The following is a 110,764-nucleotide window of genomic DNA, read 5'->3' on the forward strand; positions in this document are numbered from 1 at the left end:
GAAGATGGAGAATACTTTATAAACCAAAACGGTAATAGTGCGTACTCGTTTAAACCAAGTTAGAGTCTATCGCTGCCAGCAGCTCTCATTGTCAGTAGGGCGACAGTTTTTTTTTTCGAGAATTTAACAAACAAAGACGAAATTCTGATTTTTTTCCACGTCGGTATTTCAAAACCTGAGACAAAAAGTTCCATTCAATATCACGTCTATCCTGTCCTTAGCCAATGTAAGGCGTATATGCACGCAGATCTAACGTTGAGAGCTCCGCTCATTGGCGACAATCTACCGCTGTCACTCGCGTGATCCTCGGTGCTAGCTGCATGTCACACCAACCGAAAAACAATCGATCGTAAAAAAATACAAGAGTGTCTATATACGTCAGTGGCCCTTCGCACGGCGACGTAAAAAAAGAGATCGATAAAGGAACGGTGAAGGTAAAAAACGATAAATAGACTACGTAAAAATATGTCCACCTATATAGGTAACAAAACGAAGTGTGATGGAATTTTTGTAAATATCTCTGAAAGTAAGGTCGAGGAGCAATAACATGTACAGGGAGAAATTGTTCACAATAATGGTTTGAAGAATATATTTCGAGGTGGTTAAGATCAGCGAGGAGTCACCCTCTCGAGAATAGATTACCCGGAACTTCCTTCTTTTTTTCCTGCATTCTCACTTTTAAAAATAAAAAGAAAGATTCAACGACGTTAATAAGTTCTTTAACATACCACCTCCTGAGCGAGTACTGTCTGCTGTTTGCTGACGGGTTCGCTACGTACTGCTCGCTGTTCACAAGTGTCCATCCTGCCAGACAAGTAAATATGATAGTTTGCCAAGTATAATGGTTATTGTTCGCACAGTTGTGCAAAGTACACAGTTGTGTTCGCACGCTATATCAGTATAATGGGGTAAACTCGAAGAAGCGGGATCCGCTTTAGTCAATGAGACAACGAGTAGGAGGGCGTGCGATATTTTCGTCGAAAGCTTGTGTTTCCAGGATTAGAATGGCGGTGGTCCGAATTGCTGCGGATTCATAGTTTTCGATATATTAAGAAAAGTAAATTAGTGTATACGGACGCAGCCGATCCGATAGTCTCTTTGCACGCCTTTCGATTTATTATTATCGATTATTAGCGTAATCCTTGAGGCATAAGCTTTCGATCAAACTATCGCACGCCCTAGTACTCGCACGAGTAGGAACTCGTCGTGCCGATAACTAAAATCGTGCGAAGAAACGGACTGATCATTCCATAATTCCTTTTGTTTCGACGAAAAAGACTCTTTTCAGATTGAACATTATTGAAATAAACTTTTATTCAAACGAAATTTTTATTCCATTCGTTATTTGCTCTTCTCTTAGTTACTCTGTCATTTTCGATGATTTCGTTTAAGTAACAATATATTTGAAAAATAAATTATTTGATCATTTCTTACTTCGTTTGGAATTTAGATATTTGTTATTTGACTTCACTTTGAAAATATTTTCTAACTACAGCGATATGGAACTTTCGTTCCAAAGTCACAGCATTTTTATAACATGCATCGTCATTAACGATTACTTCGACAGCAATGCTCATTTTATAGTGTTTTATTCTGTTTGCATTACGCTTCTTATTCTCAGTTTTATTCGATTTGTGTTCCACGAGCAACATAGCGAAGAACGTTGTTGATCAAGGTAGATATTGTTAACAAGTGCTACAGTTCGATAATGATGATTTGCAAAACATAAACAGGATGGAAAAAGGAGTGCGAGGTAGAAATAAATTATTAGACACAGCATTAACATCATACCAAGTGGTACATTTTACGATATTGTTGTCACGTCCCGCGTTGCGCACGCGCCGTAACGTAGACTAAAACTACCAATAGTGCGAGTGAACGTTTCAATTTGAGACTCAGATAAAATCTAACAATTTGTATAGAAACCAAATTCGAGCCTCACAACCCCCACGGAATAACCCGTCACATGACGACCCCTCCACGGTAGACCTAATTATAAATAAGCGTAGCGACATAGAAGATAGAGAGATAATTCCTTAGTTCAGAGTAGTTAATTCCTCAGTTCTGTGTGATTAGTTCCTCAGTTCTTGGTGATTAATTCCTTGGTTCTTGGCGATCAGTTCCCCAATTCTTGGCAAGTAATTTCTTTGTTCATAGCTATTAGTTCTTAATTCCTTTAGCTCTTAATTTCTCAGTTCCTTTGCCTTTCAATTCTTTAGTTCCTTAGTTTTTCAGCTCTTAGTTCCTTTAGCTCTTAGTTTTTGCTCTCAGTTCTTAAGTTCTTTAGTCCTTTAGTTCTTTAGCTTTTAGTTCTTTGTTTCGTTAGTTCCCAGTTCTTGTCAGTTTTGTTAATCGACGTGTTTGTATTTGTCAGTTTGTAAATTATTAAAAAGAAACAATTAAATTAAAATCTTGTAATTAATAAGAGTGAAAACGTATCGCGAACGATTGTAACTTCGAGTATCCGAAATCTCAACGACAATTCTGTCAATACCCAATTAGAATTAGAATAAACATTTGTTGTAAAGAATATTTGTCTAATAATATAACAGGATTGAGCGGACATTTATTTTCACCAACTTTGATCCTCTCCCGTGCCAGTACTCCTGCGCGTAGCAGGTTAGCCGAAACGTGAAGTTTAATTGCCAATCGCATTAAACATCAGACAACGCTACCATTTAATCTAAATTCAAAAATTAACGGCAACACAACCAAAACGAATCAAACAAAAACGTAACATTGTACTAGAAAAGCTGTCGATAAACGGTATAGTCACAGCAATGTGTAGAAATTGAAGGTTTGTCTGCGTGCACGTCAAATTTTAGATCGTGTTTAAAACAAAAATGTGGAAGTAGAATTTCAGAAGATTTTCGCGAATATAAAGCATTAAAAGAACAAGGGGAAAACAATTTTATAACTGCAGCCAATAAAGATCAAATTGGAAGCGACAATAGAACTAAAAACAAAAACGAAAAAGTACGCAAAAGAGAATGTACGCGATCATAAATGTATCACTAAAATCTGTTTTTCGTAAATATTATTGCGACATCGACTCTTTTCTGCACTATGTAATACATTCGATTTGCTTTGCTGCTTCGAATAGAAATATCGAAGAAATAAATTTGTTTAACGTCAATATCCGACAGTTGTGTTTACAGGTTCCTTTACTTTTAAGTGCAAATATATAAATTGATATCTTACATATAGGTGATCGTATTTGCGATGTGCGACGTATTTTCGAGAAAAATGTTGGATACAAAAGATAATCGAGTGAGCGTCTCGAGGCTTTCACGGCTTCGGTTGTCACAATTCACGCTGTTACATTTGGTCTTATTATACGTATTTAACTCTGCTTCATCTAACGTTGTTCAAAGCTTCCAAGAAAGAGCCGTGTCCAAAAGGAAAAACATTCCGACGTTTCGCAGTCGCAGCAGTACAGTTGGTTTCATCAAGGTGTCGCGCCGATATCCATATGATATCGACGTGGACTTCCGGAAATAGAGGGAAACGATACAGAGATCGTGAATCGCTCGAACAACATCAACGTAGATACGGATTTTCATCTCAACGATGTATAGTGCACCCTGTTCCACTCTTTTAATCGATTAGCTGACCAATTAAAAATACTGTTAGCTTATCGTCCTAACCGGAAGTTTCCGTCATTTGGATCAACGATCTTGAACTTGTAACCCCACCTACGTAAAAGAGTGTTTTTCCAGGTGCATGCCAGTATCAACGCGACTGCCCGATGAACTGCAATGCTGACAGAAAGTCGGAATTCATAACAACAGTGTCAAGGATAACAGTGTGGATTGTAAAAGTTTCACGGTTTCAAGAGGGGAATACAACTTAAATTTAAAAATTTCTCTTAAAGTGTCATTTACTTGCCAATTTCTTCCCTGATATTTTATTTGTATCTTCGAACAAGTCTCACTATGTTCTCAACAACGTGTTTATATATCTGTAAATGTCAGAGATTTAATATTTATATAATCATATGACATAAATTGTTATACGAATATTAACATAACATAAACATTTTAATTATATATGCAAATTAACTGAATTAGATGTGCTTGTATACAAAATAAAACATAGTGATAAATCTGGGTAACTGATCGTTATTTGTGTCTAGTTAAACGTAAAATGTACAAAGATGCTAAAAATCCTTTGATATAGCTAAATAAGTTGTAGCTAAATAATAAACTTTGTCATAATGAATATTATCAATGTTTGTTTATGCCAATGCGATGCGCGATCAGCAATAAAATTTAAAATATAAAAGTCATACTAATTCCTTCGTCGTTAACACGTGTAATAGGCATTTATCATTTCAAGGTAAATATAAGGAAAGGGCCAACAAATGGAATTTCTTGCATGTAAGAATTTTTACATGTGGATTTACTTTCATATTCGAGCAAAGTAGTTAATGTTTCTAATAACGTCAATGTTTTGTAAACTCTTAGTTTTTCTACCATATTGCTTACCTTTAATTTTAATATTGTAACAAAATGTCGCCTTACGTTTGTTATTTTACTATTTATTTGTTTTACATGAGACTCTCAATTAGAAATCGCAAATTTAAAACTTATTTTCTTATATTAATTAATTGACAAATTATCCTAATTTACCCAGCCGACTCCAAACAAGATATCTACGTTTACGCGTACGTGATGTTACGCATATATACGCAATAATGCACATACACGTATAAGCGCAGCAGTGAAATAAATGTGCAAATGATCCAGTAAAATGCAAAAATTTCATGATTTATAGGAGGATCTAATCTAATTAAGGTAAAATACTCTATGCTACGGCGTGGTCGCTAGATCTTGAAAGTTATTCGGATCCAGTCTGACCTTTCTCGTTTTATTAGCCACGTCAGACGAGATATGCCCCATCATCTCAAGTATATCTTACCGTCTCGTAAAGATACGGATAGAAGCGCATAGCTACGGGGTCCTCCCAGATCAACTGTATCTAGGAATTATGCAAACTGATCGTCTCTACACAACCTTAAATAGCTTCTATTTTTCTTTCCAATCCGTTTTTCCAATAGGTCGACATAGATCTTTTTTCACTTTCTGATTCTCCTTCGATCTCGTTTACATACAAGGAACAAATCATCTATCGCTTTTAAACAATGTTAATCGCTGACTAAATTAAGAACTGCTTAATCAAATGTAATATCGAGAATTAAACAAATAGCACTATTTATTTCATTAAAAAGATACTTTGATAGATATTAGAAGTGCTTGAGTAAATTATTTATTGTCGAACTCATTTAAGTAAATAAAATCTGTCTATCCAATGATCAACATTTTAGTCTCTTAATTATATTTTTAAATAAATTTTTACGATTTGGAAAATAAAGTACAAAATTTACACGTTGCTGCATCTTGCTTCTCTTTTAAACTAGAGACACTATTTTTTATATTCGTTGGATGAAACGATGAAACGAATCCTTTCCTGAATCTTGACATATACTCTAATTTAAAATGTTTAGAATATACATGGATGCAGGAAAATAATAAAGAAAAGTATGTAGTAGCAACGTATAGTGACATAAATTATTATTAATATAACATATATAGATTATTACAGTTTCATAAAGTCAACATATGTAAATAATAAAGTCAACGTTTACTTTACAGAATTCGAAACTTGTACTTTTATTTTATTTTAGTTAGTTTTTCGTGTAATGAGAAATTTATATTCCAATTGTTCTATGCATAGATATTCATAGTCCAAGTACTACTATTTCAAGGTAAAACTAAACAAGATTCTAAAAAACAAGTTTCGATTTCAGTTATGGACATTCAAGTACGTAAGTTAAAAATCTGCTTAAGGATATATTAAAATAAAATAATATATAATATCGTTATTATTAAATTAATAATTGAAATTGATCAATATTTACATATTTCGTTAAAGAAACTCGAGTCTTTAATTCATAAATCTAATTTCTCAACGCAACAGAAAATTATCATAGGCTCTGGAATGGATGTATAAGTACTTTCCTTTGGCAAGAGTACTATACATATTATTTTCTCTCCTTAGACATAACTTAAGTTATATTTTCACTGCATCGATGTAAATTCTCTAGAAATCTAAATAAATCAGTTCTTACTCAAATCACTTGTTATTTGATGCTTTTGATTACAGATTACTATTTCTCGGTCGTTATATTCGTTGCAACATATAATAAAATAATTATACATATAAGGTGCCGTATAGTAGATGGTGTAAGAATAACATCCTTCCGCTTGGGTCATCAACATTTGAGAAAAGCATAGTAAAAAGTATGCAATAAGGCAAAAGATCATTTCTTTTTAGTAATTTCTTCAATTATAACGTTTTAAAATAAACGTATAAATTGCTGAAATTGATAATTTTGCCACCAAAAAAACACGCGTACTTTGACGTGTTGCTCCTTTTATCCTTAAAATAGCTCTTTATTCGAGACTAGATTTTTATTCAATTTTTTCAGAATTACCAAAATTCTATCAAACTCCTCGATCAATTGAAAAATCACATATGTGTATGTCGTTATTTGTCTTTTATCTAGGTACTGAAATAATTTGTTAAAAATTGAAGATATTACTTACAGATTATGACAACTATCGCAGCAGCAATATATATATATATGCATGCATGTATGTATGTATGTATATATGTAGGTATATAGATTATTTCAGCAAAGTTGGTAACACTTTATACTTAACATTCTCAAAATCTACTTTCTCAAAAACGAAGCCTTAGGCAAAAAGATTTTGTTTTGCATTTTCCCTTTACATTTACATCCTTTCCTTATACGTTTTACATCGTCTTTCATTTCTAAAGTTTACTATCGATTCAATACAATATTACACATTTGAATATTAAGAATGTCGTTACAGCAATTACTGCGAAATAGACAATAAATAAAAAGATAAAATTATTATTCAACTGTTACAAGTATATTTACATTCAGTTCTACGATCTGCTCACAAATGGCATGTTCATTTTTCCATGCGCACCATATGATATTTCGTTCTTTTCTATATTTTGATGATGTATGAAGTGTATACACCTACAACTACACATAATGTACAGATTAAGCAAAATTGGTGGCCTTAGGTGTGGTCTTACTGAAAAGCAATAAGATTGCATAAGCTGTAAACCATCAAGAGCATAGTACAAACGTTACAAATGTGCTCTACCTTGATCACTGGTTTTCGATATTTTAACATTAACAAAATAAGTATTTATATTGAAATTTCATGGAATTACACATTATGCATAGTATATAAATATTATACGTAATAAATGAAAATTTACTCGTTTAAAAAATTTGATAACTTCATGAGTTTATATATGTAATATATATAATAATAAATCACAGGAAACATAGAAAAGCGATAAAACGTTATTGGTTCGTCGACGTATCTTTGTAGTCATCTATTGCTTTTGTTCTCCTTTATCTCGTCAATATGCATCTTTGATTAAGGGATTTTGCATTCTAAAAGGTATATTTACAACCTAGAAAAGATGTACTAGAAAGTAAGGTTACAATCTTCTATATCTTGGAACGACCTTTTGCTATAACGACTTGAACCCGTTTTAACGACTAATATCGAAATTAGGATACGAAGTGTAGCTCTTATAATTTCAAAATTTTTGTTATATATATCAGGAAAATAAATAATAATTATTATTATTATTATATACATAGGTATTAACAATAATTATATATATGGTGTATCGTTGATTACGTGGCGTGTTGTGATTGTTGCGTATCGTTTGTTTACGTTCGTTTGTTTCGTTTGTTTACGTTTGTTGTTTGTTTACGTTTGTTTTTGCGTTTGTTTGTTTGTTTACGTTTACCGTTTGTTTGTTTGTTTACGTTTTACGTTTGTTTGTTTGTTTTACGTTTGTTTGTTTGTTTGTTTACGTTTGCGTTTGTTTGTTTACGTTTCGTTTGGTTTGATTTTGTCGTTTGCTGGGTTATTGGACATCGGTTTTCAACCGGGACGCTGACGAGTCGATTTCGGTTCTGTATTCGCCAGATCATCAGAATCTTCTTTATATGTATTAATGTAATTCAGGTCTCACTATTCTTATGTGATATTGTTATAATAATAATAGTTTGTTTATCGAAATATAAAACAAGGCCAAATATTGTGCAAAATGATCTTCTACAATACGAATGGAACAAGGCTTAGAAATGCCAAGTAATGAAATGCTCATCCATACTTACTGAGACCAAGCCCACCCTTGTCATAATCTTGTATATTATTGTCATAAATCTTTGATAAAAATTCCAAATTACAGAAATAACGGAAAAAATGTGAAATTATTATAAAATATCAGTCATAAATATGAAAGTTGTACAAAATATATGATACAGCAGGTCCGACTACGTAATTGCTGATAAATGTCTCGATGAAAGCAATAGATACGCAATAGATATGTAGGTGACAAACAAATTGCTATTGACTGATACTCGTTCTTGAAAGATTTGCGTAAAGAAACATTAATTCTATCATGTAAGATGATCGAGAACATAACTGAGGTGGGGCAAAATTGTGAGGGCGAGTAACTATGAGGAGAATGGTTAGACATATGAACAGAGGCAATGGGAAGGGAAAATCTTCTTGCGCGTCTTCATATAAATGCTGGCAGTAGGTACTTGTACACGATACTGCAGATTCGGTCTTGCTCAAAGCGACGACACACAGCAACCATCATCATGCAGCGTATAGTGAGTGTTCGTTTTACACGTCTATCAATATATAAGTGATTTAAAATTAAAGTGAACAAAATTTTCAATAAAATAATTCAATAATAAGAGAATTTACAATATTCAAAAATCATAATTATTAATATACATGTATAAATCAGTTCACAAGGTATTGCATTATTTCATTACGTCGTATAAAACTGATTATAGTTTCTTTGCAGTTTTATATTCTTTACCTTAAATAATTAGTTAGTTACATGCAATCTGATCGTGTGGTTATAGAACAAAAATTGTTTTGACAAATTTCGTTTTTCTCGGCGAAATTTCTTTATTTATGCGAAATTATATCATAGCAATATTTGATCATCGTTATCTTGCACCGTAAATTGTTAAAGTACGATACAGGTTATAGCGATGTAACGTTCTAAAACGATTTTAAAGGTACCACAAGTATTGTAAATCTATTAACAACATGAAATATGCAATCAGACGGTATTTATATAATAAAATTAGCAGGCTTTATGGCGTTAACTTGGAAAAGTTGATATTAAAATTGTTGACGATTTCAGTTATTGGCGTTCGCTTTATTTGGCTGCGCTTTAGGACAATATGGTGCATTTCGCGGTTTCCCAAATCAAAATGCTTATCGACCGACACCTAGGCCAGCCTATCAACCAACGGTTCAACCACAATATACACCCCAGTATAGGTATGCATTTACATCATATTACGATTCAACAATACTGTCTAGTAATAATAAATATCAAATATTATACTAATATTCTTGAGCATAACATCTTTTATTTTACAAATATTAATATTCATTTTTTAATCAATAATGGGACAATTTATAAATATATAGTTATCAAACTGTCGCAAATAAAAAGGCATATAATGACATTAATATAACATATAGCTCTTCTTTTATATTTACGTTTTAAAGATATTACATTTTAAATGCACTTGGATCATATTTAAATTTCCGCATAATAGAATACCTATCTCTTTTGCGATAGCCCTGGGAGGTTTATAGCCATACGTAGTCAACAGAAAGATACCTATCCAGATGGAACTTACACGTTCAGTTACGATACCGAAAATGGGATTTCGGTTGCCGAAAGCGGACGACCTCAAGGTACTTCACAGGGACAAAACGAGGTAAGATTCTATCATTATAATATCAATAATTATCCTAAACGAAACAAAAATTAGTTACCTTAGAAAAATACTTATTCTTGCTCTAAACTATATTTGCAATTTTTACTATGACTATGCCGCAAGTAAGCAACGTGTATTATTGTAAACAATATTATTTTAAAAATGTCATATCACGAAAATGATTGAGAAAAAATTTATTTGTTCACATTGTTTTAAATACAAGTTCGTATTGCGACTAATCATCTGTTTGTATTATATATCAGTAGGATAATTAGTTTTATATGTTGTATAATATATACAATATGAATGAATTCTAAAGCGTATACCTTGATAGGTTGATATCATTGAGTTGTAATTTTCTTTTTTCGCAGGTTGTCCAGGGCAGATATTCATATTCCGCACCGGATGGAACTCCCATCACCGTAGAATATACAGCAGACGAAAATGGTTTCCATCCACAAGGTGCACATTTACCAACTCCTCCTCCCATCCCAGAAGCAATTAGACGAGCTCTCGCCGCTAATCCACCCGGGCCTGATGACTCAGATTATAGGCAACCATATAATCCAAACCTTTACCGAAGATATTAAATAAAATATTAACTAACTAAATGATTTTAAGAACTTCTAAGCTTGCATTTAATCTTTACGGCCTTACATTACGACCAAATGTCTGTACATATATATATCGTATATAACGGAGATACCAAGATTCAAAACTATATAACAGTCACTATACGATAGATGAATAAATCTTTTTTATCTTTTCTCACTCTATTCCATGTCCTTTTGTATTTTTTCCCTTTATTTAAAGATATTTCCTATAAACAGTATATCTTCTTATCACGCAATTCGTTTCTTTAACTTTATTTACTGCTTGAATCATATTTAAGACAATGTTATTTATTATGCAACGCTGAAGTTTATGTAATGTCCATAGAAATTATACGACCATCATCATAATGCTTCACACCTAGAGCATACTAAAATGCAGGTGTCGTGTAACTTGGAGAAACAAGTGATCTTTTCGAAGTGATAACTTGTTCCTCGTTTATGTTGTATTTAAGAATTTATTAAAATCCAGATGATCCGAGAATCCGTCCAATGTCTGTATTATACAACTCAAATGATGTAAAATATAATAATCTAATAACTAGTAAAATATAATCAGAATTAAAATTACATGTTTGAATAAGCAGTCGTATAAACGCCATAAATTGACTAGCGTGCATATTACCTCAACTTTTACTTCCCAAAGAGATTTTAAAGTACGTATGTTGCCATATACAATCATACCCCTCTCTCTCTCTCTCTGATAAAACTTTGCCAATGTTTAAAACGAGAAAAATATTAACTAAAGACGTACAACGAAAGTAAGAGAAAGAGAGAGTTATATATAAAAAGAATTATATAGAAGTAGAAACATTTTTTACGAATATAAAAACGAAAATAAAAGACATATACGAAAGAATATAAATCAAATAAGAAATATTTTGTGCAATTGAAAGAAATTACGCTACTTAACGAAAACATCTTTCCACGTGACGTCCTATTAAGAATAAGAACGAATTGCAAACGCGATTTCTTAATGTAACGGCATCGCCTGTACAAGGTCAAAAATAACTGAAGTCGATTACAAGAAACAAATCAACTTTTTCGCGTGTATTAAGCAATCTGTGGACTCGGTAGCACTCGACACCACTCAATACCAAATTGTAATTATGTGTAATGAACCACAATGAAATACAGTGTACGTATAGTATGACCTGTATATACATAGCTCGTATCTTAATAGTGCGGGAAAGCATGCTAGTTGAACTTCAATTGCACCATGCCTCTGACTGATACGTAAGAATTGCGGTAAAAGAAGAGGGCTGGGATGAATCCAGGTGAAAGCGTTCTACTGGATCTTTCATTATCTTACATTTTTCTACAGATCATCCCGGTCAAGGACTGTCTAACACGAACGATGCAACTTGGGCGGTTCCTACACTTCCTTCGAACGTTCATCCACTAACGATCTTGTGCAAAACGTAAATTCAAGTAGAATGCCCCATTTGTCTAAACATACCAGATATTCGAATGTTATTTTCTGTATTAGGCTCACAAAATTCAAAGAAAGTATATTAACACTGCTCAATTGTGTTAATAGAGTAATGTATTACTTGATATGATAAAAGTTGTATTCGTAAAAACTTTTTATCATATATACGTTACGTACATACTAAAAATCTATATTTATTCTCTCGTGTTCTGTTGACATCTTTATAAAAAATATTAATCCTTTTTATTATTTTTAAAAAATTATTACGTCTTTTTTAAAACTTACACAGATTTCCATATAAACAATTTTTTAAGTGCATCTTCCTTTCTAATACACTCTAATTCTAGACTCTTTCCAGATTGACAATATTTCAAAAAATTAATATTTTATGAAACTTGTACAGAATGTATCTATATGCCCACGAGAGAAAGTTAAAATATATAAAAGGTAGAACATGAAACAAATTTTACGTATCTACTTCTATGTACATGAAATCAATTTTGTGTATTTGAAAAGTGTTTCTTTCGTAGGAATCCTACATTCTTTTTATAGCACTAATCAATGAACCTTTTCATACTCTGGAAAAGAAAAAATTACATAAATTATTTGCTCAAAAATTATTACAATTTTAGGTCTTTTCAATTACATTTCTATTTATCAGTATTCTTTCGCTAACGCATTGTTATGTAGTAGTATTGTATAGCACTACTGTACTGCTATCTACTATCTACTGCTGTATCTACTATACTATGCAATCTGTTGCTAATATCGATCGGTGTAAGGTGCTGTTAGTAAAGTTTCGTTCATTGTCAGAAAATACCATTATTTTATATATGTCTTGGCAAGATACATGTGTGGATCACAACGGACGAAAATACTTTCGACGTCGCAAAGCTATCGTAAGAAGCATCTTAAAGCATCGTAAAGAAACATATTTTGAGTCAAAACATCCAACACCTGCGTGCTTTTAAAAACGTGTTGCTTTATTAAAATTTATTAATAATACGACATACAATGTGTCCGGTTTATCTGTAAACAGTTAAATATCCCGAAAAATGTACATGCAAGATACGAAAAATGAATGGAACAAAAGTTATAGCGTATCAGGTGGCACATATCATGCTTGTGCGATTTATGCGACTTTGAAATGACTCTGAAATACCCTATCAGCACTGCATTTACATTTTTAAATACATATTCTTGTAGCTGACATGAAAACATTTCCAAAACCCTATATACAAATGTATTTTACACAAGACAATTTCGAGATAAGAGCTTTCCCTTAGATACGATAGGAAAAAGAATACATCTTTTTATTCATTTCAAAAAATATTCCTCAACATTTTCCTCATCCATCCTCATTCCTGGATCATTGTGCTGAACCGTTTTGAGCTGCACCACATTACGTTACATTACATTACATTACTCGCATAAAATCGACTCCTTTTAGTATCACCGTAACGTACAACATCCAAGTGAGTAATTTATACCTCGAAATTATCTTGCACAAAATACATTCGTATGTAAGGTTTGGAAGATGTTTTGACGTCAGCTACAAGAATATGTAATAGAGAATTTAGAGATTCGTTAAAAAACTTAATCTCAATCCGCTATGACTTTCGCCTGAATCATTTTTTCGTAGCTTGTATATTTTCCGAGATGTTTAACAGTTCACGGGTAAATCGGATACACTAAAGATATTTCACTTTCTTTTTAAATAATTCAAAAATAAAATAGGTTCCTGCAATTTGCTCTGTAGAACATTCGGCAGAATGTTTTAGTTATTAAGGCTAGTGTTACGCCATGCGGTTTGCCATAGGTCATATTCTTAACCATACTACTCGTCTCAGAAACACACCTCACAATAAAAAGCTACATAAAAATACCGCACTACACCATATACGACACCAAACATCCCTCAGGGAAAGCACACGGAGAGACGGCAGTAGTAATAAAAAACGACATTAAACATCACCTACACAGCCAGGTCAGTAAGGAACATATACAAGCAACCACCGTTACTGTACAGACTAACAGCAACCAACTGCAGTTGTCAGCAGTATACGTACCGCCGCGACACAAAATCACAACGCAAATGTGGCAAGACTACTTCCGACACTTAGGTGACAAGTATATTGCAGCGGGAGACTATAACTCAAAGCACACACTATGGGGATCAAGAATCACCACACCTCGAGGCAGAACTTTGGGAAAATACATCAGAAATTATAACCTCAATATATTATCCACAGAAAGACCGACATACTGACCGACAGACCTGAGCATAATACCTGACCTGCTAGACTTTGCAGTTACAAAGGGACTAAACGCAAATAAACTAAACACAGCACCCAGCCTCGAGCTTACCTCCGACCATACGCCCATAATAATTACATACAGAAACAAACCAATACTTTACAGCAGCACAGAGAAGCTGTGCAATAAAACCACCAAATGGCAAATATTCAAAGAAATAATAGAGAGCAAAATCAGCTGCAACATCCCACTGAAAACACATGAACACATCGATCAAGCAGTAACAATATTCACAGAAACTATCCAAGAAGCAGCAAGGGCAACCACTATACCGGAAACAACCAACAGACAAACAAAAACAGTTCCACTAGACATCCTCGAAAAAATTAGAGAAAAAAGAAAAACGAAAGCAAAATGGCAAAAACACAGAACAAAAGAAAACAAAAAACTCGCCAAAAAACACCTAAACAAACTCGCAAAAGGAATAAAAAACAAAATAAAAGAACACAACAACAACGAGTTCACAAAGTTCATCGAGTCACTATCTGCTCACGAGAACTACAACTACTCCCTATGGAAAGCTACAAAAAAAATAAAGAAGACAATAAAAATGGTACCAGCAATCAGAAGAGCAGATAACACATGGGCAAGAAGCAACGAAGAGCAAGCTGAAGAATTTTCCAACCACCTATGCAACACATTCACCCCACATAACATCAACAACAGCAACCACAATAGTCATACGGACGAGGATGCGCTAACTACTAGTACACCAACTGACAATCACTACACCATACCTAAAGCAACAGCACAAGAAATCAGAAACATAATTGAGAGAACAAAAAATAATAAAGCACCAGGAATCGACCTAATTAACAGCAAAATCTTGAAAAACCTTCCGCCGAAAGCGATAAGACAAATCACAATAATAGTTAACGCAATACTAAGAATACAATACTTTCCAAAAACTTGAAAACTGGCACAAATCATAATGATACCCAAACCAGGCAAGGACCCACACGAAACCAAATCCTACCGACCAATCTCACTACTTCCGGTGTTCGCTAAGATACTAGAGAAAATAATTTACGATCGGATAAAACCCATAATAGAGAAGAATCAACTAATACCGGATCACCATTTCGGATTCAGAAACAAACAGCCCACAATGGAACAAACGCACAGACTCGCCAATGAAATCCTACAGGCGCTGGAAACAAAACAATACTGCACGGCACTCTTTATGGACATTGAAAAAGCATTCGATAAAATAAACCACACTAGCCTACTACAATCAATCAGGAAACAGTTCCCGGGGCAGATATACCAACTAATCAAATCATACCTAAGCAGCAGAAGCTTCATAGTAAAAATCAAAAACACACACTCGGAAGCTAAAGAAATCAAGGCAGGAGTTCCGCAAGGAAGCGTCCTAGGACCAATTTTATACACATTATACACGGCCAACATACCAACAACTAACAATAGCAAAATACTGACATTCGCGGATGACACAGCTGTACTAGTCAGGCATACTAACCCTGCAACAGCAGTTACATTACTACAAGAACATATCACAAAAATAGAAAAGTGGCTTCAAGCAAAACAAATTAAAGCAAACCCCGATAAATGCAAACACATTACATTCACACTGCGAAAACGGAAACCATCAAACATTGTACTAAACGGCACACGCATAATACAAACAAGGCAAGTCAAATACCTAGGACTCCACTTAGATACACGACTCACATGAAAACAGCATATTAAAGCAACAATAGACAAAATACAGATGGCAAGGAGACAGATGTACTGGCTAACAAGTCGAAAATCCAAACTAAGCATAGAAAACAAACTAAAAATATATAAAATGGTCATAAAACCAATCTGGACGTACGGAATAGCACTATGGGGAACAGCAGCAATGAGCCATATAACCAAAATAGAGGCAACGCAATCGAAAATACTCAGAACAATAGTAAATGCGCCATGGTACGTTAGGAACGAGGACATTCGGAAAGACCTGGGAATACCAACGGTCAAGGAGGAGATTAACAAAAGTGCAAGAAGGCACGGAGAAAGAATAGCAACGCACCCAAACCGACTGGCAGCGGAAACGGTCGACACATCAAGCATAAAAAGAAGATTAAAAAGGAAACACCCAACAGATCTCACAAGGACATAACCTAACAAATACGATGATGGTACCCCACTGGGGGTAGCCACCCACATGTTATATTAGCACACCGCTATAATATTTTACCAAATGTCCTACTGGACAAATTGTAAGATTGTAAAATAAATAAATGAAAAAAAATATATATTCTTAACCGTCGATCGTAGCACTACAATATCGCAGACGGATCGTCGCGTCTGCCAGGCAAATAAACATTTTTTTTATTTTATTTATTAAAATTACAATCAATTCTCGCGTTGAGAATTTTCAGTAATTTTTCTGGCGTGGCGCAGTGACATGGCTGATTATTTATAATAAGTTAATACTTATTATAGATAAGCAATATTTGTAAGTATTATAAATAAGTAAATATTACTTAATTTAGATAACTAATTGAATCTAGCGTTTAGGTCTAGCGAGTAGTGCCTCTTCAGCTTTCGAATCTGGTCCGTCGTATCAAGTAGTCCAGTGATTAGGGGGTTTCGGTGTTTGTTGACTCTTTTGCTATATCTGTCGCTATATTTTGCTATTTCCTCTTTGACGGTGGGTATCTTGAGGTCGCGGTGTATTGTTTCATTGGTTACGTACCAAGGTGCGTCAATTAGGGATCTTAGCGTTTTCGATTGGAAGCGTTGGAGTATTTCAATGTTGGAGTTACTTGCTGTTCCCCATAGTTGAATTCCGTAGGTCCAGACAGGTTTTATTACGGTCTTGTAGAGGGTAATTTTATTCTGTATATTTAGTTTGGAGCGTCGGCCCGTGAGCCAATAGAATTTTTTTAGTTTGTCCTTTGCTTCGTATTATCTGAGATGTGTTTTTTCCATGTTAGTCTCAGGGTCATGCCCAGGTATTTGACTGAGTCCTTGCTAGGAATTATTGTGTTGTTGATGGTGACCTGGGGGCAGGTTTGTTTTCGGAGCGTGAAGGTTACATGTGAGGATTTTTTTCACTAATTTTGAAGCCACATTTATGAAACCACTTTTCCATGTCGAAGTCGAGACTTCGCTGGAGAGTGGATGAGGCTATTACCGGGTCTGCGTGAGTAGCTAATAGCGCTGTGTCGTCTGCAAATGTCGCTATTGTTATCTCTGTTGATATAGGTAAATCGGCAGTGTAGGTGGAGGACAGCAGTGGTCCGAGGACACTAACTTGGGGTATGCCAGATTCTATTGGGGATGTTGTGGAAGTGGCGTCTAGGCATTTAACCATGAATTGTCTATTGGTTAGGTAGGACTTTAGGATGGAATAGTAGGGGTGGGGTAAGAATTGGTGATCTGGGAGTGTTTTCAGGTCCTCTAGGAGTGGAAGGGGACGATTCGTGAGCATCTTCTCGAATAGTTTAGACAGGATAGGTAAAAGACTGATTGGGCGATAGGAGCTGGTTTCGTATATCGGTTTACCGGGTTTAGGGATGAGGGTAATCAGTGAGATTTTCCAGGAGTTAAGATAGTGTTCAAGGCGAAGGATAGCATTAAAAATCGATGTGATGAGTGCGATCCCTTTTATGGGAAGTTCCTTGATTGCTTTATTGCTTATTAGGTCGTGCCCTGCTGCTTTCTTGGGATTTAGGCGACTGATTGTTTCTATAGTCTCTGCAGAAGTGAAGAGTTCGATAGGAGGGGACATTTGGAAGGGGGTGTGCCGGTATTTAGTAACGTCCGCGGCAGCTTTGGAGGGATGGGGTTTGAATACTTTAGACAAGTATTTGGCAAACAGGTCGGCGTTTTCTATAGGGCTACGCGCCCATCCACCCTGCGGTCGGCGGATTAGGGGGATTATTTGTGGGGGGCGTGTGAGTTTCCTGGAGGCCTTCCATAGCGAGTAGTTGGAGTCAGCTGTGGGGGATAAACTGGCGAGATATTTTTGGGAACAGTCGTTTTTGTAATTTTTTATGGTTTTGGGTAGCTTTCTAGATGCGTTGTTTAGTTTGCGTTTGTCATCCGGTGTTCTATGGGTCTGCCATACTCTTCTTAGTCTACATTTTTCTGCTATTTTTTGGTTTGTATTGGGGATATTCTTGTTTGCTGATAGACGTCTTTGTCGGTGTGGAGAGGCGGATGGCGTTTATTATGCTCGTGTTTAAGTATTCCGTGGCTGTTTTGATTTCTGCCTTAATTTTTAGTGAAGTTAAGGCTGAAGTTCAGTGTGTAAAGACTTCTCTAAAGAGCTGCCAGTTGATGTGTTGGTTGTGAATGGAGACATTAGGTGTATTCTCGATAATTGTTGAACTGACTGTTGCTATCACGGGGGAATGATCGGAGGAGAGATTAGCCGAGGAATTGATTTGGACGTGTCTTGGTGAGATATTTTTAGTTACGAAGAAGTCCAGGAGGTCGGGTATTTTGTTATTGACGGTGGGCCAGTATGTGGGTTCGTATGTGGTGAGGTAGTTGAGGTTGTTGGTTATTATGCTCTTTAAGAGGTTTTTGCCTCTTACTGTAACCAGTCTGCTGTCCCATTGGGTGTGCTTGGCGTTATAGTCTCCTCCAGCTATGAATCTATTGCCCAGGGTGTCCAGGAAGTTATCAAAGTCTTCTTTGGCGATGAAGTGTCTGGGAGGGCAGTATACTGCTGAAGTGGCGGTTGTACCATGACAGTCTTCTATTGCTACATTTGTTGCTTGGAGGTAGTCTTTCTGGAATGGTGGGAGTTCGTAGTGCTTAATACTTGTTTTGATTATAATTCCGGTGTCACCGTGGGCCTTTCCGCTAGGGTGTTGGGTATGGTAGAATTTGTAACCATTTATTTTCAGATAATTTTTGTCGGTGAAGTGGGTTTCCGATACGAGCATTACGTCGATTTGCTACTGTTTTGGGAAGAGTTCTAGTTCAAATTTGTGTTGCGCTAGACCGTTGGCATTCCAAAGAGTTATGCGTCTTGGTTTTATTTTGCGTCGGGGCGTATTAATTTATCCATGATAAGTGTTAGTAGCGATAGCAAATTATTTATTTGCTCCGATTGTTTCTCTATTAGCTTTTCAAGCCTAGAGACGTTGTCTGTGTTAGGTGAGTTGGGGACACTATTTTGGGAAAGATCCCTTTGGCTATTCGGGTTATTTTGGATGCCTTGTACTGCTTGGGCATAGGAGGTTGAGGTAGTGGTGAATTTAGTAGGACTGGGTGTTTGGTTGGGTGAGGGGATTGGGGTAGTCGTGAATTTCGGCGGGCTGGGTGTTTGGTTGGTTACCTCTTTTGCTCTGAGATTAGGGTACCTGTTTGTGTACAGGGTTTTGTAGGCTGAGCAGCGTTTGTAGTTGGCAGGATGATCAGTGTAATTTCGACCAATCGCGGGGAGACGTAGTCGCTAGGAGAGACGTCAACGGGGGTCGTAAATCCCCGTTACGATTATAACAATCGACACCACGAATTGATCGATCTCCTGATTTCCGTTGAGATAATAGGGGTGATTGAGTTTGTATAACACTGTGATTCACAGAATTATAAATTATATATTTCCAACACTTAGATTACACTGATGAGCATAGATAGATAGATAGTCACTTATCGCACGAAGATAAGATACATATGTACGTTAGAGCAGGGCTCTTATAATTAGATTTAGTGTATTAGTGGACGTAGCACTATAAGATATTTAGAAGAGGAAATGTAGGCTCGACAATACCGAGACCGACTCTCGCGTTATGCTTAGACTGCCCGATGGGCATTAGCGGTATACTTAGTAGTTGACTTTTCCAACGATGTAGAAGAAGTGAAGTCGAGTGACGATGCTGTGTCGGAGGAAAGCTAAGGATGGGTGTGTCTAGCGCACGGGACCATCGGATTTGTTGGTGCCGATGTTATTTAGGAGAGTGAGGGAATAGGCTTCGTTTTTAATTGGTTAGACGAAGGGTCTTAACCGCCCTCGAGAGAAAGTGGTTAGTGGGAGGAAAGTTGCAGCGTACGTGACAAAAACTAACTTTCCCTTTTTCGCCGTGGTAGACAATAGTCTTTAGAAATTCTTCCGAACCAGATGTTTGTTTTGTTTGAAGGACCTTTTCTAGGAAATCTATGAAATTTATGGAAGGTCCTTGAAACTATGGAGGATACGCTGCGAGTATACGAAGACATCTGGTTGCCATATTGCCTGCGATGTGTGGCATCGGCTAGGTAGAGTGTTACGCGACGTAACAATCACCTTGACAGTGGATGCACTTCGCTGGGGTTTCCGGTGGTTTACTGCATTGGTCAGTGGGGTGTGTACCTGCACATTTAACGCAGCGGAATGTGTGGTTGCAGTATTTTTGCGTGTGGCCGTGCCTTTGGCACCTTTTGCATTGAACTATCTTTTAACTTTTTTGACAAGCGGTGGTTCGAATTTAACTATTGCGTTCAATAGCCGGCTGATTTTGTAGATTTCTTCGTTGTTGAGTTTTGGTTTTATATCTATGAAGAATAAGGATAGCGGGTCTTTCGAGACTCTATGCCTTATATTACTAACGTTGATGACTTCGTGGCCGAGTTTTAATAGTTCGAATTTTAGCTCGTCAATGTCTGCTGAGTGGTGGATGTTTCGTAGCACCACCCGGAAAGGCCTTTCCTGTTTGAGTTGGTAGGTGTGGAAGTTGGCGTTCAGGGTCCTAAGTATCTTGGTGAGTTTTGTGTAAGCTTCTGTGTTCGTCGGCAATATTTTTACTTTGTTGTTATTTATCTTTAAGTTGTAGTCCTCCTTGGACTCTCTCTAAGGACTTGATCATTGTTTGGATGTCGATGACATCATCAACAAATATTGGTGGGGGAGGGGGGATTCTCTGTGCGTGTTGGTTTGGCGGCGGGTCTGCGATTTCCATGGCGTCGTTTGTGGATTCCAATACGGCGAACCTGTTGTGAGTGTTTATTTGTATCGTTGATTGTTCGTTCCGGGTGTCAATCGTGTTTGATTTTGGTGTTTCTATCTTTCGCTTTTTTGTATTATTGGCGTCATTGGTACGGGGGGATCTGCTGCACTTTTGTCACGGAGGGGGTAGCGCGGGGTAGTTGCGAATTTGCTCAGGAGAGCCTGGTCTTGATTGCTGGGCCATCATCGAACTAGTTAATTCAAAATGAATAACTAGTCGTGAGGCTATGAGGCTAGTATTCGGGTTGGGGTTAGGTGCGTGGGATTTTCCTCTCCCTAAAGGATAGAAAACAAATATAAAGGATAGTAAATAAACATTGTAGTGGCAAGCGCATGGTTCATTAAGCAGGGCGACTTCCAGAAACGTCGACTCGTGGCCGTTATTTTACCTCGCGTAAAAGAATGTGGCGTGATCCGAACGTAGTGGGGGTCGTCTTCCCGAAAAGACGAGAAAGATCGAAGGGCGATCAGAACTTTTCGAGAAGTCGAACCGTCAACACATATCATACGTCGCGCATTACTTATCAACCAAAACGCAGTTATATTTTGTTTTTGTTCCATTTATATCTCTCTAGTTAATAAGTTGTTGAAATAAACATTAATTTATTTGTGTTAATTCTGTGCAATTTCATTGAACTACCCTTATTATCGTAATAGAAATAAGGGGATCGATCAGTTCGTGGCGTCGATTATTTAATCGTAACGGGAACTTACGACTCTCGTTGACGTGCTATCTCGCGATCGCGTCTCTCCGCGAACGGTCGAAACAGTTAGCGTGTGACTGCTAATCTCGTAAGAATACGTTCGTAAGAATATTTGAGTTTGCGTCACCAGGTCCTGCTTTTGTTTCTTTTTCAATCGTCTAATGGCACTGTCAATGTACGGTGTATCGGCTAATGGATTTGAGTGGTTTATTGTTTTTGATTTACATCCGTCGGATACTCGCTGAATTTCCTCCCTTACAGTCAGGATTTGAAAATCTTTACGCATTTCTTCATTTCATATGTAGCAAGATGCGTCTACTACCAAGTGGTACCAAGTATGATCAACTGTACGGCTTCCACTTCCACATTCCATAATTGGATACCGTGCGTGTTGCTTTGATTATGTTTTTATAGATTAGTAGCTTGTTTTCTATATTTAACTTAAAACGGCCACTCTGTATACAATAGATATAGAGAACGATTAAATAGCAATTAGAAAGAATGTAAATATTCCATTAAAGTACTTTTAAGGTTTTGTATAAAACATTTTTCTGCATTGTCGATAATCGTAGAAACAATAACGCGTATACGCTTAAGACGAACCTGCTGTGTATATCTTATTTTTTAGAAATCGAAGAAGATTGTATCAAAATCTTTTTCAAATAATCCCGATATACCCATTTTTTTATCTTATTGTTATTTATTAATATTTATTATGTTGTTATTTCCAATGAATGCGACATGCCAACATTTTCTTCTTATCAAATTCTTTTTTTTTGAGATTTTGAGTTAATAGAAATTCGGCGAATAACAAAATACTGTTGCTGGCACTTCGTAAGACATATCTAAGAGGATGTTAATTTCGTTTTTGGAATTTTGTAAGTAGACAAAGAATTATTACCTCTTAGCTAGCTGTACCAGTAATGGGACGTAATGACCAATCAATGTACTCGATTATCATGTATAGAAAAAATCTAATAGTTAAATACAACACGTTTCATAAAATATTAATTTCTGATCTGGCATATTCAATAAACAGACTAAATAAATGTTTGGTCAACCTATCGGTGCATATCTTTTAATTACTCGGTTGCGCTGTGCATATAAGAAAAAAACTAATGAAAACGGTCAATCGGATCCAGTGACTTTGAAAAAATAGAATACTGTTCACACAAAGCCACGAATCACAAGACGAGTATGAGTGGTTTTTTAGATTGCATTTTATACCTTGTATCCTGGCTGTCGTGAAGCAGCTATTCTGGCAACAAAGAATTTTCGATGAATTCATTGATGCAACAAAACGAAGACAGTAAAGCTACCTACTGTAGACGATCATTCCATCAAATGCGATGTAATTTCGTTTTGCTTCTTGTTTATTGAATGGTCTTTTATTTTTTGTATATTTTTACTATATTTTTTTCAAAATCATTGAAATCCCACCATGCGTTTTCATTATCTTTCCCATTATATGCAAATCGAAACAAAGTAACTAGAAAAGATCTCGTCAAATATCGAATAAATGGGTCTTACTTTTAATTACATGATAAAAATATTCCTTTGCCTGTATAGTAAGTTTACTTGGTGCATAAGTACTTTTAATAGAATTTAGTTTCTCAGCATATAAACATAATTGTTAAATTACATATTACTGAATATCTAAATGAAAGGTATAATGACAATTGACTCGATACATCTAATTTATATACGTATATGTATAATCTCATGGTCGCAGTTTAGTTTAACGCTACTAGCAATTTTCCATGAGAAAAGAACGCCGAAACATTAAAGGGCTATATTACTAATATATGAAGTATTCGACAATACGTTTTGCTAAAAACAGAAACAATTACGGTAAGAGACAACTTACGTGTTAAGTAATGTGAGAAAAAGAATGGAAAAGTGATTAAAAAATTCATTATATCATAAATGACATTAACCGATATATCGAATCAGTTTAATCAAGTTCCAAACTTTTGGACAGGATAGAAAGATGTATCAATCGATACTACTACAACAATATAACTCGTATAAAAAAAATCTTCTAAGCTCCTTTCTAATTGTTCAAATGAAAAATGGAGCTTGGTTGAGTCACGCGTAACGTGCAATTGTTTTCACTTTTTATATTGGAATACATAATTATTCATATTTTTCTAAACGTTTATTCGGCTACACGCAATAATTATTTTCACAGAAACCATCTATCTTTTCAAAAATTATTTTATTCTAATTATGAATATATATTTATGGATTCTATCCCGTTTATTTAAAAAAAGACCGCTAAACACAAATAGTGGCATTTAACTTCCAGAGTTATTGGCGAATTACGATACAATTATATTGTTCACATTCTCACAAACATCGACATCCTTTTTCTATTTCGTTGGCTAATTTTCATTTTTAACGTATTACACATTTCCTTCTACGTATTTCAAAATTTATTAACGATAATTTTCTACGAATTGATCGATTTTGGGTCGCTCAACTGTAAATGCGTCACATGTAAGCATAACGAACAAAGAAAGCGATTAAGTCCAAAGGGATCCAAGCACAACAGTACGAGAGTTCAATTAATTTCTATTTGTTTAAACTGGTCTGTCTAAACATGAATTCTGTGAGATGTCTCATTGTATCTCAATTATTTTCTTTGTTCCTTATTCTTATATTTGCAGGTAATAGCGAACAATTAGTAGAAAGTGATCGTCGATAAATTTTCAATTACGACTTAGAAGAATTAATACGTTAAAATAAAAGTTACCAAGCAAAATAGAAAAAGAATCACGATTATAAGAACGTGAACAATTTCATTGTAATTCGCTAATTACTCTGACAGTTGAATGCAATTCTAAATTTCAAAAAATGATATTTCAGGTATGCATAATCCAAGATATCAAAAGATATTAAAAACAAAAATTGAGCCACGTGTGGAAACAGAACCGGATACCCTTTCTTGCTACGAAACTTCGGGAACGTAGAGGCGCATGAAATCATCGGGCGAAAACGCGAGTTACGCTTTCTCTGCGACCGTCATCTCCTTATTGTAACGTCAAATTTAAAATCCTTCAGTGACTTATTGCAGTAGCAAGCGTACATGTTACACTATTGTCGTTTACATGTTTTGGCGAGCGCACATTCCGAATTAGTTGTATCACCCTATATACATGCTAAACGTAATTTCACATAACTGACGATATTAATACTTAATCAACCACGCGCGCGCCACAGCCAACTATACGTATCTCACCACGCTTGGACAAGCCTAAACAATAACTGATAATAAAAAAGAAAAAAAGAAAGAAAATGAAAACGCGTTGCTAAGGTCAAAATGGGAGACCTCCCCAATCGATCATGCAACGATTTACTTTAAAGTGGAGGGATCTCTCCGATCGGTCATGCAGCGATTTACTTTAAAGTAGGCAGATTTCTCTCCCCATTCGGTTGGCTGAGTGTTAAGGTAGTACTACAATCAGTTTCGTGCGGTAACATAACAATTACATTACAATGCGTATGCGTTAATATGTAAGAATCGAAAATCGTCTCCTAGAAAAAGTAAACAAAGTAACAAAAATTAGCCAAATTTATGAACACTTAAGAAATATTGCTTTATTATTTCGTATATTTTATATTATAGTTAAAAATTTATAAATAAATTATAGGCTATAATGATTTCGTCGTCGGTGATGTTATGTTGCTTATTTTATTTGCTGTTTACCGATTATCAATAACGAAAGGAACTAACTAAATCTAGTTACAACTAGATGGCACGTCGGGAGTCAGTAACGCTGGTCGCTACAGAGTTTTTGCTAGTAATGGAAAATACCTAACCTTAAATTCGGTTTACATCAGTTTCTTTATCCGTCGAATAAAGTATCCTTAACATTTCTTAATATTTGAAAAATTTAACTAATATAACAATGCCTGATCACTTAGGAGAAGACATGCGAAAAGTAAAAAGCGAAGAAGGAAAAGAAGAGAAAGAAATAAAGTGTAAGCTTTAAATATTAATTATTTGCCTTTAACTGTGATTTAAAAGAATTTATTAATGTATTATTTCAGCTCTCGATGAAGGAGATATTGCTCTGCTTAAAACTTACGTAAGTGAAATTGTATAATAATTTTGGTAATAATAGATAATAAAATATTAATAAAAAATAAATTTAATTTAGAATAAGGATTCTTGGAATTATTCTAACAAAAATAACGCTAACATATTATTTTTTATACAGGGTCAAGGACAATATACTAAAAGTATTAAAGCAGTTGAAGAAGATATACAAACAATAATTAAACGAGTTAACGAATTGACTGGAATCAAAGAGTCTGATACGGGTCTTGCACCGCCTGCTTTGTGGGATTTAGCTGCGGATAAACAAACTTTACAAAATGAGCAACCATTGCAAGTTGCACGTTGCACTAAAATAATTAATGCAAACTCAGACGATCCTAAATACATTATAAATGTAAAACAGTTTGCAAAGTTTGTAGTTGATCTAGCAGATTCAGTTGCTCCTACTGACATCGAAGAAGGAATGCGAGTAGGAGTGGATCGTAATAAATATCAAATTCATATTCCACTTCCACCAAAAATTGATCCAACTGTAACAATGATGCAAGTTGAAGAGAAACCTGACGTCACGTATAGCGATGTTGGTGGTTGCAAAGAACAAATTGAAAAATTGAGAGAAGTAGTTGAAACACCCTTATTACATGTTAGTATTTTATAATCAGTAAATTAATTTTTTTTTGTACAAGATAATTAGAAAAAAATAATTTATTTATTACAGCCAGAAAAGTTTGTTAATCTGGGAATCGAGCCACCTAAAGGAGTATTGTTGTTTGGTCCACCAGGTACAGGCAAAACTTTATGTGCTAGAGCTGTAGCTAATAGGACAGATGCCTGTTTTATTCGTGTCATTGGTTCAGAATTGGTTCAGAAATATGTTGGCGAAGTAAGTATAACATATGTCTTGACTCGAAATTATTAAGTAATGCTTAACTAAAAAATAAAGTATGCAGGAGTAAACAAAAAATCATTTTTAAGGAAATATAATGTAGATTTGCGAACTAATGATACTTAAATCATTCCTTTTGTTATTTTGTTAATCAGACTTTTGATATTTCTAATAGCTTAGGTATTTATAACTTGTTAATGGTGAATATACAAGGTAATTCATAAATGCATGTTGATATTCTGGCAATTACTCTACACATTAAAATAAGTAAAGAACGTCATATGCACATATCTCCTGTATACCTTAGCTTTCAAGTTATGAATCGCCTGGTGTAACAAGTATTTTAAAAATGTGCTTAAAAATCAATTTTTGTATACAAATGTACGTACTCAGAGATGTCTAAATTCTCTAGAATAACTTGATAACAGTTTTTGATACACTATCTGTAAAATCACTTATATTTTTGTGATAAAAATGTGTAAAATATCCCTAAAATAAGATTTTTATACCAAATTTAACAATTTTCTTAATATAATTGATACTATATACATATTTAGTCAACGTACATTGCAAATACAATTGATTTTATAATATACATAAAATTATATTAAAATTTTGATTCATCAAATCAAATCAAAAAGTTAAAAATTTCAAAAACAATACAGTTACTGGTTCAAGGTTTGATTCATATGCTTAATAAATAATAAGACTTATTATATTTCTAGGTCTGTTAATTTTTTGTTATTAGAGATAAAAATTTATGTTGTTGAAATCTGTAAAAAATTATTAAATTTGTTGTAAAGTATACATACGGTCAGTGTAAAAAGAATTTGTACGGTAATTAATTTCAACAAAACAAATTTTAACACATAACAAATATATACATATTCTTAGAAGTCTTCAAAATAATTTCCATTTAAAAAAAATGTGATACAGTTACAGTTTAATGGAAAAATATATTAAGATTTAATATCTAAATCACGAAATTTAATTATTTTAATACTTAGTGTTATTCCCATTTGATTTTATTATAGCTTGAAGTTGTCGCGACGTTGAATTTATCTAATTAATAAGTAGTCTACTAAATAACTAAAAATATTATCCCATTCTTCCAAAACTGCTCCCTTTAAATTATTTCGTGATACATGATGAATGAATGAATTCATTGAACATGGTGAATTCGTATTTTTCGTTTCAGGTAATCCAATGTATATATTTTAATAATATTTATATCTGGGGATTGTGCAGGTCTTTTAAAGTGTTTCCGAACATTATATAAGATTCTGCTCACATATTATTAACGTTGTGTTTTTTGATCATTATGATCCCAACATTTTTATGATGCTTGCATCAGAATAAAATTGTCTTTTAAACCCATTTTTTCTGCACTTTGGTGAAAATTATTTTTTTTAATATCCATATATATATGTCGGAGATGAAAGGACATCGGAGCCTTCCCTTTGGAACTAAGGGAAAATCCCCTAACACCGTAATCTAGATTCTATCATAGGCGTAATTAAACAATTGTCGTCTTTCGATCCGATTGTATTTGTTCGAGATTTGTGATAATGAGCTTGGGCTCGAGGCGACAGCCAGTCGCCGAACGTAGCCGCGGTCACGGGATGAACGCTTTGCCTAACAAAGGTACGAAGTAATTCTATAGCTCTCCTTAAAAGAAATATTTGTAGCGGCACGCGACAGTAAATATTCCAACGGTTTCTGTCCTGTGGCTCGCCACACGCAGATCCTATTCTTCGGGTATGATGGTTACCAAATGCCGACGCGTCTCCACAGTACGTGATCAGTCCGAGGGCCGTTATAAACACTAAGATCTAGTTACCTAAAGTCCTTCAAACAGACAAACAGTCTTTGTCCCAACTACGGGAAGTTAGGGGAGATCTATTTTTTCAACGAACGACGTCTCCCACTAGCAACTTTCCCTCGAGGGCGACTAGCATCTTTTTCTAACTACCGATATGGAGATTGTCCAATTAGCAGCAACGTCAATTTCCCTTACTTTCCGAACGAAGGTTATCCCCGACTAATCCGATGATCTCGTGTCCTTAGACCTACCCCATCATAGTTTTCTTCTGTGGCATCGTCGGGACGGAAAGTCATTCTTTCTTGCGGTCCCATCGACTAATAGAGTAACACCTTACGATCAGTGAATATTACGCATCCGACTTAGATTTTCTGAGCATGTTCATCTATCATCCCGTCGACCGCGGATTCGTTATTGAACCTAGGATCCTTGTCATTAGTTTCTCGAGTATCTAATTACCACGGTTACTTGTCCAATTCTATAATAATCGTATTCGCACTAGTCAATGTCTTCTCTATTGCATAACGACAATGTGTAATCTAAACGAAGTTTCGTTTCACGACCCTAACCCTAATTTTAATGTAAACCCGACATATATTTTATGATTCATAGTGTCAATGAAATGAAGAGATATTCAACACCATCTGCACTTGCACATCCCCAAATAAAACAGATGCTCCACTGTTTTACGGTTGGTAGCAGGTTTTGTTTTTTATGTTACATATTTTTTTTCTCCATACTCTAGATCTAAATTCTAAATTATTCATCAGAGTCAAAGATACCAAATTTTCTTTCATCTGTAAAAATGATTCGTTTCCAGAACTCAATTAGCACGTTCACATACCTCTATGCACATCTTAATCCCTTAATTCTATTAGTTTCGCTTGTATAATACTTTTTACGAGTCATCCTTCCACGGTATGCTTTTTAAAAAATCTTGTACTTTACTAGTATTTGCTTCGATATGCAGCTCATTTTTCAGCGCACTATCAATTTTCAATGCTGATATTTTACGATTTTCTTTTACTCTCCGAATTGTTAGTTAGCTAGTGTTCTCATTTATCTTACTTAGACGACCGCCTCTAAAATTATTTTTACCTATATTAACTATATGATATTTTTTTATAAATGAAATTCAGTTTCTATGTTCAGTTTATAACTACGTCATAAGAATAATAAGAATATTCTATTTTCTGAAGTAAACATAATAATATTAAATTATTATTATTACATTAGATTGAGTAATAAGTTCATTGGTGTATTTTTAAAAGACACATGAATATTTTAGTAGTTTTGTATAATATTAATCAAGAAATGATTTATTCACTCTATTTCTCTATGAATATGTATATATCTTTAAAAAAAAAGCTCAGATACATGTCTTTTTATATCCTTTAAATAAATTTGTGTGATATCTTCTAAAATGATAAATGAAATGATTAATGAATGATTAATGAAAAATGAATGAACATATTACTGAAACCAATATTATATCATACTATATTGGTATTATCATTATTGTTGTTGTTGTTATTGTATTATATTATACATGTAATTACATTATATATAACTGTTATATCTAACAGGGTGCTCGTATGGTAAGAGAATTATTTGAAATGGCACGTAGTAAAAAAGCATGTTTAATATTTTTTGATGAAATTGATGCTATTGGAGGAGCTCGGTTTGATGATGGAGCTGGTGGTGATAATGAAGTACAACGTACTATGCTAGAATTGATTAATCAATTAGATGGGTAAAACATATGTTTTATTATTAAATATCTTCAATAATTAATAGTAGGTAATATATAACAGGTAATGATGATATTTATATGATTTTAAATATTTTAGCTTTGACCCACGAGGTAACATTAAAGTTTTAATGGCAACAAATAGACCAGATACATTAGATCCAGCATTGATGAGACCAGGACGTTTAGATAGAAAAGTAGAATTTGGATTACCAGATTTAGAAGGACGAACACATATTTTTAAAATTCATGCGCGTTCAATGAGTGTTGAAAGAGATATCAGATTTGAACTCCTTGCACGTTTATGTCCTAATAGTACTGGAGCTGAGATTCGATCTGTATGTACAGAAGCTGGTATGTTCGCGATTCGTGCACGTCGGAAGGTAGCTACAGAAAAAGACTTCTTAGAAGCTGTAAACAAAGTGATTAAATCTTATGCTAAGTTTTCTGCAACTCCTAAATATATGACCTATAATTAAATTTATTATGTACACTATTCTTATTTGTTCTAAAATATAAGAATATCAAAATACTGTACTGCTAATTACAATATCATAATTAATTTTCAATTATTAAGTATACAATAAATTGTAATTTGTTTCTTATTTAATGTTATACTTTCGTTACTTTTATACATATTTTCTCATTAAAAATAATATTTCCTCGCTTATACTATTTCGTTCTTTTGAAAACAAGGAGAATTGGTTTTTAAGACCTCATGAAAATTGAATTTTAATGGGGCATCTGGTTTGTTGATTAATAAAGATATCATTCCAAGTTCACCCCCATGCCAAGAAATCTTGAGTCGTTGACACATCTGCACAAAATAAGAAGATTATATTACTTTATATAGCATGTATAAAACATTTACGTATATTTTAATTGTACCAAAAAAAATACACAACATATAGTAACAAAAAATTCCTCCTTAGAAAGAGCTAACAAAATAAAAGTTAATCTTATTCCTTTGATGGGACGCTATATTTTATTTATCCGTGCTATCGATAAATTGTTTAATTGTTTGAGTCCCAAGCAGCGCGATCACGCTGTCGAAAAGTTCCAGTACATTTGAACGCTACGGACGACTGACGGTATTTTGTATTTCATTGTTATCTTCTCAATAATTTTTATTGAACAAAACTTGAAATATTTACATACGCATATATAATATAGATGTATTTCATAAAAATAATAAATATGACGAGCGCTATTGCACCGCTTGTTTCTCTTCTCAATCGATTTAGACGAGCGCTAACGCGCTGTTCGGGATTTTTCAACCCTGTTTTTTCAAGGACCCCTGTGTTTAAAACGGTTAAGGTCACCAAAATTATCTCTAATTTTCAATGTCATTAAGAAGTGACATTCTATTTAATATCTGATTCTTCAACACGCATTACTTATTTATCAACATATAATATTTATATCAATCATGTACATTTCGTGACTATTCACAAAATTGACATTGATTTATCAAAGGAATTCTGAGCTATTTATCTGATTAATTATATCTGTTTATTATATCTGTCTAATTATATCTATTATAATTCTAAGCAAATATCAATTTATTATTGTTGTGTATAATCTTGTATGTTTCTTCTCTAATAATGCCTATAGAATTCGATAAAAGGACTTTTCATACAAATGCAAACATAATACATGTATATGTGTTGCATAATATAACAAAACTAATCAGAATACTCGGTCATCCATGAGAAAATAAGCTTTTAATAGGGGAATCAATATACCGAACATATTTTTGTATTTGTGTATAACACGAAAACTAAGGCTGTGCACGGTTATCATTAGGTTGCGACGGGAACGGGTATACATTTTGCATAAATTATTTTGATCAATTAAAGATGAAAATAAAGTGCAACATTCCAAGAGATTCATCAAAAATTATTTCACGCTAGGCATTACCGGCCGAATACTTCTTTAGCATAATCCATAACCCATTATTTTTCCTCTTTTATTTATACAATACTAAAAATGATTATCTGTCTCATCAGTGAGTTAAGTCTATTAGATTGGACTATATAAAAATGTGACCGCCTATTCCAGAATAAAATGTAACTCAAATTTTATGAAGCATTTTGAGAATATCTCAGAACTTAAGACTTGAGCGGCGGTAATGTTAATTTTGATGACATATTTCAAGGTCATTGATATCATCCGTTTTAAAAATAATTACCTAAATATCACATCATTCTTTTTATATAGCGACGAAAAAGCAACAAATGATCAATCGATCCTGTTGCGTATCTTTATATCGAATTTTGATACCCAAAGATTTACCGCTTATTTATTTATACTAATATGACAACAAATGGTACCAGAATATGCATATAACAAGTGATTGAGAACACACAATATGAAGTTCTAATCAGTATAGGTGAACAAAGCTAGAAGAAAATATAATCGGTCGAGAAATAACAAAATTTCAAAAAATGTGGGGATTGTATAATAATATTGTATAATATTTAATTAATACATAGAATTATAATATAAAAATAATATATAATAATATAATATAATAATAATAATATAATTAATTAATTAATAAAACAAGATATTAAACTTGAATATTACTGTTAAAAACTATATATTATTTTTTGTGTAGGCATAAAAATGTCTGAAAATCAATATTAACTATTAAAAACTTACCCTTAATAACAATACTTGCATATTTTGCTCTGCAAATCGTCTAGCAATACAAGATCTAGGACCATGACCAAAAGGTAACAATACATATGGATGTACTGATTTTCCACAATTTATTTTACTGCTACTTTCTGAATGTTCACGTAGCCATCTTTCTGGTATAAACAAGTCTGGTTTGTTAAAGTATTCAGGAAGACGACAAGTGACTTGGTTTTGTGTTACAACAACAGTCTAAAAGAAACGAACGAATGAGGCGAACATATTTTTACTTTAGGTATTTACATAAAAAGAAAATATGTTATATATAGCTTTTCTAATATAACAAAATATTATTAAAATGTATTAATAAAATGAAGCTGTTATCCATTGAAAGTGAATTCTATTGAAACTTATAGCACATCAACTAATTTACATTTTGCTAAGATTTATAACTTACCCTTTTAGGTACTTGATAACCATTAAGAACAATATCATTTTGTAATATGCGACCTATTCCTATAGAAATTGGATTTAATCGCAAGCTTTCCTTAATGACAGCTTTAGTATACGAAGCATTTCGCAACACAACTGCTGTTATTGGTTGACTATGATCAGCTAAAAACTGTGTGGCTTCAATCCTCAATTTTTCTTGAATATCTTGATGTTTTGCCAGATGATATAAAGCAAAAGCAGTACTGTAAGTAGTCTAGGGGCACAGAAAAGTTATATATTTAATTTCTCTCTTTTTATAATCGTTAGCCTACACTATTAAATTAGTAATGTTAATAAAAGGATAAGGAATTTAGTCAAATTCAATTAAATTTTTATATTGTGTGTAAGCTTAAAAATGTATAACATATTATAAAATAATATAAGTTATATCACAAGTTTTTAATAAGACATATATCTATTTTAAAAATATAATAGTATATATATATAATGTTTCTAATAGTAGTATTTATACCCATAATGTTCCTAAACATTACACTTTGTATAAAAACATATAACATAACATATAATAAGCATTAATTATTTTCAGACTTAATATCATATTAAATGATGTCATCATGTAGATATTTACTTGTTCACTATAAAATGTATATATATAATAATCTGTTTTCTATAAACAAATTTTACATATGTAAATAAAGATCTAAATTTCTTATTTATATATTCAATCAATACAGTAATTATGTATTTACAAATATCTAAATGTTATTCGTATTTCTTAAATTAATAATAAACATGCACATGCATAAATATAACACTAATATGTAGTTACATCTATAATGATATGTATTATAATATTTACAGTATCTATACCAGCAAGTAACATGTCACAAGCCATGCCCACAATATCCTTAATATCCAGAGCAGGATTTTGTAAATAGGCATTTAAGAATGATTTGTTATGTCCAGTTTTTGTGCTCTGTTTTTTCTGAGATACCAATTCTAATGCAACCCTGATACATTAAAAAGACATAACATATGAGGTATAGCATTTAAAAATAAGCTAAGTATAATATACAGAATGAAATATTTAGATTGCTTGAGCTTTCATTGAGTTAAGCTGATTGATATAAAACTATATTAATACACACACACATTTCTGTCTACTTATGACAAATATTGTTAATGTGCCGTTAATAATTATTTTCAGCATATAAAAACCTTCTGTGCTCTTCTTGTTGTAGAACTTACAATATAATGATAATAAATTATGCAAGTTATCTATAAGCAACTTCAATAAATTCGTGATTTTGAAGACTTTGTATAATGAGAAATAATCTAGTAATCATAAACAATAAATGATAATCCCGTGTAAGATTAAAAATTATTGCTTACATTTCCATGTATGTTTGTGCCTTACGTAATTTTCGGTACAATGGGGTTTCAAAAAAACGCCATAATTGCAATCCATTATCCAACCTTAACATTACGCTATTTGTTGTAAAGGCAGCCTTGATTAATTTTGAACTTGTAGAATTTTCACATCTTTCTTCTTTTGAGAAACTATTCAATCTTACATCAAAAACAACCAGACATGTCACTAAAATCAAGTAAAGAAAAGATTATTAGACATTAATAGTACATCTTTTTATTTATATGTATATAAATTTATTAATAGTATGTGTGTCTGTTTGTCTATTAAGATATGACACCAATCATTAAATTTAACTATAACATAGTTGAAATGTAATTGCAAAAAAGAAACTTCAGTTCTATGTATATTAAGAGATATGTGTAATCATATTACATTCAAGGAATAAGCGTGATAAAAGAGGTAAGAAGTCATCAAACTTCTCATTAATACATAGTTCAACAAATTCTTGAATGACATCATCTGTTTCTTTTAAATAATTGATCACGTCTTGAGGTTTACTAGAAACTTTTTGGAACTCTTTTCGTAATCTCCACCATTCTGTCCCATTTCTGAAATTTGTAATACTATATTAAAGTAAATTAATTTAATAGAAAGTTGTATACACATCATATTAATACTATGCGCAATATCTATTTCTTCAATATCTATCTAAACTATGTACTTTATAAAAATATTTATAAAAACTAGTTTTTAACAATAAGTAGTCAAGGAATCAAGTAGTCAAGTGCACAAAATTTTACAAGATTAATTTCTTCATAATTTAACTTGTTTCTATTTAAACATTTTAAAAAATTATTAATGCTATATCCGAAAATTACAAATTTTTTATAGGGTTTCACACTAAAATTAGATTACTAAAAACTTAATATAATAACAACATCTGTAAGAATTGGCAAGTGCTTTTCTAATATAACTTTTTATAACGTGTATTTATTACGTTTTAATCAATCCAACTCGGTTAGAATTATATTCAATATTTGATATCCAAAAATTTGACTATAGTGCAATATATTAACAAAATACCTATGTACTACATATGTATATGCACTATATATAAAAATATGCTGAATCATTAAATACACATATAGATTTTATATACTTAGTACGTATAGATGTTTATCTCTTTCATATCTGATATAGATATTCTAATTAGATATACATATTCTTAAAAGGCAACAATAAAACATTATAAAAGGTTATGTGTGCCTTTTAATAACATGCATATGTACATGTTTCTTCTAATTACAAAAAAAAGAAGATATACGTGTAGTAAAATATAAAACTGTATAAAAAATTATCGTCACAAATTGCGTAATCTATACAGTATTTTATGTTAAAAAAGATAAAGATTGTATGTACAATATTTTGTTACGAAAAGATTAAGAAAATATATATACATATAAGTATATAATAAAAATCTTGCAAAACAATATGTTATGAATTTACATTTTGATTTGAATTACTATTTGTTGGTCTAACATCAAATAGAAAAGCTTTTAATGCTCCTGTGTTTGTTATTAACTTACTAGTAATTAAATGATATAACTAGTTAACAATATAAATTACTACAATAATTCTACTTGATATTAATTGGAAACATTTATAGTCTAACATCAGGTATATAAAGTTAGCTATAAAGCTATATAAAATTTCTACAAAAATTATAGTAAATTATTGTAAACCGTAAAAATATGTGTATTACGTGGGTAATAAACCTCCAGTTTTGTATACATCAGTGCGATCTTTTCGATATTTCAAAAGTGCTAAATGACTTCTCCTTTCTGGATGCAAACCTGATTCCGCTTTGAAAATTTCTGCTATATCTTCCGGCCTATAAACCAATACGACATTTACATTAGGTACTATTTCTTCGCGTACTAGCGGCCCAAACTGTTCCAATTTTCTTTTTCCGCTTTCATATAAATTTGTAAAACTATATTCACCTGTTAAATATTAACAAATTTAAATAAAACAGTATTAATATAATCAGGTTGTAATATTAGACAGTCGCGAAAAAGAAATTTTTATATAAAAGAGATCGCTTTTTCTAATTTTTTTAAAAGTACTATGTGTCATACTTGAAAATATACAAATGCATATTTATTTAATGTAATAAAAAATTCATTTACACAATGATTATAATCAGATATGGTAGTATGTATAGTAAATACGTATAATTTCCTTTTATAATTATATCATAAATACTACATCAAGATGTTTCTATTTGTTTGAATTATTTGATTGAATTATTAATTGATGTTGAGATGTACATGTATAGTAATTTTTAAATTGTGTTTGATTTTCTTACCAATAAATGGTAGATATTTGTAAAGTGTTCCAATAACTGGTAAAGATTTTGGTCCAGGAATATTATTGAAAGCTTTTGGTTGATGATCATTCATTTCGATGTTACATTTTGCAAAATTAGCAGAGTAAAACTTAATATAATATAGCTTCTTTTTTGTCATATATGGACTATACTTCTGCAACCATGTGTACATTGCACTTATACAATAATGTAAAAAATGGATTGAAGTAAGTATCACAATTTTCTAATGGAAAAGATTTAACAAGAATTCAGGAGTAAAGTGACCACATCGGACTGATTTTGAAGACTATGTGTCTGCACCTTTTGGTGCCTGTTCGTGCCCACGAATGTGTCGTTCCTTTCTTATTGTATCATCTCTTTCTAACTTTGCATCATCGTTCTCTGTCCAGTTTACACATAGAATTTCAATGTGTTGCGTACCATCGCCTGAATTCGATGTGTCGGCGATAAAACGTTTTGTTAATGGGTTATCATTTATATGTTATATGTATGTATGTGATAAATATGATAAGATAAAATAGTATAACAAAATAATATATAATAAATTATTAACAAAAGCATTTTTAATATCTAATATTTGAAATAGAAAATGAAGTACTAATGACCAAGAAGTTTAATTTATTGCTGATTATACACATACCATACCTACAACATATTAATTACTTCAAAGCTGTGATATAAAATTTCTATGTACTTGATAATATTGCATCCACTTATATCATTATATTAGTCTCCGATAATTGTAGTAGCATGAAGTAAATTATAATAATATCAGAATTATACAGAGGAAGATATTGTGTAGTACATATGTATTACACTCATTTTAAAAGTTAGCGATATATTCCTTTTATTAGATAAGGATGATATCTTTATCACAGCGAAATGAGAAAATATTATAAAATCTATAGTATCATTTTACGAGCTATTTTAGATAGTAATTCTTATTCACTCATCCTGTATGGCAAATAAAAGATTCATGTAATGAATAAAATATACGTATTATTCATGCAGTTTCTTTAAACTTGTATCGATCTTTTTGCTTATGTTTAGCATTCGTTTCGTATTTAGAATTCCTCGACCCAATTTGAAATCATACATGATAAAATGAACTTTATCTGTATAAGGTGTATACAATATTATGTAAGTACGTCACGACTATCACAATGGTATACCATATCATCGAATCGATGGAGATGTATTTAAAAAAAAGCTACCGTAGCATTGTATAAACCATGAAACTTACCGTTTGTCTTTCGAACTAAAAGGAAGATATGTCCTTAATCATCGAGTCGTTAACCGAAACTGAGAGCACCTTTCCGCTATATATGCATATATATGATTGATCAATTCAATAAATCCTAGTGGCAAGAAACAGCAAATCGGGAATCGGTATTCAAACTCTAACGGTTACTTACTTTAGTCGCTTTGTTTGGTATTATAAGTATAAAATTAAATTAATAAAATTATGCAATGATTAAGATTGTACTTTGGTTAAATATTTCATCAACTAATCATGAAAGACTTTCCAATAAATGAAATGAGATAAATAAAAATCAATCTTTTTAATATACTTTTCTGGTTTCTTATTTTTATCTCATTTTGTTTCACAGACTTGTATATTGAAATTACTTCTACCTTTCACTGAACACTTAATAAATATATGTATTGTATAATATGCAATAGAATGTATGCCGTATACGTAATTATATACAAATTTGATTGGTATATCTATTATTCAAGTATTCTATTAATTATCTGAAGAATATATTTCTTCTGTTACTTTAATATGAAATTGGTATTTTACATTGATATTTTACATTACATACAGATTGCTAAGTTATTGAGGACTAGATACGTATTTGGGAACAATCAAATAGCGAAGATAACATTGGATGAACAAGGATGAGCAAGACCTTTAGCTAATATAATAAACACATACTGATGAGTTATTGAATTTGAAACAAATACGACAACATTTTAGAAACATATGATAAAGGCAATAGAAACGATAATAATAAAATAAAACCTAACAAAGGCCAATGCTCGAAAAATTGTATTTTATATGCAGAATTGTAAAAATTGGTAATAAAATTAATAAACATTCTGTGTAAAACTATAATTTTATGTAAAAGAAATATCAAATAACAATGAAAAAAATATTTATTTATATATTTACATTTTGTATACTTAGTACTATGTAGTACAGCACAAAGGCGTCTGTTCTAGACGTTGTTTAAAGGTTCTTGCTCTTAGACATCTTTATGACATCTGGTACTGGTAATATCTCACAAATGTATCAACATATTTTTTGAACGTCTTATGTATAAATCAAGATGTCCTTAAGGCACCTTATCTACTTACGTTGTACTTTGGTCGTGAACAGGCATTCCCAAAACGATAATAAGAGATCTTTAAGACGTTTTGCATAAAATGTAAGATACTTTAAATAAACATAAAGTTCGAAGATCTCTCGTACTCCAAAGGTTAGATATTAACAATTTCAAATAAAAAGCTTGTGACTAACCATCGAAACAAGATAAGTGATAGAAGCGCTAAAAGTATGAGAGCATTACAAAAGTAGCAAGAATTACATAATACCATTGCAATTGTATATCCATATATTGAATTGGAACAAGGACTTCAATGTTTTTATGGCATATAATAATAAAATTTATCTTTTGTCATACGTTACTTGCATAATTCTCCCTGTAATATTAATATATAGATGTTCTGCTATCTAAAAATTTTCTTACTGTAATCAACATAACATCAACATAACACGGCAACAACATGCTTGTCCAATAATGAAAACATTGCAGATTCAGTTTTATAATATGTTTGTTATGTATAAAATTCCGTAAATTAATGAAAATGAGTCTAAACACAAGAAGATAACGATTTTTCTTTTTAAGTAAATATTGATTTTATAAATTTTATTTCCTTTTAATGACAACTAATAAGATACAATTTTCCGATAGGTTTGTTACGACAGCGTCTTCGCGTACATTTCATTTATCTTTAAACCGAAATCTATTAATCAGTTAACGAAGATTTAAAGAAAACACAACTGTTGAAGATTTTGGAACTTCTCTTGTTAATCCACTTTGCGAAAGGAAATGAGTACTTTAATGATAATAATTTAAAAATTGGGAATCAACTATTGTCAAACGATAACAAGTACAAGAAACGAGAGAAATTAATAAAATGGGTAATATTTAATAATTTAATTTTTAATAAATAATTTAATTTAATTATAATAATAATTTAATTTAATAAATAATTTTGACAATGGATGTTCATATAAATACATAATTCAATATAATGCAAATAGAGAAATTATACCTAAATAGAAATTTATTACGTGATTAGAGAATTATTGTTTATTTTGTGTCTTCTACATATTACATATGATTTTCTTACTTATATTTAAGAACATATCTAAGAAGGTTTATCCATATTGTATGATATATTTATCTTATAAAATTGAGTTAGTTTATCAGTAAACTCTCGCACAATAACTGCAACGCGTGGATAATATGCAGTTAATGTGGTCAACTTTATGTATATTACATCAAGTTGCATGTTCAGAATTTTTAATTGTTTGCTAGTTTAGTGTCTCGAATTTTAAATAGTTTAGTTTGCGTAAATGTATTGCATTATCTGTAACCTGAATTGGAAATCGAATAAGAAACAGACATACTAAGATATCGAAAAATTTAACAAGTAGGCAATGGTTGTATTTTACAGAAAATTGACAATTCAAATTTGGATAAAATGTTGGTAATTTATTGTAACGTAAACTATGATATATCAGATTGACTGTAAAAGTAAATCTATGAATTTATGAAATCTATGAAAAAAAAAATCTATGTAAGTACATTATTAAATAATGTATCATAGATGATACTGCTATATGTATATTATTATTACATGTATAGACAAAACTTATGTCATATGTGTTGTTAGTATATTATGCATATTTTTATACATACCTATTTGCGTATTTTAAATTGTTTTTAGATATTTAATGTGTAGAAATATCTATAATCTGTTTATCAATCAATGATTGTTTTAGGACGTTTAACTATATCGTCATTCTGATAACGATATCAATAATTTTGCAGAGTTTATTTGCTATATAATCACTATTGCGTACCCCACTCCTTTTATATGGAAGTACGGTATGCTGCTCGATGCAAGTACGGTATACCCGCTCAATGTGATGACGAAGTGAGTGGAATTGAAAGGTAGAAAGCATCGTTATACTTCAGAAGGCGGATCGAAGTTCTGGATAAATAGATTCTTTTATTGTATGTTACTGCAATTAGTAAGAGCAAATTGTTTTAAATATGAGGTTTTTTACTAACTATTGTAACAACGATGTTCGTTTGATTGGAAAAACTGTAATTATAACAGGTGCAAATTGTGGAATTGGGAAAGAAACAGCTAGGGATATATATAGAAGAGGTAAGAATATTTACACTATTTATGTTATTGACATATATAATTCATTCATATAGTTATGAGATAATTTTTGAAATATTACATTTATAATTTTATATATTTTACATAGTTAATGATGTTGTACTTGTAGCACAATTAGTACATTATATATGTTATATTTGCATTTAGTACCTTATATTATATATATATTGTGTATATATATATATGTGACATATATATATGTCATAAGTATTACATTGTAACATTTAAATTAAACAAAATATATTACATACAAGTTATTACTGTTACTAATATTATCAATATAAGTATGAATGTGATAACAGGTTTTAAAATAAATTCTCAGTGTTATGAATAAATTGCAGATGTTTATACAAATTTATATTTTTATGAACATCATTAAAGATATAAAATTTAGTCTCCGGAAGATTTTTTGTGTCCACTGAATATCATAAGAAAAATCATCCTTGGAATATTTTATATATTTTTATACATTATGTGCAATTTTTGCATTTGCATTTTCAAATATTTTTACCTATAAATCTACAAAATAATAATTCTATCAATGTATAATTTTGTTTATTACAGACATTTAATTATTGAGAAATTTCAAGGGAAAATATCAATTATAATTTATTATACGATAATATCTAATTATTCATTTTTGCAGTTAATATATTTCTAATAATACCGTCTATTACAATGTTACATGAACAAGTAAGAAACTCATGTACATTTATGCATATGTATGTGTATAGGACAAGGTTTTTATATGATCATGATATAGAGCTTTATAAATTCAGACAGTACATATATATATATATATTTATATATGTAAATATTTATATATGTAAATATGTGTATATATATATATATATATATATATATATATATTCTTTATCTTTCATACTATTTTGATTTAACTGTACTTATTCCTATATAATATGTGTAATAAAATGTATATAAATCTTTATATAATCTACATTATCTGAGTAAGTTTTAATATATTATATATATTTTGTGAAGGTTATAAATTATTTTTGTAACACACAATATAAAATGCATATATGTTCTATATGTTCTTCGCAGTAAGTTACATAGGTAAATATATAAAAAATTGGATTATATTACATATTAGGAAATATTTTTGACACCACATTTTAGGTGAAAACACATATAAAACTATAAGATTGCACAAAAAGTTAATAATTTCGCATTCCCTAAAATGTAGTTTAACCAAAAATTAAATTATTATGCTTTGTACTTTGCATGCACATATTATTTAAATATTTAACTTCTTCATTACTATTAATCTTAACAGTGAGAAATAAGCGTCAATATCGAAAGTGGTATATAAATTTTCTCATAAATTATTATTTTATAATTTTGATATAATACCATTATTGGATTGATGTGTAATAAGTTTTAGGTTTCAGACTTCCGTTGAACAATTATATTATTTTACATCGAATACCCATCGAATATGAGAGGTACTAAGACTAGATATTTTAGTAATTTATAAAATTGACGTACAAAATTTAGCTTGTTTCGTTATTAAATTTGCTACTGTTATGCAAAAGAGCTTATTAGGACTACAGTACTTTATAACCTTTAACCAATAGCAGTAAAGTGTAACTAGTAGAATTTCACTAATAGTACATACATACATACATATATGTATATGCTCCTTTATTAATATATTATTTATTATATATTATTAGTATTATATCGTTTAGAATATAATTAGAAGCATATTTATTCAAAGTAGTCCATTAAAGATTACTTTTTGCATTGTTAAATCAATTTGTCACACCAATTCAAGTTTGGATTATTATAGTATTACTTTGGTTATGATTACTAATGTCATATTTTTTAAAAACTTGAAGATAAAAGAATGAAATATTTATGTGAAAGAATATTTTTTGTTTTTTTGTTAATTATAATCTATTGTGATGTACTCTACTTTACGATAATCTACTTTATTATAATTATTCCAAAATTAGAAACGATATTGTTGAATAAATAAATATTATATTATCGAAGGCTGAATGAATTTATGTTATAAGTATTTATACATAACTATTTGTTTTAAGTTTATTATATTTATATACTATATTTGTGTTATTTTAAGTTTAAAAACATTCCTAGGAATTGGAACATTCAGCGATCATGACAAATTTTATGTTATTAGATTGGTCTTGTTGAGTGTATTATGAATTTGTGTATGATTTGTTGTAGAAATTTGTTTTTTCTTTAAAAATTTCCTATAGTTTCAATAAAAAACATAAGGTTAAGTGTATTTTGACACATTTATGGGTGGAAACATATGACTGTAATTACTACATTCATTCTTCATAAATATATATATGGACAGTTTGATTAATACATTATTATTATTAATACTATTATTAATATCGTGTGAAATTTCCTTGGAATATACCTGAATTTAATATATAATTGCTCACAAAAGAGATTCAGACACTATATAATTTTGATTTCTAAGTTCTATAATTTCAATAAATGTATAAGGATCAATAGAAGTGTATTATATTATGTTACAGTATTTTCGGTAAAAGTTTATACATATTTACACATTTTACATAAATATTTATACATTAAAAGAACAATTTTCAAGAAAATACTTTTAATATGGGGATTTATGAGACTTTTAAGCTGTTCCAGAATAACGATCCAAAGCATAAGGTATGGATTGTACAAGAATCTTTTCTTTGTAATTGTACACATGTTTTACATGTTCCTGATCTTAAATCCTACGAAACATGTATCGGAGGAATTAGATTGCAGAATTAACAGAATGCTAGAAATGTCAATAGAACAATGAAAAAAAAGAATGGAAGAATTTGAAAGAAGAATGGAAACAAGTCATTGTTGATTATTTAAATAAACTTATTTCCATTGTGCCAAAATGTTTACATCATGTCATCAAACATATGGATTATCCAACTTAATATCAAATTTTAAATATGAATAGTCATTATTAGTTTTAATTTTATGTGTATAATTTAGTTGTTGTTTAGTTTTATGTGCATAATTAGCATTAGTGTCCAAAACTTTTTATGATATAAGGATTCATTCTTTCTCAATGTTTTTTTTTAATATTTAGATGACAATAAATAATAACTCAAAAGATTTCTTCTGTTGTTGTCTATATAGTGCAGTTTAATGTAATGTAATACATTTTTGTTGGTCCTTATAGATTTACTGAAAATATAGAGCTCAGAAATTAAAGTTGTATAGTGTTTAAATCTTCTTGTTACCTACTGTATGTACAATTTCAAATACAGTCAAATATTTAGTTTATCGTTTCTTACATCTAGTATAGACTCATTATTTATAATCATTATATATTAACGTAACTAAGGTATTGTTATATTGTAATCAATATGAAATTTTAGAAATATTCTTAACGTTACTAAGGCAAAGTACATGATTCAATAAAATTATTATTACTTAGCAACAAAAAGAGTAATAAGAACAAGAGTTCTTACCAATTACCTATGCGTAACTATTTTATGTTATATATTTTTATGCACAATTAAATTTTTGCAAATTCAGAGGCACTGCTACTGTTAAATTGTTTTTATTAATGGCGATGTTTTCTGTGAACCTTATAACTAAATTTTTTATTCTATAAAAAGAGTGCTTATTGACTAAAATGTTATATATTATACATACAGTATACTTACACTTAACCGGCTGCTGTAGGATTGGACTCCTGGCTGGTTAATCAGACATGTTTCAGTTATTATTTCTAGGTAGTTACAGAACAAAGATTAACGAATAACTATATCAATAACTTCTACTGTACATACCTAGTATATACATATAAACAATATTTATAAAATATTACTTTTTTTTACAAAGTAATTGGTAATCTTTTTCTGCTTTTTTGGTTTAATCTCGTCTATTAATCCGATATCGCGCCACTTTTTAAAAAATAAGATATCAATTGCAGATGAATTTTCTCGCTGCTCAATATATCTCATCGCAGTTTCAAGTGCAACTTTTCCTCCTACATGACTCACTCCTTCATTCTTATCTGCACTCAAAACCTCTGAATTATTTAATTCCACACTTTCCATCAATTCTGCTTCTGTAATTGCCTGTAATAATTTTGTTTGTCCCTTTTTTAGTTTATAATTGAAATTATATAAAAATAAATTTGTATCGTCATTTTATGGAAGTTGTTCATATACTAATTCATTCAGTAACAAATTCACTATTTATATGTCGGAGATGTAGGGACAACGGACCTTTCTTTTGGAATTTTGGGAAGATTCCCAATACTTTGGTCTAAACTATTCATTATAGCTGTACTTAAATAATAGAACTTTGAAGTAGTAGTTGTGATACGATCTGATTATGTTTGTCCGAGGTTTGTGACAGTGGGCTTGGGCTCGAAGTAACACAACTGATCGCCGAACGTAGCCACGGTCACGGGATGAACGTTTTTACTTAACAGTAGAAGTACCAATATTGAGGGATACACGCTGTATTAACAAACAAGCCCCGGGGCAGGAGCAATGACGGCTCTACACGGGTCTGCCTACTAACGGCGCCTGGAATTTTGTTGATAACCCCGGTCAATACGCAATTGACAAATGTGATCGTGTCAGTCTTTTATTCTTATGATCTCCTTGGAGAGTTTACTCACAACGTCAGGTCAATGAGTCAGTGTTAATTGATATGGGTTTGGGGTTAATAATTAATCGATCCACGCAGATTCGATTTTCTCCAATATATTTTTCACGTGGTCGATTACTAAGCAAAATAGCGTCGTTAGAAGTCGTACCAACTTAGCTTGTAGTAACTAGCGATCATACCAACCTAACATCTCTCAACAGTCAGAAGGATACTGTGCGTCACAGCTAACGTCATTTTGAGTTTCAAAACATATTCAATTGCACAAAGAGTTATCCCGTTGACCGTGGATTCGTTTGAACCTAAGAACATTATCTTTACTTTAAGAGTGACTAATAAACACGTTAAATTGTTAAACCTTGTTAAATCAACACTTGAACACATAATTGTAAATATAAACCTCATTGAACAACTACGATGGCTTGTCCTAATGAAGATACGCAACGCGCCCCTAAAACTAGCGCCAACCCGACAAACCCGACATATATATTTTCTACGTTTAATTATAAAAACAATAACTTTTTTTAAAGGAACGGTTATTTTGACTGGGCACGGTAGAAATAGGTATACAAGAAGTATCGGTAGGTTTAGTGTTAATATCAGGTGATAAATAGAAAGACAAGAATGCATTCTGATAAGAGGATTGTAAGTTAATGTGCGATTCTTCTTTACATTATAGAGAACGTGTATAGCAATTACGGATATGATATAGCTTATAATACGTTTTCAAATATACAACTGTTTTAATCATAACTTATTTGTAGTTTGTATTATACATTACATACACGTATTACATATTTATATTAACAAAAATAATAAGATACTTTTTATTTTTTAGGTGCTCGAGTGATTTTAGCTTGTCGTGACATTAATAAAGCAACAGAAGCAGTGAATGACATAAAAGAAACTACGTCAAGGTATTTGAAAATTATTTTTTATTTAAAAAATGAACTTGAAATATACTTCTTGAAAAAATATTTCCTTTTAAATTAGAGCAAAGCGATATATTTTATGCTTATCTCATTATTGTTTAAATGGAAATCTAAATTCTAATAAATCGTAGTGGTTCATAAATACACGTATTTAAAATTAATCGATAATTTAATTACTTAGTTGTTTTGATAAAATATTGTATATTTCTCTTGTCGTTTAACGTTTTACCTTGTAACTCCATTTTTCGAAAACCAAATTTCATTAAAATTTTATAAATATTAAAAAGAACATTTATATATCGCTATATTCATAGTTGAAGAGATAAGTTAGAATAATTATTCTAATTTGAAACAGAAATAGATTATATACTAATTTTGAAACTAACTATACACTAACAAAGAATTATATCTTCGTATACATGGTGTCTCAATCATCGAATGGGATCGTAACCTCGAAATGATATAAAGGTCGTAAAAAAAAGAGAATTCCGGTAGTGCAACTTGCCATACCGCGGTATCTCTAGCAAAAGTATGTATTTCTTAATAATATAATATTTCTAAAAATATTAATTCGGAATACGTTTTGATAATTATCTACAAATGGACATATTTCATCAATTTCAGTGATCTTCAGAATTGATCTTGTTAAGATCAATGTTTTGAGTAGTTTAACACTTAAATATACTGTATAAATATCGCTCAACCTTCGTTTCATAGATGTGTATCCGTGTTATTAATCTTTTTTATATTAAACTTTATATTAAACTTTTTTTATATTAAACTTTATTTATTTAAATGGAAGTAAAAAAATTGACACTGTTTCAATATTTAAAGATTTTATTTTTGCTCTTTACCTGAAACCAATGACGCATTTCAAGCAAGCAATATTTCAAATGTTTCGAAGCTACGGTGAGAAGGCACATGCTCGTCATTACCTTCATTTGCCATTTCAGCCTGTGTAAAATTTAGAACTATTGTCTTTATCGTACTGAAGTCATTCTATTATATCATTTTTGCTACAATCACCACGTTTCGGTGTTCTACGCAATGTAACGACAGGTTCTTCAGCATCCTTCCCTATTGCTCTTTCTTGTTCGCTAATTTATTTAGTTTGTTCAGAACAAGAAGCGTTAAGAGTCGTCCTATTTTTGGCAGGCTTCGGATCAAAGAACGCTGTCATCGTTTTTGCCTCATTTCTTATGTGACTGTTTCGCCCGTCGCGCTTCCTTTGTTTTTGTAATACCTGAGAGCAGACCACCTAAGTCCGGCAATTTTGGGCTCTGTTGGCGCCGGTGCCTTGGTCCATAAATCTTGGCATTTTCACGGTTAAGGTCCTTCAGACCAAACAAGCATCTTTTAGCAACTATGACAGAAATAATACAGGAAGCAGCGTGGGCAACCACCACCCATGAATCAGATAGCAGGCAATCAAAAATTATTCCACAGGACATCCTAGATAAAATCAGGGAAAAAAGAAAAGCGAGAGCAAAATGACAAAAACAGAGAACACAAGAAAACAAGAAAAATCCAAATAAACTTACAAGGGAATTAAAGAATAAAATAAGGGAACATCATAATAACGAATTCTCAAACTTCATTGAATCACTATCCGCGCATGAGAATACCAACTACTCCCTATGGAAAGTCACTAACAAAGTTAAGAAAACAATAAAATCAATCCCAGCAATGAGAAAAATGGACAACACATGGGCCAGGAGCAACGAAGAGCAGGCAGAAGAATTTTCGAAGCACCTACGAAATATATTTTCACCGTACGAAATTAATAACAGCATCCCCAGATGGCAAACAAATGAAGAAGTGGAAAATGTCAGCAACACAACTGATAAACGCTGCACCATACTCAGCACAACAGCGTAAGAAGTTACAAACTTAATTAAGGCAACAAAGACAAGTAAAGCACCAGGATTCGACATGATCAATGAAAAAATCTTAAAATACCTTCCCCCAAAGACAATAAGACTAACAACGATAATATTCAACGCAATTCTAAGAATACAGTACTTTCCTGCAGTATGGAAAATAGCACAGATCGTAATGTTACCCAAACCAAACAAAAACCCACATCTAACGGCATCCTACAGGCCAATATCATTACTACCTGCGTTGTCCAAATTACTAGAAAAAATAACATATGTAGGAATGTTATATTATAAGTTAACAGAAAAAACAGTATGATAAACACAATATCGTTGCACTCTCACAAAATCGAATATAATATCGCGTTTCGCGAATTCGTTTCTCACTAATTCTACGTCACAACAACACGACGAACTTCTCTCGACCACGATAAATTCAACTCTGACAGCACTTTCCACACTCATTTTTCCCTTAACAAATCTTGGTAACGCTCAAAACACTCCTTGGCAATATTAACATATCTTGACAACGTTTATAAACAATCACCCCTCACGCCATGTCCTTTCCTGACGTCACACCATCCCACATATATAACCGCCTAAAACCAACAATAGAGAAAGAAAAACTAATACCGGACCATCAATTTGGATTCAGGAATAAACACTCCACAATAGAACAAATGCACAGACTCGTCAATGAAATCTTACAGGCGTTGGAAACAAAACAATATTGCACGGCACTCTTTATGGACATCGAAAAAGCATTTGACAAAGTTAATCATGAAAAACTTCTTCAAACATTCAAAAAGCAATTTCCAGAACAAATCTACAAACTATTTACAAATCTACAAATCTTACTTAAACAATAGAACCTTTGTAGTAAAAATAAAAGATGCATATTCTGAAATTAAGGATACCAAGGTAGGAGTACCGCAAGGAAGCGTCCTAGGACTAATATTATACACACTATATACGGCAGACATACCAACAATTGTCAACAGCAAAATACTAACGTTCGCGAACGATATGGCCATACTAGTGAAGCACGCAAATCTAGAAACGGCAGCCGCAATACTACAAGAACACATTACAAAAATAGAAAAGTGGCTGCAAAACAAACAAATAAAAGCGAACACCAGTAAGTGCAATTACACAACATTTACATTTAGAAAAGGAAAAACACCAGATATTCAATTGAATGGCGCCCGCATAGTACAAACAAAGCAAGTCAAATATCTAGGAATACATTTAGACACACACCTTACATGGAAGCATCACATAAAATCAATAATAAACAGAATACGTGAAAAGAGGAAGCAGATGTACTGGTTAACCAATAGAAAATCCAAATTAAGCATAATAAATAAACTAAATATATACAAAACAATAATCAAACCAATCTGGACATACGGAGTTCCACTATGGAGGACGGCAGCAATGAGTCACATAAATAAAATAGAAACAGAGCAAGCAAAAATTTTAAGGACAATAGTTAACGCTCCATGGTACGTCAGAAATGAAGACTTACGAAAAGATTTAAAAATTCCAACAGTCAAAGAGGAAATCGCTAGATATGCAAAAAAGTATAAAGAAAGACTTGTAATACACCCAAACCAGCTGGTTGCTGAAACGAATAAAACCATAATAGAAAGAAGATTGAATAAGAAGCATCTCACAGACCTCACAATAGAAATAAAATAAACAACTTGGAAGATGGAACCCCACTGGGGGTAACCACATGTTATATTATTATACCACTAATGTCCTACTGGACAAATTGTAAAATTTAAATAAATAAATAAAAAAAACTTGGTGAGTTTCTTATAGCTTACAACTTAAAATGATTTCATATACAAATTAATATAAATTATACAAATTAACGTATGAAACTATTATATTTTAATATTTTATGTATCCTTACATCTGAAAGAAGGACATTCGTTAAATATTAAGCTCTGTATTGTCGCTTTGTATGGTATTTTATAAAACAATCGTCAAGATGTATTTTCGGCTTGTCGGGGCAAGTATTGCAGTCATATGTTGTTTAATATCTTTCACTGGGATTGTTTCGTTGAAAACAAACCTTGCAATTCTTCTTAACTCTTGTTGGAATAACACGTAGCTTTCCATTCAATCAGATTTCATCGGAATTAGAGTTATATGAAACAGTTATATGAAACATAGGATTCTGTTAAAAATACATTATTTCTGTATGAGGCGATATGTTATTCAAAACTATTTAATATTGTTTCACACAATCTTTTCTATGTTTTATAAATGTATATATGTTAGACCGAAGCCATTTTTTATGGCTTACTGTTTCACAAGAGGCACTAAGTTTGAACTTGGATAATAATTTTTAAAAGACAAATTCACAGTTCGTTTTAAGATTGTTTATCATTGTATCTATCTATTGGAAACATTTTCTGAGTCACTATTTTATTCCATTCCATAAACACTGTTATATTGGATTCGTTAATTTGATTATATTGATTTATTGAAGCTATTACACCGTTTAAAAATTCATAGCGGAATTCGAGAAGAATTCAATTTTCTTTTGTATGTATTGTTGTATTTACTGTTCAATGTACTTTATAAGATTTACGGTACATAAAATTTCAGTGCCGGTGAGAAAAACCCTGAAGATAAACCAGGACAATTAGTAATTTGTCAGTTGGATCTCAGTAGTTTAACAAGCGTTAAGAACTGTGCACAGCACCTTTTAAAAACTGAACCGGCCATCCACATATTAATTAATAATGCAGGAGTATTCTTGCATCCATTTGAAAAAACTGAAAATGGTTTCGAGACTCATATTCAAGTGAATCATTTGGCACATTTTCTTTTAACACTTCTACTGTTACCAAGAATAATAGAATCTGGACCAGGTTGTAGAATAATTAACGTTTCATCAGCTGCACATTTGGGTAAGTAGCAATAATAATAATTGTATATGATTAGTTGAAAGCTAGAGAGAGGAGAGAGAGAAAGAGAGAGAGAGAGAGAGAGACTAAAATTTTTGTAATAATTACATCTTTTAATTTTATTAAATTATTTATTTTTTATTAATTTTATTATTCTTGATACATCTTATTATGAACTCGTTTTTTCGACCTTGTCATATTAGACTACTCCAACGACTCCGTGCTGGTGGTTTTACATCTTACTCGTATTAAACCAAGTGCTGGCACGTATTCATGAGTCATAGTTAAATAAATTAAATAAAACATTTATTTGCCGTCAATTAGTTTAATATGTTACGTTTATTCAGTCATTTAAAGTGGGTTCGTCGTTAGTGATTTTAGCCACGTGTCTCAAGCATGAAGTTCAGGTTCAGGTATTTACCCATTGCTGTTAGCTCGGTACGTAGTTGTACATCACTGATTAAACAGTGCTGATAATATCTCTAATTGATTCATGGTAAGTCATCACTTGTAAATTTGTTGAAATTACGAAGATTTCTCTTCGATTTCCTCGTCAGTGTCGTGAAAATAATAGACTTATTGTTACATGTCGGCAACCTAAACTAACCGAGTGGACTTCTTCTGTATCAAACTTCGTCGGTCTGCGCATGCTTTTGGAGTTTATATAAACATTTCCTAAAGTAAAGTTGTGCTTGATAATAAAATTGTTAAAATGAATCGTTTGTAGCATCATCTGGATCGATTCGTCATGTGAGGATATTCTGTCACGTGTTTGTCAGAGGTTATTGGTGGAGATGATTCAAACGTCTGACCATCACATGCTGGCTCTGTAGCCAGCCGATGGTGTAGATAATAATTATCTCTATGCAATTGTGATTATATCACGTGTCTCTTTTAGCGTTTGTATGATAATAAGTATCATAGTCCATGCCGCATGTATTACACATGGTTATCTATCCGATAGTCTCCTATAACATAATTAAATGGTACGGAACTCACTGTGTACAGAACACTCTTTTCGCAATAATGTTAATAGTTGGATATATTGTTGCATGTTGGGATGATGCTAGGATCTCATTGGTTGATCCAAGTAACGTTTCAAATTCAGGAAGACCGATTAAAGCATCATTTTTTCGATTGTTAAAGTCAGCAAATAGGATAAAGCACCGATTCTCAGAAAAATTGAAAAGCAAAGAATTAACTGTTTTTTAGTTGTTTTATGCTATGGCTGTCAATTCCTGCGTTATCATTTAGGGGTTGACTCTATTACCTGTGCTTCGACATAGATAGGAGTTGATTTAGCAGCTTTAGTTGTTGCTGGGATTTGTGGTTCCATAGTCATTTCTTCTGAGAGCGAACTAATGGAATTGTTGAAATGAGTTTTGTATCGCAAAGAAGCGTATGAAATTTCGAAATGCGAAAATGATATAAAAACGCAGGTATAATATAATATTATCAAATTTTTATGCAGGAAAACCATTTATTATTTAATATAATTCACTCGACTTAACTCCATCATTCAAACTAATTCAATAAATTAATATAAAATATGTAAATTATTTATTTATTGCTGTATACCATTATATTAAAAGTAAATTCATTGTGGTTCTTCCCATATTTTATATTTTTATTACGATTGATGAAATATTTGCAGTTGTATGTTCATATGATATTTTCGTTTCATTTTTAGCTATAAAACACATAGAAAAGGTTTGTACAAAGACTTGCATAGTTATCTATATTGAAGGAGTGAGGTATTATATTAAAGTCTGTCTTGTTGTTACTTCTAATAGTATTTAACTTAAAATATGAAACTTATTGATTTATATAAGTTATTCCTATACATACTACATCATATATCATGTTACAGGTGGTAATATACATTTTGAGGATTTAAATTTGGAACGTTCTTACTCACCTGTTAGAGCTTATTGTCAAAGTAAGCTGGCCAATATCTTATTTACTAAAGAATTGAATAAACAGTTAATCGGTAAGTAGCAGAATTATGCTTTCAAAAAATTATATGGTGTAGTAATTTTAATTATTTCCGCTCTAAACAAACTGGTTCAATTGTTTTTAAAATAAATATTTCATGTGTAATTGAGAAGCGAAGAAGGAGAACATTTGTATATACGTTATTATGTTTGTAAAGGCATAGAGATAATAATAATTAGTAAAGGTATATGTAGAATGTACAGAATGTAAAAAGTTACATATTTGTTATACTTTTGGCAGATGATTCAACACCTTCGGATCGGTGGAAAGTTACAAAGTAAAGTGTAGCCGCAAAATTGACCTAGACCTTCAATTCCAAGGCCAACATTTTTTCATTGTAATTACGATAGTGGTCACACCTCAAATTAATTTAAATGTTCGACTTTCGCTAAATTATGTACTTGCATTCCCGATTCTTTCCCTACCAAGTTTGCCCCATTATCATTTTACAGCCACATCGCTCGCGGTGCGTTGCGTTGCGTTACGTGAGTGACACAGCGTAGGTTGTAGGTCGCAGTTTGAAGATTAATCATAGTCTGTAACTCAGTCATACGTATGCTCGAATGTATTTCAGTGATAAGATTTGCACGACACTTTCTTTTAACGAAATAAATAATAAATCATTTGATATAAATTAAATTCTTTCAACAAAATTATTTAAAAAATTAATAAAATGAATTTGAATAAAAGCACAAAACTATTAGTTAGGAGAGATATCTGTTCATATAATTATTGTGTGTATTGTAAATAATTTCATTTATTCATAAGCTATTAATGTAGGTAATTGCACAAATATTTTAAACGTTCCTAAAATTTTATAGATGTAAAATATAGAATGCAAATAAAAAAATACAGAATACGAAAAAGATACAAAATGCGAACGAAATGTAGAATATTGACAAAGTATACAAAATGAATAAAATGCAAAATACAAATAAAATATAAAGGCAGTTTAACAGTCGATATTATCACTATCATCCGTTTCTTGGAGTTTAAGAATATGAACGAGTTCCTATGGGTTTGTTTCTTTTTTGTACATACTATTCTTGAAAAGTTGTAGCGTTTCGTTAGTTTTTGAGTTAGTTGTAATAACAACGTGCTTTGAGATTTCTAAAATCTAATCGAATTCTGTTTAATGCAATAACCATTCTTGGCTTCAATTCGTTTTGACCTCTCGTTTGTATTTCTTTCACTGAAAAAGAAAAAGATCTTGCTATATTTGCATCAGAGTCGGGCAAAGACAAACACAAAATTGCAAATTTGGAAACGTTTTCGTATTTGTATTTCCGACTGGAACCTTTTAGTTTGTTAATTTTATTTCAAAATTGTGAAACATTAAGTTTCAGATCATTTTGTTCTTCAGTTTGTGAAAATTGGAACGCTTAAACAGTACCACTCATGCAAACACTCTTGTTTATTATCTTTTGTTCGAAATTTATTAAAAATGTAGTTTAATTGAGTTTTATGTCGTGAAATGTCCAGACTAACAGATGGCCTTAAAAATTATGAAGAATTTAAAAAATTGTATTGACATTTTTTTAATTTCGAATGACAATCTTTTAATAATACCGTGGAAGATGCTTTGGTAGAGTGGATACGATTTGTAAATTAAAAATGTGAAATAAAAAAATTCAATTTTAGCCAGATTTTTTTGAATGTGAACCGTTATGCGATTGGTGGGGTTTGGTATAAGATGGTGGTACAAGGTGCCGTGCGCGAATTAAGCTTTTTTGCGGCTCTTCAAATCCTTTTAGATACGACTAACGCACTTATACGCAAAATGTGCAAGTGTTGTACCACATTTGATAAATTTCAGGCCTTCTATACTGTAACCATTTGACGCTCCGTAACGCTCGCAAAAATTCTCTTTTGGAATGCTCACTCCATTCGCATGATACACAAAGGATTATTGTGTGCGAGTGTTGAACTGCCAGACGAAATAATTTTAGTTATCGAAACCTAGCTGACTCCTGATGTCCAGTATCCTATTTCTACTTCTCTCTCCATCCGACAGAATCTTTTCGCACCTAGTGAGATTGTCGCTATCTTTGTTCGGAGTCGTTTAAGCTTTAGTGTTATTCCTAAACATCTGAGCATTCCATTTGGTGCATGCTTTGTTGAGTTTTGAATGTCCGCATATAATTACTGTGTTGTGTTTATATCTGTATCTTTTTACGCATTTTCAGCAGCTGAAATTCAAGGCATACACGTATATTCTTTACATCCTGGAGTAGTGAAAACAGAATTGTGTCGATATATGGATGCATCGTTTTTCCGAGGTATGACATCAATTGTAAGGTTGATCCAGCCTTTCATGAAAACTGCTGAACAGGGTGCTCAAACGACTTTATATTGTGCTGTAGACGAAAATGCAGGAAAAGAAAGTGGTCTATATTATGAGTAAGTTAATTAGATATATGGAGGACATTTGCCCTTATAATGTGGTTTTGTATATCTTCACACTCATATTGTCACATATACATATTTTATTTTTTTCATTATTTATTCAATCCTTGCTTTTCGGCTGTAAATGGCTTTCAGCTATTAGCCCAACAATCTTACATAATCTTTACCCAATACGACAATAATATTTTTCTTTAACGCTTTACTACTTACTTCTCTAGTTCTCATTATAACTAACTTAACCTATTTTATCTTACTGTTTTCTTTGGCGCTGTTTCCTGCTCTTACCAGGTGGTAAGAAGAAGGTTCTTCTTTCTTCCCTTTCTCTCAAAATCCTCTTGATTTCCCCCCGCCCGCTGCCGCTTTATCCACAAAGTCTCCTCTACGTACCACCTCACATTTCTGCCTCCGCAGCTCTCCGCCAGATATTCTACCGCCTCTTTCTACTTCCATGCATATTCCACATTCTTATTCTCATTTCCACATCTGAATCTTGCTGTCACAAATAATGAATCTGTCCTTCCTCTTTGTCCTCTCTCTCTCAGATAACGCGGCGTGCTTTCTGTCCTTATCTTCTTATATATGGAGTTATACCTTCACCCTTCTGTCTTTTCCTCTCTTTCCATCTCACCCCTTCCCCTCATCTTCTCCTCATTCTATCCAATTCCCAAAAACATTTCTCCACTAGATCTGATACCTGATATCTGACTGCCCTCTTTAATACCTTGTCCATGATCTTCTCAATCTTGGTCTCCTCCACCAGGATGTAGTTTGGCGTTCCTCTATCCCAGCATACCCTTAATATATCTTCTCTTTATCCTTCCAATCCCGTTTTTTCGTACTGTATCCAAATTGCGAATCCGCACACTAGCACACTCTCCATTAGATGATTCGAACATCCTCAATCCCCTATCGAATGATTCTTTAAATAGCCTGTCTCTCCAGTATTACGTCTTTTTTATTGCTATCGTCGCCCTGTTATCTCTGTCCGTCTGTGTCTTTACATCTTGCAACTCCTCTTCAATATGACTCTCAAATTCTTACTTCTTTAGCCTCCTTCAACCTTTCTCCTGTTCAGTTTCGCTCCTTCTCATATTTTTCCTTTTCCTTCCTCTTCTCTCGAACAACATAGCATCATCTTCGTTTTCCTTGTGTTCATTGCGAGTCCTTTCTTCTCCAGGTACTTTCTCAGTCTTCTGAACACACTTGTCACTCCTTCTAGCCATCGTCGGTATATCATCCACGTAGGTTAATGGCCACATCTTTTCCCTTCTTATATGTAGCCCTTTCTCCCCTTTCTTTCTCAAAGCCTCCTCCATGTTCAACAGATATACATTGAATAGCATGGGACTCTACCGCACGCCCCTTGTTGTCTCAAATTTCGGCATTTTTCCCTTTCCTGTCTTCATCATATCGTCGTTTCCTGGTAGATTGCCGTTACTTTTCGCCTCAAATTCCTTTGCACCTTTGCATCCCAACGTCCCCTCCAATCTGCTTCTACCAATCCAATTAAAAGCCACCCTCAAATCTATAAAGTATGCACACAGCCCCCTTCTCGTCCTGCTCTCTTCTCTGTTAATTACACGATGTATCACGTATATCGCGTCCATCGTCTTCGGACGATGTTCCCTCTCCTCTAAGCTTTCTCTCTATCTCTCTCTTCAGCTTTTCATTAAGGATGTTTGCGTATATTTCGTACGCTGTATGAAACATGTACGAGTGTATGTACGCTACTCTGCTTCTTCCGTTCTTTCCTTTTTGTATGTGGGGTAAATTATGTTGCTCCCCCTTTCCAGATCCTGTTCAACTTTCTGCAGAATTCTTCTCAAATCTCTCTCGGCATGAGTCTTCAGGCTTCGTTCTCAATTTTGTCTATGGAGTTCGCTGTTGAGTGCCGTAGCGTGCAGACGTGTGTCTAGTGCTCCGTGAAGTTCATAAAACAACACGTGTCGCCCATTCGTCGAAAGTGAACACAGCCAAGTGTTTCCTATCTTTTAGAGAAAAATTCCTACGCTCCTAACCTCTACCCGAATTCTAGCCTCATAGCCTCTCGACTAGTTATTCAACTTGAATTAACTAGCTCGATGATGGTCCAGGAATCACGACCAGCCTCTCCTGAGCAAATCCACAATTGCTCCGCGCTACCTCCTCCGTGGCAAAAGTGTAACAGATCCCCCCGTACTAATGACGCCAAAAACTCTAAAAAGCGAAAAATAGAAGCATCAAAAATAAACACAAACGTCACCCAGAACCAACAAACCAAGTAACCACATACAACAGATACGCCATATTGGAATCCACAAACGACTCCATGGAAATTGCAGACCCACCAGCAAACCAACACACCCAAAGAAATTCCCCTCCCCCACCAATATATGTTGATGATGTCATCGACATACAAACGATGATTCAGTCCACAGAGAGAGATATCTCCAAAGAGGATTACAACCTAAAAACCAACAATAACAAAGTAAAAATCCTGCCGACAAACCCTGATGCATGTAGAAGACTCACCAAACTACTTAAGACCTTCAACGCCAACTTTCATACATATCAGCTCAAACACGAAAGACCTTTTCGAGTGGTTCTACGCAACATCCACCACTCAGCAGACATTGACGAGCTAAAATTCGAACTCTTAAAACACGGCCACGAAGTTATCAACGTTAGTAATATAAGGCATAGAGTCTCGAAAGACCCGTTATCCTTATTTTTTATCGACATAAAACAAAAGCCTAACAATAAGGAAATATACAACATCAGTCGTCTAATGAACTCAATAGTAAAGTTCGAACCACCGCTTGTTAAAAAAGAGATAGTGCAATGTAAAAGATGCCAAAGGTACGCTCACGCGCAGAAATACTGCAACCATACCTTCCGCTGCGTTAAATGTGCAGGTACACACCCCACTGACCAGTGCACTAAATCACCGTAAACCTCAGCGAAGTGCATCCTATGTCAAGGTGACCATCCTGCTAACTACAAAGGCTGCTCAGCTTACAAAACCTTATATACAAATAAGTATCCTAAACTCAGAGCCAAAGAGACAACCAATCAAATACCCAGTCCCCCTAAATTCACTACTACTTCAATCTCCTATGCCCAAGCAGTACAAGGAAACCAAAATAATCCGAATAGCCATGGGGACCATTCTCAAAATAGTGTCTCCAATTCACAAAACACAGACAACGTCTCTAGACTTGAAAAGCTAATAGAAAAACAATCAGAGCAAATAAATAATTTGCTATCTCTACTAACACTCATCATGGATAAATTAATACGCCCCGACGCAAAATAAAACCAAGACGCATAGCTCTTTGGAATGCCAACGGTCTAGCGCAACACAAATTTGAACTAGAACTCTTCCCAAAACAGTAGCAAATCGACGTAATGCTCGGAATCCCACTTCGGAAACCCACTTCACCGACAAAAATTATCTGAAAATAAATGGTTACAAATTCTACCATACCCAACACCCCAGCGGAAAGGCCCACGGTGACACCGGAATTATAATCAAAACAAGTATTAAGCACTACGAACTTCCATCATTCCAGAAAGACTACCTCCAAGCAACAAACGTAGCAATATAAGACTGCCATAGTACAATCACAACTTCAGCAGTATACTGCCCTCCCAGACACTCCATCGCCAAAGAAGACTTTGATAACTTCCTGAACACCCTGGGCAATAGATTCATAGCTGGAGGAGACTATAACGCCAAACATACCCAATGGGGCAGCAGACTGGTCACAGTAAGAGGCAAGAATCTCTTAAACAGCATAATAACCAACAATATCAACTACTTCGCCACATACGAACCTACACACTGGCCCACTGACACTAACAAAATACCTGACCTACTTGACTTTTTCATAACTAAAAATATCTCGCCAAGATACGTCCAAATCAACTCTTCGGCTAATCTCTCTTCTGATCATTCCCCCTTGACAGCAACAGTCAGTTCAACAATTATCGAGAACACACCTAATGGCTTTATTCATAACCAACTCACCAACTGGCAGCTCTTTAGAGAAGTCTTTACTCACTCATCTTCAGCCCGAACCTCACTAAAAACTAAGGAAGAAATTGAAGCAGCCACGGAATACTTAAACACGAGCATAATAAACGCCATCCGCCTCTCCACACCGACAAAGACGTCCATCAGCAAACAAGAATATCCCCAATACATATTTAAAAAAATACCAGAGAAACGTAGACTAAGAAGAGTATGGCAGACCCATAGAACACCGGATGACAAACGCAAACTAAACAACGCAACTGGTTGCGTTGAGACGCAGCGCAAGCTATCCAAAACCATAAAAAATTACAAAAACGACTGTTTCCAAAAATATCTCGCCAGTTTATCCCCCACAGCCGACTCCAACTACTCGCTATGGAAGGCGTCCAGGAAACTCAGACGCCCCCCACAAATAATCCCACCTATCCGCCGTCCGCAAGGTGGATGGGCGCGAAGCCCTATAGAAAAAGCCGACCTGTTTGCTACTTGTCTAAAGTATTCAAACCCCATTCCCCCAAAGCTGCCGCGGACGTTACTGAATACTTGCACAGTTCCTTCCAAATGTCCCCTCCTATCGAACCCTCCACTTCTGCGGAGACTATAGAAACAATCAGTCGCCTAAATTCCAAGAAAGCAGCAGGGCACGACATCATAGGCAATAAAGCAATTAAGGAACTTCCCAAAAAAGGGATCGCACTCATCACATCGATTTTTAATGCTATCCTTCGCCTTGAACACTATCCTAAGGCTTAGAAAATCTCACTGATTACCCTCATCCCTAAACCCGGAAAACCTGTTAGGGAAGTGATACATTTACACTGTACATGAGAGTGTGTGTGTAAGGGCCAGAGGGCGTCAAGGCTTAGTGGAGACAAAAGACTGTTGCCAGATGTTAGCAGAATCTAGGATAGTCGGTTGGCGACCAGCGTGCGTGCAAGACGTTCTTCAGAGTGGAATATAGATGTATAACTGTTGTGTGGGAAATATAGTCAATTATTTGTATTCCCAAATCCTCGAATTTCCTAACATGGTAGCAGAGCGTGGTTACTAGTTTTGCAAGATATTTAGTGCGTGGTTACGATCTTGCGAGTGAGTTTTCAGTAAAGAAAAAAAAACTTTCAGAGAAAAAAAATATACTTCGAGCACGTAGGAACGCTTGAGTAAGAAAAGAAAAAAAAAGAAGAATCAATTAAAATGGAGAGATCGGAAATCATGATACCTATATTCGATGGTGAGGATTATGGAATGTGGAAGCAAAGAATCACGATGTTTCTCAAATATAAGGAATGCGAGGTTGTTACAACTAGAATGAAGAACAAAAAAGACGATGAAGACTGGGACAAAAAGGATTTGAAGGCGATTAATATAATTTATAGTGCAATATCGAACAGACAATTGGAGTATGTTAGGGAAGGAAAAACGGCGTATGATATAATAAAAAGGTTCGATGAAATGTACTTGAAAGAGTCGACGGCACTGCAGATCGTATGCAGAATCGTATGCATTTCATTTATCGATGATTATAGTAAAATAGCTAGGATCTATTGTATAAAATCAAAAGATGAGGTCTTTGATTCTTTCGTACAGTTCGTAAATGAAGCCGAAAATTTAACGGGCAAGAGGTTAAAAATATTAAGATGCGATAATGGTAAAGAATATTTAAATAATCGAATTTATAAATTTGCTAGGGATAAAGGTATAAGAATAAATAATTGCCCAACATACGTACATGAATTAAACGGGACAGCGGAAAGGTATAATAGAACAGTGATGGACATGGCGCGTTGCCTGTTAGCGGAAGCGAAAGTACATAAAAGGTACTGGCCGGAAATAGTTTGTACAGCGGCATACTTGAAAAATCGAATATTAGCGAATACTATAGAAAGAAAGACACCTTTTGAAATATTCTTCGGGAAAAAACCAAGTGTTAAAAATCTACATCTATATGGAAGTAAAGTTTTTGTAAGAAGGCCAGAACAAAAAAGAGTTTCCAAATGGGACAAGAAGGCAGATATGGGAATTCTATTAGGATATAGTGAAGTAGGATACAGAGTCTTATTAGGTGGGAAAATAACAATAGCTAGACATGTAGAGGTCATAGAGACAGACACTAAATGTATCGGTTTTGAGGAAAATTCATTAGAGGCAGATAGAAATGATAGCGAAGATAACTATTCATTGGATGGTATGTATAAGGAAGAGTTAGAAGGTAGGAAAGATGAAAATAATAGTAGTATTGAAAGCTCAAACACTCCTAGGAGATCTACACGTATTAAGAAAACTCCAGCAAGGTATCCAGAAAAGGAAAATATTTGCGAGATGCATGCAAATTATTGTAAAGTAGATATCCCTCGTACATTTGAGGAGGCGATTTGTTGCGAAAATAATGAAGTTTGGAAACAGGCTATGGATAAGGAAATAGAATGTCTCTATAAGAATAAAACTTGGAAATTGGTAGAAAGGGTAAAAGGCAAAGAAGTATTAGATGTAAAATGGGTTTACACGAAAAAATCAGAGGACAGGTATAAGGCTAGATTAGTGGTAAGGGGATTTCAACAAAGAAACGTAGCCGATGACATATATTCTCCAGTGGCGAGTAATCAGACCTTTAAGATATTGCTATCATATTGTTGTCAAAATGGATTAATAATTGAGCAAATGGATGTAGAAACTGCCTTTTTAAATGGTGAAGTAAGCTCGGAGGTATATGTAAATCAACCAAAGGGATATGCGGACGGAACGAATAGAGTTTGTAAATTATCGAAAGCGCTTTATGGGTTAAAAGAAAGTCCGAGGGACTGGTATGAGTGTTTTGATAAGTATGTGACGAGATTAGGTTTTAAGAAGAACAATATAGAGCTGTGCCTATATACTTATGGAGAGGGAGAAAATGTTGTTTATTTGTTAATATACGTAGACGATTTGTTGATTTGTAGTAAAAACAAAGGGAAGATACAAAGTGTAAAAAAATTATTAACTGATAAATTTGAAATGAAAGATTTAGGTGAAGTAAAAGAATATCTTGGAATAAATATAGAGTATGATTATTTAAAAAATGAAATGAGATTAAGCCAAAAGAAATACATAGAATCATTAGCAAACAAATATAAATTACATAACAGCAAATTGTACTGTACACCTATGGAGACCAACTTAAAAATTGAAAAAGCTGAGATAAATAGAGAGGACATTGGATACAAGAATTTAATTGGCGCATTGCTGTATATTAGTGTAAATACCAGACCCGATATAAGTTATAGTGTGAATTATCTGAGTAGATTTCAAGATTGTTGTAACGAGACACATTTTAAATATGCCTTGCGAATATTGAAATATTTGTACCGGACTAGAGATTTAGGGCTACATTATAAAAGAAATGAAAAGTGCGAAACGATAGATTGTTATGTGGACGCTGATTGGGCAGAAGATCATATAGATAGGAAATCGACTTCTGGGTATGTAATTAGATTGTATGGAAATGTAATTGGATGGAAGTCTAAAAAACAAAGGTGTGTGACAAAAGCCTCGACGTATGCAGAGTATGTTGCTCTATCGGAAGTGGTGAGCGAAGTAATGACTATCAGAGAACTAATGAAAATCTTCGATGTAAATGTAGACGATAACCCTGTAAAAATCTATGAGGATAACTCTGGAGTAATGAGTATAGCAAAATACGGAACTTTTACAAAAAATTCTAAACACATCGAAGTTCATTACCACTACGTTCACGAGTACGTAAAGGAAAATAAGATAAACATAATAAAAGTAAGTACAGAAGAAAACACTGCGGATATTTTTACGAAGGCACTGTGTAGAGAGAAATTTGAAAGGTTTAGGTCATGGATGAATGTAAAATAAGAGAAATGTAAATAAAGCCATAAATGTTAAATATTTTGTTAATTCGACAAGTATGTAAATAAAATTAAGTGTACAGTATAAATGTAAGGAGGCGTGTTAGGGAAGTGATACATTTACACTGTACATGAGAGTGTGTGTGTAAGGGCCAGAGGGCGTCAAGGCTTAGTGGAGACAAAAGACTGTTGCCAGATGTTAGCAGAATCTAGGATAGTCGGTTGGCGACCAGCGTGCGTGCAAGACGTTCTTCAGAGTGGAATATAGATGTATAACTGTTGTGTGGGAAATATAGTCAATTATTTGTATTCCCAAATCCTCGAATTTCCTAACAAAACCGATATATCAAACTAGCTCCTATCGCCCAATCAGTCTTTTACCTACCCTGTCTAAACTATTCGAGAAGATGCTCACGAATCGACTCTTTCCACTCCTAGAGGATCTGAAAACACTCCCAGATCACCAATTCGGCTTCCGAAAACAACATTCAACAGTAGAGCAAATCCATCGCATAACCCATACGATCAGCCAAACCCTCGAAAAGAAAAAATATTGCTCAGCGGTTTTCCTAGGCATCCAACAGGCACTTGACAAAGTATGGCATGAAGGGCTACTTTACAAGCTTAAAAAGATCTTACCCCACCCCTACTATTCCATCCTAAAATCCTACCTAACCAATAGACAATTCATGGTTAAATGCCTAGACGCCACTTCCACAACATCCCCAATAGAATCTGGCATACCCCAAGTTAGTGTCCTCGGACCACTGCTGTCCTCCACCTACACTGCCGATTTATCTATATCAACAGAGATAACAATAGCGACATTTGCAGACGACACAGCGCTATTAGCTACTCACGCAGACCCGGTAATAGCCTCATCCACTCTCCAGCGAAGTCTCGACTCCATGGAAAAGTGGTTTCATAAATGTGGCTTCAAAATTAGTGGAAAAAATCCTCATATGTAACCTTCGCGCTCCGAAGACAAACTTGCCCCCAGGTCACCATCAACAATACAATTCCTTGCATGGACTCAGTCAGATACCTGGGCACAACCCTGGACAGGAGACTAACTTGGAAAAAACACATCTCAGATAAAACGAAGCAACTAAAGGACAAACTATAAAAATTCTATCGGCTATAAACACACAGAATAAAATTACCCTCTATAAGATCTTAATAAAACCTGTCTGGACCTACGGAATCCAACTATGGGGAACAGCAAGTAATTCCAACATTGAAATACTTCAACGCTTCCAATCGAAAACGCTAAGATCCATTACAAATGCACCCTGGTATGTCTCCAACGAACTAATACATCGCGACCTCAAGATACCAACAGTCAAAGAGGAAATAGCAAAATATAGCAGCAGATATAGCAAAGGAGTCAACAAACACCGAAACCCCCTAATTACTGGACTACTTGATACGTCGGACCAGATCCGCAGGCTGAAGGGGCACTACCCGCTAGACCTAAACGCTGGATTCAATTACTTATTTAAATTAAGGAATATTTTCTTATTTATAACACTTACTTATAAATTATACTTATCTATAATAAGTAATAACTTATTATAAATGATTAGCCATGTCACTGCACCACACCAGAAAAAATTACTGAAAATTCTCAATGCGAGAATTGATTGTAAATTTTAATAAATAAATAAATAAAATAAATTTTGTCTATGCCTCTGCTCTCTTGGACTCTCCGAGTGTCCTGATCACTTCCCTCGTTATACTTTTCATTTCCTACTTTGTCCTCTCCCATACTCCCAGCAGCGAAATATGCCTTTGACTCCTTCAGCCTCCTGTTCTTGTCCGCTTATTCCCTTCTTTTTCCTTTCCACTTTCCTATATTTCCAGTTTCTATATTCGTTTCTCTTGCTTGTAAACTCTTCTGTTAATCTTTCCGCTTCGAAACTTCCCCAGTTCCTTTCTTAACTCTCTCTTTCTTTACTTCCATGTTGCTTTCCTTATTGACTCCCTGATTCTGTCTCTTTTCTCTTCCCTCTGTGGTAAAACTCTACCCCTTTCTCCGACTAGTCACTCCTTTTGATTTCCCTCCTTTATCTCTCCTGCTCCTCTGTTCCTTTTATTGCTCCCCCTAACTGTACGTGATTCGAGTCCATCCGTACTCCTTTGTTCGCTTGCTTTCTCATCTGCTATCACGTAGTCTACTATTCAGGCTTTTTGTTGAGACTTGTCCTTTGCTTTTCTTTCATCCTATTTGCATTTCTTTCTTTCCCACTCTCGCATTGAAGTCTCTTTCTATTAGCAGTGATTCTTCCTCTTTCTCCTCTATGCCTTCCTCCATCGTTTTCATTGTTTCTTCCGTTTTCCGGTTGTACACCGTCACCACTCTTCAGATTTTCTTGCTGAACCTTCCTATTCCTAAATATTCCATATTTTCTGTTTCTTTCAAGTGCTATCGCGTCGTCAGGACTATGTCCTTCCCTCCTGTTCTCCCTTACAGTCGAAATACACTACTTGGATCTTGCTGGTAGTTTATTATTTATGTTGGCCAGTCTTGCTCCTCTACTTGTGTCTCCATGAGCCCTACCAGGTCGAAATCCTTCATCTCCGTCTCCATACCTCTTCTCATTTACTCTCTTGGCTCGCCATATTCCATATCACATCATCATTCTTCTCTTTCTTCTCTATCCGCCCCCGCTTCCCTCGCCACATGCCTCTTCTATCATGTCTTTGTTATTAAATATAGGTTTGGGGTTGATATTTAATAGATTCACACGGACTGAGTTTTACTTTTTATATTTCACCACCTTGTACAAAACGCCTGAACACACCGGATACATTTAGATAATTAACACGTGGTCGACTACTAAGACACAAGAGCGTTGTTAGAAGTCGTAACAACTTAGCTTGTAGGAACTAACTATCATACCAACTTAACGTTTCTCAATAGTCTTTCAGTTTTTCTTCCCTTTCATTCCAAATTATTCGTCGCAAATACCGAGTTTATTACACGTCCTTGAGTTGACATTGAGTGCGGAACAAACTAAAATTCCAAATTCTAATTTGTATATTACCTTCTTAATGATTTAATATTCCAACTCAGAAATATCTTTCTTCACGATCGTCGTATTACCGACAAAAAGTCCACATAGTTCTTTCCAGTTCTGCCCGAGCAGTCGAGCTATGCGGACGTCAAAACTAGTGATTCCATAAGTGCGACAAGAGTGAAATAAGGGACGTGTAACAGAACCAATTGATGATGGAAAACACTCAAAAGATACCAACAATAAGAATACTAAACAAAGGAGAAACATACATTATAAACAGGGCAGTAGACCAACAGAGCCCAATTAAAACAACAAGAGAAGTACAGGACTGCTCAAATACAAAAGAAATAGAAATGGAAATAATACAAGAAGACGACGTAAAGAGCAATACCAACAAGGATCTACCACAACATAACGAAAGCTGGAAGACTGTAACTCCCAGCAAAAAAAGAAAAATAAACACAAACACAAATGATAGGAGGACCACAGAAACAGAAAGACAACAATGGCTACAGGAAATTCCCACACAAAACTCCTTCAGCTCACTGATAGAAGAGATGGACACAGACCCTACAGAAAAACCAAGAACACACACTCCCAAGCCACCACCAATCTACATACACGCAAAAATAATAGACCCTTTCATTGATCTGCTAAACAGCACGGCAGGAAAAGAAAACTACACTATCAAATAGCTCAAACTGGAACAGGTAAAAGTACAAACTAATATCCTAGAAACCTACAGAAAAGTAACTAAAGCGCTAACGGAAAAAAACGCTGGGTATCACACTTACCAACCCAAATCCGACAAGAGCTACAAAGCAGTAATCAGAGGTCTACACCCTAAAACAAATACAAAGAAAATATGCGAGGAACTGGCCAAGATCGGACACCAGGTAAGAACGATCAACAATATAACCAGATTTGACACTAAGCAACCACTACCATTATTCCTAATAGAGCTAGAACCGAAAAGCAGCAACAAAGAAATATTTGAAATTAAAAAAATCTCAAACACAATAATCGCAGTCGAGCCACCCAGACATAAAGAAGACATACCAAAATGCATGCGGTGTCAACAATACGGACACACAAAAAACTACTGCAACAGAAACCCGGCGTGTGTCAAATGCGCAGGAAAGCACCTAACAGTGAACTGCCCACACACGGGAAAAATAAATGACGTACAATGTTACAATTGCGGTGGAAATCACCCAGCCAGCTACAAAGGCTGCGTAGTCAGAAAACAACTACAAAGCAAACTTTTCCCGCCGATTCGAAACAGGACACACAACAATTTCCACACGCAACAGGACAACACAGAATCTATGTCAACAACAAATACACAGCATGTAATAAACAATAACCACACTAACACCAACACCATTGGAAACCGAAGCTACGCGCAAGTAGTCAACCGGTCGTCACCCTTAGATAATCAAGAACAGAACAACCACAGCAACGACGCTACAGAAATCAAAGAGTTAATAAAACATCCCATAAAAATCGCCGAAATACTCACAATAATGATAAGAGAACAAAACGAACTCCTCAGACAGCAAAAACAGCAGATAACAGTCATGTTACAATTACTTACTAACATGATGAGCAAAAAATAAAAATAGACACGCTTAAAATAGCAGCCTGGAACTCTAACGGCCTACGACAAAGGGCCCTAGAAACTAAAATATTCCTGTATAGCAATAACATCGATATACTACTCGTTTCAGAAACACACCTCACAATAAAAAGCTATATAAAAATACCGCACTACACCATATACGACAGGAAGCATCCCTCAGGGAAAGTACACGGAGGGACGGCAGTAGTAATAAAAAACGACATTAAACATTATCTACACAGCCAGGCCAGTAAGGAACATATACAAGCAACCACCGTTACCGTACAGACTAACAGCAACCAACTGCAGTTGTCAGCAGTATACGTACCGCCGCGACACAAAATTACATCGCAAATGTGGGAAGAGTACTTTCGACACTTAGGTGACAAGTATATTGCAGCGGGAGACTATATAAGCACACACTATGGGGATCAAGAATCACCACACCTCGAGGCAGAACCTTGGAGAAATACATTAGAAATAATAATCTCAATATATTATCCACAGGAAGACCGACATACTGGCCGACAGACCTGAGCAAAATACCTGACCTGCTAGACTTTGCAGTTACAAAGGGACTAAACGCAAATAAACTAAACACAGCACCCAGCCTCGAGCTTACCTCCGACCATACGCCCATAATAATTACATACAGAAACAAACCAATACTTTACAGCAGCACAGAGAAGCTGTGCAATAAAACCACCAAATGGCAAATATTCAAAGAAATAATAGAGAGCAAAATCAGCTGCAACATCCCACTGAAAACACATGAACACATCGATCAAGCAGTAACAATATTCACAGAAACTATCCAAGAAGCAGCAAGGGCAACCACTATACCGGAAACAACCAACAGACAAACAAAAACAGTTCCACTAGACATCCTCGAAAAAATTAGAGAAAAAAGAAAAACGAAAGCAAAATGGCAAAAACACAGAACAAAAGAAAACAAAAAACTCGCCAAAAAACACCTAAACAAACTCGCAAAAGGAATAAAAAACAAAATAAAAGAACACAACAACAACGAGTTCACAAAGTTCATCGAGTCACTATCTGCTCACGAGAACTACAACTACTCCCTATGGAAAGCCACAAAAAAAATAAAGAAGACAATAAAAATGGTACCAGCAATCAGAAGAGCAGACAACACATGGGCAAGAAGCAACGAAGAGCAAGCTGAAGAATTTTCCAACCACCTATGCAACACATTCACCCCACATAACATCAACAACAGCAACCACAATAGTCATACGGACGAGGATGCGCTAACTACTAGTACACCAACTGACAATCACTACACCATACCTAAAGCAACAGCACAAGAAATCAGAAACATAATTGAGAGAACAAAAAATAATAAAGCACCAGGAATCGACCTAATTAACAGCAAAATCTTGAAAAACCTTCCGCCGAAAGCGATAAGACAAATCACAATAATAGTTAACGCAATACTAAGAATACAATACTTTCCAAAAACTTGAAAACTGGCACAAATCATAATGATACCCAAACCAGGCAAGGACCCACACGAAACCAAATCCTACCGACCAATCTCACTACTTCCGGTGTTCGCTAAGATACTAGAGAAAATAATTTACGATCGGATAAAACCCATAATAGAGAAGAATCAACTAATACCGGATCACCATTTCGGATTCAGAAACAAACAGCCCACAATGGAACAAACGCACAGACTCGCCAATGAAATCCTACAGGCGCTGGAAACAAAACAATACTGCACGGCACTCTTTATGGACATTGAAAAAGCATTCGATAAAATAAACCACACTAGCCTACTACAATCAATCAGGAAACAGTTCCCGGGGCAGATATACCAATTAATCAAATCATACCTAAGCAGCAGAAGCTTCATAGTAAAAATCAAAGACACATACTCTGAAGTTAAAGAAATCAAGGCAGGAGTTCCGCAAGGAAGCGTCCTAGGACCAATTTTATACACATTATACACGGCAAACATACCAACAACTAACAATAGCAAAATACTCACATTCGCGGATGACAGCTGTACTAGTCAGGCATACTAACCCTGCAACAGCAGTTACATTACTACAAGAACATATCACAAAAATAGAAAAGTGGCTTCAAGCAAAACAAATTAAAGCAAACCCCGATAAATGCAAACACATTACATTCACACTGCGAAAACGGAAACCACCAAACATTGTACTAAACGGCACACGCATAATACAAACAAGGCAAGTCAAATACCTAGGACTCCACTTAGATACACGACTCACATGAAAACAGCATATTAAAGCAACAATAGACAAAATACAGATGGCAAGGAGACAGATGTACTGGCTAACAAGTCGAAAATCCAAACTAAGCATAGAAAACAAACTAAAAATATATAAAATGGTCATAAAACCAATCTGGACCTACGGAATAGCACTATGGGAACAGCAGCAATGAGCCATATAACCAAAAAAGAGGCAACGCAATCGAAAATACTCAGAACAATAGTAAACGCGCCATGGTACGTCAGGAACGAGGACATTCGGTAAGACCTGGGAATACCAACGGTCAAGGAGGCGATTAACAAAAGTGCAAGAAGGCACGGAGAAAGAATAGCAACGCACTCAAACCGACTGGCAGCGGAAACGGTCGACACATCAAGCATAAAAAGAAGATTAAAAAGGAAATACCCAACAGGTCTCACAAGGACATAACCTAACAAACACGATGATGGTACCCCACTGGGGGTAGCCACCCACATGTTATATTAGTATACCGCTATAACATTTTACCAAATGTCCTACTGGACAAATTGTAAAATTTAAATAAATAAGTAATAAAAAAAACGTAGTTCTTTTATGTGTTCCAGACGAAACCCATGCCAAAATTGTATAATAGCGTAAAAATAGGCTTATAAGAAGTTTCTAATCACAGAATTCTTATTCAGTTCTCTATTATGGTAATTTGAATCTCTGAGAGGACATTGCCTTCCTTTGAAAATTTTGATTTAATTCTACAATATATGTTTATCTTTTAGCAACTGCAGAACAGCAAGACCCTCGTCAAAGGCTTGTAACGCTGAATTAGCAAGCCGATTCTGGAAACGTAGTTGTGAATTGCTCGGTTTGCCATCGGAAGTAGGGATTCAAGAACTAGTAAAAACAATCAGTGGTGAAGAAGTTGAACAATAAGAATATGTTTATATAAAGAACATTCATACAAAAAACGAAGGTAATTTACAGAAATTATTTAACTATTTCATGAACATTAACATTGATTCGATTTATGTAAAATAATTTCAGATATTTAAAGACCAGATTCTGAAGATCAAGTCGGAATATCAATAGTATCATATGATTGGAATGTTTTCGATTACAACATTCATATCGTGAGGTCGCTTAATTCATGGTTGAAATGTGTTACATGTAGTGTAAAAGACAAGAAGTAAGGAACGAAGTACGTTTATAAATATGTCTCAAGTTATAATTGACATTACGATTTACTCTTTCTTTTGAGTATTTTAATCGCACGTCTATCGTTAGTTACGGGTATACATGGACTGTTACGAATTGTGTAAGATGTTACATTTTATGTTTCTTAAAATAACAATTATATTGACACTAAAATAGTTTCGCTTTAATTACTAATTTTCTTTAGTACGCATTGAGATATGTTATTTTCTCACCTCTAATAAGTTTGTACAAAATTCAAGAACAAGGACTAATATTCAAAATTGATTAAATGCAATAATTTTTTAAATTTAAGTATATCTTATTCTCTCCTTTTCTGAAGGTCATATTTTCTGATATTTTACTCACAGTAACGTTTTTTTTTTAACGGAATGACCTTTTTTTGTTTATCATTAAAAAGGTGAAATTAAAACGCATCCAAACATGTCCCATAACATGATCATAAAATGATCTTTGGGATAGATACTGTTGCGTCGGGCAACACTCTACCTAAACCAGACCACACATCGCGGGCAAGATGGCAGCCAGATGTCTTCGGATCCTTACCGCGTACCCTCAATAGTCTCAAGTACCCTCCATAAATCTCAGGAATTTCCTAGTCGGGGTCCTTCAAACCGAACAGATATTCTTTCGCTGAATTGTTTCCTAAAGTTTATTGTCCACCACGGGTTGACACGGGAAAGTTGCCTTTTCTCACGTATAAAGCCTCCCACTAGCAACTTTATCTCGAGGGCGGTTAGCATCCTTCCCCACCCACGACCATAGCAAATAACCAATTAACAACGAAGCCTATTTCTCTCACTCTCTTAGCCAAAATCGTCACCAACAAATCCGATGGTCCCGTGCGCTAGACACACCCATCCTTAGCTTTCCTCCGCCATAGCATCGTCACCGAACTTAACTGATTTTCCATCTTTCAAACAGTCAACATCTTTTAACCGGGTTTACACCCGTAGATCAGTCACTCACTTATCTTATACATACGCACCAGCGTAACTATCTTCTCTACAAAGTTGTTGGAGTGAACTGTAATTTATAACTTGTTATATCAGTGTCATATTCAATTAAACCACCTCTATTATCCTAAACGAAATAGGGGATCGATCATTTCGTGGCGTCGATTATCTAATTGTAACGGGAATTTACGACTCCCGTTGGCGTGCTTCCTCGCCATCGTGTCTCTCCGCGAATGGTCGAAACAGATACGTTTATGATGAATAGATCATGAGAACCACTGACAAAGATACAATTTATATGACTGAAAGAAGTAAACGTGCATCATGAATGGTGGTGACATTCTTCAGATCTTTTTTGTTGCCTTTTTCCGTGGCCACTCGGGATACAGAAATCTGTTCCTTCTTTTGAATGTTGCGAAGAGAGAAGGTACCCCGATTAAGTAAATAAGTAGTAAATATCAATCAATTTATATCTATTATACAGTAAATATATGTCGGGTTTACATTAGAATTAGGGTTAGGGGCGTGAAACGAATCTTCGTTTGGGTTACACGTTGTCGTTATGCAATAGAGAAGACATTGACTAGTGCAAATACGATTATTATAGAACCGGACAAGTAACCGTGGTAGTTAGGTATTCGAGAAACTAATGACAATGATCCTAGGTTCAATAACGAATCCGCGGTCGACGGGATGATAGATGAACGTACTCACAAAATCTAAGTCGGACGCGTAATATTCACTGGTCGTAAAGGGTTACTCCTTTCCTCAATGAGATCGCGAGCGAGAATGTCTTTCCCGTCCCGATGATGCCACGGAGGAAAACTATAATGGGGTGTGTCTAAGGACACGAGATCATCGGATTCGTCGAGAAAAGCCTTCGTTCAGAAAGTAAGGGAAATTGGCGTTGCTGCTAATTGGTCAATCCCCATATCGGTGGTTAGAAAAAGATGCTAGCCGCCCTCGAGGGAAAGTTGCTAGTGGGAGACGCCGCTCGTTGAAAAATAGGTCTCCCCTATCTTCCCGTAGTTGGGACAAAGACCGTTTGTCTGTTTGAAGGACTTTAGTTGACTAAATCTTAAGATTTATAACGGGCCCTCGAGCTAGCTGAACATGTACTGCGGAGACGCATCGACATCTGGCAATCATCTTACTCGAAGAATAGGGTCTGCGTGTGGCGAGCCACGGGACAGAAACCGTTGGAATATCAGACTTACCGATTAAAACTCCACGGTGGCCTATTTAACGCTTAACAGGAGTGCCCCGGGACCTCTTCCCAATTGCTGCCGCGTTTTCTCCCATTCTGAGAGAGCTATTCTTCTGGTCTAGTTTGAACATTGAGAGGGACCACACCTCTCAACGCTATCCGCTGGGCCGTCGTGCAGGTGAGAGGAGATTCCATAACCTCCTCGGCGTGTCGAACGCCATGACCATTTAGGGCGACGCAACGCCCTTCGGAACACTGTAAGAGCGAGAAGTTCTCACCTTCTCCTGCTTTTCCCGCTCCTTTGCGAGCATTACTTCCTCGCAATAGGAACTCCTATTACCCGCCCAACATCGCTTCCACGGCTGACGAGGAGTTCAAACTCTCGCCAATCGGTAGTCGCAGGACACTGCTGGGAGCCTCCCATGCCGGACAAAGGTCCTCTCCGTAATGGTGACAAGTGTTCGTCTCCTTTTTTCCAATTTTCTGCAGGTACTCACCGAATATTCCTAGCTTCCCCTGAACGTTTCGGACCGCCTGCCAGGCGGGGGAGGAGACCCCGCCCGAGTCCAAGCCCCTAAGATTTCCCCCCTTCCCCTTCCCTTTTCCGCCCCTGATGATCCTGATGGCGGTCATCCTACGTAGCATCCTCAGCAAAAGCAGACTGTGACGATGCGTTATCAGACGTCCTGTTCACACCAGAGCCCCGTACAGGATTCGGCAACGGACGACCCCCTCATATAGTCAGCACACTCTGACACCAGTCCTATCGATATTAGGCAGCAAGTCACATAATATGTTGGCTACTGCCGTCACTTTGGGGATCAAGAGTCTGAAGTGCAGCCCGAACGTCCATCAACTGTCGATGATGAAGCCAAAATATTTCATCTGAAGCCCCACCTCGACATTCTACCCGTTTATATCCAAACACAGGCAGGGCGAAAGAGCCACCGTACGCCGCCGGTCGTAAAACCAAGTAGCCTCCGACTTGGCTGGCGACACTCTCAGGCCCAGCCTGCGTATGGCACGCACCGCGCAAGCAAGAGCGAGCTCGCCGAGACGCAGTGTCTCGTACCATCAATGTCCTCCGAACAGGACCAACGTGTCGTAGGCGAAACATATCATCCGCGTGTCCGGGGGTGTATCAAACAAGCTGCAACTCATGTATCGTATGGATTGAGCATTACTGTGTGACCCGCTGCTTAGGATGACACTAATTTGTTCGTGTAAGGAGGTTTGCTCGTGTGCAGGGATATATTGGGCGATTTTTTATTGTCAGTAACTAAAAAACATAACCGAAAAAGCAATTTTTCTATTCTTGAATCTCGTTTTATTTCGGCGAAAAGAATTACCCCTTAAATAACATCAAAACTTATTTGTACAAAATAGTTACCATTCAATTTTCCATAGTTACCATTCAAAAATCAGAAGAAATACTAAAATTATTAAAACTAACATCTAACAAAGACAACTTTTTCCAATTAACAAAAATATGTCTAGGCCCGTATGACGAAACCGTATGGTTACAGAAAATATCAAACATACTTAAAACAAATAGATAGATAGGAATAGGAGACAACAACGCACAAAACAAAGCACACATAAAAGACTTCTTTTATTTTTCAATGACCAACGCGACGACATAGAGTTTGCTTAGGAACCAATACAGAGTTTAAATGAAGAAGAGATAGAACAAATACTAAAAGAAAATCATGACTTGATAGGACATCCCGGAATACAAAAGACGTACGACAGAATCAGAGACAAATATAAAATCCCACACTTAGTGGACAGAATAAAAACTAGAATAGAAACTTGCGCGACATGTCAAACATCAAAGACTACTCGGATAAGAGGGAAGGAAGAACCACAAATAACTGACACTCCATTAGAATCTAATAACAAAATCGCTATGGATTTGATAGGTCCGTTGAAAAAAACCCAGATAGGAAATCAATACATTCTCTCTATACACGATGAACCAACCAAATATTTAATACTTGTACCCTTAAAAACACAACACACCCAATCAATCTGGAATGCTTTATTGAATCATTACATTTATATGTCGGAGCCTTTGGAATTTTGGATAATCCCGCAACATTGTAATCTAGAGTTTACTATAGCTGTAATTAAACAATTGTAGTTACTCAATCCGATTGTAATTGTTCGCGAGTTGTGATAATGAGCTTGGGCTCGAGGCGACAGCCAGTCGCCGAACGTAGCCGCAGTCACGCTTTGTCTAACAAAGGTATGGAGTAATTCTATAGCTCTCATTAAAAGAAATATTTGTGGTGGCACGCGACAGTAAACATTCCAACGGTCTCTGTCCCGTAGCTCGCCACACGCAGACCCTATTTTTCGAGTAAGATGATTGCCAGATGTCGATGCGTCTCCGGAGTACATGTTCAGCTAGCCTGAGGGCCCGTCATAAATCTTAGAATTTAGTTGACTAAAGTCCTTCAAACAAACAATCTTTGTCCCAGCTACGGGAAGATAGGAGAGAACGAACGGCGTCTCCCTCGAGGGCAACTGGCATCTTTTTCTAACCACCGATATGGAGATTGACCAATTAGCAGCAACGCCAATTTCCCTTACTTTCCGAACGAAGGCTTTTCTCGACAAATCCCATGATTTCGCGTCCTTAGACACACCCCGTGATAGTTTCCCTCTGCAGCATCATCGGAACGGGAAAGGCATTCTCTCTCGCGATCTCATCGACGAAAAGAGTAACCCCTTACGACCCGTGAATATTGCGCATCCGACTTAGATTTTGTGAGCACGTTCATCTATCATCCCGTCGACCGCGGATTCGTTATTGAACCTAAGATCATTGTCATTAGTTCCTCGAGTATCTAATTGCCACGGTTACTTGTCCGGTTCTATAATAATCGTATTTGCACTAGTCAATGTCTTCTCTATTGCATAGAAACACGTGTAATCCATAACGAAGATTCGTTTCACGCCCCTAACCCTGATTCTAATGTAAACCCGACATCAGAAGTGGGATAAAGTGCCGGTTATAACAGTGCTAGCTAACTGCTAACTGCTAATTCAGTCGCTAGTGCAAAAATCGAGTGTGGAACCTAACAATTTTCGCCACCGCGTTTCAACCCTGAAACCGCAGGCTTCGACTCCGCTGAATGGTGCGCGGCTATCAATCTGATTATGGAGGAAAAACCTTTACAAAGCAGTGCCCTGAATATAATTCCAATAACGAGTGTCGAATCGAGTTCTACGTATTGGAGACGCCAACTGGTAGATCAAGTCATCCGGGTGAGTCGTTTCCATTTTACCCCGATTTTGGAGCCGAGCGTTCACTAATTAAAGAATTCTTAGCCTTGAGATTTTCTGACAAAAGAACGATTGTTATAGTAGTAATGCGAGGAACAAGACATATTTGTACTAAGCGTACATCTCAAATTTTGTCCGCTGCAGGTATTGGTGATTTGAGGTAAATTTTTCATGTCCTCGCTGATAGTTATTTAAAATATGATATCGCGATTGATCATGAAATTTTAAATCAAGGTTTTGACGTAATATTACACAAAATAGCCTCGCTATGTGCGAAACAAAAATAATCTATGCCTGTAATAAAACCGCCGAAAACGAGATCGTTGTTAATGAAGTTAACAATGTTGTACGTGGTAGTGATAAAAATTGATTAATCCTTCTTTTCGAAAATCCAAAGATTCACTCGTTACGGGTTTCCTACGTACTCGTGTAAATACAGGCCAGTTAGAAATACAATTAACTGATCCTAACATCACCGTACAAAGGAGTTCTAATAGACTTCGCGAGGAAGAACGGGGAATAGTACGTGAGAGAATAAGCGAGTTGATTAGAGCCAAAAATCATAAGGCCTAGTAATTCACCGTTCGCGAGTCCTATGTTACTCGTGAAGACGAACGATGGTTCAGATAGATGATTGGTAGATTTTCGAGGACTAAATAAAAATACGGTCGCGGATCGGTACTCTTTACCCCTTATTGCGGATCAAGTCGCGAGATTGCAAAAGCGAGATATTTTATTAGTTCGGACACGGTAAGCAGGTTTCTCTAAATCCCTATTCATCCTAATTCTAGGAAATATACAGCATTGGTTACCCATTCGATGTCCTTTATTTGCATAACATAAGTGCGTGCGCGTCTAGTGTTTCTTCCGGAATCATATTCCGAACGGCGATACTATGTCGATTCCGTCGAAAACAAGGACCTTTGCATTTTTCAGACAACCCTAATAATTTTGCAACTAATACTTGTCTAAATATTCTAGTATTTATGTTCTTCCTTGCTGCAATTTTGTAAACCATCAAAGCGTTTACTACGGAAATCCTCAGAAGTAGTCGCATGCCAAGTCTTCTGTACCATTTGACCCTTTTTAATTGTGGTGACCACAAGATGACCATAAGAAACCATTTGGTCGGAGTGATCTGTACTACACTTTCCTTCATTGTATTCAGCAGCGGCTGGTGATTTTGATGCTGCGAACAAACGAAACGAGAGATCATTCTTGACATTCCTTTGAAAACACGTATAGCAGCCAACGTGCCATTCGTACGTTGTTGTCTATTTGGATGATGTCCTAATTATTGCCGACTCGATAGATCAAGCTCTAAAAGGATTGCACACCGTACTAGATACCCTCGTAAAAGCCGGATTCTCCTTTAACTGTCCCAAAATGTTCTTTTCTAAAGACCTCGGTACTCTATTTGGGATATGTAATTCATAACGGAGAAGTTCGTCCCAGTCCGAGTAAAATACACGCCTTGAGTTCTTTACCTGCGTCAACGACCGTCACACAGCCCAGGCAGTTCATAGGTTTAGTCTTTTATTTCCGAAAATTCGTCGCTAAATTCTCACGGATAATGAATTCTTTTTTTATTTATTTGTTGAAATTACAATCAATTCTCGCGTTGAGAATTTTCAGTAATTTTTCTGGCGTGGCGCAGTGACATGGCTGATTATTTATAATAAGTTAGTACTTATTATTGTAATATCGGAAAATAAGGATAGAAATTTTTTCCCGATTACTTACAATTTATTAATATTAAACAGAATATACAGATATAAATTGGACAGAGAACGATATTTATTTAACGGAACTAAATGCAATACTCGTATCTATATCAAATAACTTTACAGTTATTTGATCACTCTCGTCACAACTAATCTAACACACACACACTCTCTCTCTAACAACTCTATCAATTCTCACGACTCTACTCTTCGACAACTCGAAACCTCTAACGACTCTACTCTTCAACGACTCAATTAGCTCTGACTCTCGCAATACACTCGCTTTTCGACTCGTATACTCTCGGTCGTCCGCCCTTGAAACACGAAACCGTCCTTCTGCTCTAACGTTGTTTCTTGTTTTTCTCATATCTCTGTAAGAAATAGGTGACTTTAGTCACATAGGCGCTCTTAAATGTAAACGAGCCACAGAAGGACGACGTACACGGTTCTTTTCTATTTTCAACCGATCTCTAATTCAAATCTATTCTACGATATTACATTATAGATAAGTATAATTTATAAGTAAGTGTTATAAATAAGTGAATATTACTTAATTTAGATAACTAATTGAATCTAGCGTTTAGGTCTAGCGGGTAGTGCCTCTTCAGCTTGCGAATCTGGTCCGTCGTATCAAGTAGTCCAGTGATTAGGGGGTTTCGGTGTTTGTTGATTCTTTTGCTATATCTGTCACTATATTTTGCTATTTCCTCTTTGACGGTGGGTATCTTGAGGTCGTGGTGTATTGTTTCATTGGTTACGTACCAAGGTGCGTCAGTTAGGGATCTTAGCGTTTTCGATTGGAAGCGTTGGAGTATTTCAATGTTGGAGTTACTTGCTGTTCCCCATAGTTGGATTCCGTAGGCCCAGACAGGTTTTATTACGGTCTTGTACAGGGTAATTTTATTCTGTATGTTTACTTTGAAGCGTCGGCCCGTGAGCCAGTAGAATTTGTTTAGTTTGTCCTTTAGTTGCTTCGTATTATCTGAGATGTGTTTTTTACACGTTAGTCTTTTGTCCAGGGTCATGCCCAGGTATCTGATTGAGTCCCTGCTAGGAACTGTTGCATTGTTGATGGTGACTTGTTTTCGGAGCGTGAAGGTTACATGTGACGATTTCTTTTCGTTAATTTTAAAGCCCCATTTATGAAACCACTTTTCCATGGAGTCGAGACTTCGCTGGAGAGTGGATGAGGCTATTATCGAGTCTGCGTGGGTAGCTAATAGCGCTGTGTCGTCTGCAAATGTCGCTATTGTTATATCGTTTGATATAGGTAGGTCGGCAGTGTAGATGGAGTACAGTGGGGGTCCGAGGACACTACCTTGGGGTATGCCGGCTTCTATTGGGAATGTTGCGGAAGTGGCGTCTAGGCATTTAACCATGAATTGTCTATTGGTTAGGTAAGATTTTAGGATGGAGTAGTAGGGGTGAGGTAGGATCTTTTTAAGCTTGTATAGTAGCCCTTCATGCCATACTTTGTCGAATGCCTGTTGGATGTCTAGGAAAACCGCTGAGCAATATTTTTTCTTTTCGAGTGTTTGGCTGATCGTATGAGTTAAGCGATGGATTTGCTCTACTGTAGAATGATGTTTTCGGAAGCCGAATTGGTGATCTGGGAGTGTTTTCAAGTTCTCTAGGATTGGAAGGAGTCGGTTCGTGAGCATCTTCTCGAATAGTTTGGACAGGGTAGGTAAAAGACTGATTGGGCGATAGGAGCTAGTTTGATATATCGGTTTTCCGGGTTTAGGGATGAGGGTAATCAATGAGATTTTCTAAGCCTTAGGATAGTGTTCAAGGCGAAGGATAGCATTAAAAATTGATGTGATGAGTCCGATCCCGTTTATGGGAAGTTCCTTAATTGCTTTATTGCCTATGATGTCGTGCCCTGCTGCTTTCTTGGAATTTAGGCGACTGATTGTTTCTATAGTCTCCGCAGAAGTGGAGGGATCGATAGGAGGGGACATTTGGAAGGAAGTGTGCAAGTATTCAGTAACGTCCGCGGCAGCTTTGGGGGAATGGGGTTTGAATACTTTAGACAAGTATTTAGCAAACAGGTCGGCTTTTTCTATAGGGCTTCGCGCCCATCCACCTTGCGGACGGCGGATAGGTGGGATTATTTGTGGGGGGCGTCTGAGTTTCCTGGACGCCTTCCATAGCGAGTAGTTGGAGTCGGCTGTGGGGGATAAACTGGCGAGATATTTTTGGAAACAGTCGTTTTTGTAATTTTTTATGGTTTTGGATAGCTTGCGCTGCGTCTCAACGCAACCAGTTGCGTTGTTTAGTTTGCGTTTGTCATCCGGTGTTCTATGGGTCTGCCATACTCTTCTTAGTCTACGTTTCTCTGGTATTTTTTTAAATATGTATTGGGGATATTCTTGTTTGCTGATGGACGTCTTTGTCGGTGTGGAGAGGCGGATGGCGTTTATTATGCTCGTGTTTAAGTATTCCGTGGCTGCTTCAATTTCTTCCTTAGTTTTTAGTGAGGTTCGGGCTGAAGATGAGTGAGTAAAGACTTCTCTAAAGAGCTGCCAGTTGGTGAGTTGGTTATGAATAAAGCCATTAGGTGTGTTCTCGATAATTGTTGAACTGACTGTTGCTGTCAAGGGGGAATGATCAGAAGAGAGATTAGCCGAAGAGTTGATTTGGACGTATCTTGGCGAGATATTTTTAGTTATGAAAAAGTCAAGTAGGTCAGGTATTTTGTTAGTGTCAGTGGGCCAGTGTGTAGGTTCGTATGTGGCGAAGTAGTTGATATTGTTGGTTATTATGCTGTTTAAGAGATTCTTGCCTCTTACTGTGACCAGTCTGCTGCCCCATTGGGTATGTTTGGCGTTATAGTCTCCTCCAGCTATGAATCTATTGCCCAGGGTGTTCAGGAAGTTATCAAAGTCTTCTTTGGCGATGGAGTGTCTGGGAGGGCAGTATACTGCTGAAGTTGTGATTGTACTATGGCAGTCTTATATTGCTACGTTTGTTGCTTGGAGGTAGTCTTTCTGGAATGATGGAAGTTCGTAGTGCTTAATACTTGTTTTGATTATGATTCCGGTGTCACCGTGGGCCTTTTCTCTGGGGTGTTGGGTATGGTAGAATTTGTAACCATTTATTTTCTGATAGTTTTTGTCGGTCAAGTGGGTTTCCGATACGAACGTTACGTCGATTTGCTACTGTTTTGGGAAGAGTTCTAGTTCAAATTTGTGTTGTGCTAGACCGTTGGCATTCCAAAGAGCTATGCGTGTTGGTTTTATTTTGCGTCGGGGCGTACTAATTTATCCATGATGAGTGTTAGTAGCGATAGCAACATTTAGCTGTGTTCACTTTCGACGGTTCGGCGACACGTGTTGTTTTCGGACTTCACTGGGCACTAGAGACACGTCTGCACGCTTCGGCACTCAACCGCGAACTGTGTTGCATAGATGGTTGTAAAATTTTTCAGCTTGCTCTTCGTTGCTGCTTGCCCATGTGTTATCTGCTCTTCTGATTGCTGGTACCATTTTTATTATCTTCTTTATTTTTCTTGTGGCTTTCCATAGGGAGTAGTTGTAGTTCTCGTGTGCAGATAGTGACTCGATGAACGTTTTTTGTTTTCTTTTGTTCTATGTTTTTGCCATTTTGCTTTCGCTTTTCTTTTTTCTCTAATTTTTTCGAGGATGTCTAGTGGAACTGTTTTTGTTTGTCTGTTGGTTGTTTCAGGTATAGTGGTTGCCCTTGCTGCTTCTTGGATAGTTTCTGTGAATATTGTTACTGCTTGATCGATGTGTTCAGGTGTTTTCAGTGGGATGTTGCAGCTGATTTTACTCTCTATTATTTCTTTGAATATTTGCCATTTGGTGGTTTTATTGCACAGCTTCTCTGTGCTGCTGTAAAGTATTGGTTTGTTTCTGTATGTAATTATTATGGGCGTATGGTCGGAGGTAAGCTCGAGGCTGGGTGCTGTGTTTAGTTTATTTGCGTTTAGTCCCTTTGTAACTGCAAAGTCTAGCAGGTCAGGTATTTTGCTCAGGTCTGTCGGCCAGTATGTCGGTCTTCCTGTGGATAATATATTGAGATTATTATTTCTAATGTATTTCTCCAAGGTTCTGCCTCGAGGTGTGGTGATTCTTGATCCCCATAGTGTGTGCTTATATAGTCTCCCGCTGCAATATACTTGTCACCTAAGTGTCGAAAGTACTCTTCCCACATTTGCGATGTAATTTTGTGTCGCGGCGGTACGTATACTGCTGACAACTGCAGTTGGTTGCTGTTAGTCTGTACGGTAACGGTGGTTGCTTGTATATGTTCCTTACTGGCCTGGCTGTGTAGGTAATGTTTAATGTCGTTTTTTATTACTACTGCCGTCCCTCCGTATGCTTTCCCTGAGGGCTGCTTTCTGTCGTATATGGTGTAGTGCGGTATTTTTATATAGCTTTTTATTGTGAGGTGTGTTTCTGAAACGAGTAGTATATCGATGTTATTGCTATACAGGAATGTTTTAGTTTCTAGGGCCCTTTGTCGTAGGCCGTTAGAGTTCCAGGCTGCTATTTTAAGCGTGTCTATTTTTATTTTTTGATCATCATGTTAGTAAGTAATTGTAACATGACTGTTATCTGCTGTGTTTGCTGTCTGAGGAGTTCGTTTTGTTCGCTTATCATTATTGTGAGTATTTCGGTGATTTTTATGGGATGTTTTATTAACTCTTTGATTTCTATAGCGTCGTTGCTGTGGTTGTTCTGTTCTTGATTATCTAAGGGTGACGACCGGTTGACTACTTGCGCGTAGCTTCGGTTTCCAATGGTGTTGGTGTTAGTGTGGTTATTGTTTATTACATGCTGTGTATTTGTTGTTGACATAGATTCTGTATTGTCCTGTTGCGTGTGGAAATTGTTGTGTGTCCTGTTTCGAATCGGCGGGAAAAGTTTGCTTTGTAGTTGTCTTCTGACTACGCAACCTTTGTAGCTGGCTGGGTGATTTCCACCGCAATTTTAACATTGTACGTCATTTATTTTTCCCGTGTGTGGGCAGTTCACTGTTAGGTGCTTTCCTGCGCATTTGGCACACGCCAGGTTTCTGCTGCAGTAGTTTTTTGTGTGTCCATATTGTTGACACCGTATGCATTGTGGTATGTCTTTTTTATGTCTGGGTGGCTCGACTGTGATTATTGTGTTTGAGATTTTTTAAATTTCAAATATTTCGTTGTTGTTACTTTTCGGTTCTAGCTCTATTTGGAATAGCGGTAGTGGTTGCTTAGTGTCAAATCTGGTTATATTGTTGATCGTTCTTACCTGGTGTCCGATCTTGGCCAATTCCTCGCATATTTTGTTTGTATTTGTTTTAGGGTGTAAACCTCTGATTACTGCTTTGTAGCTTTTATCAGATTTGGGTTGGTAAGTATGATACCCAGCGTTTTGTTCCTTTAGCGCTTTTGTCACTTTCCTATAGATTTCTGGGGTATTAGTTTGTACTTTTACCTGATCCAGTTTGAGCTGTTTAATGGTTTAGTTTTCTTTTCCTGCCGTGCTATTTAGCAGTTCAATGAGGGGGTCTATTATTTTAGCGTCTATGTAGATTGGTGATGGCTTGGGGGTGTGTGTTCTTGGTATTTCTGTAGGGTCTGTGTCCATCTCTTCTGTCAATGAGCTGAAGGAGTTTTCTGTAGGAATTTCTTGTAGCCATTGTTGTTGTTACGCCGGGCGACTCTCTGCCTGGCCCATGTCACATACCGTGGGCCAGACGGACACCAGATGTCCGCTCTTCTGTTCGGCGTACCCTCAATAGCCTTAAGCACCCGTCATAAACCCGAGTCACTTGCCTGCTAAGATCCTTCAGACCCAACAAATATCTTTTCTAAATCAGTTTCCAAAGACTATTGTTTACTACGGTTTGACACGGGAAAGTTAGTTTTTCTCACGTACGATGCTTCCTACTAGCAACTTTCTATCGAGGGCGGTTAAGACCCTTCCTAGTCCACCAACCTTCGTTTGTCCAATCCGGGGTAATGTATACTGCCCTCACTTCCTGACCTAAAATGGCATGAACAAATCCGATGATCCCGTGCGCTAGACACACCCATCACTAGCGTTCCTCCGACACAGCATCGTCACTCAACTTCACTTCTTCTACATCGTTGGAAAAGTCAACTACTAAGTCTAACGCTAATGCCTATCGGGGCAGTCTAAGCATAACGCAAGAGTCGGTCTCGGTATTGTCGAGCACACATTTCTTCTCCTAAATATCTTATAGTGCTACGTCCACTAATACATTAAATCCAATTATAATCCAATTATATTCTTAATCACCTATGTTTATGGCTTCAATCGCCGCTTCCTCCGCTCCAACCTTCTTGCTTACGGGTGTAGGAGCCGGAGATTTCCTGCGGTGAGCCTTCCTTGTTACTGTTTTCTGCCACGGACCAATCGGTCGCGGGTTTGGTACTGTACAAAGAGAAACTTAGAAACGAATTAATCGTCGTGCGTAATGTCTGTTATGATCGATGTCATGATGGATGTGAAACTTTCCAAAGTGTCTAATTAGTCGTCAATTGAAGTTGATTTTGAGTTGATAGGGCGAGCCAATAATTCACTGTTTCCCCTTGACAAAAGAGATTGTATTTTGATGTCACTAGCGGGTCCAGCCGTTCATACATGTTAATCAACGTTATGATCGAACCGACCGCGGGCCATCGTTCGATAGATCTGTAGCGGCACTCGACAACAAATACCGCCACTCGACACTAATTAATACCGGACAACGGTAGCGCAGTGGTTAGCGCCTTAGGTTACGAACGTTCGAGACCCGGATTCGAATCCCGACGCTCGTAGTCCGATGTTTCTTCCACGCATGTAAATTAGAAAAAAAATGGCAGTACCCCAGCAGTGACATCTACAGCCAGCATCTGCAATCATCACGGACAACACATACACCTCAATTGCAAGTTATGGAAATAAAATTTATACTATTGTTAACTAGATACGGTGCCTTAAATATTATATGTGCCCAGACATGATTTTTTCTGTTATAAACAAAATTACAGTGGAATAAACTTAAAATTTTGTGGTATCAAGCAGGATCCCTGTGGCGGGTGTGCCCCGTGCTGACGTCCACGTCTCCGATCCAGTTAGCGGTGTCTAGTAGACGATAGAGTCGGCTACCACTGCCAGGGCAACCCTACTCTTCCTTATCGTCTGGAAGAACAGGTGTTGTGCCCGTTCCGATCGCCCCAAATTAGTCTGGAGGAGCCGCATGAATCTACTTTACCAAGTCCATATCCATGGCCTCTCCCCGGTCATCTGCCACACTCGTGATCCCTTCCTCTTCTTACGGTAGATCTCTCGCGTTGCCGCCCTGCCTCCTGTCCCTAGCAGGCTCCCGAATCCCGCTCATCTCTTTAGTTTTCGGCGGAACGTATGCCGCCCCTCCCATTCTGTGGGTGGCGCGCACCGAGCGACTCACAGAGCTGGCACCTGGGCACGGAGGCAGGGCAGCTCTTGTCCTGATGCCCGGCGCCTTCGCACCTGTAGCATAGCCGCTCCAGGTCTACCGTAGATCCGCAGGTCGCTCTCACGTGTCCCAGTTCTTAGCACATATAACATCTTAGGGGCCTCTTCGGGATGGCTTCGACCCTCGCCATTGACCAGCCCACAAAAGCTCTTCCCGCTTAACTTAGTTTCCGCGCTGTTGCTGTCGGACACCTTATCCAGGCTGACCCGAGACCACCTCTGGAGGTCCTGATGTCTCCTGCTCGAACTTCCAGTGTCTTGCATCCTCCAGCTCTCGCCAGTGTGTCCTCCTTGCTCCTCCTTGCCGACCGAGATGTCGATCCTAGTTACCCTCAGCTCCGCCGTTCTTGTTGGGGCCGCAACTCTCACCGTGGTCGGACCAGGGCTTATGCCAACCGTGATGCAGGCGCGAGTGCCTTCTCACCCTCTTTTTGTCCCCGGGAACTTCTATAATGATGCCCCCAGTCATCGCCATCTTGATTTTGATTCGTTCAATGCCGATTTCGGCTAGCGGGACTTTCTGTCTAGTCATCGCCAGCACTTTGACATACGATGTTTTCGCCCCCTCGTTCATCATTAATGTCACCGCAGATGACCGCGGAGAAGGAGGGAGCACCGCCTTTCTGCTCTCCGGCATCAGCCCCCCTTTTGGGATCCGTTGGGAGGGTCCCGGCGCCTTGGCAGCACCTAGTCTCCTTCTATCCTTCTTCTTCTTATGCTTGACCACCTTCTATTCACCACCTTCTGCTGAGTGGCATTGTCCTTAACCGTCGTTGCCTTTCTCTGCCTTATTTTCGGACTATGACGCCAGTCCTGTAGGCGTTCTTCCAGGGCTCTCATTAGTGAAGGTCCGAGCTCTTCGAATTTCCTCTCGAGGGCAGAGAGACGTTCCTTCCCCCCCCCTCCCGCCATCCTTCTTAGGGTGCCACAGCTCTAAAGTGGAGGCGTGACACAGTGCGTTCTCCTGACAAACACACCCGACCTTTCCTTAGCGTTCTTTCCGGAGGACCTCGATCTCCTTCTCTACCTCCGCTCGCATGTTCGCCATCCTGGCAGCTCCAGTGCCGTAGACAGGCCCTGTCCTCCTTATCATCTCCACCGTGTCCGCGGCAATGGTGCTTGATGCCTCCTTTAAGGTCTTAATGTTGGTGTTTTTTTAAGTTCGATGATGTTGTCAACGCCAGTATCCTCTACTCGCCGAATTAGTTCGACTCCTATGTCCGCTGTGGAGGATGTCCTCATCTCCAAGGTCAGTTCCATAGGTATGTCTGGAGCTGTGGGTGTCAGCTTCCTTTTTCTTCCCCTGTATCTCCGATGAGAATGGGGCCCCATAGGCCCCCATTAACTCTTCGACGTCCGAACTCGCACTTCCCTGGGAGTTTCCTGCCGTGGTGTTTCTTGCGTCTGATTCGGCGCTTGGAACCATGACCAGATCCATGCCTGAGTCCTCTAGTTTATCTAAATATCTAGTTTATGTTTGCGATCCTCATAGATTTCCTGGTTACCTTTGATGCAGGCTCCATTCTTTCCTCCATATCCTGCTTTCTACTAGTATTCTCCTCGTCGGACGCGGGGGCTCGTCCGGTGGCCTTCAACGTAGAGGGGCCTTGCGCGCACGTGCTCTCGGGTAGTTTCCGAGGTAACCCGTGCGACGGCCTTGCTGTCGCGCGTAGCAAGATGTCTGTGCCTGCCCACACGTGCTCCGAGGCGTACTTGTGGGGCGGCTCTGCCGGTGATCGTCCTAACCTGTCTTCTTTACTGCTTGGTCGACAGGGCTGAATTTTTTTTCTTGCTTTCCTGTCCCATCCAGTTCTTTCCTCACCAATTTTCTTGCGCACTTTGTACACACGCACTGAAACAACACTCTGGTCCACTTTTTCTTGTCGCCTTTCCTTATTTTTACTATAACTTAGGCTGCAGAGTACGGAGCGACGTAAACGCGTCCTCTCTGCATGCCGATATCTTTCTTTCTTTCCAACTTATTTAGATTCTAGTTGCAGTTCATTTACACCGATTCATAAAGTTGCAACATTCGGCAAAAATTTTGTATATTCCATAGGATTTTTAAATTTTTGTTATAAACTTGGTAGACATTAAATAATGCGCAGTTTGTAAGATGTAAAACTGTTTTGTTTGTCAATCGTTTTTCATGACAATACGCTTCTCGTGTATTGCATAACAGTACTGATATTGATCAGCGAGATCAACACCATTCATAAATTTATTGTACTCTGGTATACAATTTGGTTTTATACTCTTTCCTTTTTTGTTTCTTTTATTTATACATTCAACCATATTTTCCGAATGTATTGTAGGTGTCATGATTATCAATTTTTTTTATTAAATTAGATGTTTGTACCAGAATGCTTTTTTTACGAGATTCTATAGACTTCTTTTTTGAAGTATTAGTTTTTTAACATTGTGGTATTCCTCTGTTTTTTCTTATTTTACTTTTGTGACAATGCTCATTATTATTAAAATCCTAATACTCCCATAATTGTTGGGATCTGTTTTTGTAATTATGTTCCCGGAAATAGATGTATATAATAATGAATGATTAGACCAATAGTCGAATCTTTCTAATTCTTTTACTGTTCTGGCAAGAAATCCTAAAAATGTTTTCATTTCTTCAATGTTAATATCAATCCAAACTTTATTCTTCTTTAGCTCATTTTTATTATTATTATTTTGTTGATAATAATATAAGTTCGTTTCTGTTACAACTAAATTAAACAAACTAACACTAAGAATCATTTCATACATTATGTCAATCATTTCACAGTTGACATTATGTCTAAATTTGTGGATGGTATTTGTAATCCTGTTTGTTTCAGGTAGGTATGGAAGTCAGGATCGAAATCAACTTGTGATCATTTACATTCCAAAAAACTACCCTTATCACTTTCAGAGTTACTAATTATCGGTCATTTTTTGAATCGTCTCCCTACGATATCACTTTCACTATTGGTATTATTTACTATTCACGTCTAATGATATATTATATTTCTGCATCATTGGAGAACATTTCTAAGGCTATTTTATAACTTTAACAGTAATAGATATAAATTTTCGAGATACGAAGGCAGCGAAAGACATTGAAATTAACGGAAAAAACATCCGCTTAAAATATTTTCACAAGAAACTGTCTGATAAATTAGGAAGCGCGAACAATGCAAGCAATTGTTTCTGTAAAAATAGTATCAGCGTATCCAGTGTACATTGGTATATAAACATTGGAATGGCGGGAAGAAACCATTTCTCTACGCCTTATAAAAATAGCGAAACAAAGTCCGACGTACATGATAGCGGCCGATAAGCGATGACTCACAAAATCACGCGTAGTGCGGCCGTCAATGTATTTATTCAGTTAGGAGTGAATATCATCTATGTTATCGGTTTGGAATCGCTTTAGAATTAGGTTAGGGCAACGGTTTTGATTAAGTCTCTGTGAGGCGACCGGTAACGCTTCCGTGAAATAACAAGGAATTAATTATAAAAATATTAGAAGAATGTAATTAAATGATTGAAAGATAAATTAAATATACATAATTGATATTATTTTGCGAAATAGATTAATTGTTATCATTTACGCAAGAGTTACTGACCGCCTCGTGGCGGTTGGATTGGATGGAAAACGTGACCGAAGTCCAAATCTAATACAAGTTATAACAACCTAATATACGTACGTTATACCACTATATAAAGCCCACTGGTTTTAAGCTCGTCCGACTTTCCGTTCATAAACCGGCAACCGGCAATCAATACTGAAGCGTACTTGTCAATGGTCGCCTACTTCATTCACAAAGAACCGTGTATCAGGGAACATGAAAATAAGGTGTGATATCACAGTAATGATAATCGAAGAGAGGAAATGAGAGTACTCATATCGTATTTGTTGTTGTTTCACAGTACAGGTGCTGCACCATGCGGCAAAGTACTGAATTTAACTAACATTAGTATATCATACAAGAACCTATAAAATTAGAGATCTATCCTGTTTGGTCGAAATTTAGCATATAGAAGAATCTATGTATCTAAGTTTAAAGTTTGGAATCTGCTCTGTTTGTTTGCACATTACCATAGACAAGAAAATATTGAGTTTCATACTACAAGTATTCTATTTAATTGCACGGTTCTACGAAAAAATCTACTCTTCTATTCGAGATAAACAAGTATAAGAACGACAAAATCATGCAATAATGAAACTAATTGTAAGTTGCCTAAGAAAGGGGAATTAATTGTTTACTTTTTTTTTGAACGGTAACACATATAAAGCAGGGTTAGAAATAGTAGAAAATGTCAGAACATAATAATTTATTAACAAAGAACAAAGAAAATAAATAAATTTATGCCGTCGAGAAAATGTCAACTGCTCATCACCCTTCTTTTTGACTCTTGAAATCTGCCTCCTACTTTCTTGACGTCTTCTCGGACGCGGGTCTTCCTCGGCTTTAACAGGAAACTCTTCTACGGATGCTCCTAGAATCATTGAAGGAACTGATTCTTCAGAAAGTGTGGTATTCGGAGCACGATTGTTTTGTAAGTTGGCTTCATAGTACTCCTTTTGCCTCGCGAATAAGAGAGTTTTCGCGGTCATCGGAAAACTGAACCCTCGCTTTCTGGGACGAAGCGTCCTGTTCTCGGGCGAAGATGTCGGGATTCAGCCTCTTTTTCTTAATTCGTCTTTCTCTTCTCGTACGAGTATATTAGGTCGTTCGAAAAGTTTCTTTCGTTTTATTAGGAAATAATGGATGCACAACATTTTCCACATTATATTAGTTTATCGAATTACGTATAATCCATTTTATTTTATCAAAATAAAGATCAGAACGTACGACAGATTAGGTTTCATGTTTGTATAAAGATGCATCGTTGTAAAAGACGTGTCTGTAAAAAAACACATTTTTCGGACAATCTGATAGACAACTGCATCTAAAAGAAATAAAACTGGAAGAGTAAGACATTGTATTATTTTCAAAAGTATTCACTAATATTTATCTTTGCAGTAACAGAACACGATTATACATACAGTGAATAACTTTAATATTCGGATCGAGCAGGGCAAGGAGTATGCCGCGATCGAGTGGGCTGGGATGGTGGTGGTGGACGTATATGTCTCCATGAACAGTGGCTTGGTCGCGTTTGTGGAGTTCCTGGCCGGGGTTGGCGATTGCGTGAGACGATACCTTTCACGTCAGGTCCTCGTCCTGGGAGACTTTAATGCTCACTCCTCGCAATGGGGGAACACAAGGACAGATGCTCGTGGCCGGGTGCTGTCAGACTGGGCTGCGGGCCTCGGGCTTTTCCTACTTAGCAGAGGCTCGACCAGCACATGCGTGGAGAGGATGATTCGTCGTCGATATTACATGGAGCCCGTGGGGGCAGCCGTACAGGACGATGATGAAGAAACTGCGTCCGAGGGTCCCACCGCTGACGGCAGATATGGATCCGGTATTGCTGGAGGAGATCACATCGCACACTCTTCCCGCCACAGGAGGACAGCCCGAGGCAGCCGCGCACTACCTCGACTTGGACAGCGGAGTGGAGGGAGGAACTAAGGGATGCGGAGGAGGAGATGCTGTATACGGCGAAGAAGATGGCCTCCCGCAACGTTGCGCCGCGACCGGACGGTGTCCCGGGACGGATGTGGGCGGAGACGATGGCGGTCATGGCCCCCAGACTACGTCACCTATTTACAGAGTGTCTGAGGGAGGGAGTCTACCCTCGGACATGTCGCATGGCGAGGCTGGTCCTGCTGCAGAAGGAGGTACGACCGACAGACCCGCCATCCGCATATCGTCCGGTGTGTCTACTGGATGAAGTGGGCAAGCTCTTCGAAGGAGTCATTGTCGCCCGTCTGAAGGCCCACATGTCAAGGCCTGGTTGGCACGAAAGCCTGTACGGCTTGCGGCGGGGCCGCTCAACGATGGATGCGGTGAACCGGGTACGAGAGATGTCACGGGCGATGGTTTCCTGGGGTGGGGTAACGCTGGCAGTCTCTTTAGAAGTAGTCAATGCATTCAACACCATACTCCGCGACGGGATATTGGAGGCTGTTGAATTTTTCGACATGCCTCCCTATATCATTCTTGTCATACAGGCCTACCTGAGCGACAGATGGGTCGGCTACACCGGTAAGAATGGAGAAGGGCGGTGGCCCGTTAAGCGCGGGGTTTCGCAGGGTTCGGTTTTTGGTCCGATTCTGTGTATCATCGTATACGATTCGTTGTCCCATGCCTTCCCAGACTCAGGCACAATGTGTTACGCGGACGACACGTTGGTCTTGGTCGGAGAACGCTGGTGACACGAGACGCTGCGCTCGACGGGAGTACGAAGACCAGAGGAGCCGAAGATCAAGCGAGAACTCTCCCGCCGCCGAGCAGGCGGCCCGAGACGTTCTGGGGGAAGTTAGACGTGTGGTGTGGGAGCGATGGCTTTCCGACCTATTCACCGAAGACCAGATCCGGTGCCACCGAGCCGTTAGATCGGCGCTACCAGACTGGAAGGCTTGGGGAGACCGCGGAGGGCTTCCACTGTCCTTCCGGATGATTTGTCATCACTGCGGTAAGGCCCTACGCCGTCCTAGGTGACCATAAAGGCCGACACGCCGAGGAGGATCTGGACCTCCTCAGACTTGCACGACGGCCCAGGGGATAGCGTTGAGATGGATGGTCTCTCCCAATGCCCGAACTGATCAAGGAACGACTCCCTCAGACGGGAGAAGACGTAGGAGCGCTCCGGCAGTAATCCGAAATTTTTCTGGGTCCCGGGCATTCCAGCTGAGCGTCAGGCGGTCCACCGTGGGATTTTAGTCGGTATAGTCCGACACTACCCCGCCGCTTCCAAGCGGGGGGTGCCCATGAGGATTTTCCTACGTATAAAAACAAAAAAAAAAACAGAAAGAAAAAAGAAATTATACTTGAAAATGAAATTGAAACAAAAATCATTGAATTCTTAAATTTAACGGATATTTATTTCTTGTAAAATAGTGATCATTCTTACAGTTCATTATCGTAAACTAAAACAAATAAATTACACGCTTTATTTTCCAACCCTCAGCACGGAATTATAACTTCATTCATTAAATTATGCTTTACTTAATTGAGAAAGCTTGTAAGTCTGCTACAATTAAATTCAAAATTAATTAATCGACTGTTTGCGAGCTGCTGTTATTTTCCGAACAAGATGTATAAGTGGGACCGCTATTAATTGCGCCCGTATTTTCCAAATCGCCATAAATATCATTAGATTTCAATTATTTTATACTTCTTTTTTCGCTTAATCGCTTTCAACACTTTTGTAGCAATTCCACGTATATTCTACGAAAAATGAAATTGAAAAGCTTTTTTTAAGTTACTAAATCTTTAGTGGTTTAGAATATCAGTCGGAGATGATCGGCAAAGAAAACAAGAGAATAATATTATCCTCATGCGTATACAGATAATACTTGTTATAAAGAATACTACAATAGAATGTCGTTGTTGTCAAGACTCTAATGCTACTTTTTTCGTTTAGGTCACTATTTCCTATGGAGGTCACATTCTCGGTCAACTCAATCAGCAAAAATCCGGGCTCGTCAACTCCTATGGAGACGCAAGCCGATAGGATTGTGCACCTGGACGGAGTGTCTTTTGACAAAACCGTGATTTTCATGAATCGCTACACTCTTAACACTTTGACTGTCACGCCGCAATCACATGTTACGCTCAGGACGCCACGGGAGTATTTTTATTATTCAAAGCATATAATGGTAAAATAATAATAAATTCATGATGTAAGACAACATTCTTCGCCAATCGACCGTTTATATTATTGGTGGTCACAGGTGACCACTGTGGCGCCCTGGTAACAACTGACAAAATGTTTGCAACATAATATTCATAATGATAAACAATTGTTACCTATATATACTATATAATATGCCTAAAATTACAGAATTACATATACTTGAGAGAATGTAAGTTTATGGAAGAGGAATGGGAGGAAAAAGTTTGCAACAAATGGTAACGGAGTGTGGCATATCCGAAGAAGGACTACCAAGCTATCAGAAGATACCAGCTAAAATCTTGAAAATTCGATACGAATTCGATAAAATTGTAGGAAAAAGAAGACATCCGTTCGTCAAGGTCGATGAGTTATCAGAGAAGTTAAGAAAAATCCCTTCATTGGTATAAGACAAATAAAGCTTTCATTTTATATGGCCTGTTTTTAGAACAGTTGTTAGAACATTCAATTTAAACGAATGTTAATTATGCAGACCGAGATATATCTCGTCTGATAATTTATTTAAAATGTTTCATTATCTCTAGTTAAAGACTTCATGTTTTGCGATATTACTAAGTAATAATTTCGTTAAATGATACATTTTGACCTAAGACCTGCACCAACTTTATTCTTCGTTGAATGGACTCTCGACATTTATAAATATATGTTCCACAGATGCAGAAATTTCCTTTCCATAAAACATTAATCATCGAAACAACTAACAAAGTGTGGAGCTTCTTTATACATATAATGTTACGACAACAATGTTAACGTAACTGCTGTACGTAATCATCATGATCAAAGACATCTTAGTACATGGCATTTAACGATACAAGAAATGAATGGATACCTTAGTGCCATTGAAACAAATATTTGACGACGTTTGTAGGAAGTATGTTTATGCTTTTCGGAGATGAAAGGACATCGAAGCCTCCCCCTGGAACTTCGGGATAATCCCCTAACATTATAATCTAGAGTCTACTATAGCTGTAATTAAACAATCGTAGTTATTCAATCCGATTGTAATTGTTCGAGACTAGTGACAGTGAGTTTTGGCTCGAGGCGACAGTCTGTCGCCCAACGTAGCCGCGGTCAAGGGATGAACGCTTCGTCTAACAAAGGCATGCAATAATTTTATAGCTCTCCTACAAACAGACAAACAGTTCTTGTCCCAACTACGAGACAATAGAGGAGACCTATTTTTCAACGAACAACTCCTCCTAGTCTCCCACTAGCAACTTTCCCTCAAGGGCGGCTAGCATCTGTTTCTAACCATCGATAGGGAGATTGACCAATTAGCAGCAACGCCAATTTCCCTTACTTTCGGAACGAAGGCTGTCCTCGACGAATCCGATGGTCTCGTGTCCTTAGACACACCCCATCATAGTTTTCCTCTGTGGCATCATCGGGACGGAACTACTATATAGAGAGTGGGATTCAAAATCTTTTAAGGGACCATGGGTCACTACGTACAGTCAATCTGAGAGTAACTGGCCAACTGTCAACAATCCATAAATTCTTTACCTGCACACTTTGTTAATTATACTATATCACTCATTTATATTTTAAATACATTTGGTTCTATAATTCTGTTTAATAAATATCACCTAATATTATTTCAACATAAACATTGTGTCTTCCATAGATTATTTATCGTAATTTTAAGATTAAATTCTAACAACGTCATTAATCAAAAAATTCTTTTAACGTGCATCATAAATATACATTTGTTCTCAATTCATACATATACATAAATGTACCATGTAGGTAGATGAAGTTGAGCAAAGTGCAACATTTATTATGTCACAGCTAATAAGCTGTTCCGTATACTTCCTTACAGTATCCATTGTAGAGATTTGAAAACCAATGCCGGCACATACGCTGGCACAGGCTTTCGGCGGAGTTCACTATAGTAGGGAAGATTGTTCTTCACGAATATCTCGGCTATTAAGCGAGTCTACCCCTTATATGTATAGAAAAAAGTTATTCGAAATGTTGAGCTTTCCAACATATTTAAAAGTCATCAAAAGCGGTGTCTAGTCAGCTTTTTACAATTTAACAAAAAGATTAAAAAATGCTTTTATCCGGTAAATAACTTTCGTACTCTGCTTTATCATTTACAGACTGTATAGTATTAGGTCATCCCATAAGTTCGTGGCGACTTTTGTGTATACATTTCATGTGTCGATTTATAAACATACGGCGATAAGGGACGAATGCACTTGAGCTTAGCTGATCGAGAACAGGCTAGAGCAGATTTTCGTGGGTATAAGATCGTAATATAGTGAACACAGTGACTTCTAACAGTAAAAAATCATGAGTGAAATGCGTATCCATTTTCTCATGTTATATGAATTTCGGAAAGGAAGTTCTGTAACAATTGCCACGAAAAACATATGTGCTGTTTACGGAGAAAATGCGCTTTCATTTCGCACCTGTAGGAAGTGGTTCCAACGTTTTGGAGCTGGGAATTTCTGTTTAGAAGACGAGGAACGCTCCGGGCGTCCTCCTCAGACAGACGAAGATAAAATTCGGGATCTTGTTGAAAAATCACGAAGTTTGACAGTTCAAGAGATGTCAAATGTTCTGAAAATACCTAAGACAACGATTCATAGGTGTTTAAAAAAAATGGAGATGGTGTCAAAGTTGGACGTTTAGGTGCCCCACGAACTTACGGAACGGAACCGTCTTGAACGAACGACAGCGTGCATGTCATTACTTGCGCGTAATAAACATGAGCCATTCCTTAAACGCCTGGTAACTGGTGATGAAAAGTGGATACTTTACGAAAACCCTGAACGGAAACGTAGCTGATCCTAACGAAATCAGCCACCTCAACGCTGTGCAAAACCAGGGTTACATCCACGTAAAATTCTTTTGTGTGTATGGTGGGATTATAAAGGAATACTGTATTTTGAACTTTTATCTAGTGGTGATACCATTAATTCAGATAAATATTGCACTCAGAAAAATTAAGGGAAGCACTAGCTGAAAAACGACCAGGTTTAGTGAATAGGAACAACGTTATCTTCCATCACGACAACGCTAGACCGCATGTCGCGAAAAGCGTTACAAAAAATTGTCTGTATTTAATTGGGAAATTTTACCACATCCCCCATATTCCCCAGACATTGCCCCATTTGATTACCACCTGTTTAGAGCATTACAACACTTTTTAGTAGGTAAAAAATTTGAAAATATTGACATTCTCAAAAGTAGCTTAGAAAATTATTTTAAAGAAAAACAAGAGAACTTTTATCGAGACGGAATAATGGCCCTACCAGAAAAATGGAAAGAAGTTGTACAACGAGAGGGGGATTTTTTCATGAAACTGAAAGGTATATAAACAATCTTAACATATATAACCGCTCGAAAAACGGCACGAACTTATGGGATGACCTAATAATTATGTTACAAAATTATAAATGCTTATGCCAACTTATACTTGCAAATATGGCATAAATTATTCTCCTTTGTAGATAATTCTACGTTCTTCTTCCTGCATTAACGTCAGACAATGTATATTACTTATGACTTAGAAGTTTAATATGGTGTATATTTTGTAGAATTATGAGAGCTGTCGTAAACAAATTTTTCCACACTAGAATTGGATTCTAATTTTATTAAATGATATATATGAGATGTAGATCGTGACAGTGACAGGAAAAAACAATTAAGTATGTTTAACAATATATATATTTATTATGATATACTCAATATGTACACTTTGGATAGAACTCGCGGGTACTAAACGATTCGTGATTCGCAATTACAAGTTTGGCCAAGATGCTGGCAAGAGGGCCGATTTAAGGCGTAATGGCTCGCCCCGAATGGCCTTCGGCGGGTGAACAGCGTCCCACCTGCTCCGGAACCGTCCTGGAGAGACGGAAGGGCTTAGAATGTGCCCCGCTCGACCTGAGACAAGCGACAGCCCCTGCAGGCTTAGCTAATCGAGGTAGCAAGGCACTGGGTGCCTTGCGCGATGGTTGGGCGTAATCCCACCCGAAAGCACCCGTTAACGAGGACTGACAATATTTGTAGCTCGCCACCTTCCAGCTTTCATCCTGTTGAGTTGTTTTTTTTATTGATTTCCATATCAACTTCGATTGTAACTGAGCAGTCCTATTCTTGGTTTATTGGTTGACGTGTTTTTGATGTGTTTGTTGTTTTATTTATGTAGTATTGCTCGTCTTTGTTGATAATTTATCGGTGAGATTTGTTTTTTCATGTTAGGTTTGCTTATAGTCTTCTTAGTAGAAGACACGGGTTTCCACCATTTAGCTATGGGCGTAGCCATTCGTAACTTTCTCTTCCCCACTTGCCGCACTTTTCCGAAGCACTGTTTTTACTCTGCTCGGGCAGAACTCGACCTGACGTTGAGTGTATCAATGTTATATAAGTTTGAAAGCTGTGTAATTCCAACTTACATTCCTTACAAAAAGAGTCTGGAAATTTGCAATGTAAATAATTATCAATCGTTAAACTATTGCAGTTCGCGAGATACAAATATTCTTGCGATTTATTGTATTTGGATACTCTTCGTGCAATCATCAACGTGGACGGACGTCAAAGTGAAACCACGCGAGTTCGGCATTTCCATATATACAGAACATACTGTCAACGCGAGTATCTTGAACTAGTTCGATTATTTGCTTACGCTGCTGGAATAAGAAGCACGGAAGGGTCTTTTTCGCGCGGTAAGTGCCACTTGTTAAACATTGCCACTTGGAACCGATACGAACAGACATGAAACGGGCTGTGCCAGGAGAAGTATTCTTACATTATTATAAAGAAATACATATAGTAATTTAATAAAATATCTCACACACCATGGTCCTGGTCATTAATGTGAGTGATTGTATATTGTTGGGTTTTAAATGGTTACGATTCTGAAATGTCAGAAAGAACATTTAAGTGCCGGCCGGTTCAGTTAGCAGGGCCGGTCCGCAGTTCACATGTGGTAAAAATTCATTTGGTAGAAGTCGGAAGTTGTTGATTTTTTCAATACTGTACCTTCACACTTTTTAACGTGAGATGTTCCGAAGAATCCATATACTTGTGTAAAAGAAATACTGTGCATAGTTTCATTTAAAAAACCAAGGTATTATTTTAAACATTTCTCAATACTCAATACTTTTGTGGATAGTATGATTTCTTGCTGTCCAGAGCTGACGTGTAATTCTTTGCGGATGTCATTGTTTCTGACGTAGCAGGGTGAATCTATGATCTCAGGTAGTATTTTAGTTCGTTCACCTTCCATCTTTTGCACGTGCGATTTGCCATTTCCCAGAGTTATATTTTCCGAAAACATACGGTTACAAATTTTTGATTTACAACTTCCACGATTCGTAATTAGAATCTTGAAATCTATGAAAGCTCTTCGATTTCTTGATATCCAAATACAGTCATCTTTCCTTTCCATTAACTTCCTTTATTCTTTCCACGAAACGACTTGGAAGTTATATTACAATATTCGTTTAAAGCATTCCAAGCTATTTGAACGATAATAGAGATGAAATATTTTTTATACAAGAATTTTTGTACTCTTGTCCTCCATTTAAATAGCGTTTTGTATACATTAGCATTTAAAAAATCTTTTAAATGAAGTATTTTTATGTTAATAGGAACATTGTTATAGTATCGATATTTAATAAAAGCAGAAGTCAAATGTTAATGATTACACATATAATGGCGTAGTTAGCAAATGAACTACATTGTGACAAAATTACACACTTGCTCAGTTCGCGAAGTAGACCATCACCGTTGAATCATTTTTTCTTTAGTACGGATTATCCTGAGATTTTTTGTTTTTTCTTAACATAACACATATATAGAAATTTAAGATATAAAATTGTACGATATTCTTTATTTATTAATTTTCCGATTTATTTTTTCATATTCATTTGCAGATATTTGGGTTGAAAGAGGGGAAGCCCTGTGATTTTGGTACAATGAATACAAAGCTTAATGAAAACGAGATAAATGAAAAGTTACGTAATGTGAATTCCATCGAGGGATTCTATTCCGGAACTGGAATTCTTATGACAGGGGCGACAGGATTCGTGGGCAAAGGCCTCCTCGAAAAACTGATACGCACGTGTTCACGCATCGCTGCTATTTTTATATTGATCCGGCCGAAACGTAACCAAACGATAGAACAACGATTTAAGAAGTTAATAGATGATCCGGTTCGTAAGTAATATTCTACTCGCTTTTTGGAATTTCATTATATAAGTCCCAAATTAATGAACAATTGCCAAGAAACAAATAAATTACCTTCGTAAGTTCATATGAGTCGATTAATGTAAATATGATGTAATTCAATTCTTGCCTATTTGGTTCAACACTGCGACTTGGAACAGTAACTTCTATTCTGTTTTGAGCGCGAATGGTGTCAGGATATACTCGTTAATTTTTCAGTGGATAACAGAGAAGCTAAGAATGGCCCACTCGATTCCCTACAAAATTTTTATTTTATCATTCATTAACTGATAATCAACTTCTTGACTGCGAACATTTTTGCACTATATGGCTCATTTTCTGCAAGAAGATGACATAAATAAATAGTGAACTTTTAGGTGAATATCGAACACAACAACAAACGCGGTTGACATCACCACTTTTGCGTACTTTCCCATTTATGAAATCGATCAGTGCAGCTTTTCAACTCATTCATTTATCTATTTTTATTTGTTATTTCATTTCTGATTCCTTACGGATGAAGACGTTTACAAGGCAGCAGTTTAAGATTTCGAACGTTATCTATTATCTAATTTTGTATCATTAATATTACGTTTTTATTTACGCTTTTCCCTTCTCATAATTTAGAATTATTATCATAAAACACGTAATACTGTCGCAATACTAAAAGACTGGAAGCCGTATATATATTAAAGATGTTGAAACATTATTTATACAGAAGAGTTCATATGTACTTTTCTGTCCGAGATAGGTAAGTATGAGAATAACAAAATCGTACAATAATTAGGCTATTTGCAGGTTGCCCAAGAAAGAGAAATTGATTACTACTATATTTACTATGTATATATTTTCTATATTTTTTCTCAAGGAAATAGGATAATATTCCCTTGTTGAGAAACGTTAAGTTGGTATGATCGCTAGTTCGATGCTCTTTTGGCTTAGGAGTCGACCACGTGTTAATTATCTAAGTGTATCCGGTGTGTTCAGACGTTTTGTACGAAGAGGTGAAATATAGAAAGCAAAAGTTGAATCTGTGTGAATCAATTATATCTCAACCCCAAACCTATATTTAATAACAGGTTGTGGGCCCCGGGACAGTAAACTGCGACAGTAAAGACATTTATTTGTTGAGGTTTTGTGTTTTTCTGAAATTATCCGAGAAGAGACCACGCCATGATCGACCAGGAGAAAATGGGTGATGTGGACAAGGATATGAATCCGACCCTGAGTAAGGGCAATTATGAATACTGGAAGATGATGACGGAAGCTTCGTTGGTTTTCCTGGCCTGCTGAGATGCAGTAGAGTCAGGATTAACGGCAGCAGAAAGGTTGAGACCAGACTGTATAAAAATGGATAACAAAGCACGTGCGTACATTTTTCAGCATGTTCGCCCCGAGTATCTCGGGGATATAAGAGCCCTGAAAACAGTGAGGAAGTTCTGGAAAGCACTGGAAGATGTCCGTGGAAGATCTACGTCGATGGACATTGTTTTATGCATGCGGGAACTGGACACGATCGAGAAGACCCCTAGCATACATATCTCCGCGTATTCGCGTTCGTCCCGGGACTACCGGTGGACTCATCAGTAAAGTAAGGCTATACCCGGTAGTCCCTGCCTTAGACGTAGAGGGAGTCTCGCTAAGTGCGGTATTTGTATCGTGACACCGTATATTCGACCGCTAGCGAGAGACAGACTTGTTGTCATCGTAGTAGCCCTCTGGTGTTGGCGGTTGGTACCCGCGGATCGTCCGGGAGTTGTTACGACCGCGTTGATGCCTCGACCTGTCGGCGTCCTGTTGGTACCGGTCCGCCACATTTTCAATACACGATAGCGTCTTAGATTTAAAATTAGATTAAATTTCGTCGCGATAATGTTTTTGTTGTAGTAAAACCTAAGTATCAATTTTTTAATAATGAATCGTTGCATACAGAATAATATTTCTGATGAAATGTATGATATCTCTGATATCTATCTTACATGCGTGTTCATTTACAGAAACGATGAAAACAGAAGAACTAATTGATTGTAGGCAAAATGGAAAGAGATGAAAATGTAATGACTAATTTGTGTAACGATGTAATTAAATAAAGTAATTGACCACACTTTTATCTATCTTATTGATGGGATTAATTAATCGAGTGTAAAATAAGCAGAATATATGTATTTGGCAAATCGAATAATTATAATTATGTCCAATAGCCGAACTAGCTGCACGTTATTCACATACTCTCTCACAGTCCACCCTCGCTTGCACATGACTTATATGAGGTTGATCAGTTTAACTTCAGCTTACTTTCGTTACTAACGAAAATTTTTGGTCCTATGGAGTTTGATCTTTGTTAAAATTAGGAGGATTATATTAAGATGAACATTTATATTGAGAACAACCGATACGTCTCATTTGACATCCAGCGAAAGAATGGCGAAGGAACGGAAAAAAGATTGTGAAAAATGAAACAAGGATACGAAATCTTTCAGCGAAAGTTTAAGAAATAACTAATTAACAGCGTAATTTAGATTCTACCTTAGGTGTAATTAAACAATTGTCGCCATTGAAACCGATTGTATTTTTTCGAGATTTATGATAGTGGGCTTGGGCTGGAGGCAACAACCAGTCGTTGAACGTAGCCGCTGTCAAGAGATGAACGTTTTGTCTAACAATGGTATGGAGTAATAGTATAGCTCTTCTTAAAAAGAAACAGTTGTAGCGGCACTTGGCAGTAAACATTTCAACAGTTTCTGTCCCGTGGCTCGCCACACGCAGACCCTATTCTTCGGGTATGATGGTTACCAGATGCCGACGCATCTCCACAGTACATGTTCAGTTAGCCCGAGGACCGTTATTAATATTAAGATTTAGTCATCTGAAGTCTCTCAAATGGACAAACAGTCTTTGTCCCAACTACGGGAAGATAGGGAAGATCTATTTTTTCTACGAACGACGCTTCCCGCTAGCAACATTCCCTCAAGGACGGCTAGCATCCTTCTCTAAGCACCAACATGGAAATTGATCAATTAGCAGTAACGTCAATTTCCCTCACTTTCCGTAGACGCGCCCCATCATAGTTTTCCTCTGCAGCATCATCGCGACAAAAAGTTATTCTCTCGTGAGGTCAAATTAGCGAGTTACATAGCGTCTTTAGCGATTTCTTCTCTAAAACAAACGTTGTAAACAATTACTTTCTGTTTCTTGGGCATCTCAGAATTAGTCTAATTATTGTACGATTTTGTTGTTCTCATACTTACCTATCTCGGATAGACAAATACATATGAGCTCTTTCGTATAACCGTACAATTAAATAGGTTCTTGCCGCATAAAGCTAAGTAGATACTGGTTTACGCTAATAAGGAATCAAATAGGGCAGTTCCCTAACTATATAGATTCTTCTATATGCTAGCGTGTCTCATCTTCCAGTATTGTTCGCGTGGTGCAACATTAGTCCGGGAATAATCAGGAACATAAACGCGAGTACTCTCATTTCCTCTCTGATATAAATTATTGTCACATGGAGATATGATAGTTTGAATGTAATAATGCATGCTTATACTGACTTACGAAAATATGTAGGCACTGCAAAATTGTATGCATATACTACGCGGGCAAGATACATTTCTTGAAACTTCGTTAGCTCTATAATGAGATGCGAGTATCGTAATTATACTGAACAAGTTTTAAACCAGTCTAGAAACGTATAAAAAGAATTACAAGGCATTTTTGCGGACATACACTTTTAACACACTGTTGACCAGCTACGTTAAACAGAAACTAACAATTTAACTTCTTGCGTAAAAAAAAAAGAATTTATTCCTGATCGGTCAGAAATGTATTAAGAGAAAATTAGTATGCTTAATAATATTCTATATTGGGAATCGAGCTTATATATTATATTCTTCAGGTTTTCGATGGTGTCAGAGCACAAAACCCAACAATTTTCGATAAAATTCATCTCGTGGAGGGCAACCTGACTCTGCCAGATTTAGATCTTTTGCAAAAAGACAGAGATATGTTGATAGAGAATGTAAACATAGTATTCCACGTTGCGGCCACTATAAATTTCCATCTACCATTGGATATGGTCGTCAATGCAAATGTGAAAGGTACCGCTAATATTATCAAACTGTGCAAGGAACTCAAGCATGTAATTAGCGTTGTCTATGTGAGCACAGCTTACAGTAATCCGAATCTATCAGACATCGAGGAAAAGGTCTACACGTAAGAATCAGTTATAATTCGTCATTCCTTAAACAACTTTTTCAATATCGTGCATAACCTACTTCTAAATATAAATAAACGATGAAAGTAATGTATAACTTAGTATAATTTGTTTACTTGTCTATCTGATTAACACTTGCCAGTCTCCATTGAAATGATAAATACTTGTCAAAACAGGTATAAATTTAAGAAAACTTACACAAGAAATAATCAATGATACAAGATCTGTCAATGATAAAAATTACGTATTGAAAATTATTTTACCTTTTACTAATTTCTTCTTTTTATTGAATTCAATGATGAACTTGTTTTGATACACGTACATGATAACAACTAGACACGGATATCATTATAAATTCATATTTTAAGATGAATAAACATGATTTGAGGAACAGAATCTAGGCAGAACTTTGTTCGTTTACTAAAAATTACAGCAAGCACTTCATCTTCGATTCTTTCTATATTATTGTGTATTATTTCATTATATTCTGTTATATTATTAGACATTCTATACGTTTTTGCATTTTAAGTCTTTAAATGCGTCAAATTTGCAATTTATTAATGACTTTAGCATGACAAACATGTTATCTTATGCTTGATAATTTTGCAGCACGAATCTAGATCCTTCTCTCGTGATAGATATATGTGACCGACAAGACAAAGAATTGATTAATCTGCTCGAAGAAAGAATTTTAAAAACGTATCCAAATACATACACGTTCACCAAGAATCTTGCAGAGCAGACAATATCCAACAATAGCAAAGGACTGGCTGTTGCGATCGTACGACCAAGTATAATTTGTTGTTCGCTAAAAGAACCGTGCCCTGGTTGGTTGGTATCTTTTGCTGGACAATCAGGTATTTTTATAAATATTTACAATGATAATTCCTCGTCATTTCATATCTCACTCATATCGCAAATAAGAGCGTTTCATTACATCCAAGTAATTCCGAATAATACAAGTCACTCGTATCACAAGACCTTAGCTCTCCATAATTTTCATAACAATGAAAGAAATCAGCAATAGAATAAAACTGTGACAATTTTTAACTCGCACATTCTGAAGGTTACGTATATGGAAATATACTTTTTGCTTATTGCGCTATAAAAATGATACCGTTATTACTTTTTTTATTAACTTAATTACGGGAATATGAACTTTTAACATACAATCCAATTACAAGCAGTTAGTTTCAGCCTAAAATGTGTAGTGTAGTATAGTATTATGGAATTAAATGGAATTAAATTAAGCATAAGACGTGCGATGCGCCCCTCGAGACAGTAGGATATGCTTTGTTACGATGTACATGATATATTTAACGTGAAACAACATAAAATTTTAGAGCACACGGTAATATCATTAGACATTTTATCTGGCAACAATGAGCGAAATATAATATATTTCTGTTTAAGAGGCAATAATTTTAAATAATTATATAATATATGCGATGGATATGTATTAGCATTGGACTACTTATTCAACGAGTGGCCAAACGCAGAAGTTGACGCTGTATGCTTTCGAACATATCATAAAGAAATTGCTGATATGAAAGAAGGTTGGTTATTGTTATAAGACTGTAGACTCTGATGTGGCCTGTGTGTTAGCTCAGATTCCGGTCAATCGTTTAACAGTAAAAGGGAGATTACTCGTCGAGAACGTCGAATAGCCGTTGAGAGTACAGAACGTTAAGCGGCGCAAAGCGAAATCGTGTTTGTCACCTACGGCGCACAGAGGGAGGCAATGACGCAAACAATGTTTGGAATTACTCAGTCTTCTTGTACGATATGAATATTCATTTAACTCCCTTATATAATCTTGAAATTAAAAACAGATGTAGCCAGTTATCATAATCGTTTTGATTATGAGAAACGATTTGCACAGAAGCGATTACGCTGATCAACTCCACGAATTACGATAAAAAGGAGAAATAATTGTGATATTACAAACGTTATTCCTTAGAATTCAAGTTAAGATTATACGACTTCTTCTTTCAACAGATAAACTCATCGCTATGAGTTATTTGCGAAGCTGAACAACATAAGCATTTTTAGGCAATGAAGTTAAAAAATTCAGAAAAATATAGTTGTAATTAATTTCTGAGAAGCTAGTTGACTCTAATTTTTACCAGATCGCCATTATTTAATCTGTGTTTTTACTGTCAGTTACAGCTACTCTTCCCATATCCGTGTCGCTACATTTCGAGACAGTTGAGAATCATTAATAACTTTTGAACCAATTTGACGTTGCAGGTATCTTCATGAATATCGGCAATGGTATTGCAAAAGTACTATTGGGTAAGGCAGATGTAATATCAGATGTAGTACCTATTGATTATGTAGTCGACGTGATAATGTGTGCCGCGTGGCATGTCACGCTACATATTGATAATAGGGTCAAAGTTTACAACTGTACGAGCAGCGCACGTCCCATCAAGTACGGAATCGATATTTATTACAGAATTTGTTTAACTAACGTAACTCAATTGTTAGAGTATCCTAAAAGCTTCAGATTCATTTAAGCAATGCGATCAATAGAAATGCCAATGGATAAATTGCATTCCAGTGTGATTAATGTACAAAAGATAATGATAAACTTAGAAAAAGATATTGAGAACACAAATGGATAAGAGCCAGCCAGATTTTTTTCTGTGAATATCTATACATAGGATTCATTTGTTCTAATGAAGGTGGATGTATCATAGTCTTTACGCTTTTAATACTTCTTCGGAAATAAGAAAGGTATCTCAATTCGGTGAGTAGTAACTTTTTCTTTTTTGTTTACCGGTTTCTTCGCAACGGCTTAACGAACCGGAATTTGTATCTCGTAGGACATGTTCTAAAATATCCCGTTATAATATTTTTCTATATTATTCTTTCTTTTTTCTTTTTGCGATAACCCAGTCTATATGTATATTCATCAATTGAGTTGAGCTATCTGAAAGAAATCTTTTTTGCAGGTATTTCCTCGAATGGTTTCATCCCGGATTCATTTGATTTTGCAAATGAAGTTCTCGTTACCTTTGCATTTCGGCAAGTGCTCTTTCGTCATGTAGTCATGTATTGCTCAATGTGTCCATCGTACTTCGTTACTTTTCTTTCTTTTTTTTCTTTTTATTTATTTATTAAAATTACGATCAATTCTCGCGTTGAGAATTTTCAGTAATTTTTCTGGCGTGGCGCAGTGACATGGCTGATTATTTATAATAAGTTAGTACTTATTATTGTAATATCGGAAAATAAGGATAGAAATTTTTTCCCGATTACTTACAATTTATTAATATTAAACTGAATATACAGATATAAATTGGACAGAGAACGATATTTATTTAACGGAACTAAATGCAATACTCGTATCTATATCAAATAACTTTACAGTTATTTGATCACTCTCGTCACAACGAATCTAACACACACACACTCTCTCTCTAACAACTCTATCAATTCTCACGACTCTACTCTTCGACAACTCGAAACCTCTAACGACTCTACTCTTCGACAACTCGAAACCTCTAACGACTCTACTCTTCAACGACTCAATTAGCTCTGACTCTCGCAATACACTCGCTTTTCGACTCGCATACTCTCGGTCGTCCGCCCTTGAAACACGAAACCGTCCTTCTGCTCTAACGTTGTTTCTTGTTTTTCTAATATCTCTGTAAGAACTAGGTGACTTTAGTCACATAGGCGCTCTTAAATGTAAACGAGCCACAGAAGGACGACGTACACGGTTTTTTTCTATTTTCAACCGATCTCTAATTCAAATCTATTCTACGATATTACATTATAGATAAGTATAATTTATAAGTAAGTGTTATAAATAAGTGAATATTACTTAATTTAGATAACTAATTGAATCTAGCGTTTAGGTCTAGCGGGTAGTGCCTCTTCAGCTTGCGAATCTGGTCCGTCGTATCAAGTAGTCCAGTGATTAGGGGGTTTCGGTGTTTGTTGATTCTTTTGCTATATCTGTCGCTATATTTTGCTATTTCCTCTTTGACGGTGGGTATCTTGAGGTCGTGGTGTATTGTTTCATTGGTTACGTACCAAGGTGCGTCAGTTAGGGATCTTAGCGTTTTCGATTGGAAGCGTTGGAGTATTTCAATGTTGGAGTTACTTGCTGTTCCCCATAGTTGGATTCCGTAGGCCCAGACAGGTTTTATTACGGTCTAGTACAGGGTAATTTTATTCTGTATGTTTACTTTGGAGCGTCGGCCCGTGAGCCAATAGAATTTGTTTAGTTTGTCCTTTAGTTGCTTCGTATTATCTGAGATGTGTTTTTTACACGTTAGTCTTTTGTCCAGGGTCATGCCCAGGTATCTGATTGAGTCCCTGCTAGGAACTGTTGCATTGTTGATGGTGATTTGTTTTCGGAGCGTGAAGGTTACATGTGACGATTTCTTTTCGTTAATTTTAAAGCCCCATTTATGAAACCACTTTTCCATGGAGTCGAGACTTCGCTGGAGAGTGGATGAGGCTATTATCGAGTCTGCGTGGGTAGCTAATAGCGCTGTGTCGTCTGCAAATGTCGCTATTGTTATATCGTTTGATATAGGTAGGTCGGCAGTGTAGATGGAGTACAGTGGGGGTCCGAGGACACTACCTTGGGGTATGCCGGCTTCTATTGGGAATGTTGCGGAAGTGGCGTCTAGGCATTTAACCATGAATTGTCTATTGGTTAGGTAAGATTTTAGGATGGAGTAGTAGGGGTGAGGTAGGATCTTTTTAAGCTTGTATAGTAGCCCTTCATGCCATACTTTGTCGAATGCCTGTTGGATGTCTAGGAAAACCGCTGAGCAATATTTTTTCTTTTCGAGTGTTTGGCTGATCGTATGAGTTAAGCGATGGATTTGCTCTACTGTAGAATGATGTTTTCGGAAGCCGAATTGGTGATCTGGGAGTGTTTTCAAGTTCTCTAGGATTGGAAGGAGTCGGTTCGTGAGCATCTTCTCGAATAGTTTGGACAGGGTAGGTAAAAGACTGATTTGGCGATAGGAGCTAGTTTGATATATCGGTTTTCCGGGTTTAGGGATGAGGGTAATCAATGAGATTTTCTAAGCCTTAGGATAGTGTTCAAGGCGAAGGATAGCATTAAAAATTGATGTGATGAGTCCGATCCCTTTTATGGGAAGTTCCTTAATTGCTTTATTGCCTATGATGTCGTGCCCTGCTGCTTTCTTGGAATTTAGGCGACTGATTGTTTCTATAGTCTCCGCAGAAGTGGAGGATTCGATAGGAGGGGACATTTGGAAGGAAGTGTGCAAGTATTCAGTAACGTCCGCGGCAGCTTTGGGGGAATGGGGTTTGAATACTTTAGACAAGTATTTAGCAAACAGGTCGGCTTTTTCTATAGGGCTTCGCGCCCATCCACCTTGCGGACGGCGGATAGGTGAGATTATTTGTGGGGGGCGTGTGAGTTTCCTGGACGCCTTCCATAGCGAGTAGTTGGAGTCGGCTGT

The 110,764-nt window shown here is 35.9% G+C and overlaps 5 protein-coding genes and 1 pseudogene across 8 annotated transcripts; 5 read left to right on the top strand and 1 right to left on the bottom strand.

Moving 5' to 3' along the window:
• Positions 1–8,680: 8,680 nt before the first annotated feature.
• Positions 8,681–10,656, top strand: LOC117232416 (endocuticle structural glycoprotein SgAbd-2-like). The gene is made up of 4 exons (XM_033491762.1): positions 8,681–8,743; positions 9,292–9,431; positions 9,739–9,880; positions 10,252–10,656. Exons 1-4 carry the CDS (start codon positions 8,732–8,734, stop codon positions 10,468–10,470), a joined length of 513 nt encoding a protein of 170 aa, XP_033347653.1. The 5' UTR covers positions 8,681–8,731; the 3' UTR covers positions 10,471–10,656.
• A 14,943-nt stretch (positions 10,657–25,599) lies between these two features.
• On the top strand, positions 25,600–30,945 carry LOC117232413 (26S proteasome regulatory subunit 7). Its single transcript, XM_033491758.1, has 6 exons — positions 25,600–25,876; positions 25,946–25,983; positions 26,116–26,598; positions 26,674–26,838; positions 30,250–30,416; positions 30,514–30,945. The coding sequence occupies exons 1-6, from the start codon at positions 25,804–25,806 to the stop codon at positions 30,890–30,892; spliced, it is 1,305 nt and encodes a 434-aa protein (XP_033347649.1). The 5' UTR covers positions 25,600–25,803; the 3' UTR covers positions 30,893–30,945.
• On the bottom strand, positions 30,897–37,730 carry LOC117232412 (cytochrome P450 302a1, mitochondrial). 2 transcript variants are annotated; one of them, XM_033491757.1, is made up of 9 exons: positions 37,568–37,730; positions 37,247–37,421; positions 36,641–36,881; positions 35,311–35,486; positions 34,899–35,103; positions 34,366–34,516; positions 33,511–33,759; positions 33,078–33,305; positions 30,897–31,230 (listed from the first exon to the last, which is right to left on the bottom strand). In XM_033491757.1, the coding sequence occupies exons 2-9, from the start codon at positions 37,404–37,406 to the stop codon at positions 31,081–31,083; spliced, it is 1,560 nt and encodes a 519-aa protein (XP_033347648.1). In that variant the 5' UTR covers positions 37,407–37,421; positions 37,568–37,730; the 3' UTR covers positions 30,897–31,080. The 2 variants fall into 2 exon arrangements, with proteins under 2 accessions (XP_033347648.1, XP_033347647.1); XM_033491756.1 differs by lacking the exon at positions 37,568–37,730 and having other exon boundaries at positions 37,247–37,526.
• Positions 37,731–41,456: 3,726 nt separating this feature from the next.
• LOC117232418 (retinol dehydrogenase 12-like) lies at positions 41,457–72,636 on the top strand. Of its 3 annotated transcripts, none has more exons than XM_033491764.1 (7): positions 41,457–41,734; positions 47,229–47,307; positions 51,822–52,126; positions 53,994–54,113; positions 56,308–56,518; positions 72,048–72,241; positions 72,313–72,636. In XM_033491764.1, exons 1-6 carry the CDS (start codon positions 41,617–41,619, stop codon positions 72,199–72,201), a joined length of 987 nt encoding a protein of 328 aa, XP_033347655.1. In that variant the 5' UTR covers positions 41,457–41,616; the 3' UTR covers positions 72,202–72,241; positions 72,313–72,636. The 3 variants fall into 3 exon arrangements, with proteins under 3 accessions (XP_033347655.1, XP_033347654.1, XP_033347657.1); XM_033491763.1 differs by having other exon boundaries at positions 41,459–41,734; positions 56,305–56,518; XM_033491766.1 differs by lacking the exon at positions 41,457–41,734 and adding an exon at positions 45,462–45,504 and having other exon boundaries at positions 56,305–56,518.
• A 19,584-nt stretch (positions 72,637–92,220) lies between these two features.
• LOC117232444 lies at positions 92,221–93,187 on the top strand (annotated as a pseudogene).
• A 6,261-nt stretch (positions 93,188–99,448) lies between these two features.
• On the top strand, positions 99,449–107,827 carry LOC117232445 (fatty acyl-CoA reductase 1-like). Its single transcript, XM_033491792.1, has 5 exons — positions 99,449–99,588; positions 100,801–101,079; positions 104,991–105,307; positions 105,918–106,165; positions 107,559–107,827. Exons 2-5 carry the CDS (start codon positions 100,843–100,845, stop codon positions 107,825–107,827), a joined length of 1,071 nt encoding a protein of 356 aa, XP_033347683.1. The 5' UTR covers positions 99,449–99,588; positions 100,801–100,842.
• Positions 107,828–110,764: the final 2,937 nt, after the last annotated feature.

Source organism: Bombus vosnesenskii, unplaced genomic scaffold (assembly GCF_011952255.1).
Source record: "Bombus vosnesenskii isolate JDL3184/JDL3185 unplaced genomic scaffold, Bvos_JDL3184-5_v1.1 scf7180000013288, whole genome shotgun sequence".
In the NCBI taxonomy this organism is placed as follows: Eukaryota; Metazoa; Arthropoda; class Insecta; order Hymenoptera; family Apidae; genus Bombus; species Bombus vosnesenskii.

Excerpts from the sequence above, each read along its gene's own strand:
- LOC117232416 (XM_033491762.1), top strand. Across the intron at positions 9,432-9,738 it reads CAATATACACCCCAGTATAG|CCCTGGGAGGTTTATAGCCA; the intron begins GTATGCATTTAC and ends CTTTTGCGATAG. Across the intron at positions 9,881-10,251 it reads CTTCACAGGGACAAAACGAG|GTTGTCCAGGGCAGATATTC; the intron begins GTAAGATTCTAT and ends CTTTTTTCGCAG.
- LOC117232413 (XM_033491758.1), top strand. The coding sequence starts at position 25,804 with ATGCCTGATCACTTAGGAGAAGACATGCGAAAAGTAAAAAGCGAAGAA. Across the intron at positions 26,599-26,673 it reads TTGAAACACCCTTATTACAT|CCAGAAAAGTTTGTTAATCT; the intron begins GTTAGTATTTTA and ends TATTTATTACAG. Across the intron at positions 26,839-30,249 it reads TTCAGAAATATGTTGGCGAA|GGTGCTCGTATGGTAAGAGA; the intron begins GTAAGTATAACA and ends TATATCTAACAG.
- LOC117232412 (XM_033491756.1), bottom strand. The coding sequence starts at position 37,439 with ATGTACACATGGTTGCAGAAGTATAGTCCATATATGACAAAAAAGAAG. Across the intron at positions 35,104-35,310 it reads ATCACGCTTATTCCTTGAAT|TGACATGTCTGGTTGTTTTT; the intron begins GTAATATGATTA and ends ACTTGATTTTAG. Across the intron at positions 33,306-33,510 it reads GTTATCAAGTACCTAAAAGG|ACTGTTGTTGTAACACAAAA; the intron begins GTAAGTTATAAA and ends CGTTTCTTTTAG.
- LOC117232418 (XM_033491763.1), top strand. The coding sequence starts at position 41,617 with ATGAGGTTTTTTACTAACTATTGTAACAACGATGTTCGTTTGATTGGA. Across the intron at positions 52,127-53,993 it reads TTCATCAGCTGCACATTTGG|GTGGTAATATACATTTTGAG; the intron begins GTAAGTAGCAAT and ends ATCATGTTACAG. Across the intron at positions 56,519-72,047 it reads GAAAGTGGTCTATATTATGA|CAACTGCAGAACAGCAAGAC; the intron begins GTAAGTTAATTA and ends TTTATCTTTTAG.
- LOC117232445 (XM_033491792.1), top strand. The coding sequence starts at position 100,843 with ATGAATACAAAGCTTAATGAAAACGAGATAAATGAAAAGTTACGTAAT. Across the intron at positions 101,080-104,990 it reads AGAAGTTAATAGATGATCCG|GTTTTCGATGGTGTCAGAGC; the intron begins GTTCGTAAGTAA and ends TATATTCTTCAG. Across the intron at positions 105,308-105,917 it reads ATCGAGGAAAAGGTCTACAC|CACGAATCTAGATCCTTCTC; the intron begins GTAAGAATCAGT and ends ATAATTTTGCAG.